At 46.1% G+C, this 144,179-nt stretch overlaps 3 protein-coding genes and 1 long non-coding RNA gene across 5 annotated transcripts; 2 read left to right on the top strand and 2 right to left on the bottom strand.

The window, feature by feature from the left end:
- Positions 1-2,205: 2,205 nt before the first annotated feature.
- On the top strand, positions 2,206-71,677 carry LOC135911992 (uncharacterized). 2 transcript variants are annotated; one of them, XR_010567534.1, is made up of 6 exons: positions 2,206-2,325; positions 35,142-35,248; positions 44,237-44,302; positions 46,029-46,106; positions 52,945-52,998; positions 71,419-71,677. XR_010567534.1 is itself a non-coding variant. In XM_070532551.1 (6 exons), exons 1-6 carry the CDS (start codon positions 28,857-28,859, stop codon positions 71,503-71,505), a joined length of 489 nt encoding a protein of 162 aa, XP_070388652.1. In that variant the 5' UTR covers positions 28,851-28,856; the 3' UTR covers positions 71,506-71,677. The 2 variants fall into 2 exon arrangements, 1 of the variants encoding a protein (XP_070388652.1); XM_070532551.1 differs by lacking the exon at positions 2,206-2,325 and adding an exon at positions 28,851-28,953.
- A 7,442-nt stretch (positions 71,678-79,119) lies between these two features.
- LOC135912005 (uncharacterized) lies at positions 79,120-89,221 on the top strand. Its single transcript, XR_010567536.1, has 3 exons — positions 79,120-79,250; positions 87,996-88,106; positions 88,876-89,221. It is a non-coding gene; the product is annotated as an uncharacterized lncRNA (long non-coding RNA).
- Positions 86,742-93,148, bottom strand: LOC135911999 (cuticle protein 10.9-like). Its single transcript, XM_065444380.2, has 3 exons — positions 92,989-93,148; positions 90,837-90,971; positions 86,742-87,159 (listed from the first exon to the last, which is right to left on the bottom strand). Exons 1-3 carry the CDS (start codon positions 92,998-93,000, stop codon positions 86,800-86,802), a joined length of 507 nt encoding a protein of 168 aa, XP_065300452.1. The 5' UTR covers positions 93,001-93,148; the 3' UTR covers positions 86,742-86,799.
- Positions 93,149-122,215: 29,067 nt separating this feature from the next.
- LOC135911841 (cuticle protein 10.9-like) lies at positions 122,216-126,503 on the bottom strand. The gene is made up of 3 exons (XM_065444183.1): positions 126,474-126,503; positions 123,968-124,114; positions 122,216-122,569 (listed from the first exon to the last, which is right to left on the bottom strand). The coding sequence occupies exons 1-3, from the start codon at positions 126,501-126,503 to the stop codon at positions 122,216-122,218; spliced, it is 531 nt and encodes a 176-aa protein (XP_065300255.1).
- Positions 126,504-144,179: the final 17,676 nt, after the last annotated feature.

Consider the following 144,179-nt stretch of genomic DNA (forward strand, 5'->3'; position numbering starts at 1 on the left):
GAAACAGCTGTTCGCAGGTGGTTCAGCGGTTCTTTATTCTATGGTTCAGCGCTTTGTGTTGTCTTATCTACCTTCTATGACCGTTTCGTTCTGCCTGCGCTACAACAATCTACAAGACGACCTATCGACAAGTTCATGGACGCCCGCACGCCAAGTTTCATCCTAGACGCCAGCGCTCGTTTCTCTCCTAGCGGAACGATTTCATCTCCAACGGGTGTAGGTTTCCGCCGTCGCCTCACTTCACGGTCGCGCCCGCGTTCAGTTCGCGCTGCGCGCGAAACGTCTCTTGTTTGCAACGGCGCCTCTTCGGATGACTGGAAATTATTATTGTGTTGTTAACTGTCACGACAGCAATGAAAGCACGAAAGGGTTGATGCCACCAGTGAAATTCTGCCGATTCACAAGAAAACGGTACGAAAAAAGCAGACGACAGACTTGGATTACTGCGGTGCGCTGAGCGAAGTAAACAACTGGCAAACGAAGCGAGCTCGTTCATTGATCACTCCTGAGTGTATGACGGTTTTTATATGTAACCCACATGAATTTATTAATTACTCGGTACATAATCCTTTTATTCATATAAAACATTTCAGTTGCTCGACGAGTGGTTGTCCTGTCTTCGTTCTCGTGTTTCGTTTGTGTGTGCGCTGCCCAAGAATGGAAACCACTTCTGTTGTATGCGCTAGCAGTGGCCGAAGTTCACGCGTGCCGAGAATTGAACTCCGGTCATGTTCAATGCACGATGCATTGAACATGACCGGAGTTCATTCTCGCATCACCACTGCGCCGATCGATCGAGTTACTGGACTATACACGCCCGCGTATTGGTCGCGCCGGCATTGCTGAATCATGAATGATTACTAATACCAGAGTCCTTCCATTTTTTTTTTGGTCACGAAACTGCCGCCTCAGTTTCATATAGGGCCAGCGCCCGCCGCTAAAGACGCAACCGTGCATGAGAGGGCATGCGAACGCCGCTACCGCTGTGGTTGTGTGTGGGGCAGCCTCGGTATTCTAGCTTTTTCAACTTCTTCAACCGTCGCTTTAGTTTCGCGCAACTATTTTTAACATTGAATATGCTTAAATTACTGCCTGAGCGCGTCTTCTGCCGTGACATGAGCGCTCGGGAAGAAAAAGAAGCCGCTCATAACATGGAGGTTGCGGCGGTCTCAGACCAAAAAAAAAAAAGAAATCTGGCATTTTAAGAGCTAAAACCACTACACGATTATAAGGCACGCCGTAGTGGGGGACTCAGGATTAATTCTGACCTCGTGGGATCCTTTAAAATGCACCTAAATTTAAATAAACGGGTGTTTTGCATTTCGCCCCCGTCGAAATGCGTCCGCTGTACACGGCCGGACGGTCTCGGTCCAGATTTCTTCATCATCGCCGTTCGCCTCAACACTTCCGTGGGCTCCGCTTTTTAATATTTGCCTGAAATGAAACACCGCGCATTGGCAACAAAGCGCCAGTGGTCCCAATTATCACCAGATGCAGACATATGGGCTGTTGCACCCCCGCTTACCCGTAAGTAAGCGCCAACTCTCCGCTGCGCATAGCGCCAGATTGTTCGCCGAGCACAGCTGTTCACTTTCTGTTAAACTGTGGCAGAGAAGGACTCTGACTGTGGGCAGTATCTTATAAGGAGGTCCAAAGAATGACATTGTTATTGCAAAGGGCTGCTACTGTAGAATACTTAATGACAAAGAAAAAGAAATTGAGCTGCTCCGTGCGCTTAAGATTTCTCTGCAAAGCGATGCCATTTCTGAATGAGATTTAGGTAGGATTAATGCAAGACAAACTTCGCTACTAAATGTCTTCGGTGCGGCTTTTACCAACGGATTAAGGCGAACGTGACGTGTTAGGACCTGCACAGTTGAAACTAGCTGTATTGTAATTAGGCAATTGCCTTAGCAAACAGTCGTTTAGAAGCGTCAGTAAGCCAAGCACTTATTCACGCTGCTCGTGGTTTCGACGCACAAACGACGAGACTAGGTACTTTGATTCCTAATGCGCAACTGTTTACAATATGTTAAAATGCTGCAACCACCGGTCCTGATATTCTTACCATGGTCGAAAAATAAAAATAAAACTTTATAATTCGATTAAGAAAAGAAATAGAACGTGTTGGTGCAAAAACAACATACAAGCGCGATCATTTATTCATCATGTAAAATAAGCGAAGAAGAAGAAGTGTATCTGTTCGGTCGCTGTTTTTATGTGGTGCTCTGAGTTTTCTGGTTTTTTGGATAGTTACGGTTACCTTTGACGACGATTGAATAACAAGACATCGGGTGAAGATTCGACGAGCCAGGCATCTTACAGGTACGACATTTCTTTTTTGAAGACCTGTCTATTACCCCGCCGCTACGGTGGTCGGAAGCCGAGAACATCGTCACGAGCCTTATGCTCGTCCAAACGTAACAAGCCATATGAATGACGCTACGGGCCGTAATGAAAAGCCTGGAGCCTTGCAAGCGTCACAAAACTTCATAAAGCCGGCACGTTTGGTTCTCCCCAACTCAGAATCAACTTCAGCGAATTCAGGAATGATGGCTGATGGTGAAGCCGAGACCAAGAAACCTCGCCTAGAAGATGGCAAGTACGATGATAGAACATCGACTTATGAGCTAAGTGATGAAGAAGATATGGGTGAAGATGCGCCATTTACTATGGTCACGTATAAGAAAAAGCGAGCCGAAGGCATTCCGGTTGTCTTTCGCCCAACAAATGAAGGTACTACTTTTATGCGAAGCATATTACGAGGGCTCAACCCAGCTCCTCAGGCGCGGCGGTGACCATGAAATCACGTGACACCGTGACGTCACGACAGAGGAGAAGTGGCTTTGGCTCAACTCTTGCAAGACGGGCTGGGTGGGAATCGAACCAGGGTCTCCGGAGTGTGGGACGGAGACGCTACCACTGAGCCACGAGTACAACGCTTCAAAGCGGTACAAAAGCGCCTCTAGTGAATGCGGTGTTGCCTTAGAAACGCGCTGTTTCTAAGGCGTGCGTCTCTTGCTCAGGCGCACATTTCGTTGCCGCGCCGAACGCTGCTTTGCTCGACGCTCACCGCGTCCAATGCGGGGCGCGTAGTCGCTGCCCTGTAGCCCATTGTCTTACACCCCTTGGCGGGTCGACGGGAACGCTGTCGCGTTCCACTCTTGAAGGCGAAGAAGTAATGCATGAGTTGTTTCTTCGTCTAGCCGAACCAAATATAGCCAAGCAACAGCAGTTCACCAGGCTAAACAGTGGTTCAACAACTAAAATAAAGGCTAGTATGCTTCGCATCCTGGGCTTAACCTTACCTAAGCCACAGCCATTTTTTTGGCAAGTAAATCCAAACCGAGTGTCTGCCGAAATAGTTTCTGCTGCCAAAGAGAAAGTACAGTCTTTCAGGACGACCAGAGATGGAAGTTTCAGTGTTAGCGTTGCTTCCTTAGCATCGGCGAAACGCCTTTTGATGCTCTCAAGTGTAGGTGGCCTGGAAGTCAAGCCATTCATCCCAGAGTCGTACACGCGAAACGTTGGGAAAATAAAACATGTGCCTCTGCAGTACACAGACGATCAACTCCTAGACTTCTTGAAAGACGCAGGAGTTATATCGGCACGCAGACAGATAAGGTATTCCCGCCAAGAAGATGGAGCAGTGAAGTCATATCCACTTCACACGGTAATCCTGACTTTCAGAGACGACCGCCCTATTCCTGGAAGAATTTACTTGGGTTTCACCAGTCACCCTGTCGAGGAATACCTAGGACCCGCACTTCGCTGCTATAATTGCCAGAGATTCGGGCACATGGCGAAAACCTGCCGTAGCACACGCAGATGCAAAATCTGCTCAGAAGACCATGACCACAAGCAGTGCAAGTCACTTCTTCAACCTAAATGTGCGAACTGTGCGGGGAACCATGCCGCCTCCTTCTCAGGCTGCCCACAGAACAAAGCAGCGGCGCAAATGCGTCGACATGAACTAATTCATGGAAGACAACCGCGACGCAATGAACCCGCACCAAACCTCGAGATTGTTCATCCAGTGTCAGATCACCCACCTCAGCGGGCACCGGAACCACCACAGCCAAGAGCACCAACAAGATATCCCTCCTCTAGAGAACAACCAACAGTGCAATCAAGAGACCAATCAAGAGGATCACAGTCAAGCGCCCAGTCCTATGCATCAGTACTACGGAAACCCAGAGGACAACAGGCAGAAAGTAATACACAAGAAAGCTCCTGTACTCCCACACATTTCTCTCAGCGACCTTACGCATCTACTGCAGAAGTAACACCAGCTAACAGCGAACATACTACAGCATCGGTGACACAACTGATTTTGCCAATGCTTTTCGCAGCTCTTAAGGCAATCCTATCTGCTTTGCCGGAAGCAAACAACCTACCAGAAGTAAAAGCCTTGTTGCCTCTAGAAGCACTGTTGTGTCAACAATCCGGGCCGAAACTGCGGCAGGCACTACATGAATAACCGCTACAAAAATGTCTCCATATTTCAGTGGAATGCCAACAGTCTTCGAAGAAAGTGCGCTGACTTTCGTAAACTGCTTGTGCAATACAACTTCCCAATACTTTGCATTCAAGAGGCGGGAATCACTGACGACTTTCGCCTCTCGAATTATGTGATATATAAGACTTCTCGTCAAGGTGCTGTTAGCAGAGTGCTCCTGTGCGTCAGAAAGGACCTACCATCTTATCAAATTCAGTCCAGTGATTCAGACTTCCCGGAATTCATCGCATGTAAAGTATCCTTTGGCAAGCTCTGTATAACAGTGATTAATCTATATCTACAACCTTCAAACCGGATTTCAGTAGAAGCGCTAGTGGATATATTCAATATAGCTCATTCTAATGTATTTATATGTGGCGACTTCAACGCACACAACATCATCTGGGGCAGTGATCACTGTGATGCACGGGGTAATGTTATTGAATGCGCCATAGATAAATGCAACTTGACTGTTTTAAACGATGGGTCGCCAACATTCCTTCGTGGATATCATTACTCAAGCTGCATAGATGTTACCCTGTGTTCACATGATCTAGTGAATGGTGTGGGATGGACAACAGATATGGAAACGCGCGGAAGTGATCATTTTCCCATTCTTGTTAACCACCCTAGCATGCACTGTGATATCAGGCGTTACAGCAGACTAACCAACTGGCAAGCTTTTCGATACCGCCTAACGGATCAAATTAACCAACATGCAACAGTGGAAAAATTTACAGAATTTTTGCAGGATAATATGAACATATGCACAAAGAAGGTCCCAATACCAAACGAGTATGCTGCAGTTGACGGAGAATATGAACACCTAAGAGCCATCCGACGCCGATCCGAAAGAGCTTACCGACGGAGCGGAAGTTTAGAAGCATACAGAAACGCTCAGAAAATACACAATGTAATGCGCAGACGAATGGAAAGCTTAGGCAAACGGCGCTGGCGCGATTTCTGCGGCACGCTGTCTCCTCACACGGCTGTCCCACGAATTTTTCTAGTAATTCGTTCTTTAAGCGGACCTGTAACACAAAGCTTCCCATTTCGTGCTCTCGCTGTAGCCCGGGACACGTGTGAAATAATAGTTGCAGATGAATTTTGTGAGCTCATTTCCAGATCTGCCTTTTCATCACAATGTGCAGAATTTGATATTTCAGTAGAGTTGGCTAAGCGAAAAATTACTGCTTGCTACTGGGCCCAACATCCTCAATTAGATCACACTTTCACATTAAACGAGCTCCAATGTGCAATTGCATCATGTCGCCAAAAGTCCGCTGCTGGGCCGGACGGCATTACGTACAATATGCTAAGAAACCTCGGACCGACAGGTAGAAATGCGCTCTTAGACATCTATAATAACTTATGGATAGAGGAAACTGTACCTGACTCTTGGAAAGTCGCTCGAATCATACCAATTTTAAAACCTGGTAAGACGCCCTTGTGCCTTGAATCCTTCCGCGCCGTTAGTTTGACAAGTTGTTTATGCAAAGTAATGGAGAAAATGATTGACGCGCGACTTCAATGGTGGTGTAATGAAACGAAGGTGTTGTCCAACTACTTAGTAGGTTTTAGAAAACATAGATGCACAATGGATGCAATATTAGATATAGTAACCTGTGTGGAGCATGAGCGTGCACGTGGAAACATGACGATAGCAGTATTCCTAGACATCAAGAGGGCATTTGACACCGTTAGTCACGTTCATGTTCTGCTAAGCATGTTGGAACTTGGTCTGTCTGGCAGGTCCTTGCGATGGATTTCTGAATTTTTATCAGGTCGCAAAATATTTGTTCAGACGGGTGAAGGAAAGAGTGCTGAACATATTGTCAAACAGGGAGTACCACAGGGAAGCGTACTCAGCCCCTTCCTTTTTAACTGCGTCATGGCTGATTTAACGCGAAGACTGCCATCACAGTTAAAGTTTTCACTATATGCAGATGATGTGTGTATTTGGACATCTGGGTCTAAAGCTAAACTACTCCAGATGGCATTGCAAGACGGCATAAATATCATCAACCAATTTTTGAGAGAAAGAGGAATGGTACTATCACATGCAAAGACTGCTGTATTGCCCTTCACTCGGAGGGTGTTAAAAAATTTCACTCTTAATCTGGAAGGACACCCTCTAATGATTGTCACACAGCATCGATTTCTTGGCATAATACTTGATAGGCAGCTATCCTGGGCACCCCACTTAAAAAAACTCGAAAACGAGGTCAATGCCATAGTGACTGTACTTCGCAGACTTGCAGGCACATCATGGGGCGGATCAGTATCGTCCATGCTGACTGTTTACAATGCATTAATACGACAAAAAATTGCATATTCCGCGCCCATCTTACACGGACTTTCCCACACGTCAGAAGAGAGACTTCAGACTTTTAGCTAGAGGACTACGCCTATGTCTAGGAGTTCCACGAGCGACTTCGAGTTCTCTTGTAATAGCTGAGGCTCGCCAATCACCATTTCCAGTTATGCGAACTACAGAAACATGCCGGCATTATTTCCGCCTTCAAACCCAGCATAAAAACCACCCATTGGCTCTAGACATAATGAAACGTGATAGAAGTTATGTTCATATAGAAATTCAAAAAAATCTTCACATATTGCCAGAAAATGAATTTTGGAGCTCAGACATCGAATATCCTCCATGGCTGCTTACAGTTCCAAAAATTGAATTGTCAGTAGAAGGGATATTCAGCAAAAGAGACATATTCATTCAAGCTGCTCAACAACTAGCACTATACCAGATATATATGCGGTATTCAGGATACACACACGTCTATACAGACGGCTCCAGTACAGCAACCTCTTCAACTTCATCATTCATTATACCTCACCTAAACAAACGAGAATCATTTAGGTTATCTCGTGCGACTTCGTCCACAACGGCTGAACTGTTCGCAATCCTATGTGCGGTAAAATTTATATTGTCAGCAACAGAAGCGCAAAAATGGGTAATTTTCAGCGATTCACAGGCCGCTCTAACATCACTCTGCAGCACAAAGGGGAAAACATTCAGCGACAGTATAATATATGAAACACTTAAATACCTCACAAAGGCAAGCGAAGCAAAACATGCAATAGCATTCCAGTGGATACCAGGGCATTGCAACATTCCTGGCAATACAGCAGCCGATGAAGCAGCACGACAAGCGCACCTGAAAGATGATACGGTTCCGCTCCCAATATCAAAGAATGAATTACGCTGCATTATAAGGACAACGTCTTTCAACATGTCTAGAAACACTTGGTTTGACCAGAATTCTAAGAGCTCTGACTTATATCATATTGATCCATTTATTGAGTTCAAATTTTCATTGTCATTAGATAGAACTATGGAAACGCTTATTCATCGATTAAGGCTAGGCACTGCCTACACAAAGCATTTCTTACACAGAATTGGCCGAGCGGAAACCCCCGAATGTGATTGCGGATTTGTAGATGAAGATATATATCACCTCCTTCTAGATTGCCCACATCACGACACACCAAGATGCCGACTTAAATCAGCGCTAAGTAAATTAGACCGCAGACCTTTCAGTTTAAGGAAACTTTTGGGCCCTTGGCCAACAACGGCCTTGCAGAAGAGCGCTTTAAAAGCACTAAAGACTTTCTTTGAAGACAGCGGCATCGCTGGACGCTATTAGTGCTTTCATTGTTCTGTTCATTTCAATGTGACCCTATATATCCATCTGTTTGGGAATTATGTTATGTTGACTGCTTTGTTGTGACTGTATGTGCTAATATATTTACACGATGTATATACCACCCGCTGACTAGACAATGTGTTATTAGGCAACAGTATCGTTTGTACTTTTGAGACTTTCGACTACATAAGTGTGGAGACATTTACCATGGATATTGTATGTACCCGCTGACCCGCTGACTAGAAAATGTGTTATTAGGCGACAGTATCGTTTCTACTTTTGAGACTTTCGACTACGTAGGTGTGGAGACATTTGCAATAGTCTTCCTGTGGAAACGTTGCTTTATAAGTCCCGGTGCTTGTGTGAAATGACTATTTGATATGTAACCGTGAACCCTGAATGATGTATGACGGAACCACCCAAGAGATAAGGAGTAGCCGGCGCCTTAAATTGCGCGCCAACATCTCCTTATATCATATCAATAAAAAATTACCGACGATTACGTTACTTCCTAATGCGAAATTTGAGCGCAGCAAATAAGCTGTTTCACCTTTTCGATAGATTGAGGCAAAGAAATCGAGCAACACATGTATGCGCTATCACAGAATTTTTTTTTTATTTTTCACACGTATTCCTTTAACAAAGACTCCATTAACAGTTCTTGACAGTCATGAAGGAAGCTTTGTGGTCGGAGAAATAGACTGATATATGTTCGACTTGGTACACCAATGCTTGATTCTCAAAGACGAGATCTATACAAGTGCCTCGCGAGGTTGTCACAGCCGTGGGACGCGTTACGAGCGAGAGGAACGGGATGTTCTCCCGCATAAGTGTTAGGAAATTGCTGTTTGTCTTTATGTCAACATTAAAGTCCCCCACTACTAACATCGGTGTGGATCGATGGACGGTTATTGCGAGTTGCAGGAAGTGCACGACGTCTTTCGTGAGTGCGGTAGCGGACTCACGAAAGCGGTATCAGTCGGTCGCTGCTAGCGCTGGGGGGATGAAAGGGGGGCGGAGCTGCTTATGAGGCCGACGACAACGCGAAACCCAGGAACGGACGCCAAAGAGCCATTTGTGTAGCCAGCCCTCCTCCACAGTCTCTCCTCCTCCCTTCCATCATCCTCCCTCGCCCGGAGAGCCGACAGCGCGCATGCGCGGCGGCGGAGCAGCGGCGCATGCGCGGCGGCGGAGGCGAGCTGGTTACGAGGCCGACGCCGACGACGACGACGCCGACGACGACGCGAAACCCAGGAACGGACGCCAAAGAGCTGCGCTCTAAAAAAAAAGCGGAGCGAAATACAGACAGCACAGAGGCGTCCGGTCACGAATGGTCCACCATTTACAATGCAAGAAGTTTGTTAAAAGCATGACACTGATACATTAAGCATAAAGAAATAACATCAAACGTGATAGATATGCATTGGGGGGCAGGAAACAAACACCAGCAAACGAATGGCAATAAATACAGAATGCATCATCGATTGTTTCTATAAACAAGAAAGTGTAAAGCATAAGCATTTCATAACACATGGCTAAAAAACTCTCGAACGAACACAAATGGCTTGTTAGAGATACCACCATTCTACTTCTTCAGCTGTTACTTACAACACGTGTTCGGCATCGTTGTCCCACCCCGCTACTTCAACTAAAGGTCCCAGCACTCGAAAAATAGCGCAGCACATGCACAGAACGCACCCCTTCACTCAGCTCGCCTCGCGCTGCGCACGCGTTTTGGTACGCTAACGATGCCCTCTGTGGCACAGTGGCGCCGCGTCGCGGCACCTTTGGGCAGCATATGAACCTCTCCCATAGCGTGACGGCGGAGTTTCGTGACCAGAAAAACATGGAAGGACTCTGCTAATACTTTCAACTTCCGTCTCTTGAGCAATGTTAAAAAATGGCCAAACTGTCTACATTACTGCCTCTATTCCATATTGTAGGAGACGTTCTAGTTAAAGTTGTGTGCGCATGTCATACTTGTGCTATGCAGCGATGTATTTTGTTTATTTCCGCACAGTGTTGATGGAAGTCCGTTGTCGCCATCAGAGACAACACGGATTCGTAGGAAACACATTGTGAGAAACTGCAAAAATGACTTTAGCTCGTGTGTGCCGTATGTATGTGCCACATAGTATGTGCTGATGATTTTTCCGGCGGCACATACGATGTCGTTTCCAATCTCAGCGTCACTTACATGGCTAAGCAGACGCTGCCCTTTCGCCGCATTGCAGCCATAAAAATAATCGTCAAGCGTACCGATCTTCGTAAAGGTAAATAGAAGCGTGTACAGTCTGTTTCACGCTTATGGGAAAACTCGGACTTATTGCATCGCGATGTGGCATGCAATGGAGTCGTGCGGCGGCAGCAGCTCCAGCAGGCGCAGACGCTAGGGGGGCTGAGTCGTGATCCGCGTCATCTGCTACGGCGGCGCGCGCTGGCCGCATTGTCGGGAAGCGTGCTACTGTCAGAGCAGTGCACCGATTTAATCGGTACTGCGGGAACTGAGCTGATATTCTTTGCTAAACGTTGTGCGACGCCAAACTCTGAGCCTTCATTGGCGGTAATGGAATTCCACAAACTTCTTTTGACAGCATGCTTCGTTTGTTCTTTCGAAAGGCCGGGGTACTGAGCGCGTGCATGTATATTTCTTCACTGTGTGTGCTACCGTAATAAGCAGCGACAAGACGCACCAAGATGTGCGCGCAACGTGCCCAGTCTTTATTTGACTCGAAAAGAAAACAAAGCACTCAACAATGATAACTATGGGAGCCGATAACAATGAAACAAACGGATACGCTTAAAGGAATGTTTTAGGTTAAGACAATGAGCTGGAAGTGATTTTTCTCGACAATCATTTACTACACCAGACAGAGCCTGCTCGCCGGCAGGGAACTGGACACGTCACGCTCCAAACTTACGTTAGTATCGCTTCATGTCCACAGCGGCCGGCAGCGATGACAGCGCTCGTCCTGGAAGGCAGTGAAGTGTAGAATGACTTGATACGGGATGTGCTCATTCGCAGCACCTCTCAGCCCTTGAAGATGGTGGATCGAAGCCTATCCTCGGGTGTCTGATAGAGGGGATGGTGCGCCAGCGATACTTTCAACGAGCCCCAGACATTTTAAATGATGTTGGCGCCCGGGGATTGAGGCGGCCAATCCAAGAGAGTGACTGCGCGCTCTTCCAGCAGTTCTTGCACAACACGAGCAGTGTGGATCGGCAACCTATCAAGTTAGAATTTATAGTCGCCTTCCAGAAACGGGCCGTCAAGAATGTATGGAATCAGTACGTCGTCTATGACTGCCCTGCACCTTTCAGCAATGAACTTACCTTCGAGGCGTATCAGTGGGCGTCGCACAACGCTTAGTAAAGAATACCGGCTCATTTCGCGCAGTAACGATGAGATCGGCGCACTGCAACTGACAGTAGAACGCTTCCCGACAATGCGGCCAGCGCCGTAGCAGACGACGCTGTTTAAGATCCCGCCCCTCGACCACCTGCGCGAGCTGCGGCCGCCGCCTGACTCAAGCGCTCGCCGCATCGCGATGCAATGTGATCCGAGTTTTCTAAGTGTGAAACAGACTGTACATCGTCCTTCGAAAAATTGGAGGACGCTTAAGCTTCGCCTTCAAGAGTGGAACGCGACAGCGTTCCCGTCGACCCGCCAAGGGGTGTAAGACAATGGGCTACAGGGCAGCCATCACTTACGAGGCGCTCCGCATCGGACGCGGTGAGCGTCGAGCCATATGATCGAGCAACGCAGAGTTCGGCGCAGCAACGAAACGTGCGCCTGAGCTAGCGGAACGAACCAAAGAACTCGGTATCTCGGAGGGGGAAATGATGCGCGCCAGCCAAACGTCGTGATCGGCACGGGGAGAGAGATAGACAGATAGTGATCTAAAGAAATGAAGGACGCTTGATTCTGCAGAGGGAGCAAGGCGAAGCGTTGTTAGGGGAGAGAGTGCGGGCCGCGACCCGCCTCGCACAGCTCCAATGCGCGCTTGGCGCGCCATCTGTCGGGGCAGCGCCGTACATGGAGAGCAGGGGGTCTTCTGTGTGTGCCGCAAGATGGCTCTGCGTGTGCAGAAAGCGCAGAAGAAATGCAGCGGAAACGCACTTCGCTACTCGTGTAATTGCGACTTCTGTAAGTTACATGTTCATAATTACCGATATACACCGCAGTATAACTTTCCACGGCTCGTTTCGAAAGCAACACCGCATTGACTAGAGGCGCGTTTGTACCGCTTGGAAGCATCGAACTCGTGGCTGAGTATTTCATTGAGTGCTGGGATGCAATTTTTTATTGGGATGTCTTGCAAAGAAATCTTAAAAAGGAACTGCCGATAACAGCACAGGGTATACGTTTCCTGCCGGTAGACAGCCATCAGGGCTTTCCGTATGACATGATAATGCTCCTGGGCCTCTATAGTCTTTGGAAGACACGGATGGCGGCAACGCACGCCGATGTGAATGCGCGCCCAGCGCGAGAAAATTTTGTTGAAAGCATTATTTTCATACGTGAGATATATCGTGTACAGGCAGATCCGCCTGACTGGTTGGGTAATCTTGATGAATTAGTGAATTTCAAGAAATTTTAGCTTGTCACGTTGGTCCAAGTAGTCCAACGGGTTTTTATGTATGTCATTTTGTGAATAAAGAAAAAAAAACTCGTGGCTGAGTGGTAGCGTCTTCGTCTTACACTCCGGAGACCCTGGTTCGATTTCCACCCAGCCCATCTTGGAAGTTGCCTTTTATTTATGAAGTGCCTGCCGTGATTTATCGCTCACGGCCAACCCCGCGGACTCCGACACCGACGCTGACGACACCGGCTTTTCTGCGACAGGAGCTGCTTAACGCTATCGCGTTAATGAAACGTCCACGCACACACACGTAGGCACACACCGCGCGCGGTACGAGACGTGCCCAAACACGCGCAGTGCAAGAGGCAATCAAGGCGGTGCGGACGAGAGATGGGGAGAGGCGTGTACCACCCGCTAGTGGAATTTTGCCCCGCGTGCGGCGCTCTCAACGCCGGCGCAGCAGCGCCGCTCTTGGTGCCGTTCTTCTCTGTATAGCTACCCTCACCGCATATGCAGTATTCGGAATTCGGCTGCCACGAAGTTGTCGTGTCAGCCCAACAAGATCCTCACGCCATAGAGTTTCCTACAAAATTACTAGAGGGAACTCTGGCGCCGCAGTCGTTGTCCTACCATGGGAATGATGGGAAATACATGGATTTGTCTGATCTTCATGCTTATGGATTCAAACGTTCTTGTGGCTTTGTAAATTACGCTATATAAATGTTATTGTCGCATATTTCAGCGCAATCTATATTCTTCGAAGTGCAGAAGACGCCGGGAACGCGTACAATTGCTATTAATTGGAACGATTGAGCTTGTCTATGATGTGCCCAAATCGAAACGCGCCAAGCGTCTCAAGGCACTGGCATGCCCGCGATAAATTCATAAGGGCGTTTCATTCGCTTCTCGATACGTGCGTCCGTGGCTTAATGGTTTCAATACCAGGCTTCTGTGCTAGAGTCCTTGCGTCCGAATCCTGCCATCGGGCAATTTTAATGATGTTTATTTAATTATTTATTCCGCAATTTAATGTTGAAAATGACGAGTTAACAAAGTCACAATGCCGTTTGAAGCCGAAAGGACGAAGTTTAGGCAAATCCGTGTACTTCCCATAATTCCCATGCTGGGACAACCGCTCCTATTGCAGCTCCCGTAGACACTAGCGCCAGAGTTCCCTCTAGTAATTCTTGTAGGAAACTCTATGCCTCGCGCTACCCGTGCTCGGCGTCAGCTTCTGGAGAAATGATGCGTGTATATTGCCCGTAATTGCGCATATGTGGTGCCTGCTACTAGCCATATTCTTACGCCAAACGCAACAAGAAGCATCAACCCGAACGCCCGCGTGTGCCCCTGTACGAAGCCGCAAACGATCTGTGTGATTACGACGTGAAATGAAAATTGTGTTGTGAAATTCAACCTTAGCGCTAACCTGGTTCGTCCATCGCCGTGCTTGCGCTGCGAATATATATATGGGAGCCCTCCCTACATATTTCTAAAGGCGCTAAAGCCGACGCATCAAATGTTTCGAGCAGTTACCGTCACTTTTGTAGAAACCTGTACGTTGTAACATAGAATTCTAAAAGACATGCTTCTCGTCCACTTTGTTGTCCCGTGTGTCGCGCTGGTAGTATACTCCTGGCTTCTAACAAGAACACCTTGTCAGTACGCGCTATTCATAATGCAGGATCGTAGGCCCATGGCAGGCGCACTTGCCGTAGAATTTTTCAGCTTTCTGGTCAGCCTCGCACGCCTCTCACGGTTAGCCTGTTTTGTGGAAATAAATATTATTATTATATTAATAATGTTATCAGATATTATAGTTTCTTCACTGTAATTTATAGCAATCACCCAGATTTCTTAAGCTAGTCATGCATTTAACCTGTATTAGATCAACATTGTTATGACATGCTCATGGGAGTCATTTCAAACTAGATTGCTCAGCCAGAGAAAGTACAAATGCAAGTCTCAATGTTTATTCCGATTTGGTATTCCTAAACAGATTACATTGGCAGAATTTCATGCCTGCTTGCATTTCCTGCATTTCAATGTACAGAGGTCGAAAAACTGATTCCTTTTCTTGCTGTCGAAAAGCTGCTTCAATGTCGACAGCAAGCTATAATTATTCATTTCCAAAGTGTTAGGCAATGACTATATGTCTAAGCTTATCAATGCGTTTTCGTTCCACGGACACAATTAAGTTTTCTCTCTCCCTCTCATTGACAACCACGGCATGAAACCGTTCACTTTCATAAGTATCAGGATGCAAACATTCTGAAATTTGTCCTGAGCATTTGTCTGCATCCTATAGTGTGCATGTTTGTATCAAGTTCTGGGGTTACAAACGGAGTGATCTACATATATTGTTATATTGCAACAAACAAAGTTGTTTCACTTTGTTTTCAGATCTACAATGTGGTCATGCAGTAACGACTACATTAATAAGGAAAAAAAAACTGCAGATTCAGTGTACGTGTTGGAAGCTATGCGAAGTGAAGTTTTTGTCAAGTGGTCAATTAAATGCTGTTAAAGTAACGGCGATATATAGAATTTGTCTTCATTTCAACAATCGAACATGTAATCTTTTGCATGGTTTGCTTATGTACCGCATAGGTCACAACATTTGTGTCATGTAATCTTTATGCATTACACTGTTCACAAACCATACATAAACAGAAATGGCAGTTAATGTAGATGCACGCTGCGAGACATCAACACAGTGACGTTTGTTGAGCAAGGAATGGTGCGAGGTGTATACAGGTGAATGAATGACGTGCTTATGTACTTATTTATTTATATACCTCGCAGGCTGCAAAGTTGGAGTATTATGCGAGGGGGAATAAAAAATTTGTTACAAAAGGAAGAAGGGCACAACATTAAGGAAAAAAACAGCAAAAAAAGCACTACCGAATCTTGATATGCCGACATTGAAAGGCGACATTCACAAATGGGCACCTTTCTGGGAGCAGTTCGAGCAGACTGTTCATCTCAACAACGATATATCGACAGCAACGAAGTTTTTCTATTTACATCAATATCTTGCCGGGGAAGCGGCAGCGACCATTACCGGTTAACCGACCTTTGACGCTTGCTACTAGATGCCGTAGAACTTCTCAAAAACGTTCTGGCGATCTTAAAGAATAGTGCGGCACAACCTGACAGCGCTTCGCCATCTACCTCATGTAAAGTTCGGAAGCGATGTACGCGGCCTCAGGCAGCTGTATGATACCACGCAACTAAATATCCGCTGTACGACTGCGCCAAAAGTACTCTCAGTTTCTCTGCAATGCTGATAGATATTCTACAGAAGGCAATTGTCATACGAGATCGTTCTTGCATATTGGCCTCGAGCTCCACCACTGGAAAAGCTGGCGCCACCGTCGGCGTGACGTGCTAGGAGGGATCACGTGGACATAGCGGCCGCGTCGGCTGCTTCGGGTGCGCCGAAGCGAGCTGAAAACGAGTTTAAATTTTCTCGTATGCTGCGGTCCTCATTTAGTGGCAAAATTTTCCCGCTTCGAGTGTCTCCTTTACGATGATTGAAAGCACTACAATAGGTAGTGGCTGCCTTTGAAGGCGCGCAACATGGTAGGCTACTGCTCGGTGCCGCAGGGCCGGACGCACGTAACGGAGGCCGGTGTCAGCCTTATTCACACGTAGCCGCAGGACAAGGAGCTGTGTGAAGCCTGACTCGCGAAACATAAAACCAGCAAACATTCATCGGCTACAACTCGGGTATGCAGCAAGCACAGACGCGAGGAAGATTTCTGCTACGGCGCCCGGTCTGCGATGTTCTGAAAACGCGCACTGAGACGCTCGCCCGAGTCCGCTGCCCGACTAATGTCATGACGGTTTGGTCTATGAACTTATCGAGGCTATAGATACTGGCAAGTTCAGTGGAGTGGAAAGGCAGAGGTAAGAAGCACATTTAAAAAAAAGCATGGCATGTGGTCATGTTTGTGTTATGAATAATTGCACTGGATTACAAAAAACGAGCAGCGGGAAATTGCACGGTGAGAACACCGATAAACATACAGTGCGACGCAACTCGAAAAATAGCATTGAAAAGTCAAAGAAGTTAGAAGAAAAAAAGATTGAATCATCGCGATGGCACATCACAGTCCCCGTAGGCGTCGAAGTCTCTACAGTGAAATTATTTTTGAACAGCTCTGATAGCGCCCACGCAACAATGGTTGCTCGTATACTGCCAATACTCATATTCTGCGGCCTAAAGCTCATGGCACGGTGCGAAAACGCGCGCGCGGAGAAAGCGAAACAGTACGCGGACAAGCATGCAGACGCGCAGTCGGTCGCTGCGAATCTGCGCGATCGCTGCATTGAGGCTTCATTCTATTACGCTCCATTTAGTTATACAAACACTATAAGAACATATTTCACATAGTTTGCTCTCAGCGGTTACCTACCTTTCACGCAAGGAGCCGGTTCGGGAGACTCTATTGCGGCGACCGCGCGCAGTGGCGTTCACTGTACGTTTTCGGTAAAGAGATGGCGTCTGTAAACGACTGTTTGCTGTCAGTTTGCCCAAGATTATTATTTAGACAGTAAGAAACTTCTCTCGTTTCGAAACTACTTACAGAAATGTCCGGGAGAGCTCGCGCGTGGTGTTTTCAGTGAGCGCTGACAGCAAAACCTATGAGCAGCGCGCCACGTGATCCCTCATACTACGCCAGCGAGGCGCTTCCGATAGATGGCGACTCCGTAACTCCTCGCCGCCAATACGCAACGAAAGTGGAATCAGACTTTACGTCAACATGAGCCTGATACGAACATCTCGGAGCCAGCACTCGCAGCTGCAACATCGGAAGCAGAGTCAAAATAGCTGCTCATGTTCACACGTATTGAGTTAGAAAGCCGAGAGCAGTGCAACACATCGTCACAACGATCTGTCGATGACCATGCTGGGAGAACTCGAGGGAGCACCACCGCTTTCATACTGCACAGTGCATCATGCAGCTGGAGCGAGTGTTTCTTCTGTCGATCTAAGAAGCACGGTACACGCGCCTGCGACGCCAGTCTATCTGTTGTTTTCAAAAAAGAGAAGCTAGGTGAACATAACTGCTGTTATAGATGCACATCGATGACGAGGTCACCAGGCACGGTCTTGCCATGTCAAACTCACGTGCTCAGCTTGTCACGGAAGAGACGCCTCGGGTATGTGTGACCCGAACACAGAAAGATACTACAGCGGAAACTTCGAGACCAGCGGTGGCTTGAGGTGTCACAGCAGGGATAGTCTCGTCGTAATCAGTAATGCGTAGCGACAGAGATTCGACAAGCGCTTGCGCAAAGACGGACAGAGAAGTGTACCTGCTGACTTTTCGCGCTTTTGCCGTAAAAAAATAACAGGTCCAGATATATCAGAGGGATTATAGTTGGAGACAGTCAGAGATCACTTATCACAGAAGATCTGGATTGAAAACTACAACTGCAGGTACTGCGAGAAACCAGAATTTCATTCAACACGTTTGGCAACGCATCCGCAAGTTCTGCTGAAATACGAAAGGTTTTTGAAGTACCACAGCTTTGTCAGGACTGTTCCGACATCCATATTGTTCAAGCAAATATAGTGCCAGTTATCTGTCACGACATTCCTGCGCCGACAGGTGATAACAAGTTCATTCGGAAGCTGCGATTTGAGGGCACACTTCTTGCTGAGGACAAGAATTTTGTTGAAGCGGATACTGGGAACGGCCTCAACTTGTTGATTGGAGCTGACCAGCTTGGGAAGTCATGACGGGAGAAGTTGCAAGGAGCATAGAATTTCCAGGACTGGTCGGAATCAACACGGCATTTGGATGGACACTGCAAGGACCGAGTCGCCAAAAAGCCTTTCTTGGCTGCGACGCTAACGTTATGGTCAGCGTTGTGAGAGTGGAAACAATTGCTGACGATGACACAACCTCACAGGTTCTACAGTAGTTCTGGCAGGTCGAAGCAATGGGCATTACAGATTCTGGCGAAACTCCCTCTCCTGAGTCCACTGCACGGTTCCGAGGAGCGATTCGCAAGAAAAATGGCAGGTACACCATGGTGATTCCTTGGAAAGAAGATCAGAAACAGTGTTACGACTTTGCACCGCTGCACCACGATTACGACTTTGTGGTCCCGTAGCGCTCGTCACCCGTTTCGTGACAGAGCGTTGGTAGCGAAGACTCCGAGCCAGGCATCGATGAGAATAACTAAAGGGATTTTATACATTATATACAGGTCATTGTACAGGACAAGATCGGATCGGCACTGGGGCCGAGAGCTCACACAAACGCGACTGTTCCCGCACGGCGACGTCCGGCGAAAACGCGTGACACATCTCACCCCAGTCGGGAGCGACACTGTCTCCCGGTGGGTCGGCGGATCCTGTTTTTCAGGCGGCGCGCCACGTCTTTTACAATCCCCGAGGAATCATTGTCACTGAAACGGCCCAATACAAAGTCACCACTCGGCGGTCGTCCGAGAGGTCCAACCAGCGACCGCGCTGGCCACCCGGTTTAAAGTTCGCGCGCGCGGTGACCTCCATGCAAGAGGAGGTGCGGCGCCGGGCTGTCTGGCACTCGCTGACACGTCTCAACACGTCGCCTGCCGATGCTTCTCCCGCAGGACACCGCTGCCTGACGGCTCAGCATCTTGACTTGTGAAGGGAGAATTTGGGCGCTCGCAGGATAAATTCTGCATCTTGCAGTTTCGGAATCCGGGCTTGTGGTAATGGCACAACAGCATCCCCGCCCTCAGATAAGGCGCCGGGAAGACGAGCTGCCTCCACGTGGCTCGGATGCCAGGCGCGCACGTTCGTCAGGCTCGTCCAAGTTCACATCCAGTGTCGGGACGCCAGGTAACTTCACGTGCCCAGGTCCGACTCGCCAGGGCAGGAGCTCTGCTCACCGCGTTGTCGCCAAGGCACCTTGACCAGCTCCACTCGGTCGTTCCTAAGCCCTTGCTTCTCGCCACTGGTCCCGGTTGGTCGTTCTGCAGCTTGCAAAACCGACCGGCAAAAGGCAATACCTAACACGAACAAGTGCCCTCTGTCTCCCGTCAAACACCAGACAAGGCCATAATCCAAATCAACCTAACTAAATTGCTATCCCTCTTTTTGCTCCCGCTGCAACAAGAGGCAGGTGTACGATCTGGTACACAAGGATCAAACAACCAGTTTTCAAATCAACAACACACAAAATAGAAACAATTATTAATCAGCAATAATAATTACAAATGGAATGGTCCCCTTAGAATCACTTGGACCAAAAACATACCACTGAGGAAGCAAATGAGGTCATTCATTTTTCCCGGCGATATTTTCGCGGAATCCGAAGCTGCTTATATTTGCGACCCTGCTTATCCGTGTAGCGGCGGTACAATAAGCCAGATTCTTTGCCAAATGAAACCCTCTTTTTTTCACTCCCCGTTTGACGCTCTTCCTCAGATCGGCTAATGAACAATCTTCCTGTTGCTCGCGAATCCGAGTTTCCCTTTCAACTGCAGCCTGCTCCTGCCAGCTGGCGGAAACCGGAGCGAGTGTGGAGCCCGCGTCGCCTAATTGCGGCGTCGCGTCTATATCGCGGCTAGCACTGCACGCGTCACTCCCACACACCTCCAGGACCCGCTCGCCTAGGCCAGCCTCCGAGCTCTGCCTCTCCCGTGACTGCTCGCCACTCAAGTTACCCTGATCGGTCCCTGTACCGCACCGCTGTTCGCTCACCGACGCTAAGTCAAGTTCCCTCGACAGCGGGCGCGCTTTGGATCGCGTGGGGGCCATGTACGCCACGTCGGCAAAGAATGATTTGCCGTGATCCCCCAGCAGCTGCTCCGAGCTATTTGAGAAGACGTAAGAAAATTGCTCCGGGAGGGCGGCTGACACAGCGGCTTCGGTGTTAAGTTTCCCAAACTCTCCTTCAATGATAACCGTTGCGATCGGTAAACAGACACTCTCCTTCTCGGCCACTTGCCGTATCCTAACGCACTCTCCCGTAAAATCACTCGAGGAGACGAAAGACGGGTGAACAACGTCCATAGTTGCTGCAGAGTCCCGCAGTGCTCGGCACTTCTTGCCGTTTACCTTAATTTCCTGCACATAGGGCTCCAATAGACGTATGTTTTTGTGAGTTTCTTGTATCGTTGCAAAAGCAATTCTCTCTGGGCAGCTTGCAGCGATGTGCCCTTGCTTTTTGCAATTGTAGCAGGTTAACGGTTTCCATTTTTCAAAAGAACGCGTCATTTCGTTTCGCTGTTTCGGACCATCGTCTTCATTCTGAGATGCATTCTGTCCTTCCCTTACAGTTTCTTTGGTAAGGGATTCGTCGTCCCGAAACTCGCGACGCGTGATTTGCTTCCGTTCGTTGGACTTCCCGGAAAACCCATCTCTTCTATCAGCTTTTTCTACGCGCACTGCCTTGCTGTGCAAGCTGCGGCGGGTGTAATACTCTTCCGCTAACTCTGCTGCCGTATTTAGCTTAACCTCCTTTAGCCTATCTTGCAGCCAGAGCCGGACATCCTCATCAATGCAACGGTAGAACTGCTCCAACGCGATGCATTCGACAATTTTGTCGCGGTCGTCGTAAACCTCTTCGCCCTTCAGCCATTCCACCAAGTCGGCTTTTAGACGAAACGCGAAGTCAACATTCGACTCCTTGCCCTTTTTTGAATACCGGAACCTCTGCCGGAAAGCTTCGGGCGACAATTTGTACTTCCGCAGTAGCGCTTCCTTCACATCACTGTAGCTCTCAAACGCCTCTTTCGATAAGCAAGTTATTACGTCTGATGCCTCCCCAGGAAGCAAGGCTAACAGATTCTGTGCCCAGAGGGATCGCTCAATGCTATTCCGTTCGCACACGTGCTCAAATTTCACGAGGTATTTGGCCAAATCCTCTCCGACGACAAAGGGTGGAAGTTGATCGCGTATTCTTGGAACATTAGAAGTGAGACTAGGCGTTGGCGAGCTATTTCGGGTCTCCAACTCTTTCATTTTAAGCTCGTGCTCACGAATCTCTCTCCTTTCCTCCTTTTCCTCCTCGCGACGTTGCTGTTCTCTCCTTTCCTCCTTTTCCTCTTCGCGACGTTCCTGTTCTCTCCTTTCCCGCTCGCAACGTTCCTTCTCCTCCCTTTCCCGACGTTCATTGATACCCGCCAAGGCCTCTGCGGCTTCCTCAGCCGTTACGTCCCCAGTCCTCATGACCTCAAGGATCGCATTCTTTCTTTTGGTTGAGCCCAACTCAATGCCCAACTCCTCACAAATTTCGAGAAGTTCCTTCACCTTGTACTTCTCCATCGTTCACCCTGTCCTCCTGCTGTTTACCCTTTTTGAATATACCTGCCGTACGCTACTATAACACTACTAGTAAGACATATGCAAGTATTTCACACACTGCCCTGTTTACCCCCTCAGCATCCCCTGGTTTTCAAAACACTCTTACTAGGCTTGAAACACACAAGGTTATCACATTGCAACACCAAATCCTTCCCTAAGCTACTATAACCTGTGTCGGAGAAAGTCTGCTGTTTGAGGTAAACTTCAGGCACTCACCGCGCCGAGGTAGCTGATGCCGGTCAATCCCGTAGCTGCCATCCACTGTTACGGACATCCCACCGCTGCCACCACTGTTACGGACTTTGCACCGCTGCACCGCGATTACGACTTTGTGGTCCCGTAGCGCTCGTCACCCGTTTCGTGACAGAGCGTTGGTAGCGAAGACTCCGAGCCAGCCGTCGATGAGAATAAAGAAAGGGATTTTATACATTATATACAGGTCATTGTACAGGACAAGATCGGATCGGCACTGGGGCCGAGAGCTCACACAAACGCGACTGTTCCCGCACGGCGACGTCCGGCGAAAACGCGTGACACATCTCACCCCAGTCGGGAGCGACACTGTCTCCCGGTGGGTCGGCGGATCCTGTTTTTCAGGCGGCGCGCCGCGTCTTTTATAATCCCCGAGGAACCATTGCCACTGAAACGGCCCAATACAAAGTCACCACTCGGCGGTCGTCCGAGAGGTCCAACCAGCGACCGCGCTGGCCACCCGGTTCAACGTTCGCGCCCGGTGACCTCCATGCAAGAGGAGGTGCGGCGCCAGGCTGTCTGGCACTCGCTGACACGTCTCAACACGTCGCCTGCCGATGCTTCTCCCGCAGGACACCGCTGCCTGACGGCTCAGCGTCTTGACTTGCGAAGGGAGAATTTGGGCGCTCGCAGGATAAATTCTGCATCTTGCAGTTTCGGAATCCGGGCTTGTGGTAATGGCACAACAACAGCCACTTGGAAGCAACCGTGATACCTCGCTCTCAAAGAGGCTATCAATGATTGAAGAATTATTGGAGCGATTCAACACAGTCATCCGACAATACCTGGAGCTGGGATACGCTGAAGTTTTACCTAAGAGGGTTCCTATTGATCGGGCCACTTATTATATGCCACATCTGGAAGTTATACGAGAGGAATCGCTGAGCACCAATCTCCGGGTCGTATTCGACGCATCATTACACGCTCAAGGTTTTCCATCACTCAACGACTACCTGGATAAAGGGGTGACCCTCAACCCAGAGTTACTGCAAGTACTGCTTCGCTTTCGCTGGTTTCCGGTCTCCATCAACTCGGATATCGAGAAGGCATTCTTACGAATTGAGAGACAGGAGACCGACGGAGATGCGTCGCGGTTTCTCTGGTTTGATGCCATTCCCGTCACCGAAAACAGTAACATTGTCGAATGGTGCATGACCCGGGTACCATTTGGATCAACATCAAGCCCTTTCTTGCTCATCGCAACTATTCATCCCCAATTGGACAACGCTTATCAGGACAAATCACTTGCTTCTATTTTGAAGAAGTCCTTTTATGTAGACAATTTACTGGTGGGCTCAGAGACATTCTAAGATGGTCTGAGCATCTACGAGCAATCGAAGGCAATTATGCGAGATGCAGCCATGTGTCTCAGAAAATGGAAGACCAATAACCAGCAACTATAGAACATTTTCGACAACCAGGAGGAGCAGGTGGAAGGGGCATCAAGGGAATCAACTGCAGTTTTGGGAATGCAATGGAATACCGAAACTGATTACTTCAAATTTTCATCCAAATCTATAGCCCAATGCTTAGCCTGAGCCCAGCTGGACACAAAACGTACACTTCTCAAGGCTGCTTCCTGGATTTTCGACCCTCTTGGTATCCTTTCGCCTTTCACCGCCACTGCAAAGCTTTTGTTTCAACGCCTGTGGGTTTTAGACCAGTCTTGGGATGACCAGTTACCAGAAGACATCAAGACGACCTGGGCAGCATGGTGCGCAGACGTAATCCAGCTTGGCTTCATCAAGATTCCGCGCTGCGTGAGAGAGAGCCTATATGGAGCGGTCGAGAAGTTATAGCTGCACATATTCGTCGACGGCAGCCTGAAGGCTTATGCCTATTTGAACATGTGCCCATTTGAGAATAGTTGATGACGGCGAAAATACAACTACATCACGAATAGTAGCGATGTCTCGTGTAGCACCTGCCAAGATTTTAACACTGCCGAAGCTGAAGCTTATGGCTGCGGTAGTAGGAGCCAGATTATTAAAATACATCCGCTCGTCGTGGGATTCAACGTATTTTCCCTGTGTCATGTGGACATACTCAACGATCCCACTGAGCTGGATCCGGGGTGGCCGTAACAAGTTGGGTCAGTTTGTAAAGTACAGAGTGACTGAAATCTCAGCATTTGCGGACCCACTGCTATGGCGTTACTGCTCAGGAGAAGACAACTCATCAGATTTATTGACTAGGGGCGTATGTTTATAGATTCTACGTACATGTCACAGTTGGTGGAGGGGACCTGAATGGTTATCCCAGCCGAGATCAACCTGGCCTACAGACTCGGACATGAGCACACCGATCTACGAAGAGTCAGAGTGTGACACTCAACATGTACTTCAAGTGCCGAGAATACTGGACACCCTGATTGACTTGAGTAAGTTCGGCAACCTACAGAAGCTCCTGCGTGTCGCCGCCTGGGTATTTCGATTTGTGGATCGATGTCTTCGTATTCAATGGTCGCTCGGTGGAACTGTTTGAACAGGGGAGCTAAACAAGGCTGAAAAGTTCTGGACCTTTCGTGTCCAGCTTGAAGTATTCACGAATGACTTGAACACCTTCGGCTTAGAGACACTGTCCAGAAACACTCCGTACTGCGCGATCTCCACCCTTACCTTGATCACGGCGGGCAGCTTCGACTTGGTGGACGACCTAAAAGACTGAACGCTACCTATGACGAAAAGCACTCGGTTACTCTACAGCAAAGACATCCCTTTACGGCCTTAGTTGTTACTGAGGCTCACTGCAGGGTTTTACATGGTGGTGTGGTGAGCACTATGATGCAGATTCGACAGCGTTACTGGATTATACGTGCTCGACAAGAAGGCAAACGGATTATCAGTGCTTGCCTTCTCTGCAAAAAATACAACGGCAAACCTGTAAAGGTACAATTTGCGCCAATGACTGAAGACAGGCTTCTCACATCACGGCCGTTTGAAGTTGTGGGATTAGACTATGCACGCCCATTATATCTAAAGCAACATGAGACTGATGGTGTTAAATATAAAGGTTATATTTTGTTGTTCACATACGCGACCACGAGAGCTGTACACCTAGAATTGACGAATGGAATCTGTAGAAGCTCCTTCCTTGCGTTCCGTAGGTTTTCGGCTCATAGAGGAGTGCCCGCAACACTGTACTTTGACAATGCTCTCGCATTTCAGAGAGCCTCGCGAGACCTATGGGACATTTGGAACACCATGAAAGCTCTCAATTCGCATCTTTGCTCTTGATGCATCGCACAGAATGGAAAATTATTATGCCAGGTGCGCCTTGGTGGGGCGGCTGGTGAGAGACTTATCCGATCACTCAAGTCATCTTTACGGAAAGTGCTGGGAAAGAGCAAGCTCAACAGCAAACAAAATGAGACTGCACTCCTCGAGGTAGAGGCGGTTATAAGTTGAAGACTCCAAAGCAATACGTATACAGATGCTAGAGAGCCCTCTCCACTATGTCCTGCACATTTTCTGCTCGGGAGCTCATTTCTTGCCTCTCCAGAGCGAACCAACAGTGACGACACAGCTCGAAGTGAACAGGCTACGCGACGTGACCTCAGCAAGAAGTTGCGATACCGCCTGAAGCTCGTGGACCACCTGTAGATCCGATGGAAGAAAGAATACCTCGTCGAGCTGCGGGTACCTTACTTCTACCCATCGCATCCTAGTATCAGTCTACAAGTAGATGACCTAGTATTCATCGAGGAACCTAAGATTTCTGAAAGGAGTCGTGGACGTCTTCCCTGGTCAAGATGGAATAATCCGAGCCTGCCGTGTGAAAGCTCAAGATGGCAAGCTTATTGAACAAGCTTGAATCGGACAACGCTACCGGGGGGCGGGAGTACGTAGAAAAAGACGACTAAAGGCAGAAGGCGGGCACTGCGAAAAGAAGAAAGAGAAGTTGGAACAATGAGTAGATCTTTGTCTGGTTTCTTCGCGTCTCATTAGTTTTATACACATGTGTAACTAAAAATTCACCTAGAGAGAGAGAGAGAGAAAAGGGAAGGAAAGACAGGGTGGTTAGCCAGTGTAAATACCGGCTGGCTACCCTGTGCTCGGGAAAGGGGTAAAGGGAATAAGAGCAGAAGGAAGAGAGAAAAAAAAAACAAGAAAAATGCACGCAGCAACGCGGTGTTACGCGCAACAATAGTCAAAGGCGTTCGCACAATTCACATCTGCTCACACGCTCACTTCAGAATTTTGACACCGAGTATCCGCGCTCATCAAGCGAGATGTGTTGATGTTTACCTGTGTGCGTGTGGCACCGTGCTGGTGAAGTTGGTTAAAACACGTTGGCGAGCCAGTTGGTTTGAATCCAGAAGAGAATGTGCAAGCGCAACTGAACAAGGACGTAGAGAGAAGCAGACACACAAAGACAGCGCTGTCTGTTTGTGTCTGGTTCTTTCTACCTCCTCGTTGAGCGATGCTTGCTCGTTCTTTCATTGTTAATTTCATTAGTAAGCGAATGTTTACAAGCTTATACGGCCGATAAAACTACTATGCTGACTTCATACAGCTATCTACAAATCTGCTATTGCAATCAGTTCCGCCTTTCTGGCGGAACTGCGAATTCTTTTCCAACGGATTTTAAAGAGCAGCGGACAAGAAAATGACCAGGCTTAGCTTGGTGAAGCCAAGAATGCGTTGCCAATTGCGCGAGTTGGGGCCCAGCTTTTCCTCCGGCTGTCGTGACGTCACGTCACGTGGTTGCGCTAAAGGTCAATGGTGGCTGCCCGGCCGCGCCCGAGGGCTGAACTGAGTGATTGCAATATGCAACGCATAAAAATAGAAGCAACTTAATAACAAACATAGCAAACTTAAAAGAGAATAGACCCACATATGAGACGCGCAGCAATGAGCAATGGCTCATACCTTCAATGGTGGCTGCCCGGCCACGCCCAAGGGCTGAACTGAGTGATTGCAATATGCAACGCATAAAATGCTTGCACCCCGTAGCGTCGCTATGACGTAGGTTCGAGCACGCCACGGCCTAAAACTTCCAGCGCGCCGCGGGCGCTGGGCACTCTGACCGGATCACGCAGGCACACCGCAGAAACCCAGATACCAAACAAAGCAGGCGTTAGTATGACCGTCTGACACGGGGAGAGGACTCGTCGCGATATGCCACAGGGCCTGCTGACCTACGCTACGCAGCGATGTGGCATCCCAGATTGTAGAGGCGAGGAGCCGGGCGTTAGGTCCTGCGCCACACTCGGCGAGCTACGATGACGGTTTTTCTCCTTCGGTTTCTGTACGCTCCCGCTAGTAATTCTAACATAAAATTTTGCACGGAGAGTCCTCTGTATTTAGATTATCATATACTATGTTTTTTAAGCGGTGGAAAATTTTCTTGCATTTTGGCTTATAATGTAGAGGTGGGCGAATGCTGTTTCTCATATGTATCAAATACGAATAATAAGTATTCAATATAGATAATATCGGATTGTCATGTGACGAGACATGTACTGACAGATGGAATATTTATTTCGGTATAGGTAGGTACCACGTCCTTACTGAATGGTTCTAGAAAGGGAAGATAACTATCGAGCACAAAGTATTTGCTTTAAACACACGATGAATAATCAATATTTAAAAATTGCATGGTTCGCCACTCTATGATTTTAGGGCCTGCTTACAAGAAAGCTTTGCAAGAAAATATTCCTCTATCACTAGTTTTGTAGAAACACTAAATAAATGGTGGCCAAAATATATCAGAAGTTCAAAGCAAAAACAAAATAAAAAGCCGCTGAAGGATTTGCGCTCAGTAGAACAATATAAACGGGCCGCTTGTTAGGAAAAAATCACTAATTGTGGTGTAAAAACGGAAAGTATACATACTGGACTGCCAAAAACAAATTACAGATAAGCAACAGTTAAAGGTTGTCACGTGGGCTTCCAACCTCGCACTGGAGATCTTGTTGCTGCCTTGCTGTGGAAAGCTTTGTCTTCCTCTCACTTCTGATAATTTGCGATACATTGTTTTGTAGCCGAAAAACAGTAACCCAATTTGCCACTCGCCTGTTGGAAAATGTTTGACTATCTTCTAATAGCAAATCATTATTTCACGAATACGAATACTTAGTGTGCCGTATATCATTTGTATTCCAGATTTCAAATATTCGCCCATGCCTACTTTTAAACGATAAATCATTCTGCTTCTCTTCTCCTTCATAGAAAACAAATATAGCTCGAGTGCACCCCAATCCACTACATCACGCTCAAAATACATTAAACAAATCCTAAAGTGGTTTTTGCTTGTTCAGCATAATAGGCTGGGTTATTTAGCATGTGCTTCTTTTGTATGATGCTTCCTTTAGAATTTGATGGAACCAAGAACAGAAACTGAACGTCTCTGTTGTTTGTCCAGGCAGTGTGGTACAGCACATCGCTCACTTGACTGCTCAAACCTTTGACATGCATTAAGACGACTGTATTTTTTTTTTCGTGAGTGCTTGATGAATGAGTCAAAAATGCTTGCACATTCCTTTCCAATTTTCTCGACGCATTCGGTCTTCACTGTCTTTCCATAAGTACGCTTTGCACGGAGTCACAATGAAGTTGGCAGTGATCTGCATTTTGTTGCATTACTGCCACTGCACATTGACAAATTCCACTGGCGAAAAATTTGATGTTTGCGAAGGGGACTACAGTAAGTATTGTATTTGTGTCTGCGATTGAAGTCTTAACCTAATCAGGCCTTAATCACGTCATGTAAATCTAATCTATGTTTCCGTTAATCACGAGGCCCATTGCTTGAATATATATTGCCGTATAACTGACGCAATACTGGTGTTATTCTTAAGCAAAGCGAGATCATGAGAACCGCGATACCTGCCTATCTGTATGATGTGATATGATGTGATGTGTTTGATTATGCATGAATAGATGCAACAAAATAAATAAAATTATTTCGGATTCAGTGCCTTTTCGCCATTAGCCCTCCAGTATTGGTCAAAAGTTTTCGAGCTGCACCCACTTCGCCCGTCTGTCCCGCTACATCAGAAAACAGCGAAAATACACCGCGTCAAAGCGAAGTGTACGCGTCTGAGATGAATTAGTAAGCCAAGAAAAAGTAATTTCTTTTCTGAATAGCTGGACACTGCCCTGTTCGGAAAGGAATAAAACATGGATGCCCGCCGATCACTCAGGCACTGGCTATTCGCAACTGCCGGAGAGCGTTGGTTTGATTACTCATAATAAATTTTTATTGTGGACATATACCATCATCGCGCTCTTTTAGCGCGTATACAACATCACTCGGCCAACTCTTCTTTGCTGAGGATCCGGTTTAGCGGCATTCTTAACCTTCCGTTGCACGCCGCCGCGATTTTCCACCAGCCACCGCAAGCTAAATAAAAGGGGAAGCGGGCCAGTCACAGGCGCCGGCAACACTCCCTGTCCAGTTATCTATTTTTACTGCACTGGCTCAGACTGATCGAAACCCTTTCCGCTTGAGTGTACTGCTCGCTTCCTTTCAGCTAATTATAAAGAAATACCGCTCAATGTAGACAATTTTATTCGTTCTCAAAGGAAACAAAAGTGACCTCCTATAATCGAGGAGAGCGTTAGGTTATAAGGAAGGAAGGAAAACGAGAGGTGAAAGGCAGAAAGGTTAACGAGGTGAAATGTCCGTTGACTACTCTGCACAGGAAGATGCGATAAGGGTAGAAAAGAAAAGAAAACAAGGGGCGTTTGATTGCGTTGTTGGAACAATGCGACGGCGGTTACGTAAATTTGACGTCAGGAATAAAAACAGATTGGAATATGGGCCCTTTAACGTAAAACTATTCCAATGTTGTTTATTCTAATTTGCTGACTTCAAAATTACTTAACCGCCGGCGCAAGCATAGGGAGGTGGCCTGCAGCGTTGTCTGAACTGTCGAATTAAGCACTATCCTACTTTATGGGACGTTACTTTTGCTTGCTTTCAAAACAAGTTACCACGGCAGGCTGGGCGAGTTGCTGAGTGAGCCTTTTCAAAACGAAGAAGATTGCCTACATTGAGCGGCTTTTGTTATCTAAACGGCTGACAAAAAGTGATCAACATGCTCACGTAGAAATCGTTTCAACGGGCCGATCCAGCACTAAAATTATATAACAGGTTTCAAAAGGGTGGTGCTGGCGTCTGCGATTGGACACCTTCGCCATACTTAGCTTGTGATGGCTGCTGAAATATCGTGGCGGCATACAACGGAAGGTTAAGGATGCCGCGAAAGCGTGTACTCAGCAAGGAAGAGCAGGCAGAGCGATGCGGTAAACGTGCCGAAAGCGCTCGATAACGTTATGCGGCCATAAAAAAAGTTTATTATACGCGACTACACCCATGCTCTCCGGCAGCTGCGAGAGGCCACTGCTTGAGCGATCAGTGGAAAGCCATCTTCTATTCTTCCGGAACGGGCAGTCTCCAGAAAAAAAGCTAAGCTTACTTTGGCATATTAATGCATCATTAACGCGTATACGTCACTTTGACGCGGTCAGTTTGGGCAGTTTCTGACGTCGTGTAACAGACAGGGCGAAGCGGGTGTAGCCCAAAATCATTCTGACCTATAGCAGAGGGCTGATGACGGAAAAACCTGGAAAGAGAAATTATTGCTGTTGCTTTCTTCGGTATAATCATGCACCATGACTGTACACTTCATGTCAGATGGGGAGCTACTGTGGTTTTCGTGCCTTCTCGTGACAAACAGGTGAAGTGGGGGCGGACCGAAAGAGCTTTTGAACAATCGCGGAGGGCGGATTGCGAATTCCAATTGAAAAGGTCGGAATAGATTTAAGCTGTATAGAGCCCAGTTTTACGCTATAAGGCCCCAGCATTTGTTTCTCGAAGAAATGTCATGAGATGTTATGTGTCCCCGATATATCAAGCTGTCGCATTCTTTTGCGGCTTCAGAACAAGACTGCTTAAACTATGAGTTACGAATGCAACTGATTATGGGGCGCACTTATGCCACCCAGAAACTAGTGGCACTCAAAGCTATAACAATTTATACTAAACACACGTCCTAACTAAATAACGAACGTTAGCATAACTATATGAAATCTTTACCTTTTAATTGCGACACGGGACAGTAATGTGCTCCAAATTGTTGCCCTAAGATATAAAGGCATTATCTGATGATCTGTTTAAGGTAGTACACTTACATTGTACAGATATCTTTGTTGAAGGCAGGTCACTGTTCCTGCTTAGATGCGCATGATATTTTAATTATGTTGTGTATATGAGTTAAACCTTGACGTGGGTAATGTTGCCAGCATTTGAACAGTTGGATTTGGCAACCAAACCGCAGCCTTCACAGCAATCCAGGGTTCGTTCCTGTCGGGAATATTGTTGTTGTACAGAACTAACTCAATGTTACCCCTTAAAAATTGCACGTATGCCATACAGTGCCAGAAAGTTGCAAAATGCCCATGGCAATGGCGCCGGGGGGTTGCGTGCCCGTCGTTTGCATTTGTGAAACAAACTCTTCAGCCCAGCTGCTTCTCATGAGCTTGGACAATATATATAAAAAAACGTATTACGGTCTGGCCTATACGCGCTCCTATCTAATCAATACACGGGTGTGGTTGCACTTGAATGCTCTATTTGTCAGAAGATGCTATTTGGTGTTCTTTATTGTGCTACCAAAACAGTAATAAACACCTTTTCGGGAGAGACTTGCGCTTTATGAAAGAGAGAGACATGCCCACGAGCAGTACTATGCGTTACGTAATCAAAAGTTCGACACAATTCAGCCTATAAGCATGCCTACATGGAATTAGGAGCGCAATAACGTAAAGCTATTCCAAACTTTTTCTAAAACAATTCTGCAAGTAGCCTTCCGCGATTGGTCAAAAAACTTTCTTGGACCATCCCCACTTCGCCTGTCTGTCACGCGACGTCACGAAAACCGCGATAGCTCCCCATCTCATATGCCGTGTACACACTGATCATGCATGATTTGGCCGAACAGAAGAAAAATAGTTTTTTATGATTCGACGCCTTTTCCCCTTCAGCCCTCGTCTAATGGTCAAGAGTTTTCGAGCTGCACCCACTTCACCTGCGTGTCGCGCGACGTCACAAAACCGCGAAAACTAACCGCGTCAAAGATACATGCACGCGGTAACGATGCATTAATATGCCGAACGAAACTGCGTTTTCTTCTGAATAGCCGTACGCTGCCCCGTTTCGAATGGAATAAAAGATGGCTGCCACCGATCACTCAGGCACGGGCTACTCGCACCTGCCGAAGGGCATCGGTTTATTTGTGTATAATAAAGCTTCCTGCGTTGCCTTGTAACGTTTTCGGGCTCTTTCGGCATGTTTACGATCTCGTTTTACCAGTGCTTCTTTCTGAGGATCCGTTTTAGTGTCCTTATTAAGCTTCTATTGCATGCAGCTGCGATTTCCGACCAGCCACAGCAAGCTAAGTAAGGAAAAGCGGACCAATCGCACATGTCTGCACCACCCTCTTCATCCTATTATCGAATTTCAGTGCACTGCCTCTGCCCCATCGACTCCCTCTCCATTGAGTGCGCTCCTCGCCTCTTGTCAGCGGATTAGATAAGACAAGCTGCAATGTAGACAATGTTAGTCAGACATTGTAGAAAGACATTCAGAAATGTTATTTAGACAATGTAGACAAGTGTAAACAATGTTATTCGTTTTTCAAGCAAACAAAAGTGACCTCCTATGATTGAGGAGAGCGTTTGATTGGTCTGTTCATACAACCCTGTGGATGACCGCCCGATGCTTGCGTCGGTGGTTGCGCAAATTTGACGTTAGGAGCTTGGAATAAAAGCATATTGGAATAGTTTTACGTTATAGGTCCCTAGGTGCGCCTATTGTGGGGCAAGAAGGAAAATAAAGAAAAGGCGCTATGTCTTGCACCCTTCTTGCATTTAGAGACTGAAATCACATATTGAATACTGTACCGCATGACACAAGTCACTTATCTTAGGGTTCCTAATTATACGGCTACCAGCAAACAATACAGTGAATCTTGTGCTTTAAATGTGATATTTTCGGCGTAGGTTTAGGTGTTAATTCGTCATGAGCAGATAACTGGTATACGCAAATAGTAAGCCTTGCCCTTCGCACCGGTATCGCGCGACGCAGTACCGTCGTTATAGAGTGGCCAGTTACGAAAACGTAAAAAAGGACTTTTTTGCTCTTTTTCCTGACGATATTGGGCCTTCAAAAAAATAAAAAGAACTATCAGCAACTAAGCAAGGCGGGATAGATAACGTTTTGCAGAGTTGCGAAGCGAGCACATAATTCTAAGTCATTTTATAATTGCTGATCCCGAGCGTCGAAGAGCGAAAGTTGAATTAATGCCCGATAATTGCTGCAGTGCCCTCTTGTTAGCGCTCATTATCCGTCATTCACGGCTGCAGGCCAACGTGTGCTGAGATTACGTCGAAATACGTCGTGACAACAAGCTCGCTGAAATTCATTTTTAGGCAAGATCATCATCCACCTGACTGCAGCACGAAGCTGCAACAGAAACACGAGGCGGATATTTCATAAAAAAAAAGCTTATGAGTTGGAAGAAAATCCGCCTTGGTTCAGGGATCGAACACACGAATAAAACCTTTCCTAGGAGGTCACTGTAGCATCTGGGCAGACCAGGAGGCTAGCTGACTATAGGCCGGATGCGAATTAATCGACCACTCGAAGCACAGGGCATTGCATATGGCAAATCATTTTTCCATAAGACCTCAAAGTAGTGGAAAGTTCAGGAAAGGAAAAATTATTCACATCACTGCACCCCACAGCTACAAAGAAAACCGAACACGGGTTTCTCAAACACGTACTGCCCATTCTTGTAGCTTCGTGCTGCCATCGTGTATATAATTATTTTTTCTTTCATGAGCATTCTTTCACCTTGTGGTCCTCCGCAAACCAGATTTGTTATAAAAGTGCATCATGAAGCTTCACTAAAATGCCACGTAGGGATAACAGGAAGCAGCATGCGTCACGACACCGGTATTTGTTCGTGAAATAAGAACCCTTTCATGTAAGTTTTAACGATGAACACGGGCATGTAACCAAAAGTGTTTCATGATTCGCATGTATGAATAAAGAAATATGGACAGTACAAATTAAGGACACAACATGGTCATTGCGTTCAATATAACATGTAAGGATCCCAATGCGACGACGAAATTCTCAATTTTGCGTATGTAAACTATTGATGAATGGAAATGTATTAGGTTTCCGAAATCCCTGTCTATATTAGAGAGCCATGCATACTATTTTTGTTATAACTGCTACATCTGTTTTATGGCAAGCAAGACAGAGCTACATGAGAAGTAACGGAGTTTCAGATAACGGGTTGCATCGCGTTAAGCCAGCTCTTAAAAACGTCTGCAGTTGTACTGCCGCCTACCAGCGCCGCACACTGGCAATGGGTTTCGGTGAAGATCGTAATCCTAGAGGATGTGAAAATTATTGAAAAAGGTTGCCATATCAAATTAAGAGTAAGCCAGTGTCAACAATACACAGTAGAACAAAAACAAAACGGCATCCCCTGTGCATTCACATGCAAGTTTCGAATTTTGCATTAAAAATTGATAATTGTAACGCTGAGATTAAATTTGTTCAGCAGTGAACTTCGATGGCATACGACTAATACATTTACGTGAAATGCAAAGCGCTTGAACTAGGGAGCAGTCACTGCATTTTTCTTGGAACGGCATAAAAGAATATAATTTTTATCGACAGCGTTACCAAAAATCATGGCATACCTAGATAGAATCTGTGTTTTTGCGGCTGAATAAAGTTTGCATGATAACCATACCATAGTGAAACTGTCTTAGAAGTTCATGAGAAATAATTCACATTGTGTTCTGTTCCAGCTGTGATTACGGCAGGAAAAGCCGCGAAATTGGGATCTAAAATTTTGCAGCACTGCATGACTTACACTGTTATGCGATATGGCCTACCTCCCAATCTGTGCCAACGGGTAATGTATTTACTGTCAATCTTTCGAACTCATTTCTAAGATATTAGCTGAATGAGGAACAATGAGATATGTCGAAGTGAACTGGGTATTGATTTGAACAAGCTCTGGCAGAGTTCCCGCATTTTTTTCTTGACGCTCTCCTAATAAAGCTCCAAGCATGTTTCAGACAGATATATATTTTGTCGCTAGAAGAAATGCTGACAGATTGCGAGGAACCAATATTTTCTGCATGCTTTCTTCAGGAAATAATTGTAATCTACGTTGCAATATTTACATGTTTAACTGCGATGATGTAAGTTTAAGTAAACTAGAAGTGAGGCGTGCAGACAGGACACAAGAGTAAAGAAGTGGACAACACGAACGCCGACTATCAACTGAAGGGAGCACTGAGGCGAAAAATGAAAGAAGACACAAAACTCATCTGCGCATGCTCAGGAATGGTAACACCACGTGTCAATCGGGTACACGTGCTGGTCTACGTGAGAGATAACTGTTAAGACACTTAATCTCTTCCTTATGTAAAGTAATCGAAGGCTGACTCACGCACGCACTTCCACCATTATAGATATGCCATGCCTCTACCATAAGACGCGTATCTTCATTCTTATGCCTGTACAGTATCGCGCAATCATCTAACTTTGGCTTGCAGTTACAATCTCGGCAATGTAGCGAAAGATTAGAAGGCGATCCACCGGTTAACGACCTTTTATGCTCCATTAGCCTCTGATTGATACACCGTCCCGTTTGCCCTACGTAGAACTGGCCACAGCTAAGGGGAATTTGATATACCACACCCATACGACATTCTGTAAAACTGTTGTTCTTATTGTGCTTCACTGGACAAATATCTGTTCGTTTTTTACCTTTAACCCGCTCCTTTTTATTCTGTACTGCAGCGCATATCTTACCTAGCCTATTGGGAGCAGTGAAAGCAACATTAACATCATATCTACTAGCAACTTTTTTAAGCCTGTGCGACACTGAATGAATCTTGAATCACTGAATGAATGAATCACTGAATGAAAGTCTGCACGCCTCACTTCTAGTTTGCATAATGAATCCTTACCAACTAGCTCAGCTTTCTGTCGTTCTAAGTTTAAGTATTACTTTTACAGCGAAGCTGTATATGGCTAGCCGATTCGTCCGTCCGTCTGTCGTCTGTACTCCTCCGGCACGAGCGCATGCGCATGCGCGAAAAAAAAAAAGGACAGGTGTGCAATTGGCTGCGCCAGTACTGACTTCGTCGCTCTCCGTCGCAGCTGAGTGCGCTTGCAGCAGCTTCTCTCCATCTCCGCAATGGCTAGGCCATGCGTCATAAGTACCCCTGAGCAGCAAGTAGCTTTCGATCAGCAACGCCGCGAGCTGAATTGGGAACGACCTTGTCTACGCCGTGCCGATGCTGCAGCCCTGGTACAAGAACAGGCTCGTGTAGCCGTGCGCAAGCAGCAACTGCGTAACTAGGGTCCGCCAGCTTTCCAAGCCATCGCTTAATGAACCGTCGGGATTAATCCGTGATAAGCACCAGTGCCGCACGTTCCAGCTTCGCTGGTTAACTATTCGTAGGGAGTGCTTGGCGGTAATATTTTTGAACCGACCTTCTGCCTATGTTTTCGAATGAAGCAAATGCGAAACTAGAACAATGTCACCATTGTATTCACAAGATAAAAGACTGTCGCCACGCACATTTAAACGAGTCCCTGTTTTGACCAGTATTCATACGCTTGTCTCGAACATTTAGCCATGCACCTGAAATGTACACGACGAAAATAGGCAAAGCAACGAATGGCGCTGTAAATGAATTACGGTTCCTTTGATAGTTTATTCCTACATTTGATATCTGATAGAGGTCTAGAGCTGAAATAGCCACAGAACGCATGTGTCAATGGATGCCAATGTTAATGCAGTCAGCATAGAAGCCATATAGCGACTTACTATTTACCATGCAAGGTAGTTAACCCGACCTCTGCCAGACTTCTCCTTGTTCCTCTGTCGCTGTCTCTCCGTGATCTTCATATCCCGGTGGTGTGGGGCCTTGCTTTTACGTTCTGATTGAACGACCCGTCTTTGGTTTTATCTGTCGCTCATGAGGTCGTTGCTATCCTGGCGAAGTCGAGCTGACCACACCCCTGCAGCGTTGTGAACTTTTTTTTGTTTCCGGGGCCTTTGTTGTCCCGGGAACTGTCATCTTCCCATTTGGAGGAGGCTTGCTGTATATGGGATCGTCATTTTTGGCATGGCTAGATCGTTGCACCTACACTGTAAGCACTACAATTAATATTAAATTGAATTCTGGTGTCTTAGTGCCAAAACCACGATCTGGAAATGAGGTAAGCCGTAGTGTTGGCCTCTGGATTAATTTTAATCACCAGGAGATCTTTAGCTTCCCCCAATGCACGAGATACCCCCCCCCCCCTTCGAAATGCGGCTGCCGTGGCCGGGATCTGATCCCGCATCCTCGTACTTAGCAGCCCAACACCATATCCGCTAAGAGATGTGTAAAGCAGGTGTTTGCGCATAGGAAAATGGATATCGGTGTGGATACCAAATAGGATGATCAAAATATATTCGATCCTTGCACATATTTGTGGGAGCAGGATGATATTCTAGGATTCAGGTTAACTTGAAATAAATCAGGTACTGGGGTGTGCAGCAATCTATGTGCTCAAATATTCATGCTGCACTAAAGCAATCGCTAGGCTGGAAGAATACAAAAAGTAGAAATATGGACTGAAGAGACATACGTGCGATGTCATTAGCAACTAAACAAAGCGAAAGGTGAGAAAAATGTAGCAAGTATGAAAAAAGAAGGGGAACACTGGGAGGACATGACATATATAAGAACGCGTATAAAAGTATTAGGTTTCTTTGAACTACATAAAGATATATGGTATTCTGTGTATATTGCAAAGTAGAAATAAAGCTGCGCGACAATAACACTCGTAATATCCGTCCATCTATTTATTCATCCGATGTATGCCCCATGGTAATAGTTGTTGGTCTGCAGTCCGAAACTTTCGCACTGAGTGTCCAAGACACCGCCTTATTGGTCGACCATCATTGGCTCTGGTGTGGCAATTGAGTGACCAAGGGCAATTGTGTGACTTAGTTGGCTTCTTGGCATTTTGCTTTGTGTACCGGCCTGTTGATTGACGCATGTTTCAAGTCATGTGCAGCCCGGTGCACCTGTCACCAGTCGCGTTGCTAGCATGTTGATTTCGCTCTTGTGTGCGCTGTCTTTTGTTGAGGCTCAGGAAGCATACAAGGTACAACAGCGGGAGACCAAATTGCATTGTGCTTCCTGTTTTGTGTTGTCCAACGTGTTTCCTGTTTTCGACGTCGTTTGACGTGTAATCAAGGTAGTTTCCTTCAAAGTTAGTGAATTTCGCTTAATTCACTTAGTTGCTTTGCCATGCTCGTCTATTGCCATGTGTCTATGCTTGTCTATTTGCGTGCTAGCTTAAACGTTGAAGGTGAATTTTTGACGAGACGGTGGAGAGGAGGGGGGGATGGATGGATGGATGCGAAACTTTAATAGAGGAGGGGGGGGGGTAAAACCATTTTCTGCTGCCGAAGACAACGTGATTCGTACTATGCTGTGATAAATAAAAGCCCACTTTGTCAAGAAATGTGGCCGTAGCGTTTTCTTTTTCTATTTGAAATTTCTGCTCTTGACCAGCCTATTATCTTCCGGCGGTCTGAACTTGTGAATATAACGCGTAAATGTATACATTCAATGGCTGGCGTACTGGTGTAAGTCTAGACATAACGAAATTTAAAGGCCTAGTGGATATCACCGATCATGACAGGGCTTCAATGGTGTTGGACGCGCGGGGTCTTGCCCTCTTTTCCACGTGGTGGAAAAGCACGAGAGGACAAATGCAAAAGTTTTGCATGCAATAGTTTTCAATGCAAAACTTCTCCACAAGGAAACAAATGGACGTTGACACATGTGTGCAAATGCAAATGAAAGATGTGAGCCTTTTTTGGACCTCAGGAAGCGCATAACTAAAGAACCACGACTTCGCATATACGACGTTTCAAGACCATGCACTATTTACTGCGATGCATGCGGTGAAGGGATTGGTGCCGTGCTGAAGCAGCCAGATGACAAGAGCAATGAGCGCCCCTTCGTATATTATTCCCGTAAGTTACTCAAGCACGAAGTTTGCGCCATCAGAGAGAGAGATAATGTTTTTTGACAATAGATGCGATAGATAAGTGGCGTTCTTAACTTCATGGGAAGCCGCTCAATGTTGTAACGGATCATTCTACGCTACCGTGATTGAAGAATCTCAAGAATCCTTGAGGTTGGCTTTTTCGGTGGCCATTCAAGTTATCAATGCATCAGGACGAATTTTTCTTCTACAGCGAGGCTTTTCTTTCGAGGAACCCGTATGGGTTTTCTTTGTAGCAATTGCTACGATTGGGCGGATGTCTCATTTTCCCCCTAAATAACTGTCAGTGCATGAGGTGAATATTAAACATCAAATAGGCGTAAGCCATGTTGAAGCTGACGCCTTTTCCAGAGCTTATGTAGTGCTGCTTGTCTCCCCCACCGATCTTCAGAAATGTAACAACAAGCGCCCCAGAGGAAAGTACTTGCTAGAAAACAGCATAGTCATCGTCAAAAAGAAAGACATAGGGAAGATATACGTGCCTTATGAGCTGCGCCCCAACATTCTTACGAACGCTCATCATTATTTTGGGCATGTCGGGGTGAAGAAGACATTGTCACTTCTGTATTCCCAATACTATTGGCCAGATATAGTAACCGGTGTCCCGAATCACATTCGACATTCTGACCCATGCCAGAAATACAAGTCGAAGTCAAGGAAGTACGGATCACTTGAGTCACTGCCTCCAGCTGAAGAACCTTTTGATGTCCTTGCAATGGGCACCATTGGAGGATTTTCTGGATACGGCTCATCAAAAGATTCATCCACTTCGTCATTCACCATGCCGCTCGCTATGTATGGGCGTTCGCTCACAAAATTGAAAACAGCACCGTCTACATTTCATGCTTAAAATAAATTTTTGCTGCTGGCAAACCACGCAAGTTCCTTTCAGATCATTGAACAGGGTTCACAGCAATAAAGCCTAAGCATATGCTAAAGCATACCCGAATACATCAGCTGTTCACGTCGTCTCAACATTCCCAACGAAACGGTATGAATGAGCGTACAAAAATGAGACCACAGTCGCCAGACTTAAATGTATGATCAACGATGAACCATGGAAGCCTTGGACTAAGCTCCTATCGTACGTCGTCGACAAATACAATAGACAGGGCGTCTCCCAAGCTGACATTTCCAAACTCCCTGAGTTTTCCAGGTTTTCCCTGAGTACTTTTGCTAAATTCCCCGAATCGCCCAGAACTTTGTTTTATGTTAAGACAGGCTGACACCATGTTGCCCGATGCTGTCACTCTCTAGTAAGCATGTTGAAACAAAAAATGACTTAATCCAGTTTGAATAGTAAGGAGTAATATCTATTTTATTTAAAAAGAAAACAGAAGGAAGATGTTACTAAAATGCGCAGCAAAAAAATGGTAAAACCTATTCCAAATTGAGTCGAACATTTTCAAATACGAATGAAAAGAAGATGCATACGTAAGTAAATATTTTTCAATATGAGCTATTTCTATCAACTGATAGCAAGCTCATCGGTATGAGGCCTGAACTTTGTCACAACTAAGATCTCTCTCAGCAGCTGGCAAGTCAACCTCAACTGTCCTGACATACTCTCAGCCCGTACACGACATCTCAGTGTTGGGTTTCACTGCATTAAAGAGTTTATTTTGGTTCGGATGAGAGCCAACTGTATCTCGGCGTCAGCCAACACTTCGTTTTTGAGCTGAAGCTCCTTCAAAAAAGCGGTGGCATGCTTCCTTTCCTGTAAATTCCTCAGTGCGTCGGTTCTTTCTGTTCTCATCCTCCTTCTGCCACGCTTTCACGAAATGGATAATTTGAAGCATCCTCTTGGTCAGTTGCACAGTCAACGTCCGATTTTTCGGACTCCCTAGGGGCCGCAAAAACATCCAAAAAATCGGGCAGACGCAAAACAATGAATGCATGACTTTAACTGCCCTTAAGGGCTAAAATTGTCACAGGCAGGTCCGAAAAAGCTTTTAAGGCCTTCCTGTACACTTATGAGGCATATCAGGGCTCGTATTGTGACAGGAGATGGGGGAGAACGCGTGTATTATTAAGGAATACATACTGTGTCCCGGACGATTGCCCCTTCCTACGCTTGTTAAGCTTCACCGCCTAACAAAGCTGTACTGAGGCGAAGCTAACTTTTGAAAACTGGCATTACGCGACGCGTTGTCTTCTGCGAGCTTCGAAGCCAATGGCGAAGATTACAAACGTGGTGTTGGTGCCATTGCTGACAGCGGCGAATTCTTTCAATAAAAAACACGGCACCGCACGGCAAGAAGCTTAACAGCAAACGTAGACGCAGCTAGGCCTAACGTTGCCGTGGTGGTGGCTACGGCTGCCGGCGGATCTGCGTGCGATAGTGCCAGTTCGAGGCAGCGAGATAATCAAAATGGCGGCGGTGGCGGCTTTGATTAATGCCATTTCAGACCTGCAGTCACGGCAATATACATTGACTATATGGAGTACGTGGTGGTGCCGCAAAGCCCTGCAAATTATCGGGCATGTCCGAAAAAGCGTCTGGAAAATCGGTCGTTAACTACTCTGGCAATACATCATGCCGATGACATGGCGCCAATGACGATTCGTTGCGATTCCTCTTTTACTGGAGCCAGCATTAACACGACTTTCGTTCCCTTTCAATAAAGTTACAGCGAATTTTCCCTGATAGAAGCACTAATTCCCTGAGTTTTCCCTGAGTTTTTCCAGACTGTTCAAATTCCCTGAGAATTGCCGGTTTTCCCGGTTTTTCCGGTTGGTAGACACCCTGAATAGAACACCTCACGAAGTCACTGGTTACGCACCTTCGTACCTGAAGTATGGAATTCTATCTTATCCAGCCACATTTAGGCAACGAGCTGAAATTGCGGAGGAACCAAGGAAAATTGCGGTTAAAAACTCGCTCTCCTACCACAACAAGAACAAAGTAAACTAGCACAGGAGGTTTTTCCAGCTTGACCTTCAAGTCATTGACTCAGTACTTTGCGAAACATCATGGCACCCCAACGATGGCAAGTTGTGTTCCGTCATCGAAGGTCCTTCCAAGATTCTACGCAAGGTATCACCAGTGAACTATGAGATGAACCGCTCAGTGACGCCTTTAGGCAGAGACAGTGAAAGCGACATTGTTCTTGTCAGCATATCACAGCGTTATTTCGCACCTTTTGAAGTGAGACTTTCTCGAGGGGAGGGGGGAAACTTGTGGCGATTGAAAAACGCGATGGCTGGAGAAGCGCACGATGAAGTAGTGCGCATCCTTCTGAATAAAAGTATGGCGTCTCAACCACGCAACGTCCCTTGCTTCTAATTTTACACACACACACACACACACAAACACATATATATATGTATATATATATGTATGTATATATATATATATATATATATATATATATATATATATATATTATAAGAAATGGGGCAAATGGGGGACGCGAGTATAGCATAGGCAAACACTGAACCAAGGAAACATAGGGGAAACTACATGTACTTACTAATTGAATAAAGAGATGAGAAATTGCAGCAAATGAGGTGGATGGAAAGATGATATATATATATATATATATATATATATATATATATATTTATATATATATAAATGTGTGCGTTTGCGTGTGTGTGTGTGTGTGGGTGGGTGGGTGTGCGTGTGTGCAATACAACTGACGGTGGTCTGCTCCGGACCAGTGACAGTTGCCTTTCATTGCTGAATGAGGCAGAACGTGGGCAAAGTGAGCTCCTGAAAAACACTTTGCAATGTGGCGAACACAGATTCAAACATAGATCCAGCACCTCAATGTGGAGCAAAATAATGCTAAAGCATTTCTCTCGCATTTACCGCAACATGGCTATTGAATATATTTTCCTTCTCTTGCTAGCATCTGCACAGCGCGCACTCAGTAGCTGTTTTGCACGTGCTGTAGAGGATGATTTGCCAATGTCACGTGCCATAAGCGCTGACGTCGCAGGCACTGCATCTTATGCAGGGGAGTTTATGCGTGTGGCCTTAGTTATATGTTGGTGTTAATACATGTGCGCGTGTTATTGCCAGTTTTGCATTGATCGCTGTCTATAGGAGTATTTGCGTGCAGTTACGAGCAATAAACCCTGTCTATTCGAGTTCGCGCACCACCGCTTCACCAATGAAAAAGCGTGCGAAGCTAAGCATGTCTCGCATGTTATGCCTCAGAAATGAGGAAAAATTATAATGTAGTTGTATCTAGCACAAACTATCCGAAAATATCAAATATGGCTACTCTAGAATTAAGAAATTGTCGAGAAAGTAAGATGAAAAATGAAAGAATAAACATCTTTTTAGTATATCCGTACGTCTTTCTGTTTTTTTTATTTCTCTTCAGAGATTAGAATTTCTAAGAACACATTGATATCAGATTGCTGTGGCATTAGCTCAATACTATTGCTACCATGAGAGTGGTTATCGTTTAGTTGCAGTCTCATGTTGATGTATTAACAGCGGAAAGGGACCAGCGTGCTTCCATTCTAATATTAGTATGTTGAGGCTATGATGTAATTTACGATTGTCAACGTATCTAATGATATGAAAAATTGCCTCAATTTTTCCCACTATGAGAGATAAAGTTGTGGTAAAAAAATGACCGAGCGCAAGGAACAGTACCGGAAGTTTCTCCGCCTTCTTCGTGGCTATCAGTATTTTTGTGCGTGCGCAGTTTTGAGATATTTGTTCCAGAACTGACAAACATATTGAAACATGGTTTTATGTTCTTACAATCAACACGAATGTCTGATCTGCCCAAGGTAATCTGCAGCATATCAATAAAATTTGTAAAAAAAAATGTGTTCCTCGCTTTTGTCACAGGGCCTAAAGGCAATATGTACCTACATACGCTTCTGCTTCAAAAAGTACGCGGAAATGAGAGCAAAGGTAAATATACAATTTACACCTTTTAGATGTGATCCTTTTTTCCTAGCCTGTTGATAAACTGTTCGCATAATCTTTACGTTGCTAATAACTTGAAGTGTACAGGGCTTGTCCGTAAAGCAATGAGCTGCCTCCGGCGCGGTGCTGCAGTCACCAGTAGCGTGCTCCCCGGAGGCGGGATTTGTGGTGGGGGTTCTAGGCTAAGAAAAGCACCAGGTGGCAGTTGTGTAAAAGCTGTTTTCCAGTTTTTGGCACGGCAGCAAGCGTAAAAAATGGAGCTTCGCTGGAGCAGCGGTACGCGATTAAATCTTGCTTTCCCCTTGGCACAACCGCTACCGGGACGCTTGCCTTGGTTAACGACGCTTACAAAGACGGCCCCGTGTCAAGGGCCCAGGCTTGCCGGTGGTTGTGAGTTCAAGAATGCACGGGACACCCTTCAACGAGAGGTTTGGAAGAAAATCTGGCCCAAGTAAAGACTCTCCTTGACTCCAACCGTCGTTTGAGCATCACAATAATCGCCTAAGACCTCAACATGTGAAAACCACGGTTCCCAATGATGTTTCTGAAAATATGAACATGCTGAAGGTTTGCTCGAGATATATGTCACAAGTGTTGAATGATAAAAAAGGAATTATGAGTTGACGTTTCCCGTTAGACGTTGCTGCAGTTAAAAATTGAACGGGACTTTTTAGACGGCGTAAGAACAGGCGCCGAATCATGGGTATTCCAGTACGACTCCAAAACCAAGCGTCATGTACGGAGTGGTACAGCGCCCTAAGAAACCGAGAATGCCCAAGCCCAAGGTACACCCAACGTTCATTGTCTTTTGTGACAAGCGTGGGGTGATCCCCAAAACGTTTCGCTTTCGGGATGAACTTTCCGCGCCATGTTCTACAACTAAGTCCTTGAGCAGCTTCACAGAGCCGTCAAACAGAAACAACCAGAGATTGCCGATTGCTGGAAGTTGCACCACGACAACGCTCCAGCCCACACCGCCTTCGTTGAGACCGCCTACCTGGCCCGCATAGAGGTTGCAACTTTGCCGCAGAAACCGTGTGACCCCGATGTGAGCCTGGCATACTTCTCTTCGGCATACAAAGCCGAAGAGAAGCCCGAAAAGGCACCGTATCGACCATGTTCCCGACATTGAACGGCTGTCACAGAGTTTCTTAAAGAGGTTACGGCAGCTGACTTCCAGGGAGCCTTTGCAGAATGGGTATCGCATTCGCAGCGATGTATGGACGCCCAACGTTTTCAAGAACGTTAATAATTTGTACCTATCGAATCAAACGTTCTTTCTACCAGTACCAACCTCATAATTTTGCAGACAAACCCTGTACCATCGAAAGCATATCTATGTTACAATGTTTCAGTTGCTGCATTCAGCGACGGGCTAAGAAAAAAACGAATGGTGGAAGTGATTGTGGTTTACTAGTTATTATGTGATGTATTACATACATTGACATTTTAGATTACCATGCAGTGGTGCAGTGGTCCGGGAATGTTGTGTTTTGTGTCCTTATTTCCTTGCCAGAAATTTCGTAGTTTTGACTGTACAACGTTACGCTTAGCCTTTTAAATATGGAACATAACACACCAACGTACGTGCTTGCCAGTGGGTTCGAACTAATAATGTTAGGGACAAGCAAAGCAATAAAAATTATTCCTTTGTTTTATCCGAGTGGTGTTCGGTTTTATATAATGATGCTAATTTTCTTCATTTTGGCAGAACAAAAAACAATACAGTGAAGTTATGACGGAGTGCGTGGTGAAGAACACAATCATGTCACTGAGCCGATTTAGTTCAGTAAGTAAACTACATGCTACTACCTGCTCAAAACGACGACTTAGTTGTCCTCTAACAGTTATGGCGCAGAACGTACGCTCAACGAAATAAACGCTGATTCAAAAAGACAGCCTCAACCGGCATTAATACATTTCACAAGGTGGACTTGTCCTTCAGAAAAACGTTTCCTTAGAATTCAACCTTTGCTTTTTTTCTTTTCTATCGGGCAGTCAAATTTGGCCTTCATCTTTCTGCGGCATATTCGCCTTGTTTGGTTTGTTCAATCTGTTAGAGGTGCAAACATAGCGAAGAAAGAAGCGTGGACAATGACCCTTGACAAGATTGCAGAAACGACGGTAATTTTATAAGATGTAATGTACACTCGGGAACTTATGTGCTTTAGTCTAAACTATTTCTATGTTGCCTTTCCTGCGACAGTTGCGAACGTAATGCTAGAAGTATGCGTGAGTTATGCGTTTTATTTTTCGCTCGGGTTTACGTTTTTGAAGCACCAATGATTAGTGTTCACTGAAATTTTCATTTCAACACACCTCTGGTAGCTTCAGAAGCTTGAACACCGTACGGATACAGAACGAATCAGAAGGTATAACTTCTCCAGTGAGTTTTGTCGCGTTTACAGAATATGGCCTCCTGATAAAAAGCCTCCTCAAGAATGTCAGATATGAGAATGCTAACAATTTCATGTCTAGTATATGTAAAACGCACCTATGCAGCCACTATAAAGACAAGCCTTAAGCAAAACGTCCGAAAATCAATGAAACAATTAAACCCGCTGCATGAGATATATAATGTTTATAGAAAGTTACTTGTACACGTAAAATGGTCCAAAAGCTTGACAAGTGTATTCTGCGATTTATATACTTATTAATTTGCGCGATAACAACGGAAGACACAGACGCAGAGAGGCACAGAACAAGGGTGTCCTGCAATATCTGTGTCTTCCGTTGTTCTCACGCTGATCGGTAAGTATCCAAAATTTCCAACTCACCCATCGTTCAACGTTAGTATCTACGTCGTAATTTTCCGCGTTTGCCTGAAATAAAATATGTACCACAAAATCGATGTTATTTAGAGGAAGTCTTATGGCTGATGTGATAGTCAAGGTTGAAGCGCCCCAGTTGGATTTAGGTAATCAAGATATGTCCGCACAAGGGAACTCCTACTTAAGCAAACTAACTTTATAAGTTCCTTCTCTGTATGGCTACACTCTTAATATATAATACATTTGAACACCTAGACCCATATTCTCGAAACGCTAATGACAAAAAATAGGTTTGAAAAACAAGCATAGGTCAGTCATGGAGAACGTAAAAGGAAGGACGGCCGGCTCATCACATAAACACCTTACAAAAAATATATTTGTGAATTCGGTACCTGATTCGGAAAAATCTCCCCCGAAGCTGCAGGGGGTACAACTGGTTATCAGCTCGACCAATATGTATGTGAGCAGGTGTGGTGACAGTTCACACAATTTTAACGGTGTATTCATAGAGGATGGTATTTAGCGCCAGAGATCGGCATAATACACAAAACTCACTTTGACTATCTCACAACTCGTGGGGTCTGATTAGGCAAAGCTGTACTCAGTAAATCTTACACGGACTTTAACTCTACCGAGCAGGGCTCGTTCAAACTCACATTCACTAAAATTCTACTCAGACGGGCTAATTTCGACTCATTCACCAGAACCAGACTGAGGCAGGTTCACATGGCCTACAGGCTCACTGACTTAGGATTTCTCGTCAGTTCAGCACATCTGGCCTTTTGCGGCATGGAGGCCTGCCGTGGAAACAAATCTTGGTGCTGCAAATTTTGTAACAAAAAAAAAAAACTTCACTTTACGCAATGCGGCTTTTTTGCTACGATTAGCAACGCAGAAGGTCCGGCTCGCTGTTTAGGCTCGTTGTTGTTACATCACGTTAGGTGCTAAGAATGTTTAGGTCCTGAATCGTCTACAGGATCAAGAGTGGTTTAGTCTGTGGCAGTACGTCCCATAAGCCCAGATGCATAGTTCCGTCTCTGACTCTTCTTGCTCGCTTATTTGCTGTCAATGGCATTGAATGCAAGCACCAATCACATTGGAAGAAAAAAAGTCCAGAAAGAGCGGCACGTGACCGTCATGTAGGAATGATTGGAGACATCAGATCGATTGGAATTTATGCCATTATTGGTGCAAAATTGTCGATGATGTTTTAGATCCCGATTATTTTGAGAAGTGAAACATAACCAGTCGCACGCACTCTGCGACCCTAGTTCCTGTCAGAGAGGTTTATTGAAGAGCAGCACACTCCCAGTGTAAACCCCATGGCCCAAGCTGACGTCAATTAGATTCAATTCAATTCAATTCAGCTTGTTTTTTATTGATAATAATTTGTAGAAAAGAACTGTTGGGCCAGTAGCCGAAGGCTAGTGTAGGCGGAATAGTCATATATGTAGCAGCAGCAACAAAATCAAGCGCAAATCTAGTTATTAGTGATACAATCTAAGTACTCACCTACGGGGCAGAAACCTGGAGGCTTACTAAAAGGGTTATACTCAAATTGAGGACGACGCAACGAGCCATGGAAAAAAGAATGATAGGTGTAACGTTAAGGGATAAGAAAAAAAGCAGATTGGGTGAGGGAACAAACGCGAGTTAATGACATCTTAGTTGAAATCAAGAAAAAGAAATGGGCATGGGCAGGACATATAATGAGGAGGGAGGATAACCCATGGTCATTAAGGGTTACGGACTAGATCCCAAGGGAAGGGAAGCGTAGCAGGGGGCGGCAGAAAGTTAGGTGGGTGGATGAGGTTGAGAAGTTTGCAGGGACGGCATGGCCACAATTAGTACATGACCGGGGTTTTCGGAGAAGTATGGGAGAGGCCTTTGCCCTGCAGTGGGCGTAACTAGGCTGATGATGATGATGATACAATCTAATACAGTTAGGTGGATACATACAAATAAAAACAAAACAAAAAGAAAACAGTGCATATGAATCGCTAATAATAAAACAAAACTGTTAGCAGAATACATACACAAAAAACAAAACGAAAAGGAAATAGCATATTTTACGGAGAAGTAACATATTTGCAAAGGTCCGTGCTCAAGTGTTTAGGCTTTGAATAGATTCAGGAAGGAATAATCTGGCACGGTACGAAACAAGTGGAGAACCAGACTGACGAAAATTCACGTACTTTTTGATAGGTACAGTTTTTTTGCAGCAGTTACGAAATGGTTGGCCATTTCCACCTCAAGAGGTACTGCGCTCCAAATTTTGGCACCATTAAACTCTAGTAGTCGTTGACCATACGTGTTAGGAGTGGTTGGCAGATTGAAATTTATATTTGTTGCACCCCTTGTATTACGGTTGGGTGTAATAAGCAGGCTAGGTGATAATGAATGATTCCCACGTAACAAAGTGTTAATCAAAATGGCAACTTTTATTTCGCATGCCAGAGATAATGGTAATGTACTGAGACGACCGAACAGCATGTCACTATTATCAGGTGGGCTTGTGTATGTCATAATGCGCAAGGCTCCACATTCGTTGGAGAGCGACACGTACTGAGTGGCTCACACCCAGTGACCGACATGCGTGCCATACAGGGCCATTCATGAGGATCATATACCCTGTTTTACATGCCCAGTAAGCCAAGCTATTCCGCCGATTGGTTTTCAACTCTATTCCATCATAATAACAGGACGATGCCTTAGCCACTTAATCATAGCCTACCCAGTGAAACAAATCGCTGGAGAGGCTAAGTACGGACATACACAGGTACGCATACACGCACGCACACTCATACATACATACATACATACATACATACATACATACATACATACATACATACATACATACATACATACATACATACATACATACATACATACATACATACATACATACATACATACATACATACATACATACATACATACATACATACATACATACATACATACATACATACATACATACATACATGCACACATGTGCAGGTGGCTGAGGAGATGAAGCCACCACGGCGAATATTAATGGGAGCCGGCCAGCGATGCTGCCGATGGTCACGGGAGAGCGGCAGGTGGGATGGCGACTGCTCGGGACGGGCGTGCTAGCGTGTTTCATCCCGTGCACACGAGCACGCGGCGCTTTTCTTTCTCGGTGGATATGCGACCGATTGTCGCGCCGCTGCAACTCCATCCATCCATCCATCCATCCATCCATCCATCCATCCATCCATCCATCCATCCATCCATCCATCCATCCATCCATCCATCCATCCATCCATCCATCCATCCATCCATCCTTCCATACATACATACGTACATACATACATACATACATACATACATACATACATACGTACGTACGTACGTGCATACATACATACATACATACATACATACATACATACATACATACATACATACATACATACATACATAAGCATAAGTTTCGAAAGAATGCTAACCACAATAAAAATTTCACGGAAAGGATCATGGGAAATAAGTCCTCAACATATGATGCGCAGTCGTGAATTTCTAGCCACTGAGCGCGTAGAGTGTACTTACGCAAAAGAGCGGAACTGGGAGCGAATGGCGACGGTCGATTGTGTCAAAGGCGCCACTAAATGTTTCCCGCTTACCAAAGAATGTCTTGAAACGGTTTATCAATCGTGGAGGTCCTATTCACGAAGTCACCAGACAGATAAGCCCCGGAGAAAAGGGGGCTAGACGGCGTCAGAGGATCCTGGCTTGACGTTTGGCGTCCCTATTAGTTTTTTAATGAAACAGCTTTCTCTCGTTCTTTGTCCCACTTCATGAGTTTCTGGCCGCGTTTGGACAACTTGGGGCAACACATGTTGCTAGTTGCCTCTAGAAATAAATTATGTTAATGTGCGATGGTCGGTTTCGAAACCTGGTCGGCCAGCACAGAATCCCGATGCTCCAACTACAACACAGGCGCACAAGTGAAACTGCGGAATAATGTCCTACAAGCCATCACTTTAGAATCTTCGCGCGTCCGCTGCCCTCTATACCAGCAATTCACTCCCAAAAAGTGAGCGCTCGCAGTTTCTAGCTGGTGATGAAGAAAAGTTGCAGAGCCATATGACAACACCAACGATATCCGGGTATTTCAGTGCTGGATGTTTTTATGGTAGTAAAAAGCGCACCGTACATCGCAGTGTGGTGCGAAACCCATCGCGTTGGTGCTGCAACACTAGTGACGTTTCTTTACGACACTCACTCACTTATAAAGTATATGGTTCACTTAAGACTCTCTCGGACTCAGACAGACTTACGAAATTTCTACTCAGTCTGGCTCACGCGTACTCTGATCGATCCAACGTCTTCTCAGTAGGGCCTCACTCGGACTCAAGCTAACCAAAATTCTGCTCAGTTGAACACACTTGGTCTCAGACTCACTAACTCCTACACAGCCGGGTTCACTCGGGCACAGCTTCCTGGTTCGGTCCCAGCGAGTGGACTTCAGTGAATTTGCAGGCCCATAGTCAGTACTGCACGAACAACTGAGGAGGCGGTTGAGCAATAATGCTGGCGATAATGCTGGCGACACTTACAATCCCAGCAAAAAAATGAAAGGCTACATAGTTTAAGGCGTTGCAGGAATGCATCAGCACTTCTTAACATACCATCCTTCACGCATTGGAGAGAGGACGCCCCCAATCAGGAAAAGCACAAACAAACATATTAGTCACGGCACATTATCCGCATTATATTAACAGAGACCCAGCCTCCCCACTTGGAAACAACGCAGGGCCGATCCATGAAATAGCCGCACCTCATGGAAGTGCCCTGCCAACTCCATTTTCAGAAAGACAGTACTTTCTAAACTTCCCCACAACCAGTGTTCCGGCAGCTGGGAGGAGTGGACCACACCCCCACGAAATTTCGAAACCTTTGGCAGCCTGTTCTGGTGCAGCACGTCAGGAAGGCGCTGGGCCAGGAGGCCCGGACTTGGGCTTTAGTTCTTTTAGTACTAATCAATGTTATCTGCAACTCTCACAGCAGGGCCAAGGTGAGAAGTGTTCTTGAGGAATACTTCGTTGTGACCCCGTACTTTATTTTAGAAAAAATTTTGCTGGTTTGAAAAATGTTTTACTCTGCTTAGCTGCTAACTGTTGGAAAGTTTAAACAAATTAAAAAAAATTAATAGATTATGCGTTTGAAGATCACGATAGATCTTTTGTCAAGCTTACAGCCTTAACTTCTAAGGATCGCTTGATTTTTTCGAGAGGTTCGTCAACGTGCGCCTGCACTCCTCTTGCTCATTTTGTTTTGTTTTGTATGTTGGAGTACACCTGCTTCTAACACTGCAGCTATGGTTCTAAACCTGTGCCTGCGTAAATTTTGCACTTCTAATAAAGAAGGCGCTGAATTCTTGCGCCCTAATGAGATCCTCCGATTATTTAGTAAGACTGTTTTCAACAAGACAAAATCAAAGTTCACAGGAAGATGTAGGCCTAATATGGAAACTGTGTTCGAACAAGAAATGTCACTGCGACAAAGGCTTCCTTGAGAGGACTTGCCTTCGTCAGGACGACAACCATGACGCACAACCCCTTACGAAGACACGTTGCCTTCAAGAACCGTAGCAAGTTGTCGCCAGCAATTACAATTGCAAGTATCTGTGCTAGTACGATGTCTCTTGCTTGGGTTCAGTCTAATTCACTGGTTCTTTACAGAAGCAAAGAAGTTCCTTTATCAAATGTTGGCTTCGGTGACATTCCTTGTTTGCCCAATGTTATTCGCTAAAACAGTGTTTAGAATTTCTGAGTGTTCAGAAAATGACAGTGATTTGCCATTAACTGAAAGGCACGCCTCTTCCAGAGTTATCAAGGAAAGGACCTTCAAGATGCGATGGGTTTACTTATCGATGGGAGGGTAAGGTACCCTTTTCAACACCGTACACGATACTCGAAGGTACTGCTGTGGCGTAGGAGTGATGAACTGAACAATTTTAAAACAGAAGAATTTACGTGTGAGAAATCGTGCCCATTTCTTGTACGCTTAACTCAATGGTAATTAGCAACGAGATTTTGTGGCAGTATCAGTAGTTGGAAACGAAGAAAACGAAAGCAAGTGAAACGTGTACAATGGCCCGGCCGAACCGACGAAGTGGCTTTGTGGCTATTGGGTTGCGTTGCTAACCGCGAGGTCGTGAGATGAAGACCCGCCAGCGGCATTTCGATGGGGGTGGAATGTAAAGACTCATGTGTCCCATGCGTTGGGGGATGGTAAAGATTCCCTGGTGGTGAAAAATTTATCCTTAGACCTCACCGATAGCGTGCATCATAATCAGATCATGGTTTTGGCGCGTAAATCCCCAAATTACTGTCAATGCTAGGCCAAGGTCCGACGGGCATGATTGCTTGTATTTACCTACATGTATTTGGCCCTACAAAGGTCTGACCCGAAGAAGTATGGCATCTACGGACTATTATTCTTGTGAACGTCAAATATTCTACAATATGAGGTGTACCAGTCAGTGCTTTAGGTTGTACTGAACGATGGAGCATTTGTATAATATGGACAAAAAATTGCAAAGTATTAGATATGACGTGCATTGTCACTTATGGCAGTTCAGCCTACAGCTTTTGGGCTTAGGACCCAAGGCCGCAGGACCAGCAAGACTTCAAAATATTAACGCGATAGCGTTAAGGAGCTCGTGTCGCAGAAAAGCCGGTGTCGTCGGCGTCGGCGTTTGCGGCGTTGACCGTGAGCGATAAATCACGGCAGGCGCTTCATAAATAAAAAGCAACTTCCAAGATTGGCCCGGTGGGAACCGAACCAGGGTCTCCGGAGTGTGAGACGGAGACGCTACCACTCAGCCACGAGTTCGATGCTTCCAAGCGGTGCAAACGCGCCTCTAGTGAATGCGGTGTTGCCTTCGAAACGAGCCGTGGAAAGTTATACTGCGGTGTATATCGGTAATTATGAACATGTAACGTACAGAAGTCACAATTACACGAGTTGCGAAGTGCGTTTCCGCTGCATTTCTTCTGCGGTTTCCGCACACGCAGAGCCATCTTGCGGCAAACACAGAAGACCCCTTCCTCTCAATGTACGGCGCTGCCCCGACAGGAGGCGCGCCGCGCGCGCATTGGGACCGCTGCCAGGCGCGTCGCGGGACTCCCTCTCCCCTGACGACGCTTCGCCGTGCTCCCGGTTGCAGAATCAAGCGCCGTTCCTTTCTTTAGATTACTATCTATCTCTCTGCCCGTGCGGATAACGACGTTTGGCTGGCGTAGATCGTTTCCCCTCCGAGACACCGAGTTCTTTGGTTCTTTCCCTTCGCTCAGGCGCACGTTTCGTTGCCGCGCCGAACGCTGCGTTGCTCGACGCTCACCGCGTGATAGGTGGGCGCTAAGTCCGATGCGGGGCGCATCGTAAGTGATCGCTGTGCCGTAGCGCATTGTCTTATACCCCTTGGCGGGTCGATGGGAACGCTGTCGCGTCCCACTCTTGAAGGCGAAGCTTAAGCGTCCTCCAATTTTTTTTTGAACAGGATAGACTAGGAGTTTCTCTAATTGAACAATAAAGTCCAATTTAAATATTTCCTGAGTTCTATTCCGCGTGCGGAAAGGAAAATGTTTCTTAAGAAAAAGATTGGTGGCAGCATGCACTCATTACGTTTTTACATGAATAAAGACTTCGGTAAAAAGCATTTACAAGTTGTAGGATAAGGGGTTTAGATGGGAAAACATAATGTGCGACGCTGCAGATAGTATGCTTACGGTGTGGTGTTTCAAGGCTGCATATACCATTTTAAGGAGTGTTTCTATGGCTATAAACAGATGCCGCTTGCGTAGTGTCTAGCCATTTGTTGCCTCAAAGCATGCCTCGTCGCTTCCGTGGAGGGTCGACTTACGGTCCTGGTGGCTATGTCCCAACAGAGTTTGAATGCGAAAACGCTAGTGTTGTTAGGTTTAGCTCCACAACGAAGTGCACCAGGTGGTCGAAATAAATCCGGAGCACCAGAACTACGGCGTCCCTCATACTCTAGTGTGTAGGTTTCGGGCGCAAAAGCACACAAGCATCGATCGACAACTGCGGATTTCTCACATGGGTCTTCGCACTAAAATCCTGATCAGCTAGCGGTGTTATTTCGTTGACAATAGAGAACCACTGAAAAAGTTGTTTCCCTGGTTAACGTTCTTGTGCTTACATTGGTTGTATGTAGCTAATGTCCTCCCTCGTGTTCTTCGTCCTTAATATTTAGCACCCCAAGCCGGGAAAAAAATGTGGAACCGTCATTTAACTAAAAGTAAGGTTTTGTTTGACAGAAATAATTGTGCGTTTATTTTTGATCCGCAGCGAACTTCCCGGCTAAGTATGACGCCCAGAACAGCATATTTAGCAGACACTCGCTAGCATTTGTAGATGTCATTTTTTTGGTCTCCATTAAACGCCCAGCCCTATTTGCTGACACTGACAGTAACGTTTTGGTTGAGTGCAATCGTTAGAGATTATGCCAACCAAGTGGTTTAAATATATCACGTAAGAAAGTTCTAAGCTGAAGGTTTGGCACGCGCCGTAACGTGAAATATTGACGAGCAATATTACTTCTTTTCTGTAACTATTCTCTTTGCTAAATTTCTCACGATAGGCAACAGCACCTAGTTATTTTTATTTCTCATTGCGTTGCTCAGTTTTTTTCTCTCACCCTTTCTTCCGTTCTTTTATTTACGTATTAGTTCATTTTTTTTCCGCACGCACCATTCTCTGCCGCATTTCTTGTTCTCTCTTTTAGAGAGACTATAGTTCACTGACCTCCAGCAAAGTAGAAAATCCGCCTCCCCCACTCGCGGTACAGGCCCATTGCACGAATAAAGGAAGCTGAAGTGACCCGTCGATCGGCTGAAACACGACGCCACCTCACATTCCTCCACCGACGTTGCATAACACACCGTTCTTTACAATCATACACCCTTGCCGGTAAAACACGCTCGTTCGTTGATGCGCCCACCCGCCTTACTCCCACTATAGAAGTACCATACTCCACCCCCCCCCCCCCGAAAGAAACCACACACACACACACACACACACACACACACATATATATATATATATATATATATATATATATATATGTATATATATATATATATAGACTGTGCCGAGGAACGCATATGTCACCTTCAAAAAGTCAAGTCCACTTGTCAAATCGTCGGTTCCGGCTTTCAGTGTGTTCTTGTTTCGGTGATCTTGAATTTCTATTTCCCGCCTTTCCCGCGTTTTCCCTCTTTTCTGTAAGCTACACAACACCGTAACATCATCATATATATATATATATATATATATATATATATATATATATATATATATATATATATATATATATATATATATATATATAATGTAATGACATCGCATCCAATTAAATTACTGAAGCAATAAACATGGCATGTTGTTTCCAAGTCATGGTCAACAAGTTAATAAGTGAGCCGTGCTATTTAAAGTAATCCTGCTTTAACAGCGGCTGAAAGTACACGTACCAATGTGCCCGAGGGAAAACTTTCTAGTCCAGCTTTCCGCTGCGCGCACCATACGGCCGTGCTCTTAGCATTTGGACAAGACGTAATGTGCTAGAACAACGGATACGCGACATTTACATTGCTCCAGAAGCATCAGCCTATGTTTCTCGCCGTTATGTGGGTAACAAATGAGATAACAGCGGCTTGGGACGCCGCACTGACGCCGTGCGCTGCTGTTGTAAACAGAGGCAGCAGATGCCGGCTGTGGCAACCAATGGACCCGTCACCACGTGAACAGTCACCGGCGCCCACGGCAGTGTGGCGAAAGTGGTCTAGAAGCAGCCTAGGAGCTGGCAATGGCGAGAAGCGATAATGCTGCTACTAGCGGGCTTCTTAAAAAGCTCTGAATTGGTTACATTTCTCAAGATTTTATATTTCTGCGTCTGCAGGTTTATGTAGCTCCAGTATCTTTATTGGCGCAGAAAGCTATGATAAAACCGGAGCACCTGTATTTCGTGATGAATCTTTTAATAGTGCAGCTCATGAAAGCTACTGCATACGGCGGGATGCAGTGAACTATATGGACGTCTTATACTATCCATAGGACAGATTAAAAGTGCAATCGCATGACGAATACAAACAGTTATAAAGAAACGAATTCAAGAACAATATATGAACTCGTCTGTTCGCAGTAACTTGAATGACAATATAGCCACATATTGTTGCACTTCACCTCAAGCAGGCATTAGCAGACATGTGTAGCAGACCACAGAACCTATGACGTCTACTGCTGCACTTGGCAGTCTGCGTTGCAGCCAGTAAGAAGTGACTGCATGTCGTCTTCTACATTACCTGGCGAAACGTCCGTGACTTCGCACTTCGCCTGGCTTTGCAACCAAGACGTCTGAGACCCAAAATCCGCTGTGGCAGTCTCGACTCAGCATCACAGCTAGACAAAATTCTGACAGACACATCACGAATTCCCAGTGCGCGAAGACAACTTCGTTACCATATAACACAGCCAAAAGTGTTAATCAGCATGTCAGTATAGGCAGCATTCGTGAGTAAATAATCTAACCTCTTCGCAAGATATATTGCAACATTCGTGTGTGACACACGGTTGCGCCAACCCTTCGCTGCGTCCTTGCAGCGAACATTTACGGTGTCGTCGCCGTTCAATGTATAACAGCAACAATAATGATCGTGCACGAAATGGCGCCGCGCCCTTGCAACGCCCACATGTTTATTTGCTCGCTTTACCTACACTATTCAAACCTGTGGTGCAGTAAGTCTAGTTTTCATGCTTACAGCCGTCATAAATAAGCGCTTCGCTTAGGTGGGCCTAGCAACTCTTTATCCGCATTGATAACAATATGACATTTTTCTACTCTAGCTACAACCTTGTAACCAGTGTCGATAATGAAAAACGGCCCTAGTGAGTCATTCTTCGTCCTGTGGTCACACTCGATATTTAACAGAACATAGAGGCCCTGAATTGCTCTTGACGCATGCATTTACACGGCGCACGGTGAAAGAACGACACTGATAAAAAAAAAAGAATGAGAGGCTGCTAACTGGCGCTACAGTTCTCATATATAGGGATATTTCTGTTTACAGCGAAGCTATTATTGCTAGGTTCTGGCGGATCTCGTTTAACAATTTAAGTTATGGGGTTTTACGTGCCCAAACCACTTTCTGATTATGAGGCCCCCCGTCGTGGAGGACTCCGGAAATTTCGAGCACCTGGGGTTCTTTAACGCGCGCCAAAACTTAAATGCACGGGTCTTTTCGCATTTCACCCTCATTGAAATGCGGCCGCCGTGGCAGGGATTCGATCCCAGGACCTCGTGGTGAACACCCCAATACCATAGCCATTGAGCAACCAGGACGGGTAGAATCTCACTTCCGTATACATAGACCAACAACTTTTCATATGTTGGCAGGTCTCGAAGTTAGTGCAATGCTGGGCGAATCCATGGCGAAGGTGAAGCAGGCGTTAAGCACTCCTCATAGTGGGCCGATCCCGAAGATAATGCAATGCTGGGCCCACGGCGGCGGAGGGGAAGCCGGCATCAAGCACTCCCTATATGTGGGCCAATCCCGAAGATAGTGCAATACCGGACCGACCCGTAGCAGAGGTGCTGTTCGCCATTAAGGACCCCACAATTGCATAGTTGCTGGTCATCATCATTCACAAAGTGGAATGGCACTGGATTATTTTCTCACTTCGGACCGTAAACAATAATTCAACAGAGCATTCTGAAGTCCGTATGCCTCTCTAATGAGGGCAGAAAATTTGAATATTTGTTTTATTCCCTATAAAATACCTATTGTGATACAGTTTGAAGTCGATTTAGGGAGCTGGTGACTATGCTCAAAGTATTTCGTTCAATCAAGAAATTCGGAAAAGAAGTAACGAATTTTTTCGTGCTTCGAAATCAAAATTGTAACGTTGCGACACCCAAAACACGCATTTTACGGTCGCGGTCACCTTAAACGCATTCGCGTGTAAGATAACCGCGAGGGGGGGGGGTGAAATACCGCTCCCCCTAGCGCCATCTGGTACGTAAAAACGCTAGCGACGGCTGAGCGCGTTGTTCCGTGCATGGGCGTAGCATGCAGCCTCGTCAAAATGAAGCTAGGTCTGTGACTAGGGTGCCTAGACCTTTTAGCGCTAGAACGCACGCGCAAAGTAAAGCCCATGCACCTCAAGATTTGAAAGAAATCAGAGTTTTTTTATTAATTTATTTCTGGAAATGTTTCGCTAAATCGGGGTTTATTCAAGCTAGTTTCGTTAATTTGGGTTGATGAAAACATTGAACCTAATGAGTACTTTCCGTGGAATAAAAATTTCGTCGTTAAATCGGAAACTTCGTAAAATTGGGTTTCATTAGATCTTGATTAAACTGAAATTGTAGAGGGAACATGCAAAATCAGGTGGAATTTCAGCAGCTTGAATAGCTCCACGTTACATACCACAAATTAAAAACAAGAAGGGGGCTGACAGATGGAATCGCACACTGTGGTATAAAGTTTGTAAACAGGGATAAGATCCTCAGAAAGGCTGGCCAAGGTTTCGATAGGAGGACCTATCTTCGTCAAAGGCGGCCTCGTCATCCTCGGCGTGTTAGTTTTAAAGGGTTAGTGTAGTGACGTCACGTGCGGGTGTTGTCGCTGGCGGCTGGTTTTAAAGAGAGAGATTACCAGAGGAAACAAGCGCTGTCGTCCGACGTCCGTGAGCTTCATTCCCAAGACGAGGGGACAAGAGCGTGAGAGTGGACACGCGGGGAGAAAAGAAAAGAAATAGAAGCAGAAAAGAAAAAAAACAGAAAAAAGAAGATGGGGAAGCCAGGGCGGCACCAAGACAGACAAAAAAAGGGGGAGCGCGAAAGAAAAAGAAAGAAAAAAATGAAATTTTTAAGAAATACGGGGGCTTGGGAGCGTGTTGGGGATGCGAAAGGTTAGGAGGTATTCAGGGGGAGTCGTTGGCTGCATGTTTTTAAGGCATTAGAACGGCCGGTGAAGCGGTCAGTGCGCGAGTAACAAAAGAAAAAAAATAAGGAAGAGAAAAACAGACACACACGCACACACACACACACAAAAACTATGAGTTGAAAGTGACTTGAGTAGCATAGCAGCAGTACGTCGACTAATTCTGAAATAGTTAAGATGGCGACGAGGAGCCTGCGGTGCAATGTGTGGGGTGACTGAAAGGCAGCGGCATGGTCTTTCAAGGGGCACTGCTCCAGTCGCTCATCGTAGGTGTCGTTACGGCGGCATCCAGAAATGGCGATACTCTAGGAAGAAGAAGAAGAAGCCGTGGAGTGCAGATGCACATCGCGTCAGCTCCGCATTTTCTTATGATTCTCGGCAGAAAATCGCATTTTGTGGAGAAATCCATTGATCTTCAAAAGAACAGGTGCCAAGGAGTCCAAGGACACCATTCTCTACCAGGTGGGCCCGTTTTTCGGCCGTCAATCGGTCCTTCCTCTCGCTGCGCGTGGCGGTAGATCTACACCTAACTAGAACGCCTCCTCGAACGGCTCCGCCGCAGCGGTGGCTGAGAGAGCTCGGCCTACCGACGGAGATACCCAGGCCCTGCTCCATAATGGAAGTCGTGAGCGTGGAAGGCGAAGAAATGTAACCGGAGGAGTTCGGAAAAGAATCAGGTTGGTGCGAAGTTAGAAGAGGCACAATGAAGCGATGCAGCGGTGGTGCCGGATTGGCGGGACACGAGCAGCAGGAAAGAACCTTCGTCGGGGAAGCAAAAAATAGAAACAAATGGGAGAACGAACGCAAGGTGCGACAAATCATCAAAGCAAGTAGGCTGCCTAACCTGCCAAAGGAAGACTACAGGGTTATCGTGCGTCCACGTGGCGGACTTAAGGTATCAGACTACAAGCTGGATCGCATTTACTACTGTCTGCGCAATGCTGCCGGGGTCGGCCGAGAGACAGCGGAGGAAGACAGCATATGCATAAACAGCAAACAAAATATAGTGGTGCTCAGCACGCCTTCCGAGGACCGGGCCAGGAAATATGGGGCTATCAATAAGCTACGCCTTGGAGAACAAGAATTTGAAGCAAGTGCTTACAGAGCAGCTCCTGATAGTACATCCAAGGGTCTCATCAGAGGAATATCCCAGGAGGAGAGTCCGGAGGACATAGTGACCAGTCTGGTCACGCCACGCAATCCTGGAGTCTTGCACGCCAAGAGAATGGGTAACACTGACAACGTGATCATTTTATTTGAAGGTTTTCACGTCCCAAGATATGTGAGGTATGGAGCGATGCTTATCCAATGCTCCTTGTATAAAAAACACATCGACATATGCTATGGATGCGGAAGAACAGGGCACAGGGCTGACGTGTGCCCCAACCCTGAAGACAAGATTTGCCGGGGGTGTGGGTGCAAGAATCCACAGCAGGATCACAACTGCAACGCGGAGTGCCAACTGTGCGGCAAAGACCACCTCACGGGAGACAAGAAGTGCCAAGCAAGATACAAGATACCGTACCTGGTCAGGAGACGCCGCTGGGAGCGACGGAGGAGGGAAGAAGAGGCCGAAGAGGAAGAGTACTACTACCACAACTACAATGAAAACAGAGGGAGCAACAACAATAATCATAAGACTGTAGCGAGCAAGCAGCCCTCAACCGACAGAGAAGAAACAAGCAGGAAAAACTATGGAAGACACCGCTCTGGTTCCTTCCCGAGACTGCCAGGGGAAGCCGGTCGCCAACGCTCCAGGTCCAGGTCCAGGACCAGATCGTGGACTAGATCAAGGTCGAGGTCCGGTTCGAGAACTAATCGAGGGAGAGACGGGAGCAAAGCACAGGTGAGCTGGGCAAGCGCGGTCTCCGGCACTGCTACTCAATCGCCTAAAGTTAAAGGGTCCGCCCGAGAACAGGAAATGACACAGATTAGAAACATGTTAGAACAGATTACCCGAGAGAATGCAACGCTTAAAGATGAGATCAAGCAGCTTAGGGCAGAAAACGCGAAGCTACAGCAAGAAAAGAATGGCAACGCTCCCTCCACCAGTACGACGTCGACGCGTAGTCGGGCTCCAACGCCCGTTCCCACGCAAGCGAACGGAGAAGCACCACCACACAAAAGGAGGGCACAAGAAACGGCTGAAGAAAAGAGCGTCTTTGCAATCAGCGAGGTTATGGGAACGTTTAAAGGAATGTTCGATGGGTTACAGCAACAAATCAAAAACATGTATGTAGAGATTAAACAACGATTCGATGGATTAGAGAATAGAGTAGCGGCGCTAGAAAGCACACCAAAGGATATTAGACCAGCAGGCGCAGGACCGGTTAAAAGCAAGCCGTATAGCAGGCCGAATGCGGTAGAAAATAGCAAGGCCACCGGGGAAGAACAGACAAATCAACATGGCGCCGCGTAACCAATACGCGATTTGGCAATGGAACTGCCGCGGGTATCGTCGCAAGCGAGGAAACCTGCAGCAGTTCGTAACAAGTAAGGAGGCGCCAGATGTCATCGCCCTGCAGGAAACCGGGGGTTTCGCAAAATTATCGGGGTATAAATCGTATAGTGCTTCCGGCGAGAAGGCAACCGTCACGACGCTCATACACAGAAACCTCTTGGCTGTCGAGCACGATACCGGTGTGCGCGGCATAGACCACGTCCTGATTGAAATAATCCCCTCCCGTAAAGAAGAGGGAAGTATATTTATTCTGAACATATATAGTCCACCCCGGCACAAGCCCAAATTCGGCCCACTCTTCCGCAAAGTGTTGAGCGTAGCGCACAAGCAGCCACTAGTCGTGGTCGGCGATTTTAACGCGCCACACGCGGCTTGGGGATACAGCATAGAGAACATTAAGGGCCGAAGCCTGTGGGCCGACGCTCAGCACGAAGGCCTAACGCTCATAACTGACCGTCAGGCACCAACCAGAATAGGAAACAGCCTAACCAACGACACTACACCAGATCTCACATTTACAAAGAATGTAGCAGTTTCTGAATGGACAAACATGCAGGAAAGCTTAGGTAGTGACCACTACATCATCGTCACAACGGTACAAGCAGGCCAAAGGAAAAAGAGGGGGAGAGAACTGAAGCTAGTAGAATGGGACTCTTTCCGCAAAATCCGACAAGATGATGCGGAAGACACAATAACGGACATTGAGAAATGGGCCGAGAAACTGCAAGAAAACATTAAACGAGCTGCCAAAACTGTTCCAGAGGAGGCAGGTATAGAGGAGATGGATAGCGGATTATTGCACATGTGGGAAGCGAAAGGTAGCATGCTGAAAAGATGGAAAAAGCAAAAACATAATCGGAAATTAAGGAAGAGAATTGTGGAATTAAACAAGGAAATCGAGATATATGCAAATAGGTTAACCCAACAGAAGTGGGAAGCCACGTGCGACTTGATGGAAAGGCAGATAGGAATGTCCAAGACTTGGAACATTCTCCGATGCCTCTTGGACCCCGGAAGTACGAAAACCATACAAAGACACAATCTACAGAAGGTTATACACAGCTACAACGGCACAGAAGAAGAGCTCTTTCGAGAGCTCCAAAAGATGTACGTTGGAGATGCGGATAGAGAAGTACTTCCGGATTACACAGGTAACGAGAATCCAGATCTTGATACCCCTATTACGGAGGCAGAAGTCAGATATGAACTTACCAGGCTCAACCCGAAATCTGCACCAGGACCTGATGGAATAAGCAACAAAACACTCAGAAACCTCGACGATGTATCCATCCGAGCTCTCACGGACTACATGAATAACTGCTGGGAGCAAGGCAGCATTCCAAGTCAATGGAAATCAGCCCAAATCATTTTTATACCAAAGACTGGAAAGAAACCACAACTGACGAACTTAAGGCCCATATCCCTGACATCCTGCGTCGGTAAACTCATGGAACATGTGGTTCTGACACGTCTCACGAGATACATGGATGATGGAGGACTTTACCCACATACCATGGTTGGATTTCGACCAAAGGTATCGACGCAGGATATTATGCTCAAACTAAAACATCAGATCATAGATGCGGGTGAGAAAAGTCTAGACACTAAGGCAATACTAGGTCTCGATCTAACTAAGGCCTTTGACACCGTTACGCACAAGGCCATACTACAAAATCTCCAAAAACTGGATGTAGGACGTAAAACATACGCGTTTTTCAAAGACTTCTTGACAGATCGTACCGCAAAGCTTTCAATTGGAGAATCCAAATCTGACGCGCTCAAGCTAGGTAATAGGGGTACCCCGCAGGGTTCAGTCCTATCTCCCTTTCTATTCAACGTGGCAATGATCGGTCTTCCTGCGAGACTCGAAAAGATAGAAGGACTCGGACACAGCCTCTACGCGGGCGACATCACCCTTTGGGTGGCGCGTGGAAGCGATGGGCATGTGGAAGAGATCCTTCAAATCGCAGTAAACACGGTAGAAGACTACATCAAAGACAAGGGACTGAGATGCTCCTCGCAAAAATCAGAACTTCTGCTCTATAGGCCCACATGCCGGGGTCGAAAAAGCATTAGGGAAAGGCCGGGCATTGTGGTCACAGTAGAAGGCACCACAATACCGATAGTGGAGAGCCTGAGAATACTGGGACTCCGCATATCCGAAAACGGCCATAACGGAGAAACCATTAGACTACTTGACAATAGTGTTCAACAAACAATCAGACTAATAAAGCGGATATCCAACAGGCACTATGGCATGAAAGAGCACAATCTCATCCGATTAATAGAAACATTCGTAATCAGTCGTATTGTATATGTGGTTCCTTACCTCAAGCTCTACGCTGCGGAGAAAGCCAAGATAGACTGCATTATTAGAAGGGCGTATAAGCAAGCCTTGGGACTTCCGGCAAATACGTCAAACGAGAAATTCTTGGCGCTCGGCGTGCACAACACATTAGACGAACTCATTGAGGCCCAGCGAGTAGCGCAGTATGAAAGGCTTACACAGAGTTTGACGGGGAGACACATCTTAGATGACATCGGAATAACATACGAAGCACAGCACGGAGTGCGGAGAGACATCCCAAGGAAAATAAGGGAACATCTATCAATACCCCCACTCCCCAGAAACATGCCCCCGGAGTTTCACCAAGATCGAAGAAACGCACGAGCGAGAGCTCTCCACAAAAGATTCCGTAATGCCAGGGACGTGGTCTATGTGGACGCGGCGGAGTACGCAAATGGACAGACTATGTCGATAGTTGCTACGAGTCTAGAGGGTGACTGCAGAGTTAGTGGGACGGTGAAAACATGGAAGGCAGAGGTGGCGGAGGAAGCTGCCTTAGCACTGGCAATAGCCTCCACGGAAGCTAACATCGTAGTAAGCGACTGCAAGACAGCCGTCAAGAACTATGCAAAAGGAAGAATCTCGCCGGAAGCACTCAGAATTTTAAACAACTTTCGTGAAGATCGCGACATTCACATTATATGGGCACCCGCACACTCCTCCCTTCCCGGGAACGAAATAGCGCACAACCTGGCTCGAGAACTGACAGGCCGAGCAGGTGACACGCAACAAATACTGGGAACGGAGCGAGACCGGATGACCAGCTTCAACGAGATCACCAAACACTATAAATTGGGAAGGGCCCATTTCCACCCGGCACACTCCTCGTTAAATAGACGGCAAGCGACGGCATGGCGCCTCTTACAAACAGATACATATCCGAACCCGGTGGCCTACCACCGCTGCTACCCAGACCTTTACACGGATAGATGTAGATTCTGTGAAGAAAGGGCGGACCTACAACACATGGTTTGGGCTTGTCCTAGTACACACATACAGAATAAAATAATTAAAACCGGAGAGCAGTGGGAGACCGCGTTGCTCAGCTGTGCACTGGAAGACCAACGCAAGGCAATCCAGCAGGCCGAAGATGCCGCCAGGGCCCAAGGGCTCGAGGCCATCATTAAGTAGAGGCCTAGGTCTGAAGTCTGCTGTGCACAAATAAAGTTTATTCCTCCTCCTCCTCTGGGTTGAGGCGCCGAAAAAGGCATATTGACTTCGGAATGTGTTGATGAGGGGGTTAAAAAATAGATTTAAAAAAAGGGGGGGAAGGGAAGGGAGAGGGGGAGGGGTACCGAAACCGGGATATCAAACAGGAGGGTGACGCGCGCAGAAGCGGGTGGGGGCAAGTGTACTTGGAAGAAGGGGTCGTACAGTTGGTATAGACGCAAAAACCTGAAAGAGTACATTAAATTGAGTAGAAGGCCGGAAAAAAACTTTTTTTTTAGAAATGGAAGAGTAGCTGAGGTTAAAAATTAAAGTTAGCTGGTGGCCTAATGTGTTTTCTGTCTTGGTTGATGATATGAGAGTTTCATGTTTAAGTTACCGCTTTTAAAGATTCTAAGCTGCCGCGTGCCAAATTAATTCCTGTCGGGTGTAGGCAGTTATACTTGTGTATGAGGTATGATTCCATATACTTCCTTTCGCGCGGGGAACGGAAATTTGTTTGTAGTATATAGAGCCTTCCTTTGTCAAATATATGACCATATTCATTAAACTGGCTGGCTAGTGCTTTGGGTAAATTGTGTTTTGTGTCCGCGCGGTGACCATTGAGTCTTGTATTAATTTGTTGTTCAGTCTCACCTATGTATTGTTTGCTACAAGCGGCGCATTCTAGACAGTAGACTACGTTGCTTGATGTGCAGGTGAAAGCCGAAGTTACCTTGTGTCTGTAATTCGATGCTGTACTTTTTACTGTAGTAGTAGATTGAATGTGTCTGCATGTAGAGCACCTGGGGCTGCCACAAGGATTGGTTCCCAACTTCCTCTTTTTCTGTAGTTTGGCGTGCACAAGAACATCTTTAAAATTAGTGTTGCGTTTGTAGGCTACTCTGGGAGGGTCGGGAAAAATCTTCCATTTCTAAAAAAAATTTTTTTTCCGGCCTATTACTCAATTTAATGTACTCTTTCAGGTTTTTACTTCTATACCAACTGTACGACCCCTTCTTCCAAGTACACTTGCCTCCGCTCGCTTCTGCGCGCCTCACCCTTCTGTTTGTTATACCGGTTTCGGTCCCCCTCTCCCTTCCCTTCCCCCCTTTTTTAAATCTATTTTTTAAACCTTCTCATTAACACATTGCGCAGTGAATATGCCTTTTTCGGCGCCTCAACCCAGAGTATCGCCATTTCTGGATGCCGCCGTAACGACACCTACGATGAGAGACTGGGGCAGTGCCCCTTGAAAGACCATGCCGCTGCCTTTCAGTCACCCCACACATTGCACCGCAGACTCCTCGTCGCCATCTTAACTATTTGAGAAGTAGTCGACGTACTGCTGCTATGCTACTCAAGTCACTTTCAACTCATAGTTTTTTTGTGTGTGTGTGTCTATTTTTCTCTTTTTTTGTCTTGTGTTACTCGCGCACTGACCGCTTCACCGGCCGTTCTAATGCCTCAAAAACATGCCGCCAACGACTCCCCCTGAATACCTCCTAACCTTTCGCATCCCCAACACGCTCCCAAGCCCCCGTATTTCTTAAAAATTTCATTTTTCTCTTTCTTTTTCTTTCGCGCTCCCCCCCCCCCTTTTTTTTTGTCTGTCTTGGTGCCACCCTGGCTTCCCCACCCCTTTTTTCTCCTCTTTTCTCTTATTTTCTGCTTCTATTTCTTTTCTTTTCTTCCCGTGTGCCCACTCTCACGCTCTTGTGCCCTCGTCTTGGGAATGAAGCTCACAGACGTCGGACGACAGCGCTTGTTTCCTCTGGTAATCTCTCTCTTTAAAACCAGCCGCCAGCGACAACACCCGCACGTGACGTCACTGCACTTACCCTTTAAAACTAACACGCCGAGGATGACGAGGCCGCCTTTGACGAAGATCGGTCCTCCTATCGAAACGTTGGCCAGCCTTTCTGAGGCATCTTATCCCTGTTTACAAACTTTATACCACAAATTAAGACATTTATCTTTAATATCGAAAGTACTAAAGAGTTTACAGTAATTTATGCCAAATTCGCACGGCACCTACAACGCTGGTAAAGATATTCAAATGTAGATAAGCTTGTTATAGCAAATGAAAGGGCAAGAAGTATATACTCAGTGGAAAAATTCGTTCGAAATAAAGCAAGAAACAAGGGCGCTACTAAATGGTTGCGTCCAGGTAATGTCTCAAAGATCGGCCATGCCTACACTGCGCTTTCACCTATTTCCTTAATTAGAGTCAGGCAGAGGGGAACAATGTAAATATCGGGGCGCCTCCTAATATAAGGACAATTATACAAGTACTTCGGCAATCAACGCAGGGCATTAAAGGTTGGATACCAGGTTAGTGTCATGCAAAGTTGCAACAAGGTCCTTATGTCATTTGCATGCATGCATAGTATAGGTACTATGCCCTGCTGAGAAAGAAAAAAAAATAACCCTTCACTGCTCTCAGCTCAAGCGCGGTAGCACTAGAAGTTGCCAGAAACGGGGAACTAATGGCAATTCATCGTTACGTGGGTGGTTTGTGAGCAAACAAGGCAATTGCTTTGCGTTTTCTGGGTTATCATAGGCACAACTTATACGGGTCAATAAAAAAGGTGAGACGCAAGACAAGCGCTAACACTTAATTAAAGTTTAATCAGACCGGACGGTACACAGAAAGACGCAAGGAATGTGCGCTGACGAGGCCGCGCATAAGTGGCAAGAAACGTTGTAGTACAGTGTAGTGGCTGCGGTGCTGGCCGCTCTTCAGTTTCATTCGGTGCAGGCTAGGTTTACTAAGCAGACGGCGTGGTTTAGGTCAGCTGGTTTCGCTTCTGTAAAATGATAGAAAGGGGTCGGGGATGGCGCCTTATTTACGCAAAGAGCACAAAACGTCAAATATGTGGCAAAGAGAACGGGGCGACGTGTATCAGTGACGCGCCTGTAATGTTGCACGACAATGTACAAAATTACTTACGGAAAGAATGCTGTGAATTTGTTGTCTCAATGAATTGCAAGATGAGTTCAATATTCTTTCATACTTATGCGCAGTGTGGTCCGCAGATTCTCGCTTCTGCTCATGTGTGCTGCCTGTTCCGAATAAGCTTCGGATGCGAGTTGCCACTCATCTTGTGTCCACCCATTTTTTTTTACTTCGTAATGGTTGTGCGCTTGTAAGCCATACAAATACGAACCAACTAGCCCACAACACGCTCTAAAGAGTATGAGGACACTCTGCAGTAAAAAATTGTTATATTAAGGAATGAAATTGTGGCACTGCCGTCTCTTGTCAGGAAATCTCTTTTAATGCAATATACGTGCTTATAGCTTCGAAAAAGATATACATTATTTCGAACTCTGTTTTAATAAACACTCTGCATGATTTAAGGAGGGAATCTTCATTCAGGAAAATTTCGCCGACGATGGCGTAGCACAAAAATGGAGAAGTTTGCCGTTCCGATAAAACAAAAATACTAATTATTGTAGCAGTGTAGAAACGAAAGAAATTAGCCTGAACACTAGTACCCCATACTTGTAGCAAGGCTGTCCTAGAGCTTCCTCCTTTTCCTATTTTACCAATTCATCAGCTATAATGTTTTTCTGGCTTATGTTATTGCATGAGAGGACGGGTAAGTTGCCTCCATCTTTTATATGGCAAGCTTTTGCACGGAATATACCGTGTTCAATTCCAATTTGCCGCAAGACATATAAAGTTGCGTGGTTTTCGTTGTTAAAATTAAATCATCGAAGCGACCAAACATGAGGACTGCAAGACACACATACACATTTTTTTTTTACTTTTGCAATGAGTATAATTATAATTATTTGCGTTCCCTCGATATGGGGCAAGTTCTAATAGTCACATAGCCTGCACGGTCTAATCAGGATTGACTACACCTACTGCAGTCTAGCATTTAGCCGATGTTTCGAACTAATTTTTCATTTTTTATGTCAGATTTTTATGTTGATATTCTAGAGTTATCTGTCGCTGTAACGACTCTGGTTATATCATTGCTTTCCCTATTCTTTTCGCCCAACAATAATATAAGCGTCTCTCTCTTATCTCGGCTGCTGACATTTAAATTCATCCATACGCTTCGAATCCCAGAGCCTCTGGAACGCGACATTTTGTACCGGTTTTGCAAATCAGGCCATTGAAACACCACCTTATGTGACTTTAAAACAAATCGTCAGCAAAACATTTTGACATGCTACGTTTATCAGAACATTTCGTAGATGCGAGCGAAAAATGATGCCTAGCGCATATTGACACGTGAACTTGTTTGTCAATGTCGGGCGACACGTTTCACCGCCTAACAAAGGTTATTGCACAGCGCAGGACGCGCCTGTATGTATCGCAAGTTTCTGGAATGTTATCGATGCTTCCATCCACTGTCTGTGACCGAACCTTGTGTAATCTGATCGCATGTGTGCGCTACGCGAATTATGCAGAACTTTGTGGAAGGCACGCGGGTCCCAGCGATTACTCTGGAACATTCGACGACTGATGTATATAAGCCGACGCGCTTGACCCGCTGATCAAATTTTCGACGATTGCCGACTGTGTTCGCCGCTATGGAATGTGCCTTAAGTGTAGTCTGTTTTGCGGGCACAGGTTCACCCAATAGAAGCTAGTATTGTCTTTCAGAGTATTGCTACTGTGTTCTTCATACGTCAACCCACGTGACAATATTATTTTAAGAAAGGACGTGCAATATGAAACCGACCAAAGTTTGCCGGTTTCCGTTCTAATAATAATGATGTGCGCCACAACTTAGCCTGTAACTTTTAACGGCACAAGGCATATACGCGATTTTTGGTGGTCGGTAGAGGCATGTTTGAGGTTGCATAAAAATACAAAGTAACAAACGCAATTTTTTCAATCGCATTTCCAGGCGGCCCTCATACCTTACTTTAAGCTTTAAGTTCATCCGATCGTAGTCAAAGCAGTTTCCTTGATTTATTCCACACTTTATCTCTTTTAATGTCCAGCATATTGCCGATTAACATTGCTCGAATGCTTTTCTTTTCTTGTTCTTGTTTGCGAAATGGCCACTGTAGCTTTTTCTCATTGCTATTTAAGTGGCGGAGTCCTTAGCGCAACACTTGTTAGAACTGATTCCTGTTCTTTTAAAGGTATGTACACACGCTCTTAAGAAGCATCATTTACCGGAGTAGCTAATATTCAGAATGCACACAAACGTTAACGCAGTGGTACCCATAAGACTGAACCTTAAGTAGTCAGTCCTGTTGGAAACTGAACGACACTACTATAGGCTGCTCAGATATGGCGGGATAACGCAGCGAGCACTTTGAAGTTCAATAAGCTGGAAATACGTTTTGATGTTTCATAATGCAAATTTTTAATCAGTGTTCATCTCTCGTCATGTTGCTCTTTTTCGCAGAAATGCCTCCTCAGAAACAACCTCATTCCTGATACCGTTGACGTGGCCTTACAGTGCGTCCGCTGGCTGCGAACGGCCATATTTTGATATTCCTACCTATGAAATATTCCTTAATCGCCTGTGGAAGCGGCGTTAGTCTTGCAGACACAGCGTACCTGCGAAATTGCAATTAGAGCTGAAGCAGTGCTTAGAGTCTTATCCCCGCAGTATTAGCCTCAACGTTTGTTCCTTTAAAGGCGAATAAAGAATGGACCACGCAGTCAGTGTCTCCTTTCTTTTGTACCAATAAGATTGCCAATAAATACCAAGTACTACCTCAGCCAAGCCTCCCAAATTAAAGAAATTATCCACATTCGTCAAAAAATCATTAGATTCCTCGACACAGCGACATTCCTGGGACACGCTAATTCATAGGCGAGGTTTGCAGCATCAAAGCAAGGAAGAAGTCGGAGATGACAGTGCGAAGGTCAACCACCAAGAAAAATTAGAGCGCAGTCGAAGACTAAATTTCAATTAAAATAAGTTACGAAACACGATGCCCGATCACTGAGATCCACCTACCTCTACGTGGTCACACGAAGCAAATTACAAGCGCGAAGCTCTACAATTTGATTGCTAGGCAAGATTTATTCGACCAAATACCTCGACCCTCAATTACATCCACTGCCCACTCCAGCAACTATGGCGCATATATTCTGGGTATGCCCAATTCATGGATCAAGCCCAGCCACTTTTATAAGGCAATCCCAACTTGCAGTAACTGACCTCGAACAAGACATGATGGAAACTGCCCGCTTGGTACTCGAAAATCCTCCTATCACTTCAAGTCTCAGCGTTTGGTGCAATAAATTGCGCACAACGGCCATCCCCTGCTTGGCCATAACGGACCCTGCAAGGAAGCCCGTTATAAGTAAAACACCTTTCTTGGCACTCTGCTGAAGACAATAAGCTAAAGAACGCTATATATACCGAAAGATTCATTCATTCATTCATTCATTCATTCATTCATTCATTCATTCATTCATTCATTCATTCATTCATTACCGGGTTAACAACACCGAATGCCCTTTCCTGTGGTGAGAAAATAGGTGCAATCAATGGGGAACCATAACATCATAGCATCCACCATTACAGAGCCGGGAAGTTCAAACCAGTCACGGATGGCTAACGACGTAAATTCAATGCAAGCAGAATGAAATACCTTTGCTTTGTCGCGCCCCATCGTTCCTTCTAAATATTGCATAAGCAGCTGCCATGCAGAATCATTGGGCAAATCCCACAATTATCAGCTTTTGACAAAAGTACACAAAGCTCATGCCTGGCATCTACAAATTTCAACAGCGTATTTGTTTAACAAAACGTTCCTCACATGCCACAATGCAAATACAATAATCATGCTACCTTTCACGCTAATTGCTTACATGTATATTTAAAATGTCAAGTATTGGAAAACTGCCAGAGAAGAAGTTTGAATGGTACCACAGAAAACTGGGTACCCCGTAGGGCCTGCCGCGGTCGGGTTCACTCCCGAGGTGATGCACCCCAAACACTATACGGCCACCGGGTTTGGGAGCGCCTGTACCCACTTTTTTTTTGCGGCAGGTGCCATCGGTGGGTGTCGAACTGTCCACTTACAACCGAAATATCTAAGTAACAAATACTGCCCCTAGAGCTGGCTTGTTATAGCCTTATTTTCCAACAACTTCTTTCTGCTTTTCGTCACCCCGTGTCTACTACTGCTGCAGCAGTGAGAATATATCCGTACGAGTATGTAGTATATATTATCAAATATTTCATTGTGTCTACTACTGCTTCATTAGTGAGCATATCTCGGCGCGGGCATGTAGTATATATTAGCAGATATTTCATTTGATGCGAAGAACAGACGTGTATTAAAATATGGGCCAATAATTACATGAGGAAAGTGAGTGAAAGCCGCGTCCCTATTTGGAAGCGAATGCCGTTGCTCCTACTGTATACGGGCTCTGTTAACTTCAACCATAGGAACTTTATGAAAAGCAACTTCGGGCGCTGCATAGCCCATCTTCTGCTTCTCGGATTAAAAGGGCGCGGTAATATATCTTGCAAAAGATGCCCATAGGAAAATAATAGTGTAGAAGACAACCCAACTGACTTCCTCTCCATGATATTTCGAATATGAAATATTCCGATACAATTACAAATTTCGAGCGTCCGTACATTTGACTTAGCATTCCTAGCATTTCACTCGCGCAGCTACCCTATGGTGGCTGTTACAGCATGATTATAATGTGTTCTTGTAGAAGCGAGGTGAAGGCTGCAGAGGACTACTGTAAAATGATTGTGTCCGTAACTCCTTGCCCGCTGGGATCCCTTGACCGATGAATACCACCAGCCTTGGATGACGGGTTTTATGTAATATTCACACCGCAAGAACCAGATGCCGCACTTGCTACTTCTAGATGTTCACCAGCAGCTGGACCAGATGGCATTACATACACCGCGCTCAGTTCTCTTGGAGAAGAAGCGCGTAAGGTCCTTACCTCTCTATACTTAAGGCATCGTGTCCCTCACGCAACATGGCCGACAATTTTTTAAATTTTATTTATGATACCCTCAGGGCCAAAGGCATTACAGAGGGGAGTGGTGTTAATATACAAGCAAAACGTACAAGAAAAATACAGTATTCGCTCATTATACAATGTTAGCTATATCATTGGAAAAATTACGTAAAATATTAGCACAATAACATGAAAAAACAACATTACAAATACCTTGTTTATACATTGTTAGCTAGAAGATTTCGGAAGTGATGGTTATCAGTGATAGATACGGCATCAGAAGGAAGGTGATTCCAATCGCGACTAGTCCTGGGCAAAAAGGAGTGAAAGAAATGCTTAGTGTTGCAAATGTCAATACCAACTTTGTGGCTGTGATCGATGCGATGGGATCGGTAATGAGGCCTAGAGATAAATTGGTCGCGCAAAACAGGATGATAGTACAACTTATGAAAAAGAGTTAGTCTGGAAATTTGGCGGCGCGCAGACAGGGATGGGAGAGCAAGATTAGACTTCATGGCAGTAATACTAGCAGTTCTATTGTAGTTGCACAAAATAAACCTGACGGAGTCATTTTGAACAAGTTCTAGTGCCGTTACAAGCTTGTCCTGACTCGGATCCCATATCGAGCATGCGTATTCCAGCTTTGAACGTATTAGTGTTTTATACAGCAATAGTTTAAGTGACGATGGCACTCTAAGAAAGTTACGACGTAGGGTAACCTAACATGCGGTTTGCGTTGCTAACTATATGTTCAATAGGAATGTTCCAGGTTAAGTTAGTGGTAATGTGAATGCCAAGGTATTTGTACGAGATGACTGATTCTAATTGAACATGGTTAAGGTAAAAAGGAGATATGGAGGTCTTAGTGCGGGAAATGTGCATTGTTTTACATTTGCTAGTGTTAAGTTCCATGAGCCACGTTTTGGACCAAGTAGCAACCGCATCTAGATCGGACTGTAAGTGGGTAGTGTCATTAACAGTTCTTATTTCGCGAAAGATAACACAGTCGTCAGCAAATAAAAGAACGTTAGATTTTAAGAGAGGCGCCAAGTCATTGATATAGATAAGAAACAAAAGCGGTCCAAGAACCGATCCCTGCGGAACGCCTGAAGAAACGTGACTAAAAGCAGAGCAGCACTGATTCGCGACAACAAACTGTGAACGATTTGTAAGAAAAAATTCAATCCATTTTAACAAACCAGTGTCTAAATTTAGTTGATTTAGTTTATGAAGCAGTAATCTATGTGAGACCTTGTCAAACGCTTTTGAAAAATCTAAGAATAAGCAAACGGCATGAGATGATCGATCTAAGATTTGGTGTAACGCGTGAGTAAAGCACATAAGTTGCGTTTCACATAAATATGTTTTGCGAAAGCCGTGTTGAGCCGCGCTAAAAAATGAGTTTGATTCCAGAAAGTTAACCAAGTTAGTGTAGATTACTTGTTCTAGTATTTTACAACAGTTACTGGTGAGAGAAATAGGGCGATAATTACAAGGAAAGTTTTTATTTCCTGATTTGAAGATTGGAATCACCTTTCCTATTTTCCATTTTTCGGGGAGCGTACCCGTGTCCAAGGATTGTTGGAATATTTTTGTTAATATAATAGAGCAGTAGGTACTGGTGTTTTTCAAAAATTTGGTGTTAATACCGTCGGAGCCGGGAGAGCACGAGTTTTTTAACCCGTAGATTAAAAACCAGTCGCATCGTGTCGCCTTTTAAACGTTTCAAATCATCATCATCATAATAATAATAATAATAATAATAATAATCATCAGCCTGGTTACGTCCACTGCAGGGCAAAGGCCTCTTCCATATTTCTCCAACAACCCCGGTCATGTACTAATTGTGGCCATGCCGTCCCTGCAAACTTCTTAATGTCATCCGCCCACCTAACTTTCTGTCGTCCCCTGCTACGCTTCCCTTCCCTTGGAATCCAGTCCGTAACCCTAAATGACCATCGGTTATCTTCCCTCCTCATTACATGTCCTGCCCATGCCCATTTCTTTTTCTTGATTTCAACTAAGATGTCATTAACTCGCGTTTGTTCCCTGACCCAATCTGCTCTTTTCTTATCCCTTAACGTTACACCTATCATGTCACCTATCACCTATTATGTTATATCGTTATACAGACCCATTGCCATAGCAAACTTTGTGAGCAAGATAATGGGAAGAGTTGTGTTTACGAGAGTAGAATGATTTCTTGAGAAGTGCCATCTCTACCCAGACGCGATTACGGGCTTTCGCAAAGGAAGACACACGAATGACATCGTGATCGATTTGGTTTACAGTGCCGAGCAGGAAAAGAAGTGTGGGGGTGCTTGCCAGGAGCACAGGTTTTGGAATCTAAAAGGTGCACACGATATATACGTCATGCCATTCTCAACGTATTTGAGGATCTAGGCATCCATGGCAGGATGTTTCACTGGATGATAATGTATCTACAGGCTCTGCCATCTCGGTGACGACGGATGGGGGAGCACTCGCCATCATGTCCGCTGCGGCTCTCCCCAAGTCCCACGCTTTTCAATATAACGCTTATAGGATTTGCTGATATCGTACCAGAAATGAAACACTTTTAGTTACACGTACGTAGAGGCTTTGCGTACGTAGAGCTTCTACGTGTGAGCAGTGCGCATGCGTGGAACGTAGCGGGCGCGCGCGCGTCTCACGGACGTACGTGAGATTCAATAGACAGTTTTAGTTACACGTACGTGGAGGCTTCACGTACGCAAACATGAAAAGCCTACGTACCTTACGTGCACGCCATCTGAAACGCTTTTAGCTACACGTAAGCGACGCACGCCAAGAAAGACCCCGTAGCCCCATCTATGGGGAAATGTGAACACGGCGGTAGCCAATTAAATCCTGTCGCCGTGTTTCGATACGAGCCGTCTGCGCGCGCGCGGACCGCTATCGCTTGTTCATGATCTTCCGGAACTCCCGAGCGAAGCTGTCTACGTGCCCAAGGAACGCACGCAAAGAATTGAATCTCACGTACGTCCGTGAGACGCGCGCGTGGCCGCTACGTTGTACGCATGCGCACTGCTCACAGGTAGACGCTCTACGTATGCAAAGGCTCTACGTACGTGTAACTAAAACTGTCTAATTCTTTGCGTGCGTTTCATGCGTACGTAGACAGCTTCACGCGTGAGTTCCGCATGATCACGAACAAGCGATAGCGGGCCACGCGCGCGCAGACGGCTCGCATCGAAGCACGGCGACAGGATTGAATTGGCTACCGCCGTGTTCACATTTCGCGATAGATGGAGCTACGGCGTCCTTCTTGGCGTGCGTCGCGTACGTGTAGCTAAAAGCGTTTCAGATAGCGTGCACGTAAGGTACAGCGATGAGCACAGTTAGGGTGAACACGCGAGTGCGTGGCCGACGACACTGTTGGCGCCGCGTCACGACAATCACTGGAAGCACTGCACATGCGCAGTACACGTGTAGCGAGGCTGTCTTTCTACCGCGCGCATCACGTCACTGGAGCAGCCCGTCCATCGTCTGCTAGCGGAACTTTTGCCTTATGAGCTGATACGTTCGGCATTCAAAGTGCTTCAAGAAAACAAATCTGAAAAAAAAACGCACATAGCTATGTGGGGCGTGACTAATATCTTCAGAGTTGTTCCGCATGCAAATGCAGCATATAAAACACCGAGCATCTACCGCAGACGTTCAGTCTGTCATCACATGCTATTATGGCCAGAGTTCCGGATCATCAACGACGCTCTATCATTGACCTTTCACTAAAAGGTTATTCCCAGCGATACATCGGCTCTTTAGTAGGTAGGCCTCTCAAGACTGTGAACCGAATAATTCAGGCATATAAGAACGAAGGTCGCATTCGGGATGCGCCACGTGCACCTAGTCCTAGGGCTACCACAGATGACGAAGATGCATGCATAATTGCAGCTGTTGTCGAGAATCCTTTTTTGCCTGCCGCAGCAGTTCGCGAGGAGTTGGATTTAGACGTTTCGGACACTACTGTTCGACGTCGCCTGCGTAGTTGAGGCCTTCGCAGTTACGTCGCAGCACAGGAAGCCGCTACTTACGGCTGCCAACAGGGAAGCACGACGGCAGTTCGCTGAGCAACACGTGTCGTGGACAACCGAAGACTGGGGACGTGTCATCTTTTCGGACGAGTCCGCGTTTTCGACGCGACAAGACCAAAGAGTGCTTGTGTGGAGACAGCCACGAACACGGTAACGTAAACTTTTTCGTTAAAGAGTGGGTTTCTCACTTTATTTAACAACGCCATGCAGGAACGATCCAGACAACGTGCAAAGCGTCTCTACCAGCGGGAGAGCAAGTGTGAGCGTGTGGGGTGCGGTTTCGCAATATGGTTTAGGACCATTACACCGCATACGTGGGCACTTATCGTCTCAGCAATACTGCAGTATTTTGAACGATGTGCTGTTGCCATATGCGAGCAGTTTATTCCCCGACGGCAACTATCTTTTCCAGCAAGACCGGTCGCCGATCCACACGGCCAGGGTTGTGAAGGACTTCCAGGCAGAGCAGCACATACCCGTACTGGAATGGCCATCGAAAGGGGCGGACCTTATTATTATTGAAAACGTGTGGGGCCGCCTGAAAGCTGCCTTGGCAAGAAAGCCCCTTCATTCGGCGACTTCAGACCAGTTGTGGGCCGCAGTCAGCCACGAGTGGGAAAGCCTAAAGGCCAATCACGAATATGTGCAGGCAATTAATGACTCGCTACCGTCCAGGACAGCGGCAGTCGTTGCTGTCAGTGGTGACGTGACTCGGTTCTAGAAATTCTAATATTTTATTTCCCTGTACTACGTCTGTTCCACTTACACTGCGAGCTTGCAGTTTAGTTCAATAAACAGTTGAAACACAAAGTGTCTTATGCTGATTTATTCATTGACGCACCACATTTTCTACCAGATGGGCCAGCAAGTACTGAAAGTGTCAGCTCAGCAGACAAAAATGCGGCTAGCAGACGACGAACGAGCGTATCCAGTGACGTGGTGCGCGCGGTGGAAATATTCTTTCGCAGAGCGCATACTGCGTATGTGCAATGCTTCCAGCGATTGCCGTGACGCGGCGCTAACAGTGCCGTCGGCCACGCGCTCGCGTGTTCACCCTAACTGTGCTCATCGCTGTACGTAAGATTTTCACATTTGCGTACGTGAAGCATCTACGTACGTCTGACTAAAACTGTCTATTGTCAGAATAAGTCTATACGTTGACGTTATCTGCATATGGGCTTTAGGTGTTTCACGATCAAACTTCCTGCAAGACTGCAACTCGCAACTAGTCATTGCGGTGAGTATTCTTGCAATTAGCAGTAATGACTGCCACTAGCAGCATCTGTCATTTCTAATTGAGCTTACGAAGTCTACTATTGGCAACTGCGAAGTGTGCCGCGCTTGCGCTTACACGCAAAGCGATGCACCAATATCGCATCACAATAGATGGCACATGAATACCATAAGAATTGCATCGCAGTTTATTAGGTGTCATCGTTGACTGAAACTTGTCCTCATCTAAACATGTGACAGGCCTAATGTCTAAGATAGACAGCTTCGTACACATTCCTAGATGCGTTGTAAGAATGAAGTGGGGACCGTCAGAGTGATCATTGCTCAAATTGTATGAGGCACTTTTTGTAAGCTAGCTACGATACATCTTAGTCATCATTAGAAATATTCGCCTTTCCTGCCTACATATGTTAGAGAGCTTACAAGCGCAAGCACCGCGAATAGGTCTAGGTCTGCCATGCTGCTTCTTAAAGGGACGCTAAAGGTTACTGTGAAGTCAAGTTAAAGTGATAAAGCAATGCTCTAGAACGTCTAAGGCGTCAATATAATCGCGAACATAGCTTTAGTAACTGATATATTGAGGTAAATGCATGGCAGGATTTGAGACCTCCCAGCGACATTCCTGTAGTAGCCCGATGACGAAGGCACTCCTCATCATAATTTATGTCACTAGTACTCAACTACTCGCATTAAAAAGCTAATTTTATTAGGTTATAAGACTGAACAAAATCCTACTTGTGTATTTCTGTTCGATTATAAAAAAAAATAACATTTTGAGGTTACCCTTGAGTAGTATGGGTGGTGGAAAGGTTTCGTTTTCGCTCGACTCTGCGCCGCGCGCACTTTGGAGTTTCAGTTGTTTCGTTATCGCGTCGTGCTGCGCTGGATCTGCTGGCTCTCGAAACTTGCATTAGGAGCAAGCAGCGGGAATGCCACAACCATGTGATGTCGTGGGATGGGCGAACGGTCCGCGAACTTGGCCAAGGGCAGTTGTAGCGGCGAATGCAACGTTACTTATCACTGTGCGCCAATGAGTGAACCTCTCCGTTCGAAGTGGTTAAGTGCCGTGCCTCTGCCACATCGCGTTTGCAAACAGCCGCAAAATAGCATAGTGGACTCGCTCCACTTTCATGCAGAGGATTACGTGTTCAACGCCGACGTAATGAAGTCGTGTAGAGTGCCTTTCAAAGCAATGCTTTCCCGTAGCGCTGTTCCATCGGTCTTGTCTGCATTCTCTGAGGCGCACAAACTGCAGGACGAAAACGGGGTGGTGAGTGCGGCATTTTGTTTTCACGAAGGAAAAGCTACAAATGTGCGAAAATATACAGCCATGACATACAGTTGCCGTCGTAGTATTACGCAACGACGCCGGCAGCGCGAGCCCTCAGCAGCAGGCCATGTTCGTCGGTGCTTAAATGGCTGAAGTCGAGCCATGCATCGCGAGCCAATGTGTCGTTGTCAGGGTCGTTCATTGGAACGAGCGTCAAAGTTGGGGTTATAAAATAAAGAACCAGCTTATCGTCGCGCGCTTTCCCTTCGCTAGCCACCATAGTACCGCTTTCGCACTGCTGTCGGCTCTGTCTTGGCTCTCTTTCTGGCCACGCGTTCGCGTTTTTCGCAGAAAAGCTGCAGCGCCGTCTGCAGGGGGTCGTTTTACTCACCAATGGCATAAGGTCACTATGATATCGTGACGTCACCACTCCTCGATCGGAGGGCGGGCGATTTGAACTGCGCTAGAGGTACGCGAACGCTTCAGAACGCATTTTCTCTTAAGATAAGTCTCTTCTTCGCACGAGACAAGCGGTTCGAGGTTTCTGGGATGGTATTTCAACAGTCAACGTTGACATAATATTAACCTTTAGTGTCGCTTTAACCAAAGGCATAATTCATGAAGAACGCGTCTGATCCACATATGTTCACCACTCCTGCGAAACTCTAAGAGTGTATTTTCGACTGTTGGCCCTCCTCGAACGTCAGATGCTTTCGATGATTGACATATAACGTTCAGAGAGTACTTTTTGCGATCCATTACACCGTGAGAGCGCCATTACATCAGGCTATGCACCGGCCATAGTAGCGAGCATGCCAGCATGGACTTTGTCAAGACCTGTGGCGTACTTTTTTATCCCGGAAGTTTCTAAAACCATCACGTGTATCCTCATGTGGCCGTAAAGAATATGCCCTATCCCGTATTTTTTTTCAGATTATGTCGCCTCTATGCATATAAAAATTATATATATATATATGTATGTATTGTAAGCAATATTAACGTATTCATCGTTTTCATTTCTACATGGCCATGATCATCTTCTCTGTTCTTCTACTTCTTCGCGCGTGAGCTGGGGCGTTGCCTTTTTTGGAATAAACGAAGTGATCTGTGTTCCCGGCTCCGTAAAGTAAATACGCCTTATCTTGGACCTATTTTGCGTGGTGCTAATAATGCATTCATTCACCCCGATGGATAGTGTACTGCTCGTGTTCTCATCGACGGCATACGCCACCACATCGAGTTTATTATCCTTCCTACGTGTATCCATGAACTTATACTGGGTTGGGACTTCCTACATTCTGCTTCAGCCGTCATTTCATGTATAGAGGAAGTTGTCCACATCACGGATACAGAGCTTGAACCTGTTCGGACTCTTCACTTTCATGTCACGAAGACGTTGTTTTCTTGTCACGAAGACGTTGTAGCTGTAACATCCAGTCAGATCGCCGGCGGAGACGCCCTAGTCGCCCCTTCTTCCCGCTGCACTTCTCGCGGAATTCTCATTGCCACCTGTCTCGTCCGGTTTTCACGCGGCCGCGCCCTTCTGTCTGCTTGCAACACGACCCCAGATCCTGTGATGCTGCCTAAAGGGATGACTGTGGCAACCCTCGCCGACGCTCAACCTATCATTATAGTCACGCTTTGCCCTTCTTCATCGCCAGCACCAACCTCAGGTTTGGATGATTCTTTCCCTCCTCCAGCCTTTCTTGGTTCTGACCTAACAGCCGCGCAGTCCGAAGCCATAATGGTGGTCTTGGCAAAACATAAAGCCTGTTTCGATAGCTGTTCCCCTGTGTTGAGCCAAACTCCTGCGGCTACATGCCGCATCGAAACCGATGCTTCCGCTATAATACGACGACGCCCCTATCGTGTATCGCCATCCGAATGAAAGGTCATTGAACAACAGGTTGCTGACATGCTTGCGCGGAAGATAATACGACCTTCATCTAGCCCATGGGCTTCTGCCGTGGTCCTGGTAAAGAAAAAAGATGGCTCCGTTCGCTTTTGCGTCGATTATCGAGCGCTCAATAGGATCACACGCGAGGACGTATATCCAATACCTCGATTTGACGACGCTTTGGATACACTACAAGGGACGGAGTATTTCTCCAGCCTGATCTTCGATCAGGATATTGGCAAATTCCGATGAACGAGACTGACAAAAAAAAGACCGCATTCACTACACCGGATGGCCTTTATGAATTTAACGTGATGCCTTTTGGCCTTTGTAATGCTCCTGCCACATTTGAGCGCATGATAGACAACGTAATTAGTGGTCTAAAATGGAAGACATGCCTCTGTTATCTGAACGATATTGTCATCTTTTCGTCTGACTTCAGCCAACATCTTTATCGATTAGACGAAGTTCTCAAGTGCCTTGCGAATGCTGGTCTCCAGATCAATACAAAAAATGCGAATTTGCAAGCAAGACGCTAAAGTATTGGGTCACGTCGTCTCAAAAGATGGCATCCAGCCTGACCCCGAAAAGATTAGTGCCGTTCTCCAGTATCCTCGCCCCCAGCAACAGAAAGATCTACGTAGTTTCTTCGGCTTGGCGTCATATTTTCGTAGATTTATACGCAACTTCGCAGCAATAGCAGCTCCTCTACACAAGCTACTGGTTACCGGTGCCTTTTTCACGTGGACTAGCGACTGCGAGTCGGCTTTCCAAGCTTAAACGGGATTTTATTTCCGCACAAGTGCTTCGCCACTTCGATAATCGAGCCCCCACCACACTCCTTACTGACGCAAGCGCACAAGGTATTGGCGCAGTACTTCTGCAATGTAATACAGGATCTAGTGAGCAAGTCGTAGCATATGCCAGCCGAACACTTTCTCCAGCTGAGCGGAACTACACCATTACTGAGCAAGAGTGCCTGGCTGTCGTTTGGTCGATTCAGAAATTTCGCACATACCTTTACGGCCACCACTTCACCATCGTCACCGACCATCACGCTCTATGTTGGCTGTCATCAATGAAAAACATGTCAGGACGCTTAGGACGCTGGATACTCCGCTTGCAGGAATATGACTTCACGATAACGTACAAGTCTGGAAAAAGTCGTCATGATGCAGACGCATTGTCTCGCTGCCCACTCTCGCTCTCTCCCGGTAACGCGCCGTCGTCTTCCCCACCAAGTCACTCCCATGCTACGCCTGCCTCACACCAGCTCTCGATAACGCCCCTGGAGAAGTTACGCTTTCATCACGCTCTGATTTGGTCTCGCTTCAGCGGGCCGACTCCTACTGTCGAGCTCTCATGGATCGCCTTAGTGGGTTCGCCGAGCGACCCAACAGCCGCTTAAGACGCCAACTTCGACAATTCCGCCTTCAAGGTGGCGTGCTACACCGCTACGTTTACCACCCAACAGGTCACCCGTTCGGTCCCAGTTCTACCTTGCTGCCTTCGCTTGCGGGTATTAGAGGCACTTCACGACGACGTATCGGCTGGCCACTTAGGCTTCCACAAGATTTACGACCGCATAAAGACCCGCTCTTTCTGGCCTGGCCTATCCACAACGGTGGCCCAATACATTGCCTCTTGTGCGTCATGTCAGCACCGCAAATGCTCGACATCCCCTCCTGCCGGTTTACTACAACCTCTCCCTAGCTCGGACGCACCTTTTGAATTTGTTGGCATTGATTTATATGGTCCCTTGCCGTTGATACCCCCCGGTCACCGTTGGATTGTCACTTCGGTTGACCATTTAACAAGATATGCCGAGACTGCCCCTCTGCGATCCGGCACCGCTTCTGAGGTCGCCGACTTTTTCTTGCGCGCCATCGTCTTGCGCCACGGGGCTCCTTGCGTTCTTCTCAGTGACCGTGGCAACGCGTTCATTTCACTAGTTCTCGAGGAAGTTCTTCGGGCCACTAACACCGTCCACAAATCTACTTGCACTTATCATCCGCAAACCAATGGCCTTACTGGGCGCTTCCACCGTACGCTGTCTGACATGATTTCCATGTATATCCGTCCTGACCACACTGACTGGGATAAAATTCTTCCTTTTGTGACATTCGCATATAATACTGCTATACAACGGACTACCGGGTACAGCCCTTTCTTCCTTGTGTATGGACGATCTCCTTCCACCATATTCGACAGAGAACTCTTTTTCGCACCTTCTTCGCCTAACGCGTCGCTTGCAGAAGATTGTCCTGCCCGAGTTCCACATTGCCGTCAAATCGCCCGGCAAAGCACAGAAGCTACCCAAGCTGAGCGCAAGCGTTACTGCGACAACAAACGCCATGACCTGCGTTTTCACCCTGGAGACTAAGTCCTGCTTTGGACTCCAGCCCGCACCCCAGGCCTCTGTGAGAAGTTCCTTCCACGCTACATTGGCCCATACACCGTTGTGCAGCCAACATCTGCAGTGAACTATCTCGTCCGCCCTGTACACTCCGTCACTTACCGGCGCCGCCGGAAGGCCGAAATTGTTCATGTCTGGCGGATGAAGCCCTTCACTCTCCGTTTAGATAATCTCCAATCTGCGGCCAGGCTGGCCGCTTCCATGACGGGGGGCAGTTAGTGTAAGCACTATTAACGTACTTCGTCGTATTCATTTGTATATAGCCACCATCATCTTCCCTGTTCTTCTACTTCTTCGCGTGTGAGCTGGGGCGTTGCCTTTTTCGGAATAAACAGCGCTGGACAAGTTGATCGGTCTCGGTATTATAACATATATATATATATATATATATATATATATATATATATATATATATATATATATATATATATATATATATATACTGACGGATCAGTGTCCCTCAATAATTCAAAAGCGGTATTCGTAATAGTGAAATTTACCATCAATGAGCGCTTCCGTCTTCACCGCCAAACTACATTGATGGCCCCGGACAATGTAGCCATCCGTGAAGTAGTCTGCTGTTATCGATGTTATCACCTCAAGTATGGACTATAACATGTGAAACCAAATCAGCGCTCCAGGTGGTACAGTACGTCCTTAAACGACAACCCTGCTTCTGCTTTCTGCTTGCTCAAAATGTGATAGAAATACACAATTTCACCCTCATAAGTGGCCATCGTATAGTGTTTCAGTCGATTCCTGAGCAGTTCAACTATTGTTGTTATGAGCTCCCTGACAAGGTGCAAAGGAAGGCCTCCAATAATGCAACGCAAGTGTCCATGTCGTCTTCTCGACCAGATACTAAAGCACCATTGAAGGAAAACACTAGAATATACTAGGTGCTACCGACTCATTGTCACCAACGCTTTCACGGTATCAACCCTCACATGCAAGTGAAAATGCCGCCCACGATCAAAATAAGTTCTTCAAGCTTGCTCTAGAGCTTGCGAATAGGTGCCGTGCTTACTCGCCAATATGTGCACCTCATTGACCACGCAGATAGTCCGGACTTCAAGGCGGAAGAGCCACCGGAGATTACAGAACACGTCTCGTGCATCTGGCCGCGTTATGTATAACTCATTGGTACAACAATTGTTCAAGTCTTCCTGTTAACCTCAGTCTGAAAAGGTTCTATTGGGACTTTGGCGGGATTATGTCGGCGCGATGGTCTGAAGGTTCTCGTCAAATGCTTGTAAGAGAGTGGTCTATGCTTGAGGCTTTGAAGAGACATTGCTGCTAAGTTTACGCAGCAGAATATGCATCCTCAACACCACTGCCTCTACTGCATTCTGCCTTCACCAATGCTAAGTAGCAGCTCAGAACACTGAGGCCAACCTTTAAAATTTTATCACAATAAATTTTTCTTTCTAACTCTCTGGCAGTTCTTAAGATGATTATTTGCTTCTCACTATTTGAACATTTTGATCTCTACTTCACAAAGAAAATATACTTATTGATAGCTCTAATTATATTAATGCTATTGCAGAATATTATCAGCGTAATTATATAGCGTAGACTACAGGGGTAAGGCGTCTTCCTGTCACCTCCAACTGCTTCAGCCGGCACCTTTTTTGACAAATTATAATTCTCGTTATGCCACCTCACACTCGGCTGCCCTCGACTTGGTTTCCTATTTCATTTGCAGCTATTCAGTTGGATTGTTATACCAAATATTATGACCGCTATGCAATAGATAATTATAAGTAAAGCAAATGTCGATGCGCCTAAAGATGCACTTCGCAATGTCAGTTTAGGTATATTACAAATTCGAGAAATCTATGAAGAAAACAATCAACTCACACAAAAAGTCCCACTTGAAAGCACAAATAATTTATTGATTTCTAAACAATGTTCATAGGCTTTAACTGCTTTCAGCAGTACCCATTCTCTATTACATTAAAGCATTCTCATTAGCCGGCCCATGGACCTTGGCGGCCGTAGCCGAAACCGTAAGTTGAAGCACTTGTATAGGGAGCCGACAGGCGGGAAGAACCACCGATCACACGGTATTGCGGACCAGCAGGAAGCGGCCTCCCACTGTAGACTGCGTCAGCGGTGGCTCCGGGCTCGGTACCGGGCTCGTTGGTGTCGATCTTGGCCCGAAATCCGCCGGCGTCGGCGATATACTTCACCTGGCGGTAGATACCGTTCGCGTCCGAGTAGCCGTAGGCGCCCGTCTTCGTATTCGATGCGTCACCTTGCTCCTTGTGGAAGGACTTTGTACCGTACTCATCAGCGTTGTCGTAGCCGAAGCTGTACGGCTGTGGTGGCTGCATCGCAAACAAGTATATTGAGCGTGGTACATGCGTGCTGAAAGGCGGCCCAGGAATACTATTTGTGTTAAAGTAAATTGAGAGTTTCAGTCCAATGTTAACCGAACAGCCTACTAGATCTCATATATAGGCGCCATACACTGGCGAAAATTTCATGTGTCGCACGTTTGTGCTGCATAACAATACTTCCACAAAATGTACAGATTGCTTTGGCGTTCTGCGTGCATGGATAGAAAGTTTACCATGATGTTCACTCCCCAACACAGCAAATCCCAACTTAGTTTATCGTGCGCATTCTATAACGTTCCTGCACTTGAGTGCAGGAACTCTACCTCGATTTCAGGAAGTTGATGGCAGAGTCTCCTTCAGTCGATGGGCGGCGCTGTATTCAACTTGGTCGAGGTGAAGGAGAGCCTCGAGCCGAAGGTCCTTTGAGAATAGGAGGTACAATGGGGGGGGGGGGGGTTACCTAGCAGCACCTGATGCAGCTTTGCTGCGGTATCGAAATTTCATACGGGAACCTGTGAACTCATTATTCTCAAAAGAGATGCATTCAGGAGTATACGCATGACACACTGGCACTCTACAGTAGCTTGAACTAACGGCATTTCCTATTGTTGATAGCCCTTGTGCACAGCCCATCAACAGTAGAAAAGTTGTCAAATAACTTCACTGACTAAGTGACAATTTTACTGCTTACAAGAAATTCACCGATGATTTGATATTCCCTAATGCGAAATTTGACGGCAGCTGTATACGTGTTTTGATTGCGTGATATATTGGTGGGCGCATACAATCTGTATTGTGAAAGAGGAGTCATCCTGGCGACCTAGGTGCAGCAGAACATAAGGGGGCCGTGGCACTGTTTGAGCCGGGAGACGTGGACGATTTCCAGGCCTCGACGACGTTGGTTTGGAGACGCTTCCATGGACTCAATGAAGTAGGTAAGCGCAGATGTTTGTTGCAGTAGCCGGTAGGGACCATGGTACTTTGTGAGCAGCTTAGTGGAGAGGCCCGGAGGAGTAGACGGGGCCTACAACTAGACTAGCCAGCTGGGAGCAAAGTATGTAGCTGTTGTAGATGTATCGTGGCGATGCTTTTGACGCCACTGGTCCTCGAATGTGAATGAATGAGCGAGCTGGCGGCATTCTTCGGCACATGCAGCCGCTCGGGAAACAGTTGTCGACTCCGAAGCAGGCCGCCGGTTGAGTAGAATTGTAGAAGGGCCAGGCGGGTAGAACGCTGCTTGCGCAGCTCGGCATACCACTGGCGGAGCTTAATTACGTCGGCAAGCGCATGTGAAATTTGGCGACGAGCATCTGTAATTCATGATCGTAGATATCTTTTATGACGTACTTTAACTTGTGTGCTTCATCCATAGATGTGTTGACGTTCTTGCAGAGCGAGAGCACGTCTTTAATGTAGCTTGTAAAATTGTAGTCCTTGCTTTGAGTTCAGCTACGCAACCGCTGCTCAGCGCAAAGCCACGGAATGGCGGAATGGCCGAATACCTTTGTCAAGCTGTCGTGAAGGTTGACTAGGTTGTAAGATCTGACTAATGATTTCTGAACCACAGAAATGCCACGTCCGTGACGTGAAAGATCACATTATCGATTTTGGCGTGGTCGTCACACTTATTATGGGCGCTTACACGGCGATATTAGGCGAGCCTATCCTCCACGTCGAGGTCGTCTCTTCCATTAAATATCGCAGGATCGCGTTGCCGGATGACGTCAGGGCAGATCGTGGTTGTGGATACGGCAGCAGAAGCCTGGGACGGTCCCGGATCAACCACTGCATCAGCTGGTGGTAGAGTACAGCTACGGAGGTCCAAGATGTTGAAGAAAAAGCCAGCACCACCACCAAATACAATGGGAGTAGTTGCCTCGCAGCACTTGATGTAGCTGTGCAGTAGTAAGCCTGAACATGTGAGTTGGAGCTATGGCGATTTGGGCGATCAAGCTCTCCACGCGTTTTTCTATACTTTCACCAACACCGTGCCCGCTGCCTTCAGTACAGAGTGTATATCCTATATTCCAATAATACAGTTGTTATTGTGGTACCGGCCGAACAAATGGTTGACTGAGTGACTTTCTCTACAAGTAGTATGAATGGGACACCTGTTGAAAGATAAAAAGAGATAAAGATTCGTAGCAAAGACGGCTGCTTCAATTTACAATGTAATTTCGATAACGATTTACATCAAGCTGAACTGTCGTCCTTCGCGGCAAAGGGAATACGTATCTTATTATATAGAGCACCTTGCGCAGTGTCTGATTGTTTTGAAAGCCACGGAACGGCTCGAAATAATCAATGTTTTAAGCTACAATAAGTAGCACATACGACGCCCGTTTGTGTGCGTAAGTGCATTTTTGTGTGCGTATGTGTGTTTTAATACCAGGTATGTTCAGGTGCTATGCCTAAGGTGTCCTACCTATCATGCACCTTCTTTAACACACCGTATATTATGAGCAAGTAAGACCAAGATACAACGTTTCCAGCGTTGCTGAGAAACTGCCAGTTATTTTTGGCCTCTGCGATTATATGAAGAAACGCCCGAGGACCCGTAAGCGCTTCTTATGTGTTGTGAATGCGAAAGCAACAATGACCAATTGAACGCCGCTGAGCGGTACTTCGGGTTATTACCTCCTCGCTGGCAAGCGAGCTCGTTGAGGCGCTTGGCGCGTTTTGATTTGGCCTTTGCGAGGCGCGCATGGAACGCAGGTGAGAGCTCACGCAGACAAGGAACGCGCGGATAACAGAGGCGCAGCCACTGGGAATTCATCTTGCCTTTCGCTGATCCAGACGACAGACACCGGCTTTCTCGCTCAGTCGGTAATTCGATGCTCTCGTATCAATCAAAGCAATTAGGTAACTTTTCAGTTGTTTTAATTTTCAGTATGGGGTTGTATATAGTCGCTGGAGAAGTAAAAATGAAGTGTTTGTAACAAAGTACACATGGCGTATTTAGGTTTCCTCGCAAACAGAGATAGTCCGCAAAATATGAATTAAACTCTGTTGTAGTGCGCCCATGCACACGGGATGGGAGAGCCATCAGACACCCTCACTGGGCCAGTAAGCTGTTCACCTGTTAGTTGGCCAAGCGGCGGCGATAACAGCGTCGCATTCTCTCCACAACGCGCTAACCGATCCCCTCCATTACAGAGTATTAACTTCACGCAAGTGCGATACCCTGAACGGCGAGCCTGAGATGAATATCTCGCTTTCCCAGTGAGACTGCTTGAGGACGCCGTCATTTTGAGCGCATGGGTGCAAATGGTATTTTTCTTATTTCACGGGCTTTCTCCACATACCTGAAAAAATAAACATGCTTTGCGTACCGTCTTGGAAGCTCCTCATTTTCGCCTGTCTCACACTTATCCACAACCTTTTAAACGACATCTTGACAATCAGAACAGCAAATAAATAATTAGTGGTTTGTCTAGGAATGAAAACATTACGGGAGGTTTCTCTGTAAGGCTCTCAAAAATATTCACTTGATATTATTCCCGTCGACTGATGCAAGATTCACTTGACATTATTCCCATCGAATGACAGCTGTCTTTTTTTTAACTTGGGACATTATAGAGAGGTTGTCATGTATAGATTACATTTGCACATTATTACAAAGACGGAAAGTATTGCGTGAAGAGCGCGAGAACATCGTTACTCACTCCGTACTGCTCCTGCCGGGCGAATGACTGTGTGGCGGCAGCGAATGATGGCCCAAACGCTCCACTGTTGAACCCGCCACCGAAGCCGAACTGACCGCCAGCCAGGGCCACAGGGACGAATGAGATCAAGAAAGCCTGCACACGTGACGTTACGAAATTATTTGCACTTGGGTTTATCATCGTTATCGCAGGTTCTTGTGCACCATCTCGTTCTCTGAAATATAACAGCATTTAGGTTAGTGGAAAATGTTTCAGCGAAATATAATTCCTTTACTGCGACGCAGAAAAATGATGTTAAAGTCGCTGAAACCTAAGTGCGTATACTCACAATGTTAAAATTAAAGCACGTAGGCTCCACAACATCTTAAAGAAACAGCTTTTGTGAGTGACAACAAATGTTTGCACATGCGAAAGAAATGGTATGCGCTCACTTCATGTCTTTTACACCACTTGATAAATGCGCCTGAAAAGCAATAATTGGAATAAATATTTTCGTGCGAAATTTGGTAAAAATATCGCAAGCATATATAACCGGCTTCGGCCCCCACAAGCACTCAATCCAGGCGTATTCTTTCATAATATACTGAGGACTTAACTCTCATATCCGCTTATATTGCTCAGCATAAATGTGCGCGGAAACGGCGAACACACGTGCGGGAAACAGTAATAGCGATCAAAAATAAGAAACTTGAAGAAGAACCAGTTGCCTCGGCGACTATAGTATGGCTTGAGTGGCACGGGAATTAAGTTTTTTAGCTTTCGTCTACTTCATATTCCTTTCTTTGTACACCTTGTGACGATGTCTCTTCGCCTATATAATTCGCATCATCTTTGCCGAGCTGAGGTTTCTCAACCATGCCTTTACCACCGCCTCTGATTTTTACACTAAGGGGGTTCGGTGACATGCGCTAAGGGGTCCGGTGAGATGCGACGGCGTGGTCGATGTCATTTGTAAATGCAACGCAACTTGTGTCGGTGCCTTGAATTTGCTTTCAAACGTAATGATCCATTATTACAAAATAATATTTACCCTAGAACGTATCTCATTCAAATAACAAGTAATTTATATGCCGCGTTTTCTTTCATTTATTCTTTTTTCTTATCCGCTAATTCGTTTTTTCGCCTTTGTCGTCGTTTGATAACGGCTCCATCCTGGAAGTCAGCTAAGAATATTTACAGCGGCAGCGGTGAACGATGGCAACTTGTCGTTGCACGGAAGCCTGCGTGGGTGCTGTCACTTCCATCACTTATGACTACCAGCCATGAGAGCAACGCAGCCACTGCTGCTTCATTCGAGCAGGGCCGTTAGCCAGCAAGAAAGAGAAGAAAGAGAAACACAGAAGCTTAGCTGTCTTTGATGTATCAGTTGTGAGATTGGCATACATCTGTGAATGAATATTTTGGTATTCTTCGGTATGCTCCGTTTTTGTGACACTGATTGGGGCCGCCAAAATTAAATCAGCTTTTGTAGCCAGGTGCTGGCGCTCGGGATCCTACACGATCTTACACCTTGGTTGTTAAAACACCTGATCGCAGAAATATTAGGTTGACTTAGGTTGACCATAGGCGTATTAGTATTAGCGGTGCCGATGATGAACAAACATTTGAGATTTCTTTAGCAACCATAGGAAGTTTATAGCTGCTGTGATTACGGGATTGAGCTTGGGTCGTTGAGGCAAGCTCACTCAACGGCGTAAATGCAATCAGATGGTTACCAACTTATGATACAACTCAACAATAACAAAACAGGCAAATACAGCGCATAGTGGCCCCACGAGTCAATATTGAGGCACTGTAGTGATCCTCCTGCCTAAGTGCTACAGCAATATCAACTAAATGCATCGCCACATCGGTGCTTCTCACAAACTATATTTCCGGTTACTTAGAACAATAATCCAAGGCTATGTTTCACCATATATACCGGGAATTTCGTAGCTACCACCAGAACCCACACCTAATACTTCGCTTGAAACAGGCATCACTGAAGCGGCTACCGACAGAACCTAGTATTGGGACTATTACTGTATGAGTGGTGAGCTGATGGTACATGCTCTGAATCCCTTCATTCTTTTTCGCACGAACACTACGAAGAACTGAATGATTACAGTTACTTCCAGGAATACACAATCGGCGTGAAATGTGGTACACCCACCTGAGCAAGCATAGCCGCAGTTGGACCTGCTGTGTGGCCGGCAGTAAACTTTTGCGACGACGAGTCTCCTCAAAGCGAAAGGCTGCCGCCGTGGAACTGACGCCGGGCGATGCTGGTGCTCCTATGGAAATCCTCGGGGTGTGTGGAGACTAGAACTGAGTGATGGCTTCGACTGCGCCGACTAGCGGTGGCCGGCAGCGTTTTATAATGTAACGCCTTTGCCTCAAGGAGGCCAGTGACGCGCGCGTCTGACCCAGCCTGACCTAGCGGCTTGACCAAGTGCCGGGGCTCGCATTGTTGCTGTCGGCGCGGCTCCTTCTGCTGCTGCTGCCACGGATGTCGACGTCGTAGCCGCACTTTCGACGCGGTCAATTTTCCGCGGTTTCTTCCTCGCCGCGTGAAATCGCAGCACGTAAACTACCAGCATTCCGGCGGACGCAACTGCGGACAGCTTCCCCATCTTTGTGTCGTTTTCACGCCAACTTTCACCACGAGGCACGACCTCGGTTTTTACTTCTGCCCCAGCGGCTGACTTATTTATCACGCTCCGTCTTATTCGCACGCAACTTCTGACCTTCTGTTTTGCTCGTACTCGTGTAATAGTTTTGCCGTCTCATGCGCGAGGAAACCGTTTCATTGACGAGAGTTTCAGCTCGGGTTAGTAGGTTAAACATCGTAACGACTTGAGAGGCTGCAGTGCACATGGTTATTACGCTAAGTTTTCATTTTCTTACACAAATTTAACGTTTTCTAGCTTACATTTACGGAAATTTCAGCGTTTTCCAATCGTTAGCCAGTGCCGGGCTTGCTGTCAAGGGCAGCCCTTTGTCAGTTATTTTTCTTTATAATAAATACTAAGTGCGCTACAGTTTACTGTGATTTGCGAAGTAAACGGTATCGCAATTATCCGCTTTAACGGAACTGTTCTACATTTTTACGACACACTGCTCAACGATGTCACCAACTATGCCTAAACGAGTGAACAGCAGCAATTTCAGCAAAGTATCACGATAACCATAGTCTTCCCCCGGGGATTACTGGTCAGTTCCACAAAAAGTGCAGTGGGAATAAAATCCGCCTATCATTCTTCTTTGTGTTGAAGAAAGAAACCAAAGGGAAGGTTGCTCTCACCACAACGCCATAGACATTCTCTTCGAAATGTAAATGTATTCCACTGGAATTTACTTCACAATTCTGCACGAAAAACAACGGTTCGTCATCGGCATTATCGCGCAGCACTGAAACGTAGCCTTGCCCCCTTTTTTATTCAGTCATTGTGAAACCAGCAATCCAGCTGTTACAGCTAGACATTTGCGCAAAACGCATTGCAAGTTCGAGCTCGATGGTGCGATAGCTACTAGTCGGCGCGCTCAGTTCGACGACTAGATGATCATTGCCCGCTGCTACAGCCCACGAACAACAATTATTCAAGCATACAGGCAACTCCGGTCTTGTGTGCAGTACACACACTCACCGTTCCACCGAGACTAGATTGGTTCTAAAATGGTAGTGCAGGTTCAAGTGAACGCAACCAGTAGCTTCATTGCTAGCATCTGGGACACGTTTGCGCATAGAGTAAGCAAATTTTATTTAGAGATCATACCAGTGATTAGCACTCTTGACTATAGAAAACTTTTACAAGTAATCAAATAAAACACTATATAATTCGGAAGAGGAATGAAGCAATGTTGCTCACTTTATAGGTTAAATGGATTTCAGGAAGTATCTAAATTGCTACGACGTCGAGGTGGCAAACTGACACACCATTCATATTTTACCGAAAAGCGCACTATACCACAGGCCTGTTATTCTTCACCTTTTAGAGCGCAGCTCTTTGGCGTCCGTTCCTGGGTTTCGCGTCGGCGTTGTCGTCGGCCTCGTAACCAGCTCCGCCCCCCTTTCATCCCCCCAGCGCTAGCAGCGACCGACTGATACCGCTGGATGCCGCTGACGCCGCTAGAGATTCAAGATAACGTGACTGCATAGAACACCGTCGCCGCCATGCAGAAAGAGGACGAAAGGGTCCCCCCCCCCCCCTGTTCTTGTGTGGCGGATAGGGGTTGAGTCACTATCGGCGTCAGCGGCATCAGTCAGTCGCTGCTATCTCTTCCCTCCTCCCTTTATCGTGTTGTCCGCTTGCTGCGCGCGCTTCTGCCCCCATCGTTTGCCGCTGGGTGTACACGCCGCCCCCCTCTTCCTGCGAGTCTCGGGTTGTGGGAGAATGCGGGAGAACATCCCGTTCCTCTCGCTCGTAACGCGTCCCACGGCTGTGACAACCTCGCGAGGCACTTGTATAGATCTCGTCTTTGAGAATCAAGCATTGGTGTACCAAGTCGAACATATATCAGCCTATTTCTCCGACCACAAAGCTTCCTTCATGACTGTCAAGAACTGTTAGTGGAGTCTTTGTTAAAGGAATACGTGTGAAAAATAAAAAAAAAATTCTGTGATAGCGCATACATGTGTTGCTCGATTTCTTTGCCTCAATCTATCGAAAAGGTGAAACAGCTTATTTTTTTTAAACAATAAAGGCGATAAGAAAATAATTAAGATCCGAGGCATTTGAAAGAGTGCAAGCAATTGGCGGGAATCAGCTTCTCCTATACCAGAAAGCCATATAGACGGCAGAAAATTAAAAAAAATATTTCGTAACAGCACACTTCATGCCTGTCATCTGGATTTCTTAAAAAACGAAGACGAGAAATTACGAGAAACGAAAACTTGTGAGATCACAATAAACAGAACGTCACTGACAACTTGCTAAAAATTTTAAAGGGAGGTATTACAATTTACTAACTGTAGTTGGTGAGTTTGCAAGTCATCTACACTTGGAAACAGTTATGAGGAATATGCGCTCTAGAACTTGCGTTAAAAAGGGCACTGTTTCACGTATTTGCTTGCTAAAGCGCAGTTTTATGCATTGAAGCCCAAAATTAACTGGAACGCCAACGGATTCCGCCACACACATTTAGAATAGATTGCTCAGAATTGCTGTAATCCATTTGATTCATTCCAAGCAGGCAAATCTTAGAAGCTTAATGACTACCATTCGTAATTTGGCTTTTCCCTATAAAAGTAATTAGTTAAAAACTTATTTGTGAAACTTCGTTAAAAGATATATATCACATTGTGGTTATTCGTACGACTAATGTCCCCCTCTTCGTGTAATCCCCCTCAACGGCTGGACTTGTACCATACGCCACGAGCGATATTTAAAAATAGTGTGTTGAATGAAAAAGAAAGCACCCGGTAGATTTCAACGAGAACAGAAAAATTTTTTTGAGCTGGGATCACTGCATTTCTTCTGCTTCTACAAGCTGAACATTTCAGTAACAAATAGGTGGAAAAAGACTTCGTAGGCTTACTGACTCTGTGGCTTGAAGCACTAACGACGTGCACTTAATTCATGATTCACTACTAATAGAAATAAAATGAACTATTGAACTATATAATTTTAAAATTAGGAAAGTTATTTAATATCAAAATAATAGTACGCAAGCTTCCAGCCTAAGCGCCTCGAGCGGTCAGTCGCGCGGAAATTGACCTTGCGTGTATTCGCCCACTTTCACTCACAGAAAAACACTTTTATGTAGCACGCATTGAGCAACAGAAAGCTGTATTGGAGGCTTTTTCATGTTGCTCCCCAGTTTTGCATTGACACCATGCATCGAACTATAATATTTGATAAGTTGATTAATTATTTGAGACTTATGTTTTTAGGCGAAATGCAAAAAATAAGATGTGATTATCTCCAAGCAACAGCAAACAACATTACCTTGCCTCTGTCCAGCTACGTGGCAATTTGCATGCTTTTAAAATGTTGGTGTACGGTAGTTGGGACGCCAAATATATATATATATATATATATATATATATATATATATATATATATATATATATATATATATATATATATATATGCATGTATTTTGTATGCACCCCCGCGACTGGGCAATAAGTCATCCAGGGACATAGAAAGTGAGCAAAAGAAAACTCTTTAAATCTCTAACTGGACTTCCCAAAGCCCACTCGCTTTAGACGTGCTTGCCGTCCGAAAGTTTCCGCGCATATGGAACGCAGTACCACTGTAAAGCCAACCACCTCTTCTCATGATCTACCACCGCCTTCTCAGCAGTGTGTTGTTGCTCTGCGTTTCATACGGTCTGCAAAATCATGTCGCCAGTCGCGTGCTTGGCTGAATGTACGCGACAGGCAAGAAACGGGTGCCTGAACACGAATGCACACGGCACGCTGACTACGCGGAGGCGTGATGGCTGCAGACTCCGCCCCACAGTTTGTGGCCATCTGAGTCTTTTTAACCTGTTGTTCGATATTTAGCTAAGACGGTAGACGAAAGCGCTGGGTCCAGTTAGACGATGCCGATACTACACGCGTGGCTGCAAGTGAAGCAGACGCTGGAGCGCCTTCCTCAATATTCCCATAGTGCTTTATTTTACGCTTGAGGAAGCGTTCCCCGTAATAATTTCTAATAATAAGTGAACTTGATGGCGGTGCCATGGCGAAATAGCCATGAACTCTAACGCTGTCAGCTGAAACGTACTCAATACAGGCAAGCTTGGCGGAGACTGTTATTACGGATGCAACTAAGTGTCTCAAAACTCGCGTAATCTTATATTTGCTTCCGTCTTACTTTTTCTCTTCAGTGCACTTTCATGAAAGATAAATGCTTCATGATCCATTGGTCCAACTAAAGTATCTGGTTTTCTCTACGTACAACCACAACGCGGGTTTCTACAATGACCATTCGTATTATTTATATAGGTTCTTTTATCGTTGGAGTGTATGAGAATGTCACGTTTCGAATAACTAATACATCTGCACCTTCCTACTTTGCTATAATCTATTATAAGAAAACCATGGAACTTTTTACTTTCTTTCAACAACATGTAATAACTGTTTTTTTTTCTTAGCTATGCCTAGCGTAAAAAATCTCAGACTCGCAGAGTAGAGAAGACTTTTTGCCACCAGTGGTTATTATATTGTTCGATGGCGTTATAACGTTATTATTGCGGCCGTTTTAAATATATTTCAATTGTTCTTGAAAGCAATATATTTTTATACTCTATGCCACCTCGTAGTTATGAGGAACCGATAATGTTAAGCATTCCTGCGCAGCTAAGTGTAGAAAGAATTGCCCGCGTACTTCAACGCAGCAGCAGCGCGCGTTCAAGTGTGTCCTCACGGGAAGTTTATTCCTACGTGCCTAAATGCATGGTGGTGCCCCCGTTGAATTGAGCAAGTCAGGGGTATAGCGGCGTCATGGTTACAGAGAGCTGCGCGATCGACTGCTAACTTTGACGTTGACTTCCGTGTGGGTTGGCTGGATGGCATCACATACTAAGCGACACAACACTGATCGTTCGGACAGAGCACCGCTTCCACTTTTCAGCAACGTAAGTAAAGCAAGAATCCTTCATGAGTGGTTTTGGCGTTATGCGCTGCCATTGTTCACGGTCACCGCGTTTGCGGCGCCGATAAGGAATTACACTGCCACCACGGCTCGACTGGATGGCGTCCAGGTCAGCATTCCCGCTCGTCACACTGTCGAAATTGCAAGTGGCCAGCGGTGTACACGTGATGTCTGCGCAGTGGAATAACAATATGTCGTTACCGAAGTACCGGATGGTTTTCTTCATGCAACATTTCAAGGAGTGATCAATAATAGATGCTTTTGAGGTTGCAGCAGAGAGCCAGATTTGAGGACTTCATTGACCAAAGGGGCCCCGATTATCGAACGGCAGTGCACGTTTTCAGCTGTAACTTACATCACGTTAATATGCAGTGGAACATTAATGTCCCGTTTTTGGTTCTATTGTGGAAAAGAGTAGGAAAGGCGAACAACCCGCACTCCGGGGCCAGCGATATCGTGTGAACACACAAGGTACGCAACCGGAAACATAAGCGTCAGTCAGTTCCCGCTCGTTGTGCCATTTCACTAGCAATTAACCTAAGTACACCGGAGCTTCCTCTACGACAATTGATATGGCGAACAATGTTGGCCGTTTCATTCCAGCCCTCAGTCACTACACTAATATGCTGGCAGAGGGCAAATAAATACTCAGTGTTGTATATAACACCATATAGGTCTCCACACGAATCCAACTCACATTTGTTGCCTATGCCTGTTTCCATTTTTTGTTCATATTGAAAGCGTGACAGAAACCATTTCGATAAAGACGAAGTTAAGTCGTCGCTGAATATATATTGACTGCGTATAACATGGTGCTTGATTCAGCTGTGTGTGTGTTCGGCCATCAATAAAATTGTTATTTTAATCATGTGTCAACACACTACATAACTTTCTTCAAGCAATTTTAACTTGCCGCGTATATACTGGCTGACCCTCAAGCCAGGGTACTTGAAAGTATTTTAGCGGTGGGAAGCTTTCGGCATGTGCTTCCTATTTGGTCTGGCTCAAATAGCTGGAGACAATAGGTTTCAGACAACAGAGCCTGCCATTCAGTGGCGCGCGACCTGTCGCAGCAGAATCAAAACTCCGGCAACGAAGGGAAATTGATACCCTGTAAGACAGTGCAGTCAGCGACTTTGAAACATGCCGGCGAGCAGTATGATTGTTGTCTGCAGTAACAGAATAAATTTTTTATATATACACCGTGAGCCGACTCCACACCGGAGAACTTCCTCATATCACAGGTTGGGGTGACAACCGTGAAAGACATTGACAGTAACAGAGCTACACAAAGCGCAAGGATCACAGTACTACAAGTACTACCGCTCTTATTGCCTTTCTCGGGTGTCCGATTGTAGAGATACTTTGACATGCCATTCGAAGAAGAGCGCAGCAACAAATGAATTTTCATTGAACAATCATGTACCTATAGTTAAGTGCACAATAACGAAAACTAGGCGGCGGTATTTGTCTAACAGTCTAATGCGCGTGAATATCAGATAGCAGTTTTAGTATGTAAATCTTCTTACATTTTATGAAATTTAATGAATGATTGTTTTGGGTGAACCGGCCTTCATTTTCTTAAAAGCAGATCGCGGGTTCTGCACAACCCTAGCGTCTTCTGATGCTCCATATCTGCAACTGCAGCTTTTACCTTATAGAGCACGGTCAGCCTTGTAAGCTACAAATATAACGGTAACGGCCATGAGTTCCCACTGACTAAAAGAAATATTACTATGAAGATTACAATAGCTTTTCCGTGAGCAAAGTTTCTATAGCTGATTGGATATGTAAAAAAATTAGTGCAGCTGTTATATGCCTGATGGTTTATTTTGGAATGATTCACTGTCATTTGCAACTGAAGTGTTGAGATGAGCTCGATTCATAACTTTCGGTTACCTCGGTCGGAGTGTAGTGCCTGTCACCCATTTACGGTATGGTTGCAATACATGCTAATATTGCGACCAGAAATCCACAGTGGTCTGTGATGCGGCGCTTACTTAAAAAAAATGTGGGTTATTGCTGACCTTAACGCGCCCAGGAATCTCGCTTACGCAGTACGCTTTCATCAAAGCGTGGCCGCTACAACACTAATGTGGCGAATTGTATTGACAACTTATTGGCGTAAATATAACTAGCATTCTTTATATCTTCCTCAATGCATTAGTTTGAGCAGTGATTAACCAATGTAAGCACCTAAACATGAGCGAAGATCCAGGACATAGAAGAGCATCAATGCCTTGACATCAAAAACGAGCTACTCGAGTGCTGAGCAGAGCACTGTTCGCAGGTTCTGTTGATCTACTAAGTGAAAGCCTATTCTCAAAGTTCAAGGCCTGGTGGCGTCGGCAAAAGTAATTTTAGGTGTGTTTCCACCTATAGGAATGTCGGTTTTTGCGGAGAAAGATGCCAGATACTTTCATACCAGGATTGCTTCCAGTGGCGTATGACATATCTCCTTGTTGGAAGTGATTCATTCAGCTATGGGCTGGACGCCACAAAGTAAACTTTGCGCCATTTCTGTGCCTCTAAGCAAGAGCACTCACGCAGTTTCGACGCTAACACAACGCGAGCAGGCCGGTCCGTCTGTGCCAGCCTTAAGTCAACCTGCCTTGCGAGCGCCTATTGTTCCTGCTCCGACGTGCCGCTTGGCTAGCGTCAGTAGCAGATGCGCAAGTACACGCCAATACTGCGTAATTTTTCTAGGCACAGGTAAGATAAGCAGTTAAGATCCTATTACTACTAATTACATTTGTGTTTTATGCCAATTCCATTCTTCATTCAAGCATTTTATGGTAATTTTTAAGCGAAACTGTTAAGGGCGACTTTCCCCACTATTGTGTTGCCGTGTAGAGAAAAGTCCCGAACATATTGCAATGCCAGGTCGACCCGCGGCGGAGGTGACGCAGGCGCTAAGTACTCCGCATGCGTGGGCAAATCCCAAAGATATTAAAATACCAGGCCGACCTGCGGCGGAAGTGAAACTGGAGTTAACCACTCCCCATATGTGGGCTGAACCCGAAGGTTGTGCAATGCCGGACCGATCCGCGGCCGAGGCACAGTTCACCAGTAAGGGGTCCACATACACAGCAACGCTGGTCATCTTTCTTCGCAGAGTGGAAGGGCACTGAGTTTTTTGAAATGAAATATCAGTGTAAATATCTTATGGTATGTTTTTTACAACATCAATAAGAGAGTATGAATTGTTTCATAACGAAGCGCCAGGCTCTAAAATATTTGACACACTTTGACATTTACCTTGACCCTCAATAATATACCTCGTCAATTTCACGCAAAATACCTTGATTTAGCGCTCAGAGTTTCCTGCTTCTCTGTCATTAAAGGCGGCTCACGTAGATATGGACTCGCTGTTCGTGACCGAAAATATACGGAACGAAGTGATAAATATCGGAACGGAATATAAAATAATGATCATTATTCTATGGCGACTAGAAAAGCCTGAATGAGTGTAAGCATTTCTGGCGTGGGTACAAAATTTGTAGTTTCACCGAAGGGGCGTAGCATTGATTGTGACAACAATGAGTAGGCAGCAGAAATTAGTAGCAGTTTTATTGGCCATATACACTTGTATATATTCGTTTACTAATTAAAGTAAAAAGTAAGGTGTCACGCGCACAAGGAAACATCCCACTCGAGAACCGTGCACACGCGCCGTCAACACGTCGGAGAAAGGAAGCGCAGCTGCCTCAGCGAGCAAATTGACCTTCGTGCTGCCTTTCGCTTCAACGTGAACTAAGTGGCGAGAACACAGCGCACACGAAGCTATCAGCACTCGATGCACTGCGTCTCCATCCCAGATCCCGTTCAATATAGGGCCTGCGTGACCGGGCCAGGCGCAGCGGCTACTCCATTAGACCATACCCCCTCTCTCGCAGCTCACTGCTGCGTTGTGCGCGATGGAAGACGGCGCGCTCCCTCCTCGTTTTCCTCCTTTGCGTGCACAACATTCAGCCGCCACCGTCATCTAACCCTCGCACGCTTTCAGTCGCGCATAAAGAATACGGCACGCGGCAGTCCCGTTATCGACTTGGACGTTAATCAAACATTACGACGAGGACGGCGACAACAAAAATGTGCCTGGAGTATCCATATAATTGCTTTCGCAATAAAATGTGCATGTGAAAAGTCCGCGGAATCCAGCTTTTTTTACATCCAAAGGGAATAATAAAACGAAAACATGAGGAATACCTAAAGTGTCTATGGTCCACATAGATATATACGAACACTGAGAGCAGAGAATGAGAGCATGAAAGCGCTGAAGCAAAGCAGCTAATAACGTTGGGCCTAGTTAAGTCTCCGAACGGCACTTCACGCTGATTGTGAAGGAGCACCTCTGCAATGGCAGCGTTATGTCAACCTATTAACTTCTCAAGCATTTGTTCTCTTACTCTATCGTGACTGTGCAAATGCGTGCGGATCGTTGAACTCGTCTTATAAGTCCACTTTGACCTAAAATAGAGGCAGCATTACTGTGGTGGCCAAGACACGTAGCCAGTAGATGTTCTAACTTATCGGGATGTTTATCCTGCTATAAGAGGCATAAACCAAAAGTAAATAAGGTTCTGCCGTTTCGAACTAACTATGCCACTAAGATAACTGAACTGGTATCAAGTAGCGTGAAAATTTACAATTGTGACATTCATTCGATGCTCTCCTTTCCTCCACACTTGCTACGCTATCACATGTGGTAGAGTTTGTATGTGACGTTTTTTGTGTTCCGACTGCACTAATTGATTATGTATAACATGAGCTTTACTTTGTCGAGAGCCATTTGTTTTCATAGTGCTTTCATCATTCATGTGTCTTTTTTGTAAATTGTGTTAAGGTTGGGAAGGCTGTGCCGGCCACTTGTAACAAAGAGACTCAGCGGTCACCTGAAGCAAAGTTCCGGCGCTTTTTTTTATCTGCTCTTATAACGATTGTTACGTTTCGCCTACGAAGCGTGGTATAGCCGGCGCGGATGCAACGGACGCCGGGGCTTCGTTCAAAGCGGCGGACATTTTGGCCCGCTCGGAGCTGCCGCAACGCATCCCCGCCAAGCGCGTCCAGGCATGTTGCAGCGCCACGTGTCTTCGTGTGTGCGTGTGTGTGTGTGCCCACGCTTGTCAAAGCGCGGCAGCCGGGGACAGGAGCTCCCCAAGTGTGAAGCGAAGAGGTCTGACCGGCGCCGGCCCGGCTTATGCGTCACTCGACTCGTCTCAACACGTCTCTCAGCTTGTCCGTGCCCCGCTGTCACGTGGTCTCGTCCCGTGACGTTCCGTCTTGCCCTCAAGTCCGAGTGTATAAGAGCAGCTGCCCCCGTACGCCAGCAGAGAGGCTCCGATTTCTTCTGTTGAGTAACGTGCTCTCCCGTCTCTCCATTTCGGTCGACCTGACCGGCCGCTCTTTTGCGATGCTAGAATAAACAAGTTGTTCTGCTAGCAGTCGACTCATGCTTTGCTCGGACCTTCCGATGCTTCCAGCATCGGAAGGTCCGAGCAAAGCATGAGTCGCACAACTCGTGCCAGCGGTGCGATTGCAATAACTGGTGCCAGCGGTGAGATCGCGACAACGGAGGCCAGCAGCGAAGATATGCGGTTGACTGTATGCTGAGCAGCACAACGACCACCCGGGAGCAGTGCAATGAGCCCTGTGTGATGACTGGTTGCCTGCAGCGGAGCAACTGCGCTGAATTCTTGGCTGCGAGGTTTGGTGAGTACGGGACTTTCTTCTTCTGAGTTTTGCCAGGCTTTTGTTAGTGTCAGAAACAGAGCTGGTAATTGTAGTTGTCGTTGCTGCCGGGTTAATTTGCGGCAAGACAATAGTAGGCAGTAGAGAAAGCAGCATTCAGAGCAGCCATGGATTTGAAGTCGTTGCGCAAAGCGAAATTGCTGGAGCTTGCAAGGGAGTTGGGTATGGATGTCTCAGACAAACTCAGTAAACCAGAACTGCTGAGGGCTGTTCTTGAGTTTGAGGCTGAGGATGACGAGCTGTCGGAATGCCTTGAGACCATTGAGGAGAGGTCAAAAAGACAGGAGCGCGAACTTAAAAGAACAGAAAGAGAAAGATGAGCGTGAACGAAAAGAACCAAAAGGGAATGATGAGCGTGAACAAAAAGAACAAAAAGAGAAAGAAAAAGAAGAGCGCGACTGTCAACACGCTTTGGAAATGGAGCGTCTCGAGGTGGAGATGGAACGCGCTCGTAATGGAAGTCAGGCACACGGTGTAGGAGAACGAGTATTGTTCAAAATGACTGACCTAATGCAGCCGTTTAAGCTTGGAGAGGACATTGGTTTGTTCCTGGTTAACGTTGAGCGAACGTGCGAGAAGCAGGGGTTCTCTCGGGGAACGTGGCCACAGCGCTTGCTCACTTTGTTACCCGGCGAGGTGGCCGACGTAGTCGCTCGCTTGAATAGAGAGGAGGTAGAGGATTTCCACCAAGTGAAATCGAGTCTGCTAAAAAAGTACAGGCTGTCAGCGGAGGCGTTCCGTCGGAAGTTTCGAGAAAATGAGAAATGCAAAAGTGAGCCATATACATAGTTTGCCTACAGGCTAATGTCAAACATGCAGGAGTGGCTCAAAGAAGAGAAAGCTTTTGATGACCACGAGAAAGTTCTGCAGTGTTTCGGGCTGGAACAGTTTTACAGTCGGTTACCTGAGAACGTGCGGTACTGGGTCTTGGATAGGCCAGACGTTAGTACGGTGGCTAGAGCCGCTGAGCTAGCCGAAGAGTTTGTGACGCGTCGGGCTCGCGGAGCTAAGGATGGTCAAAAGGGTGAATTTGGCTCCATGTTTGAGAGGCTGAAGTTCCCGCCCATGAGAGCAAAGGGGGACACACGTGGTGCGGATGCGAGTGAAAGCAGTCCGACCGAACGTAAGGAGACGGCGGCAGCCGAAGCCGAACGCAGAAAGCGGTTCGAGACGAGGCAAGTGCGCGTGTGTTATACGTGCCAAAAGCCAGGTCACTTTTCGGCGCGATTGCAATAACACATTTTGCCGGAAACAAAAACAAAAGTCGTGTTTTTATCATTATGCAGCACTGACGAGAACATGAAGCTTCTCGAGCCTTACATGCGAGACCTCCTCGTGAACGGGAAAGAGTGCCGAGTGCTTCGCGATTCCGCAGCTACGATGGATGTAGTTCACCCCTCTTACGTAGAACCCGATATGTTCACGGGCGAGTGCGCATGGATCAAGCAAGCCGTGGAAGCTCATAGCGTGTGTCTGCCCGTAGCAAAAGTGCTTATTGAAGGACCTTTCGGAGCACTTGAGACAGAGGCGGCAGTGTCATCTATGCTGCCCCCCCCCCCCAGTACGTGTACCTATTTTCGAACAGGTCCGATCACCTCCTGCGCGAGAAGGGGCTTTTGTTTGGTGAGGGTAGCATTCAGGCCTTAACCAGATCGAAGGTTCGGGAGCTCGCTGCAAAGGCGGTAGTTGTGGGGCCGACTTTGTCGAACAATGAGAAAGGGTCAGAGGCGCAGCAAGCTGATATTCAGAGCACGCCCGCACTGAATAAAATTGAGAATGTAGCGTTGAATACACCCCATACTGGAGAGGAAATGCCCGACACGGGAAAGTTAGAAGAGCTATCTGAAGATTTGCTCATCGCGCCTACGTCAGACGGACTTAATAGGCATAGAGTTAGTAGAACAACTCTAGAGGAAAAGCTGGGCCGGAAAAGTGGGAACCTCTAGGGCGCCGCCCTGTTGCTACTGGTCAATGTGGCCTGCGCAATTACTATTGAAAGAGCTGAGAAGAAGTACAGGTCACGTTATGCGTTGTCATCTAAAAACGCATACCTGATGGCTTTATGAATGTGGTACGTTAATATTAAGTTTACAGAAAGCGATCGCTAAGTCCGTGGCTTATGTAAATCACGATGTACGCATTCATGCAATAAAGGATGACGCGAATTTCGGTTTCGAATCTATTTTCTGGATGCGTAGTAGTTTCGTACAGTTTAGGTTTGACATGCGATCGCGCGTCGACATCGGGCACTATGGCACACTCGTGCCTTATGTGCCACCGAAGCCCCGAAGTGGTCTGGCATATACCTTCACATGTAAGTAAACGAATGTATCTCCTTGTTGAGAATATCACGCGAGTAGGCAGCTTTTGTGGTGCATCACAATTGTTTGAGAAGCGTCACAGCTAGTAGAGCATTTTTCTGCATGCGGAGCGGTGTTTTTATTTGCAGGTTTCCCTTCAGTAGGAAATTGCTGGACAGGCGGACCAGCGCACCGGAATTGTACTGGCGAAGCCACAAGCAACTCAAAGAATCTGTTTAATTGTTGCACTTTGAACAATCATGCTTCTACAAAGGCCACAGCAGAAAAACAGCCTGATGCCGAGTATTTCTGTGCCACGAAGTAATCAAGAGGCGAGTGAGTGCCTAATGCGGACGAAATCAAGTACATCGAGACTTAGAACGACAGAAAGCTGAGCTAGTTGGTAAGGATTCATTATGCAAAACAGAGGTGAGGCGTCGAGACAGGACACAAGAGTAGAGAAGGGGGCGGCGCTCGTTTTGTTTGCTTGTAAATACTCTACTCTTGAGTCCTGTCTGCACGCCTCACCTCCGTTTTGCATAACGAGTGCATCAACCCACATATTAATAGCGTAGGTGTTTTATTAACTGTGCAATATTTTCAACACTTCCTTGCATGCCATTTCATGTGGAATATCTTTTCTGGTCACAAATTTGTGCAGCGAATCTATTTGCATGATCAACTCCGGGTCTGTGGGACCGTTCACTTGCACTTGATGCCGAGTCTTTTACATGTATCCATAAACTGCAGATATGCACATCAGATCCCTGCGAGCCTTTTCAAATTTCAATTATTTTCGACAACAGGCACATATGCAATACTGACATAATTCCGAATACCACTAAGCAGCTGGGACACATTTTTGTTGAACATACTCACAGGTAAAATAAGTGCACCATGTGGACAGCTCCAGCTCATTTTTCTTAAGTCAGTGTGTACAAGGGTTATGCAAAAATAATTTTTTTCTCGCGCACCGATTATTTTGCTGTATAAGCAAGGGAACCCACCACGTTAGTGTAACGTATCTTGTGCATCACACTAATATGTGCTTTCATTTACCAAGTGAGATGAGTTACTTTTATGGCTCATTCAGTCATATCACACTGCAAGCTGCATTCATCAATCGTCAATTGGATTTTGTAAGTGTTTTATGAAACATGTTTCCCTTTTATGCAGATATGTAATGACACGTGTTCATGTGTTCCAAAAGTAAAATTTAAGCTCTAAATTAAAGAAGACATTTCTAGTCAGAAACAAGCTAAAATGATGACTGCAGAGTATCAGAAGCCCAAGGTACAGAAATTATGAGGTGTCGAATGATTTTAAGGAAAGAGTCGTATATTAAAATGCCAGACTCTTTAGTGTTGGTCAAGCAAGTCAATATAGGTAGAATACTCTGCAAAATTATGCGAGTGAGGGGATGTCAAACAATGGGTCAGGAAATGCATTGTTTTTCTGTAAAACAAAAGCTGATTGCCATTACATAAGTCACTTTAGCATCATGATAAATTCACAAATAAACCAAAAAACAAGACACGCAAAAATAAAAAAAACAGTTAATGATGCTCTCTCCACACTGGGATAAATAAAAACAAACACATCACATCTAATGTGGACATATCAGATGCCTTGTGAAACACTAAAAGAACAATTCAGTTTCGAGCTATGGCACTTGCCGCATAGATGTGGGGGGGGGGGGGGGCCTTGCACCAATAGTGATAGTTACCACTGCATTTAGAAATTGAAAGCATTCGTGCAGACATGGATGATTCTTTATATTTTTGGCAACCACTTCAAATGCCTCCACCAAGTGTTACAATGCTGCACGCAGCCATACTAAGGATCTCGCAGCAACACCTGCAGGTAAAAAGCAGAAGCAGTCAAAGTGCTGGTGTGTTCTGGACACTATGTTTGAAAACGTTTAGGCAAGAAGAGTGCAAGAAGCAGACATAACAACTGCATTTATTTCCATAATTCCTCATTTGAATGGCCTTTTCTTTTTGCTTAGACAATGCCTACGCCTAGCCACAGCAGCTCCCTCATACAGACTCCGCAAGCCAAGAGGTCGTGGAGGCAAATGCAGGTAAGAGGCAATAAGCAATAGCACTGGTATCTACATTCATCTAATTTCTTTTTATTTAATTTAGGCAGCCAGCACACCTCGAACAGCCACCTTGACTGCGGGTGTGTCACCCTAGTCGCCAAGGACACATTTGAGGGAAAGGGACAGGCAATGTGAACAGCCACTTCTCCATGTAAACAATACTCTTTCTCTTGGATGACTCCTACGCCTCGCCACGCCAGCACACTTGTGCACAAAGATGCCGCAGAGGCACGTGCAGGTCAGAGGCAAGAAGCAGTGGCACTGGTGTCGACATTTACCCAATTTCTTTTTCTTACACTGAGGCAGCCAGCACACCTCGAACAGCCACCTTGACTGCGGGTGTGTCAGTAGATTCCTGTTGTACATATGCTCATAATAAACATCAGTAAACTTGAACTTCATATAAACTTGAAGGCAAATGGGACATTGATGCATTGTATTTTTGAACATTTGTTGTACACATACAATATATGTTATACTTTGCAGTGCTACAGAGCGTATTTTGAAGCTTCCCCCTATATTTTGCACGTTTAATTACGTATGTGTTGTGTGGCCCTCAATGCAGTTCATGTTGCAGCAGCTGCTTTGTCTGTGTATCGCACATTGGCTTAAGCTCGTGATATCCACATACTTCTCTCACATATACCAAATAAAGTTCTATGTAGTCCTCAGTGTTACAACAAAAAATGAAAGTAAACAATCCGATCGTGGAATTGTGTTTATTACAATGATTCCTATGACAGTTACTAACAAGTTGACAACTTGAACTGGTCAATCGGTCCATAGCCTCCTCTATTTTTCAAAAATAAAGGAGGCTATGATCCGTCATGGCAAGGAATTGTATGTATACATAAAAAAGGGGGTATGTGTGTGTTTGTAGTGGGGGTATAGGATTAGGGCGGTATGAAAAAATGTACCAACACCGTCCTCTAGACCCATTCCGTTAAGGTACCGTAACAAAGCGTATTATGCATAAAAGTTCATACAGCCAACTCTGATATTACTACAGAGGCCAGGCGACGCGAGCTACATTTGTCATTATGCATTCAGGACTGCACCGGATGCCCTCCACATTATTCTCGTTAATCGTGCTCACTGCGCCGAGGCAAAAGAAAGCTCATGGGCGCAGGTGCCTTTAAAGTATCTCGACCTTGCGAGGCACGGCTGCGCGTGCCAGGGGAGCTGTCCGTGCGAACACTCCCTGGCACACACCTGCCTCGGCGGCCCCAGCCTACGTACCGTTCTGCTTCAAGCTTTGATCCCCCTACTGTCCCTTGGGTGCCTTGGAGTTCCTGCGCCGCCTGCTCTATTATCATCTCAGGTGCTCTCCTGAGACTTCCGTTTGTCGGTTACATGTGCCCTACAGCTGGATCATTACTTATAATAATAAAAAACACGATCTATCCTCGCGACGACAGATCGCGAAAGCGGCTTTTGCAACATACCGCGCCCGTGCGAAGAGAATTACGGAATGCCAACGAGGAATCTGACCACAACTTCGAGCTCGTAACGCCGTCGAGCGACACTCCTGCAACAGGCGTGACCGCTGAAAACCGCATACCGCCGGAAACTTGAACAGGATCATCCCTCGGTTGCATAACTGCCAGCTGTACGGCCAACATGGACCACACCCACACCGTCCCGCAACATAGAATAAAGAACCAACTTATAAAGCCCAAACACACGGCTGCACGCACACATCACAACACTACAAGCACGGAGGAAGGAAACTAAGGAGAGGCCCTACCCCCTCCGCGCGCTAGGAAAAAAGTGTGGCATTTTTTTGCTGCTTCTTTATTTTTTTTTGCTGTATGGCCACGCCTTTTGGACCACAATGGCGGCGTTCTTCTCATTTGAAGCGCTCACACGTGTTGCTCTGGTAGGTTTCGTGCCGTGGCAAAGGCGCTGTGTTGGGCGGGTTTGCGTTAGTCACCGTGTCTTGTTGCGCTGTGTTACCTGCACCGTGCTCTGCCGGATGTTGCGCGAGCGCGCGCACTCCGCGCTCGAAACCACGTGCAGCGCGGCGTGGTTTCGCGAAAGATGTAAACAAGAGAGGAGGGTGGCACAAAAGGCGGAGCATCGCCATGAGCAACGCCAACTTCCGGCTTCACTTTTGCTTCACAAAGAGTGACGTCAGGGCCTCTCCTTAGTTTCCTTCCTCCGTGACTACAAGCGAGACGCCATGCTGCTACGCTGCTACTGTTGCCGGTTTGAAACTGACTACTGTCACCAAGTCTAGCAAGCGTCTCAGGAACTGGCAACCTCGGCGCGTAGCAACATGGCGGCGCTCTTGCGGTTCCCGATTTTAATGCATGGGCCCTATGGGTAGCTTGTCCTCTAGAGTCAGTATAGTAACTCTATGTTAATAGGTTGCTAAAAGTCAGCCGGGCGGCTTTGATAGCCGAGCAAAAGAAGAATGGCAGCCTAGAAAACATACGCTCCATTGTCAACGAAAGTATCGCCAAGAAAAATGCTCGCTTTGTGGAAAGAGGTGGGGTCCTGTACCGGAAGTATATAGGCCGCAGGGGAATGGAGTTCGATCAGCTGATCGTGCCTCAGTGCTACTGTCAGGATCTGTTGCGCTTGTCGAATGAAGGTTCGTGGTCCGGACACCTAGGAGTTAAGAAAACTAAGGACCGTCTCTTGCAAGAGTACTATTGGCAAGGGTGTTTTCGGGACGCAGACAACTTTGTGAGGACATGTGACACCTGTCAGCGGGTGGGCAAACCAGGGGACAAATCGAGGGCGCCGTTGAAGTTCGTACCTATAATTACGGAGCCTTTTAGACGGCTCATTATTGATACAGTGGGACCTCTGCCGGTAACAGCCACGGGGTACAGACACATTTTGACTGTGATCTGCCCAGCGACAAAGTTCCCTGAAGCAGTGTCGCTTAAAGAACTCAGCTCATTATGCAAAATATAAGTGAGGCGTGCAGACAGGACACAAGAGTAGAGAAGTGGACAACACGAACGCCGACTATCAACTGAAGGGAGCACTGAGGCGAAAAATGAAAGAAGACACAAAACTCATCTGCGCATGCTCAGGAATGGTAACACCACGTGTCAATCGGGTACACGTGCTGGTCTACGCGAGAGATAACTGTTAAGGCACTTAATCTCTTCCTTATGTAAAGTAATCGAAGACTGACTCACGCACGCACTTCCACCCTTATAGATATGCCATGCCTCTACCATAAGACGCGTATCTTCATTCTTATGCCTGTACAATATCGCGCATTCATCTAACTGTGGCTTGCAGTTACAATCTCGGCAATGTAGCGAAAGATTAGAAGGTGATCCACCAGTTAACGACCTTTTATGCTCCATTAGCCTCTGACTGATTCACCGTCCCGCTTGCCCTACGTAGAACTGGCCACAGCTAAGGGGAATTTGATAAACCACACCCATACGACATTCAGTAAAACTGTTGTTCTTATTGTGCTTCACTGGACAGATATCTGTTCGTTTTTTGTCTTTAACCCGTTCCTTTTTATTCTCTACGGCAGCGCATATCTTACCTAGCTTATTGGGAGCAGTGAAAGCAACATTAACATCATATCTACTAGCAACTTTTTTAGGCCGGTGCGACACTAAATGAATATACGGAATACCCACTACTCTTTTTTTGCGATTACTGCTTTCTGTAATTACGTCCGTCCCTCTCGAAACCGACTTCTTTAGGCGCTCAGCTACAGTGGCCACCGCTACACTAGGGTAACCTGCTTCTAATAGGCGCCAGACCTGCGCATTAAAACTGGCGCTCATTTTGTGCATGCAAGATCTTATGAGGGATGACTTAAGGCACGACACGGCAATTCCGTTTTTTACTAATTTAGAATGCTTGGATTGAAAGTTTAGCAAAGGCTTCGAAGATCTAGGGGAGTACTGCCAACAAACATGATTTTGTTCGAAGATCAAGGAAATGTCAAGAAACTGAATTACGCGTCGCTGAGGTAATTCCTTGGTAAACTTTAATCCTCCCCCATAAAGTTTAAATTGCTCACTTACTGGGGTAGCAGCAGAGTCTAATTCTTCCCTATTGCAGAAAATCAGGTAATCATCAACATAACGAAATATCTTGATAACGCTATCACCTAAGGCTTTCTCTAAGCAGTTGTCAACCTTACTCAGGGAAATGTTGCTAAGAATAGGGGCAACCTTTGTGCCAATGCAAATGGCTGATTTCTGCAGAAAAACGCCATCTCTCCATCCAATCAGCGTCGACTTCAAGTATATTGAAATAATTTCTAGAAAAGCTCCCGTGGAAACACCGCATCTGTCAATAAAAGCCGACTCTTGCACTTGTTCTTTAATGCACTCATTTACGGAATTTAGCAACCCGTCATGCGGCAAGGAATAATACAGGTCTTCGTTATACAGGTCTTCGCATCCGGCGCGGATGCAACGGACGCCGAGGCTTCGTTCAAAGCGGCGGACATTTTGGCCCGTTCGGAGCTGCCGCAACGCATCCCCGCCAAGCGCGTCCAGGCATGTTTCAGTGCGACGTGTCTTCGTGTGTGCGTGTGTGCCCACGCTTGTCAAAGCGCGGCAGCCGGGGAGAGGAGCTCCCCAAGTGTGATGCGATGAGGTCTGACCGACGCCGGCCCGGCTGATGCGTCACTACACTCGTCTCAACATGTCTCTCAGCTTGTCCGTGCCCCGCTGTCACGTGGTCTCGTCCCGTGACGTTCCCTCTCGCCCTAACTCCGAGAGTATAAGAGCAGCTGCCCCCGGACGCCAAGAGAGAGGCTCCGATTTCTTCTGTTGAGTAACGTGCTCTCCCGTCTCTCCACTTCGGTCGACCAACGGGCCGCTCTTTTGCGATGCTAGAATAAACAAGTTGTTCTGTTAGCAGTCGACTCATGCTTTGCTCGGACCTTCGGATGCTTCCAGTTGTGCCCCAGGCCGCCAGGCCAACGCTACCCCTGGGGCTTGCGACCCAGATGCAATACGATGTAACGGAAAATTGTTTAACGAAGGGAATGTAGAAATACATATTTTATGATGTTAGACAACCGGTGGTAGCCATCGCAAACAAAGAGCACGTGTTTTAAAGCTGCATAAGGAACTAGCCATTAGAAAAATCCCAGGTCCCAAGAGCATTAAAGGCAATTTTTTTTTTTTGCGTGGATGGCACGAATGGAACTATATATAGCTCAATAAGTTTGTTACGCTCGCAGTAGGTATTTCTTTCATTTAGCATAGATACGCGCTAAATCTTTACCTCTAACCAGAAGTGGCAGTACTGCAGGCGCAGTAATAATAGGCTTGTATTTATAACATACAGCCGTTCACACCTTCTGAATAGAGAATACATAAGAAGTTAGTTTCTGACCTGCGTGAAGATAACTTGTTTAGTTATGTGAGCACAATGGATCCTGTAGAAATCATTCAAGAATTATTTGGTTTTAGCGTCGGCTGAAGAAATTTTGTGAACAATCGGGTTAATTAATTTCAGTTATTTATTTATTGCTTTAATTATTGGATACTGTTTCAGCACGCCCTTAAAGGAGTGAACAATAGGTCCATAGGTATAACTGCCAAGAGAACGTAAGAATACATATAAAGATAGTTAATACACTTCGGCAATATCTTTTATTCGACAGATTTGACTACATATTTTTTTCAAGAAAAACAAGGAGCATTTTAGTGTAGAGGACTTATTAACCCGCCGTGGTTGCTCAGTGGCTATGGTGTTAGGCTGCTGAGCACGAGGTCGTGGGATCGAATCCCGGCCACGGCGGCCGCATGTCGATGGGGGCGAAATGCGAAAACACCCGTGTACTTAGATTTAGGTGCACGTTAAAGAACCCCAGGTAGTCGAAATTTCCGGAGTCCTCCACTACAGCGTGCCTCATAATCAGAAAGTGGTTTTGGCACGTAAAACCCCATAATTAAATTTTTTTTACAGGACTTATTATTACACACATACACAACTCACAGTATGGTAATGAATTAGCGATCTAGTCACAGGCTATTTCAAAGAATTACATAAAAAAATATTTCTTCGATTTTAGTGGGGATAGCCTCGAAGGTTTCAGCATTCATGCAAGCACGTGGCAGGTGGTTGCATTTTTCTATCCTAGACGGGAACAAATAGTATGTGTAAGAGTCGCAGCATGTGATAAGTGGTCTGATACAGTTGATATGATTAGTTCTGGATGAGCGCCGATAGAGTGACCTGACGTAGTCGTTCTCAATAACTGCTGTGTTATCGTGACACAACAGGCACATAAATTTGAAATAAGCAGCGCACCTGCGGACTGCAAGGGTTTCAATGGCAGCGCGATTGCGCAATAGCGTCTTCCTGTCATTCCTAGAATATTTTGAATAAATGATGCGAAGCACTATGTCTTGGACTGCCGATAACTAGTCGATAAGGCGCCCTTGCTGTGGGTTCCAGACAATAGCGCCGTGCTCATGAGTGGGGCGAACCAGAGATTTATAGCATGACAGCTTGACATTCAGAGGTGTGCTGTTGCAAGCCACTTTCGCGGAAACCCAAGCTGTCTGAACGCTTTAGGCACGTATTGTTATTGTGTTTCCTATTTAATTCCACGCGGTAATCTTACCCCTAAATATTTGTACGGTTGTGTCGGCAGAACCTCTGATCCCATGAGGTTGTAGGTAAAGGGTTACGGCTTTTCTTTCCCTGTGATTGACCTGCATGCTGTCTTAGTTTTCGTTAATTTCGATTCATCATCTTTTGTTCCATTTACTAAGGCTGAGTAAAAAGGAGTACAATTTAATCAGATCTGCGTCTGTTCGAAATGTTTTGTATTTGACGCAGTCTCCTGCAAAAAATCTTAGTGTTACGTCCATTTCGACGCCGCAGCCTAAGGCTGTGGCGTCGCGGCCAGGCGCGAAGAGTAGCGGGAGCGGCGAACGTGCCCTCTTCCCGCTACCCTCCGCGAGCGAGCACGTGATTATCGCATGATAACCGCGTGACCGCTGCGGAGATATTGGGGTGCGCGTGCGATCCCACAAGGGAGATCAACAAGTGCCCGGAGCTCACTGGTGCTCTGGGCGTCTCGCTGTTATGCAATTTTTTACGTGTTTACCATTTTGCTGAGAGTTACTTCACGAAAGAGGACCAAGATGTTCCCTCGACCACCTGAACAAGATCAGTTGTCTGCTTTATTGCTCAATTTTGGACGACGAGCCTTTGGAAGCTCGGACCAGCTTGATTCCTGGGAGAGCTCAACGCCAGAAGCCATGGACTCTGACAGCGAGTACACCGTAGTCATGGACTGCCGTATGAAGAAGATGCGCTGCACGTCGACTGAGACGTCTTCGTCGAATCAGAATGAGCAGGAATCCATCATGGTTTCTTACGGGCCACTCTCGACGTCGCACAGCATGAACTTCCTCAGCAGGCAGTTTCTAACCGAATGGTTTGAAAGTGTGGCCCCTGGGCCAATCAACGAGATCAGGATCAACGCTCGCAAGAACGTCCTGACAATAGATGCGAAAAATTCCACAATACTGGAGAAGTTAAACACCATTCCACAGTTAAGCGCAATCCCCGTCCGCTGCTTTATTACTTACGGGAAGGAGACAACTGGTGTGATTTCCGACGTGGAGCTTGACATCAAGCATGAGGATCTAAAGAGTATTTATGGGTCATTGGTGCGCATTCTTGAGATTCACCGCTTGGGGAACTCACGATGTATCAAGTTATTATTTGCTTCTTTGACATTACCAGTGTCTGTCAAAGCGGACTACGTGATACACCGTGTACGACCATACGTTCCGAGGCCCGTTCAGTGCCGGAAATGTCTAAAGATAGGACGCGTGAGCGCTGTTTGTAGAAGTAAAGCCACTTGCTCGCGTTGCGGCGGAGTGCGTAATACCACCGACTGTTAAGCGTCTTCATTTAAATGTCGTAACTGTGCTGGCTCTCACAAAGCGACTTCGAAGGAATGCCCAAAGATGGAACAAGAAGTTCGTGTTCTTCGAAAAATGGCAAGAGACCAATCTTCACGTAGAGAGGCTGCTCAGACTGTTCGCGAAAGTGACCAACGCTCGTAAAAGAAGCACCAGAAAGCCCTTTCAAAAGGACTAAATAGCGAGGTACAGGCGCCACGACGCCCTCTGCCTGTGCGTGTATCGAGGACGGCAATTCAAGATCGATGACAGCACGCGGCAAACATTCACCTCCACCGCCTGATACATGTATTGAATGGCCTTTGCTGTCCTCTAGGCTCACGGCCATGCCAGCGGGCCCTAGAGTTCCTCTGCGCCAAGAAGCCAAGAATGATAGGGCCAATGAAATCCGTGGTACTACAGGCAAGCAAGGAGACGGACACAATGAGAAGCAGCGCGTGCAGGAAATGCTGAAGTCCCTGGTAGAGTCAATGCGCGTGATTCTCGGTGGCCTCCAGAATCCGGCTGGTGAAAGTGCCCTGCAGGTGCTCGCCATGCTGGAGCGGCTTATCGCAGCTCTTGACATGCTATAAAGCTTCTGGTTGTGTGCTGCTCACGCAGGGCAAGCCCACACACCATCTTCATCCTAGCGCTTGAATTTCACTTGAATTGGTGACTACTGACTAGATATGGAACCAGATAGTGGCTTCATGAATGAGCTTTCTGAATGTTTATTATCAGATTGTTGAACTTGCTTTCACCGTTGCGCATCCCTCTTCCCGCGACCCGCGACCCAAGGATCTGTTATAGGCCCTCTTCTTTTTTTTAATTTACATTAACGACTTACCCAATGACGTTTGTTCTAACATTTACCTTTTCGCAGATGACTGTGTTATCCTCCATGAAATCTCGGACAAATCTGATAACAAATTCTTACAAGACGATATAAACGCTATCTCTAAGTGGTGTGACGTATGGTTAATGCAACTTAACGTAAGTAAATGTAAATGTATGCGTGTAACTCGCAGCCATATTCCTCCACCGAACTATTACCTTAATGATACTCCCCTGGAGGTCGTAACCTCGTATAAATACCTAGGCGTCCACATAACCTCATCACTTTCCTGGTCGTTGCACATCGATAACGTAATTAACAAATCTAATCGCATGTTAGGTTATCTTCGCCGAAACTTTTCTTCTGCTCCTACACCATTAAAATTAATTCTATACAAAACGCTTATTAGGAGTAAAATGGAGTACGCTTCATCCATCTGGGACGCGCACCTCGAAACCCTTACTCAATCACTCGAACTAATCCGAAACAATGCCGTACGTTTCATTCATAGCAACTACAGCCGTACATCAAGCGTAACTGCCATGAAAAACTGTTTGCTGCTTGCTCCTCTCTCAGCCCGGCGTAAGTGCTTTCGCCTTGCTTTATTTCATAAACCATATTTCCACAATTCGTACCTACTCGATAATCTAATATCACCTCCTACCTACGTTTCCTCTTGCATCGACCATAGCTACAAGGTTGGAATCATTCAGTGCCGCACCAGAACGTGTAACGAATCATTCATTCCTAGGACCTCTCAGGAATGGAACCACCTTCCCGGCGCAGTTGTCGCAATCAAGGACAACTCAAAGTTTCGTTCGGCATTATCAGACATCATTACTCCCGGATGCAGTTAACTAATCACATTTGTTGTTTATTGCTGCTTTGTTTATTTATTTGTGTATATTTTTTTACCCACTCCCCTCTGTAATACTTCGGTCTTGAGGGTACAATAAAATAAAAATAAAAATAAAAAATGATCATCCCTCATCACACCTTTATGTCCCTGCTCCCCCTCCCCCTGTGCCGAGTAGCAGGCTAGAGCGCGTTAGCTCAGGCCGACCGCTCTGCCATAATTCAAATAAATGATCTCTCTCTCTCTGTTGTATAGAGTAATTTACTGCGGGCAAGTCATGAGCTGTTTCTAAAAATTAAATTATGAGGTTTTATGTGCTAAAACCACTTTCTGATTATGAGGCACGCCGTAGTCAAGGGCTCCGGAAATTTCGACCACCTGGGGTTAACGTGCACCTAAATCTAAGTACACGGGTGTTTTCACATTTCGTCTCCATCGAAATGCTGCCGCCGTGGCCGGGGTTCGATCCCGCGACCTCGTTCTAAGCAGCCCAACACCATAGCCACTGAACAACCAAGGCGGGTGTGAGCTGTTTCTAAATGTTATGTTACTGTCAAAATATATTTGCGGAAACCATGTTGTTTAGTGCACAAAAAGTTGTTTGCTTCAAGATAAGTCATAATCGCTTTCCTTTTAATGTTCTCCATGTGTTCACAACAGCAGCTGATTAGTGATACGGGTCTGTCATTGTTTACCTGTAAGTTGCTGCCGCCTGTCTGGATGGGGATGATCTTTGCGTGTAGCCAGTCAAATGGAACGCTAGTAGTTTTAAACGATGCTGTAAAATATCATGTACGAAAGAAGTGACTTGCTCAGCGTAGGGTTTGAGCAAAATTGTTCTGGGGATGTTTTACTTCCTTTTCGAAAATAACGCCTACAGTGCCTTGTTCTGAAAATTGGGCGGGTTATTGTTGAATGATGGGGTAGCGTTCCATCATGTTCGCTTGAAGTGCAAGAGAAAACAGACTGGAAACGTTCATTGAACTCTTTTCCGATAGTGGAAGCATCGTCCACAATTGCACTATTTCTAACGGGGCGGCACCGCATTCAGTCTTGGACAGGTAACGCAGAAACTTGATTGGGGCATGTGTCATGAAGGCTGCAAGTGTGGCAGAAAAAAATTGGTTACGCTTGGAGCTAATTTCTCCTTTAAGCTAAAAGGCTTATCTTGGCAAATAATTCCAGTCGCCTTTTGTGCATGCGTTGTATGTTTTGCGAATAATTTTAGGCGATATGCATCGTTATCTGCGCTCTATGCGTCTTATCTTTGCAGGGACAAAGTTTTCTTCCATAGAATGCTGTCACTTTAAACTTTTGCGAGCAATCTTCCACTGTACCGAATTTTTCAGAACAAAAGTTGTCCGATAATGTTTCTAGATAATCAATGATACGAACATCATCAGCTCTGTTATGAACATTAACGGGAACACGGGACTGGGAAGAACCCTTATTTATGCAACCGACGTTTAGTGTCACCATTAATAAGCGATGATACGACATTCCGTCCTGCGCTATTACATCAAACGACAAATTATGTGACACAAATGCATGGTCCAGTACTGAACTGGTTTGGTGTTGGATGCGCACAGGTTGCATCACAAGCTGATGTAGAGAAAAACTAGAGCCTATGTACACGCATCTACGGGAACACGCATGCATTCAACTGGTCGGCGCTTCCTCGTGCCATTCGATTGTGGAACGCTCTTCCTGATTTCATCGTCTCCGAACCTAATCCCGATAAATTCCGCCAGCTCATCATTTCATATTCCACCGCGCAACTTCAATAAAGTGCACGATGCTTTCTTCCTTTTTTATTCCAGTTATGTTCTCTCTTGTTTATGAGCTCATTTCGCTTATTATTCTTGTATTTCTTTAGTATTGCTATTATTTGTACAAGAGTGGCAACATTATTTTTCATTGTTTATTAAAGAAACTGTATCATTTGTTTTTTACTAATATGTACACTCCAGACCTTGTTATGTTGTACAATGCTTTTAATACTTGTATAAGATAGGCATATAGTTTTTCACTGTCAATTAATAATGTATGTCTATTATGCTTTTATATGTTCTATATACTCTGTTAATCTTATTGTAACGCCCCCCTTACCCAATGCCTCATACGAGGCCTGTAAGGACATTGTTAAATAAAATAAAAATAAAAACACAAGCCCACAGCTGGAGGCTTCCTTGCTGGTTATCGATAATGTTTTCCAATAAGTATAAGGAAAGGTAAAGTCACCGGTAAGGACTATTCTGCTCCTGTTTTTAAGCAGTTTGGAAAGGGAGTCCTGCTTATTTTCCTACCCTACTAAAAAATTAACTATCTTTCAAATACAGTAAAAGCTCGTTAATTCGAACCGCAAGGGGAAGCCGCTTCAGTTCGAATTAACGAAAGTTCGAACTAACGAAAGTGAAGGAGAGCAACAGTACACTGCGATTTGGAAGCAGTAGGGCATGTCAGAAATTTGGCGTGTCAGAAAGTGATGGCGTGTGCCGCGGGCACACGCCATCTTCAAGTCGAAGCTCTGGGTCCGACTGTGCCACACCACCGATGTCCACCGAAACGAACGTTAGCCGAGGCTTAACACCATCACAATGAATCGCGACGGCCGATACCTCCCAAGCTGAAAACAGAGGTGCACAACCGATGAAGACTGCCGAGACAAAGACGCTGAACATGTGAAGGTGGCGAAGGCCCTGATTCGTTGGTTCTTGATTGCAAGCGCAACTGCGACGTACTTCATTCGTTGTGTTTTGGCGCTTGCCGTGCCATCTCCGCACAACATTAGCAGCTGTACAAGATTTGCAGAGCCTCCGAGATTCGCAACGGGCAAGAAGTCTCGGAGGTTACGTAGAACGGAGAGGCGGCAGCCGCCGCTGCCTTCTGGCTGACCCTGCGTCGGTTAGATTTTTTTCCGATTGTGCCTTCTCTCGCCGTTCTCTCCGTTTCGGAGGCAATACAGCCTTGTGTGCAGGCAGTAGGCGCGTTTCTCTGGCCGTGTGCCAGGCGAGCGTAGTTCGAATTATCCGTGAGGGAACCTTCTCGCGTTCGAATTAACGGACTTTTTTATACATAGACTTATGTGGAGCTTGGCCGGACCAAATCGTACAGTTCGAATTATCCATAAATTCGAAATATTGAAGTTCGAATTAACGAGCTTTCACTGTAGTTTAGTCACTCACTGGCTTGTGTCTTTCTCGTAAAGAGCAATAGCTCGATTGTGGGTGTACACGTGTCCACTAAGCTCTTCACATAACTTCTCTTCGCTCTTCAAGAAAGTATTGCTAGGTACTGTGTTATTTTAGATATTCGGACATGATTACAAACGGTAGCACTCTCTTTCTGGACTGCTTGCTGGCGATTGCCTCACGTATGATTGTATAAATAACTTTCCTGAATCTGCTCAAATTTGAACTCTATTCTGTTGAAATTGGAAATATATTGAAAGAGCGTAGTTAGGGCATGCTGGTATTCCAAAACTTTTATGCCTTTAGCGCACGAAAAGGGACGAGAGAGAAATAGCGCTGTGTCCGCATCGTACTTCTGTCTTTCGACCCTCTTCCTGCGCTATAAACGTAAAGGTTTGAACTGTATATACCATATATATATATATATATATATATATATATATATATATATATATATATATATATATATATATGGTGTGAAACACTGTTTGTACCGTGTGCACAAGAATGGTAATCAGAATTTGTGTATAGCCAGTGCTGTCCAACAGTCATTTATATACAAATCAAGTTTATTTATATTCAAAATGAAGAAGCAGCGGTCTGCATTAACCCGGCTGTTAAACTGCTCGCTGTAGCAATACTTGTCGAGAACACTATTCGCTTCCGTTTGTACTGACGAAGTAAGCATACCTGCCGAATCAACAAAACGAGCGAAATACTGGTGACAGCCAACTAACCGAAAATGAACATTTTATTTCGTGTATGTAAGTACACTGTACACAAGAAATTTCAGCCTCTGAGAGCGGCTTGCATGCCTGTTTCTTTGAAAAAGAAACAGCGTCAGAAGCCGGAGTAATTACTCCGCAAAGCTTCCATACGTCATGAACTTGACTATCCAGACCAAGGACGGCCGTAACCGAAGCCAGAAGTGGAGGCGCTCGTGTAGGGAGAGGAGAAGGGGGAGGATCCACCAATGATTCGGTACTGCGGGCCAGCGGGTAGAGGGTTCGCATTGTAGACCGCGTCGGCACTGGCTCCAGGGGCGGTTCCGGGCTCGTTGGTGTCAATCTTTGCGCGGAAGCCTCCAGCATCAGCGATGTACTTCACCTGGCGGAAGATGCCGTTGGCGTCCGAGTAGCCGTACATGCCCGTCTTGGTGTTGGAGGCGTCGCCCTGTTCTTTGCGGTAGGACCTGGTGCCGTACTGGTCAACGTTGTTGTAGCCGAAGCTGTACGGTTGCGTCGGCTGCGTTGAGAGAGTGTGAATGAGCGCGATATTTCCCTATTAGCGCACAAATGTCGAGATGGTCCAATTAGTTTGTCGAAGGCGCCATTGGCGCACGAGGCCGCTTGAAGGTTCCTTTTTCGAGCTTGAAGAGACTGCTTGCATATCGACGTATTTCCTAAAGAACTTTGTATTCGTGTGCCGTGAAGATTACTCTACACATTAATTACGCTTTCCCGTACATATTAGCAAGAATTGCTTCGTATTGAAGGCACAAACTATAGGTATATACTTGCCTTGCTGCTTGATGATAACAACTTCCATAAAATATAGCCTACAATTGAATGAGCTGGCACCACGAAGTCGAACATATTTGACATTCGTGCTAATTTTATTCGATTAAGTGTATTTTCCGGAAAGCTTATGATACTTAGACTGTTTATTCTTGCACAAAAACTGTCTAGCACAGCATCTTTATACTGACAGGTACGGAAATATGCTGGTAAAAGTATAGTTGACCACTTCATTAAATAACACGTGCTTACCGTAAGAAACAAACCAGAGTCTTTACACCTGCATTATCGCAATAAATGCACAGGTAGAGATGAGTATTTATTGCACGAAACTTCATGACTGCTGTGGTGCAATCTCGTCGTCTGCAAACTGTGCAACAACCGTGACATTTCATCAATGTGGAAAGTAGAGCAGAACTTTAACACGGAGCGGTGTCAATATTGCGAGGCAAAAGAGTTCGAGACACCATGAATGACACTTATGTTATCGCTTTTCCTCTACGTAATGAAGAATTCAACGTTGAGATGTTTTCCTCTTCTCTATGGCCGGGACGACGCCTGCCATCCTACTGGAGTGTACTTAGCAATTGGTCATACCATGTTCCTTCTGTTTACGTACGTGACTGGTTTACTGCAATTACAGTTTTATTAGTGAAATGTAATCTTCAGGGCTTGTTTGGGCATTTGAACTCCTCTAGATTCTTAGGTATATCTTTTTTTATCTGTGCTGTTTCATAGTTACCTGTTTTTAAAAGAAAACCCAATGATACGATGTGACACTAAAGGTCTAATGACCATATTTACATCATCCCTGTATTTTTATGCATTATTGGTAATTGAAGAAAACTAGCATGTGGTTCTTGCATCAGGGCTAGTTTTATTTACGTTACTATACCACACGACTTCCTGAAGAAAAAGTTCGAAATATCATAACTTAGTTCCTTAAAGGAAAGGTAAACCAATTTCGTGACTTACCGTTCGCGTTGTATATGAGTTTTTGGTGGGCAATTTTATAAAAGGTCTTTGGTAGGTGACGGCAACACAGAGGACTTATTCTAGTGCTTGTTGGTTCACAGCCACTAAGCAGCGGTGCCATTGCATGTTAGATGTTGATGGAGGTACTCACGTAATACTGTTCTTGGCGTGCGAATGTGCCGGCAAAGGTAGGGCCAAAGGCACCACCAAGTCCACCACCGAATCCGCTGCTAAATCCGCCACCAAATCCGAACTGACCACCGCCGAGAGTCAGAGAGACCATGGAAACCGCGAGCACCTGTGAACAGAGCGCGAAGAATTCCACACCAAAATTCCGTCGAAAGACATCTCTCGATGACTGTCGGCGTTTATGCGATTAGCATACAAGTAATGCAGCAACACACCACATTCCTGAAGACACCGTTGTTCAGTATCTGTAGCGTTTTTTTTTTCTAAGATTTCCATTACTTCGGCTATGACCCGCCGTGGTTGCTCAGTGGCTATGGTGTTAGGCTGCTGAGCACGAGGTCGCGGGATCGAATCCCGGCCACGGCGGCCGCATTTCGATCGGGGCGAAATGCGAAAACACCCGTGTACTTAGATTTAGGTGCACGTTAAAGAACCCCAGGTGGTCGAAATTTCCGGAGTCCTCCACTACGGCGTGCCTCATAATCAGAAAGTGGTTTTGGCACGTAAAACCCCATAATTTATTTATTTTATTACTTCGGTTATGTGCGGCACGCACTCGCTAACAAGGCCAGCCCATGACCGTGATGGAGAACGACTGATGTCAATGGAACAACGAAGGCAGCATGACGACAATGTGATAACGTTTGTCAAAAGATGACAATGATTCAGTGACGGCTGCTTGAAGGCGATGACATGAGCACAATGGGATGACGACAAGTGCATGATGATGAATGTATGGCAACGATGGCATGACGAGAGCCGGATGAGGAAGCAGAAAGGACGACGATGGAATCACAACGACGGTGTCGCGACAGTAAGCACATACTTAGTGGCCCTAGTGAGCACACACTCTTAGTTTGCACTTGCAGGTGCTCGGTCTAGTGCCCACTTGCATAGGCTGCTGAGCGAACGTTCGCTGTCATAAAGCGATTATACTTCACTTTGTTCGTTAGGTATCGCTGACCATATTTCGCTTTTTAGTGGACATTCTAATTTCTGACAGCTATTCACCTGACGTGTTTCACTGGCGCCTAAGCAGATGCACGGCTCTATAGTACCATGTGCTATAAAATAATCCTGAGGAGATGCATGTTATGGCACCATTTAAAAAAAACCAACTAAATAAACAAAACGCAGCCTATTGCCTAAGTAATCAGGCGTCGCTTGTGCTTTATCCCTTCTATAGGCACTACAATATACTTCAAGTGTGAGAGCCCATAGTGGAGAAATAATCCAGGAAACAATGCCCAGTGTCGTTAAAACGTTACTGTCGAAGCAGCGTGATACAAATGATGCAAATGATGCAAAATGATGCAATGTTGCAAAACTTCGACTTCTTTGGAAGTGAATAAGCCAGCCAGTGAAAGATGACGATAAAACAGAACCGAAATAAAGGCACTCGCTCCGCTGGCGACGCCATAATCGCGGCGTGTTTCCGAAGCTTACGTTGCAAGCGTTAGCGTGGAATGCCAAGAACGATGTACCCACGCATCAACACCAAGGCCGCTCTCGCGCCGCGTATTAGAAGTGTATACCACGCAGTGGTAACTCGATCTTCCTGCATCATTGCGTAGCGCTGTTCTAAAACTGTTTCAGTCGCCGTTATAATTGCGATATAGTACAGTCATGCGGTGCATAGTCGCATTTCATCTGCGTGTGTTGGTTTAAATATGTTCCACAGTGTGCACCCACGCTCTGCTAGGGAATTTTTTTGTTGATATGTGCTTTTATTGTGAAGCAATATCTCATCGGTGCAGAAGTTCCTCCTCCGCAGTCTACAGGTCTAGCGGCATGCGCTAAGCATTTTTTTGACGCTATATAGCTTACGCACGTCTCTACTTCGAGATCACTTCCTCCTTAGCACGCAGATTTAGAATAGCTCGTCGCTCGGACTCATGCTTCCCCGTACGCAACATGCTTTGAATGGGACCTTTTACTTGCAGATCCGCCCTTCGACTGTCGAACATTGGCAATCCACGACTTATAAAGCGAAGGCGTGCCTTAAAGCGTGGCGTCTCATGTGGCTCACGGTGGCAAATATCTTTGCTCAAAAAAGCATGCGCGAGAACTCATGGGTTGTCATTAAACACAGATATTGGTGGGAAATATGTTGCCTACGTCCTGCGGTGTGCACAAAAACAATAAAAGAAAAGGAAACGTCTGCTGCTATCTACCACTCCGGAGCTCTAGAATAGCGTGCTGGGGCTCTTTTGCGTGTAGGAAAGTGTGAAACATATGTGCTCCAGCATGCACATTATAAGAACCGCTGGCTGGCGAACTATGTCCAGTATTGCTTCACATTAAGGGTATGATTTACGGGCTGCAATTGTGAACATGTACTCGAATCGGTAGCTGTATGGTTAGGTGTGGTCGGGCGGCTCCCCCTAGGGGAGAGCTTAAGGAAGTTTTTGTTGGTTCAGCCCACTTCACCGGAGTCGTGCAAGTGACTTTCAGTAGAGTGTTCTTACCTGAGTGAAGACAGCAGCTGCAGAAGACATGATGACTCGGAGTATAGGTAAACCTTTCGGACACTGAGACGTGCACGCAGAGATCTGCAGGCTCTTGCTTCCTAGACGTGCTACTTCTACTGCTGCTTTATCGTGTACAAAGTGTACACGGGAGTGTGTAAGGCGCCGAAAGTTGTGACTGACGCGCAGTGCCAGGGTGCAGGGTTTTATACTGGCATTTGTCCGCCGCAAGATGGCTAGCACTTACGTGTGGCCTCTTTGACACTCGCACATCATGTTTCCTGTTGTCGCTCTGTTGCTGCTGCTGTCTTTATGGCCGCGGCGGCTTTCATCACCGCGTTGCAACTCATTTCGTTCTGGCGCCAAGCCGGACAGAAGAAAACCCACAAGGAATGCCATGGTTAAAATGCGCAACACGACAACAAAACAAGAAGAAAATAATAAAACGAATTCTCACTGTTTAAAGTTGACAGAACTATGTCTTATTATCTGAACAATTAGGTAAAACAAAATTATGACAGCAGTTTGAAGCAAAAGTACATATAAAAATAAGTTGAACGATTTCAATACTCTAAATGAGCATATTTCATTTACAGTGTTTTAGAGGGTGAGATTAACACTGCATTCCAAAAACTTGAACGAGCTGCCACACGCAAGCGTGCTTACGCTGCGTATGGTTGGACAAGCACATATAGTGTAGTATAGTACATTGCTGTAGCATACGAGGCGAACGCATATTACTATATTGAACTAAACGCGAAAGTATATCACATATGAAAATATTCATAACATTGCGTTGCATTCTTGTGGGGTACAAAAAGCCTTACTAAATTTTATAATGACGCCAATGAAGCGGTAAGTGATAGTAGTCATGCATTTTATTCGCTGCAATTATTTTTTGAACAAGCACGGTATTAGTAAGGAAGATGGCAGAAAGCAAGCCCTTCAACGGAAATTTCAGAGACGCACACTGTTTATTTATTCTCTTTAATTATTTTAATTTTTCAAGACCTGCTCTCTGTAAAATCAAATTAAACAATAGTGCAAATTATCACGATATATTTATGCATCCTATATAACATTTTGCCCCTATCGTAACGAGTACATAAATTTTGTTAAGTTAGTATTCTTTGCATAGCAAGTATTGTGTTCTGAATTAATTGTTGAAATATGTTGCTGAAGATATGACAAATGACATAAAGCTTCTGTAAATCCCTATCCAGCCTTCTACATATTCAGTGAGTTTTCCACCCGTCGAGGCTCAGACTACTTGCAAAACTAGCCCTATTCAATGGATAAATTTAGCAAATCTTGTTTGCGAACATGAGGAACAGCAGCCATATAGTTCAATGTAATGATAGAATACATATTTGCCTAGAACTAGAACATATTACAGCTGATATTGCAGTCAGAACGCTCACAACGTTCTTGAAATCCAGAAGCTCATCTTCCTAGCCTGCAGCTGACAATGCTATGTAATAGATCGAGTTAGCGTAAAAATACCCGTTTCTAGCGGACGATCCCTGATATTTCTTTTTGCATCCAGAAGTGTTGTTTTTCGAGTATGCTGGCGATATTACAATGAAATCCAATCCAGTGATATTTAGTATAAATGTGGCCATTAATGGTCTTAGGACAGCCGTTTACTTGGGAAGGCGAGGAAACCAAGGCTTCCCTTGGTACCTAATGTGTAACTCTGATGGTCAACTGCTTATTTGCCCCACGCATTACATTGCCTGCCTAGCTCCCTCTTTTTTGCTCCTAATATCAACTACAATATCGGCTATCCCGTCCGCTCTGTGATCCAAACCGCTCTCTTCCTGTCGCTTAGAGTTACGCCTAAAATTTTGCATTTCATCGCTAATTGAGCGCACTTTAGGTTGTTCTAGAGCTTTGTAAACCTCGTCGTTTCTGCCCCATTTGTTAGCTTCGGTAAAATCTAATAATTCTACAATATTCCTTTCTAACGACAGTGGTAAGCTTGCAGTCATGATTTCACAATGCCTGACGTATGTACTCCAACGTGTCTTTATTCTTCTGTAAATTTTAGTCTCATGATCCGGGTCCCTGTGAGTAACCAACCAAGATAAACTTACTATGGCCCAGATTCTAGAGGCTGACTGTCGATCATAAAATCTTGTGTCCTTATGAGGCTATTTAACATTACCTTTGTTTATGCACATTATTCTTCAAATCTATTCTTAAATTTTCCTGGTTAAAGGCGTCAATGATTTGTTGCCGTTCATTACCAGTGTTGATGAACCGGAAAATGTAAACTGCAAACCGAAGGTTGTTGAGGTATTCGTTGTTGATCCTCGCTTCTAAGCTTTCGCAGACTAACAATCTGAACGCTTCTAAGCATGCAGTGAATAGCATTGAATAGATTGTCTCCTTGCCTCACGCCTTTCTTGATATTGTTACAGTGCGTCAGAGGTAGTGGAGAAGCAGCATCAACAGAAACAACACTAGGAGGGCAGCAAGGAAGAGAAAGACGCCGTGCAGTACCCGCACCCACTTTCCCTACGGCTACCTGACAAAAAAAGCCTTCTGCACACCCGGTAACCTTCTATTCTTTTGGAGAACCACTGAGGTAATAAGCACGAACACCCAAATCATATGAATAAGTTATGCCGCTAATAAAGACTTAGATGGGCCAGTACGAAACGATAGGTCATGCCTTAATAGGTATTGATTGTCCTGTTAGCGCAGCAATGTATTCATTAGATCTCAACGAACTCGCCCAGCAACAAGTTCTACTCACCTAAATCACGCAGAAAAAGAACCAGAGAGTGGACAAGTGCTTCATGGTCAGTTTATCTTTTTCTTTACTGTCAGTGCTCCTACTTAGTATGTCAGCCATGGACCCTCGGCGATTATGTTACTGCGTTATCATTACGAGGGTCAAAGCCGAAAAAAAAGTATATGTGTGGTAAGTGCCGGAAGGCAGTCATGTTGTGGAGGTTGAGAGGCGACTGGAGAACATAAAAAAGCGTAGCTGCCCCGTGCCACCTTCAATTACACTTCGGTCCTCGAAGACGCAGGACGTGTGTCGAGTGAGCTCTTGAACATGATGTTGCAATGTTGTGAACTCGGTTTAAAGTTTGGATAGCCGGCCGCAAAGACGTGAGATGCAATCCTAACGCATTTTCCTCATGTTTACCGCTAAATCGCGTCTCATTTTTCTTTTCTTTTCAAGTATCGTTATTGGTGCTGCAAAGACTATTCAGATGGAATAGAATGTTTGACTAACATGAACAGTTATGTGTCACATATTCGTATTGGGCATGTTGGTTCATGATCCTCGGTCTATAACGGGACAGAGAGAACGACCACAAAAGAATCACAAGACGCTTTGGTAATTGTGGTGACGGCGCTTTGTGTGTCGTCTTGTCCTTTTATTTTTGGTGGTTCCCTCTGTGCTGGAGATCCTGAAGATGTGTGTCGGACGCGAGCGTGAGTGCGACAGCAGCAGTGAGATGACAACAACGACGATATTCTATGCAGGTGAGTGTGATTTCCTTAACCCTTTGACTGGCAGCTCAAACATATCGTTGACGTTACAAAAATATCTGAACATACTGTCAAAAAAACAAATAATATCCTGTGCCTTTCAATCGACTTTAATTTATGCACCTCATCAACAGTGGCAATCACAAAAACGTCGACCGTGAGCAGCAGCAGGTGTTTTGTTGGCAAAACTCGAGGACCTCGTCGGTATCATCTTAGCGGGCGTGGTGGTCATATTGTAGCTAATGTAATTTCTTTTTGTTTTGTTCAAAAAAGCTTATATTTTTCCCCATTGAAGCGCATCTCAAGAAAACACATTTTCCTTGTCAAAGCTAATACAAAACGCAAGTTTTGGACCATACATTTGCCGCTAAGCAGATGGTGACCAATATATTATACCCGCCGTTCCTCACTTACTTTTCAGAGAGACCCTTCCATATTTAATTTGGTATGAATTCTAACAATGTAAAACAATAAGGCAGTAAAGACATTCTAAGTCCGGCCTGCCTTTATTATTGTGCCAGTGAAAGGGTTAATGCTTCCACAAAAGAAGATTGTTACCCATTGTATTACGACCTAGCCCGATCCACATGTCGGACCACTGTCTCAATGCGTTACCTGCAATGAAAACAGGATGGAAGAAACTGGCACGTGGTGACTTTTATGAACGAAAAACAGAGACCTTCGGTGGCGATAAGATGGCTGGCGTAGTTTTGATCCCGAGGAATGAACGCTTAAAATGTTTCGATTGCGGTAGAAATGCCAGGGACACTCGAGGCCATGGAGGAAGGAAAGCGTTGAAAAGGCCTCGGCCAGCACGGGCGTGTTGGAGTAAGTGTGGTGAAAATCAAGCGCTGTTTTTCGAAAAGGAGCACTGGGACTGGTACCCCAAACGTCCGCGTTGGCATAGCAACCGCGCTCCTGAAGCTCTCACTGGTGCACTCGGCCTCCGAAAAGTGAGATCAAATCTTTCAAGCCGGGTTATTCTCGAGACAAACTTTAATAATAATAATATTTGGGGTTTTACGTGCCAAAACCACTTTCTGATTATGAAGCACGCAGTAGTGGAGGACTCCGGAAATTTTGACCTCCTGGGGTTCTTTAACGTGCACCTAAATCTAAGCACACGGGTGTTTTCGCATTTCGCCCCCATCGAAATGCGGCCGCCGTGGCCGGGATTCGATCCCGCGACCTCGTGCTCAGCAGCCCAACACCATAGCCACTGAGCAACCACGGCGGGTTCGAGGCAAACTTTGTTCGCGAGATAATTCAAGTTCGGAGTGTGGTGTGTAAACTTGAAAGTTCTATGTTTGGTTTGCAAGTGTGAGCGTCAGCCAAAAACAAACACACTCATGTAGAGCGAAAATCTAGACATGCTTTATTTGCCGCATGATTGGAAACCGCGCTGATTTCTGCAGCAAGCTGCTGCAGCAGTTGTGCCACAGCTGCGGCGAACAACACCCACCGCCAGGCCCTGACGAGTCACCCCATCGCACTCCATAGTGCATTGTTTGTGGAGGCACAAATGCAGCTGGGAGCAAAAACTGCGAGTACCGCTTCGCGGATCAACTAAAGCCCGCTACACCGAACAACCAGAACGCCAAAGCTGAACCACGACGCGAATCAAGACCAAGACAACGCCAAGAGAAGACGAGTGAGGAAGGAACGGTGTACGCCGCCAGTGACCGCTGTAGCTCATTCCCACCTCTACGCGGAAGGTTGCGGTCTCCTTCCCGCGAAGGAAGTGACAGCAGGGGCTGAAAGACACGAGCAAGCTCGAGAAACAGGTGAGCTGGGTAGCCAGAGTCCCCCATAAGAAGTTCCGGAAGCAGGATTAAGATAAAATTTACTCCCCTTTTGAGAAAATGTTTGTGGGCATTCGAAACATAAATAAGCGCCTTCACTCTATGGATCAGCAGATACCAGCAAATCAGGCTATTTTAGCAATGTGCTCACCAGTCCGTCAAAACTCTGCGCTGGTAATTTGCTCCCCGGACCATAGACGACTAAGCCATGGACACTATGGGAAGTATCAATGGGCTCAAAGCCCTGCGACCACTGCTGGGGAACCGCAAGCCAAAAAAATGGCGGAAGCCCCTGCAGATAAGAGACCCACATCTAAATCTGTAACCATGCCAAAAGTCGATGCCAAATGCATGAGATACATTACCCAGGTTGAGAATAAAGTTGAAAATATGTTTCTTTGCTTTTTCTCGCAAATCATGCAACGACTCGAATCCATTGAACCACTGCGAACCCTGCATCCAGCGCCGGTAATTCAACCCCAACGTTTAGTACTCCCGCCCCCCAGCCAACATGGATCCACGCACCTGGGCAATTGAGGTACGGCAGTGGAACTGCAGGGGATGTCAAAACAAAAAAAGCCAACATGCTGTTCCAAATCCAAAGGCTTCAGAAATGCCCCCACATTATAGAGATTCAAGAAATTAACGGCGTCATAAAATTACCTAGCTATATGGTTTTCGGATCTCCCACTGATGACCCCACAGGACGACCCCCAGCCACTGCAATTCTTATTCAGAGAAATATGGTAGCAATTCCGCACAATAACGACGGAAGATCAGCCCCTCATACACTCATGGAAATCATTCCAGAGGGTAAGGAAAACGTTAGTTTCTTTGTCCTCAATGTATAAAATTCGCCTTTGGAGAAAGGTACGGAGCTTCCCGGTCTGCTTCAGAAGGTTGCTAGAATAGCAGGGAGAGCCAAGCTTCTTATAGTGGGAGACTTTAATGCCCAACATACCGCATGGGGCTACGGAAAATGCAATACCAAAGGAACCAAAATTTGGTTTGCAGCACAAAATCTTGGCCTCTTTTTGTCAATGACGCGCAAATTGCCACCAGAATAGGCAACAGTGTGAGTGTCGATACATCTCCAGACCTCACACTGCCGAAACATAGGGGATATTCTATGGTCCAACACAGGTATCCCACTGGGCAGCGATCATTATGTCATATCAACCACTTTACAAATACAAGGCAAAGAATGTCCCAATACGTAATCACGGATTGGAACAAATTTCGCAAAATTCGGGAGCAAACGCTCCAACCGATATATCTAACCTGGAAAATTGTATCCCCGATCTTGCCTCGGATGTAGAATGTCCCACCTCGATGGCACCTGTATCTGAAGAGCAACACACCACAGACACTAAATCGCTACACATGTGGGAAGTGCATGCTAGCCTTCTCAAACGCTGTAAAACGCAGCGCTTCTATAGGACACTCCGTGTAAAAATTGCTCACTTAGAAAGGGCGATTGACCAGTATGCCCTTGAATTGGAAAAACAACAATGGGGCGAAATTTGCGATAGCATAACTGGGTAATTGTGAAGCAATAAGGCCTGGCTTCTACTCAGGCATCTCCTGGATCCTAGTGAAATCGGCCCAAAAAGATCAATCGGCTCCACTTACACACCGGTACCCGGGTACAGGGGTACTGTTCCATGTGCACATGTCGTGCTGATCTAAACCACCTTTCTTGGGATTGCCCCCTCTACATCCCACCAAGGCTTCGCGCCCTGGCCACCATACAGCGGGGACCCTGGCCTTCTTCCCTCCGGACTTGGGCTTGCCCGGATACCACGTCTCCGGACCATGCCATCGAGCTCTGGCGAGCACTGCTGCTGTTCCTTGAGGACCCTGCAGCACCAACCGTCGGCGATCGGCTCCGCGACAGCCACAAGCGTCAGGCGGTCCCCATTTAGCTGCCTCAAAGACGTTCATTAATAAAACGGAGGCAGCCTTACCCTTCCCCTTTTGCATTCACACCCCTCCTCTTTCCACCGCAGCGTCTTCGGCGCATTTTAATAAGGAATAAAAGTGGTTTCATTCATTCATTCAGGACACACTCATTAGTGAACTTCAACAGTGATTGGGAAACACCACAAACAATGGATTGCTGCCAGAGTACTACATCGGATAGGACGATACCTATCTAGAGAGGGGCATCGAACATGTAGAAGTGTGCAACGCCTTAGGCAAACTTTGCATAGGTTCAGCAGTTGGAGCGCACGGAGTAACTAATAAGCGTCTCCGAAATTTGGACCTTAAATCGTTTATCGCATTAACAAGTTTCCTCAACCATTAGTGGCAATCAGGCACCCTCCCACAAAGCTGGAAACATGCCAAAATTACTTTCATTCCTAACCCTGGCAAAAAGCTAGCGCTAGCACATTTGAGGCCCATCTCTCTAACCTCTCGTCTGGGCAAGATAATGGAGCACGTTAACCTTAAGTCTTCTGAACTACGCTGAGGACAAAGCACTCGACCCCGACACAATAATTGGTTTCAGGGCAAAGTTATCCACCCAGGATGTCATGATTCGTCTTAAACGGGACATCCACAAAGAAAAAACAAACGCGCCAGCGCTATTCTGGGCTTTGACTTAAATAAGGCCTTTCATAACCTCTCATACAGAATAATCCTCGAAAATCTATGTAATATTAATCCCGGCATCAAAACTTACACATATATCTGATCATTTCTCTTGAAATGCACAGCCGTTATAACAATAGCAAACATAACATGGGCTTCAGTAACGTTAGGCACACAGGGTGCGTACGTTATTGCCAACGTGCCAGGCGGCTCGATCCTTTCACCATTTCTCGTCAACTTAGCGCTTCTCCGTCTTCCAGGCATACTCGATGAAATTTCAAATTTGAATCAGACCCTCTACGCCGATGGTATCACTCCCTGGACCAATAAAGGCAACGAGGGGGAAATCAAAGCAAATAGTCGGCGAGCAGTTTTTGGCATAGATTTCATTCACACACGGGAGTCCACAGCCACACTTCGTAAGCCGGATCGTAAGTGACTTGCCGGTGTCGACTATCGTATCGGGATTTGTACTGCTTTTATGAATCTAGAGCACGTAATCGAGCGAGGCGGCGAACCTCCTCCACTCCGTGGAGGGCTTCCGTGATACAAGTGTCCTCGTGATTACCATAACGAAAAATAGTGTCCAACGTGTACCTCGGCGGACGAGAGTAAAGAAGGAAACACGGACTGTATCCAGTGGTCTCATGTTGTGTGGTGTTGTCTGCGAAAGTGACGAATGGCAATGCTTCGTTACAGTTCTTGTGGTCTGAGACTACGTACATGAAAATCATGTTGACAACTGTTCTGTTCTTTCGCTCCCTTATCACTCTTATCACCCGCAGACCATTGGTCTGCGGGTGATAAGGCGTTGATTGTCGCAGGCTGGAAGTACACAAACGTAGATGTTTTTCAACATCAGCTGTGAACTGACCGCCACGGTCGCTAATGATCACTCAAGGGTGACCATGACGAAGTACAATGCAGTGCAATGTAAACTTTGAAACGTCGCCTGGAGTTGCAGAGGGTAGTGCTGTCGTCTCGCAGAACCGAGTGAGGCAGTCGGCATATACATTGATCCACCGGTTGGCTTTGGAGAACGTGGGAGCGGTCCTGTGAGGTCGATGCCTACTTGCTCAAAGGGGGAAGTGGGTGGCACCACAGGCTGTGAGAAACCGGCGGGAGCTGCAGTAGGTGTTATTGTGAATTTGACACTCAGTGTAAGTGCCTACGTATGTCCCTGTTGCCTTGCACATTTGAGGTCAGTAAAATCTTTATTTGGCGCGACGGAGTGTCCGCAAGGACCCTAAGTGACCTGAAGTTGGATCATATTGTACGACGCGCAAAACAGAAGAGCAGAGGACTTCTGGCACCCCCAGAACAAACCGGGCACCTGCCGTGCCTACGTAGGTCTCTGTTGCCTTGCACATTTGAGGTCAGTAAAATCTTTATTTGGCTCGGCGGAGGGTCCGCAAGGACCCTAAGTGACCTGAAGTTGGATCATATTGCACGACGCGCAAAACAGAAAAGCAGAGGACTTCTGGCACCCCCATAACAAACCGGGCACCTGCCGTGGAGAAATTCTTATATATGACTCCAACCCGAACACAAAAACTACATGATGTCGACTCTTTCGAGATAGAGAAAAGTGGCTCTAAACTCGGATCATCACGTTGCTGTCTTGCGAAGGTTGTGGCATCTGGGAAATCACGCTGTATGGATGCGATGAGGTGGTCGAAACTGTCGGCGTTGCATTCCGTTGTACAAGAGGCTTCCGGGAACGGCAGTCGGCATGAACATGTCGTCGGCCGCTCTTGTAAAGTACAGGGAAACTGTACTCTTGCAGACGCAGGGCCCCTCGTGCAAAGTGTCCAGATAGATTGCTAAGATTCACGAGCCAGCACAAAGAATGATAGCTGGTGACGATCGTAAAGAGATGTCCTCAAGAAATCGCTGCACCGCAAAAATAACAGCAAGACATTCCTGCTCAGCCACCATGTAGTTACGCTCGGGTTTGCGTAATGACCGACTTGCGTAGGCGACGGCGTGTTTGTCATCAAAACGTTGAACCAGAACAGCACCAAGACCTACACTACTCGCTTCTTTGTGGACTTCTGTTGGCGCGGAAGGATTGAAGTGTCGGAAGGTAAGCAGAAACTTCAGCTGTAGAAAGGAAGCAGAACAATCAGGCGTCCACTAGAAAGCTAGGAAGTTGTTTTACAGACTGAGTTAGTTGAAATGCTCCAACAGCTTCTGTCTTCGCTGGTTCAGGCCTGACGTCGTCTTTGTCCACAAGATGACTCAACACCAAGGCTTGGCGCTCACCAAAGGGGCACTTTTTAGAATTTAGCAAATGTAAGCCTTCTGTATACAGTTGAGGACAATGCCGGGACGCCTGTTGTGCTCGTGAAATCTGCGCTCAAAGATGATAACATCGTGGAGGGAGCACGTGGGTATCTCCTACTTTGAACCTCAAGAATAGTATCCATGAACTATTCGAAGGTGGCGGGTGCGGTGCACAAGCCGAATGGCAAGACATTCAATTCAAGAAGTCCATCAGGTGTTATAAACGCTGTTTTTTCCTTATCGTGGGCATGCATAGGGTTTTGCCAGTAGCCGGATTGCAAGTCTACAGAAGAGAAGTAAGAAGCCGAATGAAGGCAGTCTAAGGCATCACCTATACTTGGAAGTGGGTAGACATCTTTCTTGGTAACGTTGTTTAGCTGCCGATAATCAACACAGAATCGCCAACTGCCATCTTTCTTTTTCACCATAATGACAGGTGCGGCCCAGGGACTCGCGGACTCCTGAATTACCCCCCTGTGCAGCATTTCCTGAACTTGCTCGCCAGTTATCTTGGGCTCAGTCGGGAATAGACTGTATGGCTTCTGTCGTATAGGGTGCGCTGATCGAGTGTTTATACGATGGCGTATTCGAGACGTCGGAATTTCGCACGTCTTGTCAGTCTGTGAAAAGTAAAACACTATCGAGTGCTTGGATAGCTCATCGAATAACGTGTAGCGCTCACTCGTGCTGAGCGACTTGCTCACCATCTGAAGTGGTTTCGAGTCCGATGGGCGGCCATGTAGGGACTCGTCTGCACCTTCAAGTACAGCCAGTAACGCCGGTGTCTCTTCTTTGAAAAGAGTGAGCTTCATGCCCGAAGGGAGAAGTAAGGGCTGGACCACATAGTTCATTGCCTATATTCCATAGCGGCCTTCAACTTTCGACACTAAACAACGCGGAACCAAAACGCTCTTTACACAGGCCGAATGAAGAGACTTGGTTGCGGCATCAAATGTGGGCGGGTTTGTTACCATGGCACATGACCGGAACGCATACTGCGCATTGTGGGGGAATGACGATGTCCCCAGAAACACAAAAGGCACTGTGTTGACGTCACGAATTCTCCATTAGTCCTGTCATGACCTCGTGTTCCGCCAAAACGCCCCACTTCGACAGCCAATGGTTGCACCACAGTCCTGCAAAAAATCTATGCCGAAAATAACATCGTGCGTGAATCGAGGAATAATAGCGAAATCAGTGGTAAATAATTTCCCACACAAACACACATCCGCAGTACAAACACCGGCCGGGCACAACGTGTAACTAACACTACGAAACGTAGAAATATCGTTCTATGAAAACGTCACTTTTTGTCCCAGAAGGGCTTTAAAATTTACTCATCACGGAAATTGTTGCCCCAGTATCCACAAGAGCCATTGTAGATATACCGTCAACAAGCACGTGAACTTCTTTTTTCAGCATAGAACTGGCGGGGGTATGTCACTTAGCAGAGAAAGGTATCCAGCAACCTCACCCCATTGGCCGCACTACCTAGGTTTCCGGTGCTGGAGATAGCAGGCTACGTGGCGGCAATGGAGACCGCGAAGCACGCGAAGCAGGCGGTTGGCGTGAAGCTGCGATCGGAGGCTGGTGATGGGTTCCGGAAGCTACCTTCACGAAGTCCATGATTGGTTGGCGGGCGTGGAGGCCATGAGAGAGATAGAGAGAGAGAGAGAAACAACATTATTCGCCACTGCAGGGTAGGAAGTTAGAGCAGGTAGGCCTAGTGTGGCTCCCAGGTGGGGGCTACGTCTTGGGCCAATGAGGCGAGTGCTAGTTGCGTTTTCTTGTCTGCTCTTGTCAGCAGCTGGCTCCAACCCTCCTCGGAGGGAGCTGGCAGTAATGATTGTTGGGGAGGGTTACCCTCGCATCCCCAGAGAATGTGGAGGCCATAACGTGGAATAGGGTGGATAATTCGACTGGTACCTCGCTCGAAGAGGTTATTCTCGGAATGGTCAGCGGTGATCGCAATACCTGGCGATGTGGCCAGGGACATGGCAACTATAGCGCACATGAGGAGGCCTAAATTCACAGTGCGGCTCAAAGCCTTCGTTTCCGCCAGCGAGAATGGGGTATCTGTCATGATCGTCATATTCTCTGTACCCTTAATAATTGGTACTATGCCGCTGCACGGGATAAAAACTGCAGCGCTTCGGCTCCTTGTTCAAGCGAGGCCAGCTCGTGGGTTGAGACGGAAGCACAGCTCTATAGTCGTCCAGGTCGCTCCAATATTACATGGCTGCCATGATACAGGTGGTAGTCCGGGCGCGTTGCCTCGAGAGTCGCCGCTACAACAACGGCCAATTTCGAGGCACCCAAAGAGCTCTTCCCGGACTATCTGTAGTATCGCCGACGACGGATCAGATGGTGTCCTCGCGTCAACGCAGGCCAGTGTAGGCACATTAGCCAAACGGCCAAATTTCGGTGGCACGTGACACATCTTCAGTGCTTCAAACGTGCGGCAATGTTGGATTACATCGAGTGGCTCCGAAATTCTATATTTGAATATATATCGACTTCGACTGTTAGCGAACGTATTTCTGACTTGCAGCTAAATACACATTAAACGTATGTTCCTTCAGTGTTTCAAACGTTGTGCATCTTACGTTTGTACATGCAGCCGCTTTGCTGCTACGAAAATTTCTGTGGTGCCACATCGCCCGATACCCCATACAGCATTGTAGTACTTAATATTATTCTCCGTAATGCACCAGAAGTGCTAGTGAATCTTCAAAATACAGAAGCTGTCTTCAATGTTTTCCACAACCTGTCATTAGCAGCGAATGTTGTGCTGCTGCTGCTGCTGCTGCTGTTTTCTTTTCATTGAAAATAATGGCTGATTTTGAAACGCTACAGGCGGCTCCTCTCTAGGATCGTTAAGAAAGGGGTTTCTCCTGGCAGTGCACCATTGTTATAATTTCAGATGCTTTCCTGAGGCCTCCATTTCCCAGTAATATATATACATGCATCCGCATGGGCGTGCCTGCGAAACGTTTCTGAACTGCCAAGAGAAATGTGGCGCAAAATGTGCTCACACCGGAAGGGCTGAGTATACGCGCCGCTTGTAAATTTGAACAAAAGCTGATATACTCACCTGAGACGGCAAGAGAGAAATGGCACCGGTCACTTCCCGTTGGTAGGCTTTCGTATACACCTGGCTGTCTGTGTTACGATCTCTCACGTCAAAACGAAAGGCGAAGTGGAAACCGCAATACTTCGTGTCCTTGTCGCGGTCCGGTGAACTGCACTTGCTCGACGTCGGCAAAGAGGAAATCGGTGACACGCTGATGCTGGCCGTCCTTGTCATCGCACTCACACAGCACGCAAAGAAGCTCCCTTCGGTACTTGCCGTAACGTCCGGTTGCAGTCGCACGGAGCGCTTTCAGAACAATTCAAGAACGATAATGTGCAGCGCGCATGATGCGAAACCATTTTGGAGATGCCAGATCATTTGGACCCGCATTACGCATGCTCTAGTTTCGGCTTTCTTTCCTCGCGTTGAAAAATAATTGTTTTGCTTACTGGTAATTTTGAGTCATGTAAATGATGTTCGCGAAAGAAACGGCCATGAATTTAAACATGCGTCTTGAGATATCCGCTACGTTCGCTTTACAGAAGCGAAACTTGGTCGTCCGAGTCTGGTTACGTTTGCAGTGTCTATCGTTGGGCTTCGGGGCATGCTCGAAGTGTGATAAAGGCAAGGCGTATTTGAACTTAATTTGCCTAAGGCTAACGGTGCGGCTGCACTCATTATCTACAGAATGCAGTTTGCACTGATGTAAGGTACAACTATAAAGGCGCCCATGTTACAGAATAATCTAGTTTACAAGAAGCTGATAAAACTCCTGCATTTCCTCCACAAGCTCTTGCGTCTGTGTGTGTGGACGCAGCCAGTTGGCAAAAATTTAGTCACACATTTTCTAGGAAGATCGTTCACCGCAGGCTCATGGCGTGAAGAACCAACGGTGCTCTTCGTAAAATTTTCGCGTTTACTGCGGTATAACTTATATGGACACAACTGGCGAAATTTATCTGTCGACGTCCAAGTGCGATAAGATACCATCTCGCGCGGTATGGCTCTTCGCGTAAAATGAAGTGTCCAAGGCTGAGCCGAGAAGTTTGGTGGCTGGCTGGGCGCCCCATGTATATATAGCAGGTCACGTGCTAAAACTCGCGCAAGGCGGGGAAAGGTAGGCGTTGGTTTAGCACGCGTCTCCTCCTCTAGCCGCTGCTCTAACTCGGTCTTGCGCCACCCTCGTCCGGGCTTGGAGGTAATTCCTGATGGGTGCAATGGTGGAGTGAGCCGAGGTAGTGTAATTTCTAGTTTCCGACAGGCTTTCAACGAAGAGGCCACAGAAGGGTTCGATCCCATCTGTTTGCCCTCCTGCGCTCAATCACTCCAGCGCTGTGACAGTGAGTGTTCGCGTTTACTGAGTGATATCCGTTCATGTTTGCACGTGCGCACATGACCCCATGCTTGCTAATTTAATTATTAAGCGAATGTTTCCTGCAATTTTTACCGCCGATGAAACTAGGAACCTTGCTTCGTGTAGTTATTTAATAGAATGCCATGTATACAAAAACTTCGCCTTTAGGGCGAAACTATGACATTTTTGATACGTCCAAAAGCACTCAAAAGCAGTGTTGTGCACCCTCACGTTTCTTTCTCGTCGTGAAACGTAACCCACAACGGTATTCCAGTGGCAATGGCGTTGCGCTGCTCAACTGGAGGCCATGGGTCCAATCCGAACCGCGGCGGCTGTATTCTAATGGGGACAGAATGCAAAAACGCTCATGTATCGTGCAGTCCGTGCACGTTAAAGAAACCGCGCTGCTGAAAATTATTCTTTAGTTTTCCATTAGCGTGTGCCACATAATAACACCTGGGTTTTGGCACGTAAATACTCAAACTTAAGTTGTACGTCACGGAACTACATTTACAATCAGCACTGTTGAGTGCGTTTACTGAACGTAACTTGCTCTCTCGTTGCTGGGCTCTGTTTAGGAGCCAATATTTTTTTAAGATTTACTTATGGTAAGAATCTAGTGCGACAAATCCAGGTTTTCCTCAGCAACGAAAACCAGCTATCGCTTAAGCCTGTGAGGTATCATCAAATATGGTAAAGAAAAGTGAATGTTTAGAGTTCGAAGTCATTGCAGAGCATGACAAGGACGAAAGAGTGAGACACTGCGTAAACCCACAGGGTTTGCCTAATTCAGAAGCAAGCATAAAGCATACATTTTCTGGTATTTCTTCTCCTACATCATAATCTTTTTATCGCCAAGACTCATCTTGGGTAACAAAGGAGTCACGATCTTTCACAACTACTCTTCGCAAGCAATTGGAAGTCAATTGACCCGTGCGGAAGGGCTGGTCATTAGTGAGTGACTCTACTCACGCAGAAATATATTTTAGCAAAGAGAAAGAGAGCCAAGTTTCTGTGACTCACATTTGACTGTTTTTTTTTTATAGTACATAGGCCCCAATAACGTGGGTATGGGAGGGGCACGCGTTAGCTGGAGAGGAATTTATATTCGACGGGGCGACTGGGCCGTCAAGGGTCGACCGTATGGCTTAGAAGACATCCAAGGGCCTTGGGTACCTTAAAAAAACTTGGTTGTGTACCTTGGGGTGTGCTATTCAAGATCTGCCGTCTGCGCAGACATGCTATCAAAACAGCTATTCGTTGACTGAATGACATCTTGTATTGTGATGTTTTTGCCTGCTTTTGACAGACGACAACCTGTTAGCATGCGCAGAAGCTGTAGCCGCGTGCCGAGAGGATAAGAAGACGTTCAGAATACTGTGAGTGTTGTGATGAAATTAGGTGTCACTAGAAACAGCTTGGCAATTGGTAGAAGGGCGGAGAGCTCCGGACCGGCGAGCGTACATCCAGCCCTCTAATGGCAACTGTGTCAGACGACACCCACGAAATAGCTATCCGTTTCATTTGACTGTAACGCAAAAAAGAACAAGTACTGACATTAGTGGGGATAAAAGGTGAGAGAAAAAGCGGAAAGAAGAGAACTGGGTCAACTAACAATATGCGCTAGGCCAAGGATATGTAATCTATTTTTAAAGGATGATATGATCCGTTATGCAGATCCTGCTTTGTTGTCGGTTGCACGCACAAAAGCTATTACGCTTGTTTGATATCTTGCTGTGGGGCGTGAAGCTTGATAGATTTCCGTGTAGACTTCAATATGAGAGACAAATATCAGGACAAATTGCCCAAATGACATTTTTCCGAGTTAGACGGAAGTTTCTGCTGGTGCTTTTATGAACTCACCCATGTATTTCACATATTCTACATAATTACAGGCACACTGTAGTCTGCCCCATTCAATTAACATTACCAATTTTTACAGCATCGAAAGTGGACTACCGCTGCAAAACAAGTTACCGAGATTCTGTAAAGTGTTTTGCTCACCAGGACAGTATTTATAGCAGAAAGGCAGAGAGATGAAATGTTTATTATTTGAAACAGTGACACGAACGAGGCCCGGTATCACCCTAACGTAGGGAGGCTGCTTAGTCCAGGAACCTTCTGGCTTCGACTGCCCTCTTGGCCCTGGCGACATGTCGTTGGTCTTCCAGGTCCCCGAGGGCAAGCTTGGCATCCACGTTTCGAATAGGCAGTTTGCTTCTTGTGCTCGTTTTCCGCCCGTTTCCGGTGGCACTTCGCTGCATTCCTGCCACAGCCATTCCAGGAGCAAGTTTGCCAGAGTGTCGGGTACGTTGCAGAGTGGGCAGAGGTAGCCGTGGAGCGTCGGGTAGAGGCGATGCATTACCGTTCCGTGAGTGTACGTATTACTTTGCAGGCGTGCAAGGATCAGGCTTTCTTCTCTGCCGAGTTTAGGGTGCGGTGGAGGGTACACTCGACGCTCGTGCCTGTAGTGTTGTAATATGGCTGAATACTTGGTAGGTATGGCATTCGCTTCTGTCGCGGGTCGGAGAGCGCGTGGGAAGAGGGGAGCCCGGCTAACATGCCCGCGGGCAGCGGCGTGGGCTGCTTTGTTCCCCTCGTGTCCGGGTACCCACGTTGCGCAGGTGCACGGGAGTAGAGTGTTTCGTCTTTTTAGTGTCTTGAGTGCATCTTCTGAGATGCGGCCCCTCGACAACTCTCTATACGCAGCCTGGGAGTCGGTGAATATAACCGCTGCGTCTGTGCATGTGGTAGTGTTACAAAGGTGTTACATGAGCGTTTGGGTTCAATACATGCAGAAATATTCCAAACATTAAACAGCTATAACAACGAGAGTAAGATAATTGACTAGGCATAAGTGCTACAACAAAACAGAAATGCGAAAATGATATTATATCAACGTACAGCTATACAATGCGTACTGCTGACTAAAGCAATACAGCAATCTAAATAAATGTTGGCGTAACTATACTCCCCAAATACATATCGCGCATTTGTTTTTATTACTAAAGTTTTGCGCATGCAATGCGCAAAACTTTAGTACACACGATACGACTGCGGCATAGTTGTCCATGCCTAATTTAGGA

The sequence above is a fragment of the Dermacentor albipictus genome, chromosome 1 (genome assembly GCF_038994185.2).
Source record: "Dermacentor albipictus isolate Rhodes 1998 colony chromosome 1, USDA_Dalb.pri_finalv2, whole genome shotgun sequence".
Classification (NCBI taxonomy): Eukaryota; Metazoa; Arthropoda; class Arachnida; order Ixodida; family Ixodidae; genus Dermacentor; species Dermacentor albipictus.

Excerpts from the sequence above, each read along its gene's own strand:
- LOC135911999 (XM_065444380.2), bottom strand. Across the intron at positions 87,160-90,836 it reads CCCGGCAGGAGCAGTACGGA|CCACCACAGCCGTACAGCTT; the intron begins GTGAGTAACGAT and ends TTTGCGATGCAG.
- LOC135911841 (XM_065444183.1), bottom strand. The coding sequence starts at position 126,503 with ATGTCTTCTGCAGCTGCTGTCTTCACTCAG. Across the intron at positions 124,115-126,473 it reads CAGCTGCTGTCTTCACTCAG|GTGCTCGCGGTTTCCATGGT; the intron begins GTAAGAACACTC and ends CTCTGTTCACAG. Across the intron at positions 122,570-123,967 it reads CACGCCAAGAACAGTATTAC|CCGACGCAACCGTACAGCTT; the intron begins GTGAGTACCTCC and ends CTCTCAACGCAG.
- LOC135911992 (XM_070532551.1), top strand. The coding sequence starts at position 28,857 with ATGAAGTTGGCAGTGATCTGCATTTTGTTGCATTACTGCCACTGCACA. Across the intron at positions 44,303-46,028 it reads ACGCGGAAATGAGAGCAAAG|AACAAAAAACAATACAGTGA; the intron begins GTAAATATACAA and ends TCATTTTGGCAG. Across the intron at positions 52,999-71,418 it reads GTTTACTTATCGATGGGAGG|AAATGCCTCCTCAGAAACAA; the intron begins GTAAGGTACCCT and ends TCTTTTTCGCAG.